Source organism: Periophthalmus magnuspinnatus, chromosome 21, assembly GCF_009829125.3.
Source record: "Periophthalmus magnuspinnatus isolate fPerMag1 chromosome 21, fPerMag1.2.pri, whole genome shotgun sequence".
NCBI classification, from domain to species: domain Eukaryota; kingdom Metazoa; phylum Chordata; class Actinopteri; order Gobiiformes; family Gobiidae; genus Periophthalmus; species Periophthalmus magnuspinnatus.
The window spans coordinates 19138965-19282714 of NC_047146.1; the positions used below are offsets into that span (position 1 = coordinate 19138965).

General features: G+C 40.9%; 8 protein-coding genes across 8 annotated transcripts; 4 read left to right on the plus strand and 4 right to left on the minus strand.

Moving 5' to 3' along the window:
* Positions 1-5173: 5173 nt before the first annotated feature.
* pde9aa (phosphodiesterase 9aa) lies at positions 5174-29499 on the plus strand. Its single transcript, XM_033987405.2, has 19 exons — positions 5174-5469; positions 9577-9647; positions 10133-10210; positions 10890-10933; positions 13073-13127; positions 13924-13994; positions 18886-18970; positions 19050-19110; positions 19290-19364; positions 20594-20680; positions 21468-21572; positions 22060-22142; positions 22563-22719; positions 23113-23226; positions 25914-26018; positions 27094-27222; positions 27927-28022; positions 28591-28651; positions 29309-29499. The coding sequence occupies exons 1-18, from the start codon at positions 5407-5409 to the stop codon at positions 28639-28641; spliced, it is 1530 nt and encodes a 509-aa protein (XP_033843296.1). The 5' UTR covers positions 5174-5406; the 3' UTR covers positions 28642-28651; positions 29309-29499.
* A 1236-nt stretch (positions 29500-30735) lies between these two features.
* Positions 30736-41546, minus strand: wdr4 (WD repeat domain 4). The gene is made up of 11 exons (XM_033987027.2): positions 41451-41546; positions 40109-40171; positions 39874-40011; positions 38280-38436; positions 37625-37737; positions 36777-36837; positions 36370-36468; positions 34845-34909; positions 34109-34301; positions 31510-31579; positions 30736-31015 (listed from the first exon to the last, which is right to left on the minus strand). Exons 1-11 carry the CDS (start codon positions 41531-41533, stop codon positions 30825-30827), a joined length of 1233 nt encoding a protein of 410 aa, XP_033842918.1. The 5' UTR covers positions 41534-41546; the 3' UTR covers positions 30736-30824.
* An 821-nt stretch (positions 41547-42367) lies between these two features.
* Positions 42368-50862, plus strand: si:ch211-140m22.7 (uncharacterized protein LOC570370 homolog). The gene is made up of 7 exons (XM_033986736.2): positions 42368-42517; positions 42736-42780; positions 43583-43679; positions 44001-45200; positions 46372-46435; positions 48381-48505; positions 50095-50862. The coding sequence occupies exons 2-7, from the start codon at positions 42739-42741 to the stop codon at positions 50109-50111; spliced, it is 1545 nt and encodes a 514-aa protein (XP_033842627.1). The 5' UTR covers positions 42368-42517; positions 42736-42738; the 3' UTR covers positions 50112-50862.
* Positions 50863-51116: 254 nt separating this feature from the next.
* ccdc135 (coiled-coil domain containing 135) lies at positions 51117-70610 on the minus strand. Its single transcript, XM_033986461.2, has 17 exons — positions 70560-70610; positions 67118-67158; positions 66609-66771; positions 65377-65502; positions 64450-64644; positions 62827-63042; positions 60420-60545; positions 58639-58708; positions 57437-57565; positions 56683-56866; positions 55378-55663; positions 54876-55091; positions 54653-54763; positions 53949-54056; positions 53234-53428; positions 52633-52718; positions 51117-51248 (listed from the first exon to the last, which is right to left on the minus strand). The coding sequence occupies exons 1-17, from the start codon at positions 70608-70610 to the stop codon at positions 51143-51145; spliced, it is 2409 nt and encodes an 802-aa protein (XP_033842352.1). The 3' UTR covers positions 51117-51142.
* Positions 70611-70714: 104 nt separating this feature from the next.
* On the plus strand, positions 70715-77650 carry LOC117388907 (uncharacterized). The gene is made up of 4 exons (XM_033986462.2): positions 70715-70841; positions 71060-71193; positions 75631-75705; positions 77515-77650. The coding sequence occupies exons 1-4, from the start codon at positions 70715-70717 to the stop codon at positions 77647-77649; spliced, it is 471 nt and encodes a 156-aa protein (XP_033842353.1). The 3' UTR covers position 77650.
* Positions 77651-79449: 1799 nt separating this feature from the next.
* On the plus strand, positions 79450-93991 carry cwc22 (CWC22 spliceosome associated protein homolog). The gene is made up of 20 exons (XM_055230788.1): positions 79450-79566; positions 81236-81286; positions 81837-82024; positions 83527-83948; positions 84391-84627; positions 86097-86225; positions 86939-87107; positions 87198-87251; positions 88034-88169; positions 88679-88885; positions 89229-89291; positions 89634-89732; positions 90155-90236; positions 90319-90379; positions 90783-90860; positions 90952-91104; positions 91312-91439; positions 91522-91623; positions 92242-92408; positions 93241-93991. The coding sequence occupies exons 2-20, from the start codon at positions 81238-81240 to the stop codon at positions 93747-93749; spliced, it is 3033 nt and encodes a 1010-aa protein (XP_055086763.1). The 5' UTR covers positions 79450-79566; positions 81236-81237; the 3' UTR covers positions 93750-93991.
* Positions 93992-95855: 1864 nt separating this feature from the next.
* On the minus strand, positions 95856-110889 carry LOC117388908 (probable ribonuclease ZC3H12C). The gene is made up of 7 exons (XM_033986463.2): positions 110690-110889; positions 103643-103914; positions 101809-102185; positions 100481-100620; positions 99089-99323; positions 98897-99003; positions 95856-98811 (listed from the first exon to the last, which is right to left on the minus strand). Exons 2-7 carry the CDS (start codon positions 103826-103828, stop codon positions 96959-96961), a joined length of 2898 nt encoding a protein of 965 aa, XP_033842354.1. The 5' UTR covers positions 103829-103914; positions 110690-110889; the 3' UTR covers positions 95856-96958.
* Positions 110890-115269: 4380 nt separating this feature from the next.
* On the minus strand, positions 115270-133533 carry LOC117389218 (radixin-like). The gene is made up of 15 exons (XM_033986854.2): positions 133503-133533; positions 131481-131550; positions 129781-129864; positions 127465-127560; positions 126162-126284; positions 123027-123178; positions 122606-122689; positions 122342-122488; positions 121550-121646; positions 120423-120586; positions 118589-118719; positions 118105-118265; positions 117764-117856; positions 116320-116481; positions 115270-115721 (listed from the first exon to the last, which is right to left on the minus strand). Exons 2-15 carry the CDS (start codon positions 131490-131492, stop codon positions 115557-115559), a joined length of 1671 nt encoding a protein of 556 aa, XP_033842745.1. The 5' UTR covers positions 131493-131550; positions 133503-133533; the 3' UTR covers positions 115270-115556.
* Between the last annotated feature and the right edge of the window lie 10217 nt (positions 133534-143750).

A 143750-nucleotide genomic window follows, 5' to 3' on the forward strand; every position in this document is an offset into this window, starting at 1 on the left:
GTTTTCAAAGTGCATGGGAATGTTCCAGATTGAAGTGACATATTAACTATGTGAGTGAGTGGTGACAGCAAACTGTTGAGCACAGACTTTAGAAATTTAGTGGGTAACACATCCAAGTAGCATGTAGATGAACTCAGACAGGTGACAATCTCTTGGACAGTTTTGTCAGTTACAGGTGCAAAATGAGTCAGTTCTAAGTGTCTAGGTGGGTGCTGGGTTGTTATTTGCGTTGTGGAATTTATGGTATTTTTAATGCCCTGAACCTTGTCATTAAAGAACACTGCAAACTCATTGCACTCAGATGTGGGAATTAGTTCTAATGGCAGTGGAGCTGGGGGGGTTTGTTAATCTGTTTACCGTTGCAAACAGGACATGAGAGTTGTTACTACAACTTCCAATAATGTCAGAAAAATACCTTTGCCTTGTTCTACATAAACTATGGTTGTATATGTGCATCTTTTCTCTGTAAATCTCATAATGAACCTGGAGCTTTGACTTGTGCTATTCCCGCTCGGCCCTCCGGCACTCCCTTTTCTGTGCCCTGACCGAGTCATCATTCCTCCATGGCACTTTCTGCTTATCTTTAACCATTTTAACCTTCATCGGGGCAATGGTGTCCAGAACATTCAAAACACTCGAAGTTACAGAGTTCAACAAATCATCAACATTAGAACATGAGGCATTTTCAAAGTGTATCATTTCCATGAACAGTGCACCTGTTTTATCATTTATGTGTCTCCTTCGAACAACTGCAGGACCAGCTGCTGGTTTGGGAATAACAGACAGGTCAAAGAAGACACAGAAATTATCAGACAGAGCAACATCCACCACATTGACATTTGAAATATTTACTCCTTTTGTAATAAACAGGTCCAGAGTGTGTCCTCTGTTGTGGGTGGGCTCGCTGACATGCTGAGTCAGACCAAAGGTTTCAAGGACAGAACTGAGCTCTTTAGCATTTCTGTCAAACACATTATCCACATGTACATTAAAATCACCTGTAATGACTAAACCATCAAAGTCTGTGCATATGACTGAAAGCATCTCAGTAAAATCATCAATAAAACTCAGACAGTGCTGGGGAGGTTTGTATATGACTAAGTAGAGTATGGAGGGGGATTGTTTTAGCTCCATTTTGAATGAAACATACTCAAAAGATGAAAACACCCCAAATGACAATCTGTGAGTAACTAAAATATCTCTAAAAAATGCACACACACCTCCACCCTTTTTGTTTACTCGTGTTTCAGATTCAAATTTGAAATTGATTCCACTAGAACTGCATTACCTGTGTTTTTGTCAAGCCATGTTTCGGTTATAAACATAAAGTCAAGACTAAAAGAAGAAATAAAATCATTAATTAAAAAGGACTTGTAACATAAAGATCTGACATTGAGCACAGTAAGTTTCAGATTAGTTTCAGTAGAACTGGATGTTATCGTCTTACAGGGAATGTGAACTAAATGTCTCTGATTGGACAGTTTAACTGTCCTTCTGTTAATCAGTCTGCGTGGTGTAACTGTAGATACAGCTCCATCACAGGGCCTCAGCATGATATTATTTTTATCATGACTGTATGTCCTGAGACAGCAGAGGCCCTGTGTGTCCTAGCTCTTGTTGATAACAGCTCTGGGGGAAGGCAGGGAAGGGCGAGCTGGGGGGAGTCTGGGTGAGCGTCAGAGAGGAGCAGGGGGGAGTTTGGGTGAGGGACCAGGTGAGAGAGCAGGGGGGAGTTTGGGTGAGGGTGAGGGACCAGGTGAGGGCCGAGGAGGCAGAGCAGGGGGGAGTTTGGGTGAAAGATGAGGAGGGATAGGTGGGTACGGGGAAGAGTTCAGAATAGTTGATGCCAGAACTCTCGATCACTCTATATTAGGTGTGAGGGGAGCCATCTTGATTCCTGATCTGATGAGACTTTCTAGATGGTCGGGAAGGGCCATAGGTGAAGGTGGGGAGGAAAAGGAGAGTGAGGAGTCCCTAGAGGCAGTAGATGTAGCAAAGGGGACCCAGGGCTGGTCTGTGGGCAGGGGAGGTAATGTGGGTGCTGCTGCAACTGAAACCTCTGCTGGGGCTGTCACAGACAGGTTCAAGGCCTGTGATGTGGGCCCTGAGGGACGTTACGCTGGAGACGCTGCATCCTTCACTTTTGAAGGTGGTGGTGATGCTGATTTGTTCTCTTGGGGAGGTGGTGGTGCTGCTGAATCCTTCGCTGGGGGAGATGGTTGTGCTGCTGGTGGTGAGTCCTTCCCTGGGGGAGGTGGTGGTTGTAGTTGTGGTGCTACAGATGGTGCTGGCACATTGGCTCGGTCTCTGGCTGGTGCAGCAGGAATGCTTCTCTCATTCCTCTTTTCTCTCACTGTCCCAGGACCCTGTCCAGGCCGGTTTCTCAGAGCGTGGAGGAGGTTATCCGTCAACACTCTCACTCCACCTCTGCTCAGGTGCGGGCCATTTCCCTTGAACAGGTCCTCTCGTTTCCAGAATAGATCAAAGTTCTCAATGTAGTGCAGTCCTCTGGCTGCACATTCATTGAACAGCCATGTGTTCAGCTGAAGCAGCCGGGTAAATTTGTTCATCTTCCTTCTGTCTATGCTAGGAAGAGGTCCACTGATGAAAGTCTTAACCTCCACTTTATCAAGCTCCTCAAATAATTCAGTGAAATGCTTTTTCAAGATTTCAGTCTGATTCATTCTGGTGTCAACTGCACCCACGTGCACAATCAGCTGTTTAGCTCCTTGGTGTGTTGACAAAACTTTTGGGAGGAGTTTTGTAATCTCAGAGACAGTGAGACTGGGGTACGAGCACGTTTGGATTCCTCTGTGAGTCACATCTCTGATAGCTCCGTCTCCTAGCAGCAGTGTATCTCTGACCTTGACGTTTGGCACAGACCGCCTGTCTGCCGCCGCTCTTTTGCCAACTTCATTGCTCTTGTTTTGCGACAAAAATCCATTTTCCGTTTGTATATTAACATCAACATCAGTCTGTGACAGTGGTAAAAATCTGTTTGTAAACTGTATTTTGGGTGATGTAATTATATTAGCATTGCCTCTTATCACTTGTCGCGTTGGCTTGAAATTCTTGTCTTTACAGAGTTTTGGAAAAGACACCGTATCACTCAGGTTTAAGTTGAAAGTAGCAGTTTTTTCACTCTCTTCTCTGAAAGTAACTGTAGGCTGCTTACCACTGGAGGTCACAGGGAGCGTTCAGTGAAGTCCTTTTTCAGATTCTAAAACAAATATCCGTGCTTGTAGCTCAATAATTTGTTGTTGATAGTTCCGACAGCATTCGACAGAATTCGACAGAATTCCTTTTGTTTCTGTTGTTTCTTCCTCCAGACATGTTGGTGGCTTGTCAAAAATGTTGTTAAAAATGTAAAAATGGTTTAAAAATCTTGGTTTACTTAAGAGAAAATCATAACTAAGCAAATCTCCCAGCAATGGAAGAGGTAAAATTATTAAAAAAGCAAAGTAAGGAGGAAGCAGCAGGAGCAAGCAAGGTTTGCGTCTGCACTCTTCAGAAGCAGGAAGATTTATATATCTTCCTGCTTCTGAAGAGTTGGTTTAAATCTAAATCTAGTTGGTTTAAACCTAAAAGGACTGATATGAATGACTGTATGTGCTGGGTTTTATATAGCGACCAATCATTAGTCAGTGCTAGTGCAGCCTCTGCAGCTCAGTGAGTGAATTCTGAAGTTTCTGAGCTTTCACATGAGGCATGACCAGTCCATATACTTAGAATGAGAAAAACGTGTATGTGTCCTCTATCTGCTGGGCTAGGCATTGGTTCAGTTGTGACAAATCAGTAGGAGTGCAGGCTACATACAGTTTCTTTGAATAGCCTACTTAAATCAGAACACACCCTAAAGGGGCTCAAACATCCCCAATAGTAAGAAAGCATAATTCCAATAGACCTATCTAACTTTTCCATTGAGAGCCTCACTGTACAATATATTACTCAAGTAGGACTAAAAGTATGGCGTGTGTGTGTGTGTGGGGGGGCTCTTGAGGCTCGGGGCCAGCGGGGGTCTGCCGGGGCAGAGCGGTGTAGAGCGGGCGGCCGTGGCGTGGAGTGCCCTGGTGCTCAGCTGGAGGTGACAGTCGGGCCTGAAGCGGCTCTCAGTGACAGCGGCAGACGCGCCTGTCTCCGCTCTCCTTATGAGGGTGTCAGTGTGGCCCATCATCTAAGACCTGGTTTGGGCATTAGTCCAGATTCAGTCCAGGTTTAGGCTTGGTTTAGTCCTGATTTAGTCCTGGCCCTTAATTGTTATCTCTATCTTAGACCTTGTTTGGATCTAGTTTAAGGTTGCATTGACACTTGCACAAACACGTATCAAATTTAGGAATAAACTGGCACGGTAGGCCTATTAAACACGGAACTAAGCGTGGATTAGATGTGAACTGAACCACGCTAGATCAGAACTAAACCAGGACTAGAACAGGACCAAACCATCACGACTAAACTATGTGTAAACCAGGACACAAGCCTGACTTACTCCTGGTTCGGTTTGGCACAGTTCGTGAATTTTGCTCCTACATAGACCGGATTAAAGTGTGCGCAATTGTGGTCTATCAGATAATTGGAACTGGTTTAGTCCAGGTTAATTATTGGTTTGGCCGTGGTTTGGACAGAGATTTAAATCAAAATCGGGCCAAAAATGTGATCAACACCGGAACTAAACCAAGACTAGACCAGAACTAAACCAAGTCTAGATCAGGACCAAGCCAAGTCTACATCAGAATTGAAATGGGTTAAAACCATAAGCGAACCAACCAGTACGCATGTATTCTTATTGACCTAACTGACTTACTTAACTCCAGGATCGTACTGATCCTGGTTTAGCCCAAGTGTGTAACTGTAGCAGGTACAGTCTATGGTCTAGACCTGGTTTTATGCTTTTACGTTTCAAAAAAGAGAAACTTGGAACTGTGAAACCTGTCCGTACCGTGCGTAAAACCACTTTTCGTCCATAATGAACCTGGTGAACGTAACCCATCGTATCAGCGCGCGTTTCTTCGCCCTCATTGTGATTGAGTCAAGTGTTTCTAAATGTGTAGGACCCTCACGCGCGCATAAACAATGTGACGCCCAGGGTAACCCGTGCGTGGGCCGGGTGACGTCACTGCGGCCGTGCTTGTGATTGGCGGAGCGCACTACACCTGCTTTTATCGCACCAACACCGTATCAAACACCACCGCGCACACCACAGCGAAACAACCGCTCCATCTGCGCGGTTTTGTTTTTTGTTTTTTTTTTATTTGCACGACAAACTACCGGATCTGCGCCAGGGATCCACGGCAGGGTCCGAGCTCCGCGCTGAGAGGAGAGCGGGGGACGGTCATGTTGTGTGGCCGCTGACAGTGCGTCTCTCTCGGGGTCAGAAGTGTTGAGGAGCTCCGCGCGGGGGGGACAGCGATGGGATCCGCTTCCTCGTCGTACCGCGTCATCTACCTAGACGTGGACGGACGCATCCAGAAGGTAAAGGGGGGCCCCGGGGTAGTGAGGGGTAGAGTCCGGGGTCAGAGCGGGGGTCAGAGCGGGGGTCAGATGATCAGGGGTCACTGTGCATGGTTTACAGAGCAGCGCCAAAAGTGGTCTGATAGCGATAACATGTGTTTCCTCAGATAGCGTATCGATTTATGGTTAAGAAGAGTTAATTATCTTTTTTATTTTATTTCCGTGCATGGACATTATACAAGGAGCCGTTGTCATGGTTTGGCCAAAAAGAACTAGCCAAAAATCATTAGCTAGCGAGGACTAGCTAAAAATCATTTTCAACTTCGAAATCAACCATTATTTGTGGGTTTCAGCTTTTTAAAAATAGCCTATATATAACACATTATTTTATCCATATATATATATATAACACTTTATTTTATTTTTTTCATACTTTAAAAAAAAAAAAAGAACTAGCCAAAAAGAACTAACCAAAAATCAGGACTAGCGAGGACTAGCCAAAAATCATTTTCAACTTCGAAATCAACCATTATTCCTGGGTTTCAGCGTTTTAAAAATAGCCTTATTTTATGCATATATATATATATCACCTTATTTTATTTTTCTCATACTTAAAAAAAATAATAATTTAAGCCTTTATTGTTATCCATTATCTCACGTTGCACCATACCACTGAAGCTAGTTCGTAAATTTTTATTTCCCATATGCGATATTTTGACGATTTTTTCCCACAAAGATATAAGCCTGATATTTAAATTGTTAATGCCTATGGCAACAGTGGAAATTTTTCATAATTCTGAAACCTTTATTGCTGTTTTTTGGAATGATCAAAAACAGGGACTGTTGTTATAGCGACTAAATATTATATCTTTTAAATGGGAAAACGTTCTCAAAATGTTGCATATAACAGGAAGTTAAAACCCATGAATAAAGCAAATACCCAGTTTGTTGTAAACGTTACCCAAGAATAACTTCTTGGCTAGTGCTAATTTTGATACAAAGGAATAGGTTTAATACTTAAGTTGATTCTGATTTTGACACCACAATTATAATTTTTTTAGTACTTGACTTTTCGTTTTCAACACAAAATAGAAGTACTTTCTTCATGATCTTTAAGTTCATGTGGTCTTATACTATTGCTGATAAACCTCAAGAGCATTATAAAAAACATTTAAAGGTCTTGTATTACACAAAATTGACTTTTGTGAGATTTCTGCCATGGTACAATGTTGTTACCTCCTCAAAAACATACCAGTTGTGCTTTGTTTCATTCACACATGTTTGAGTAATCTTTTATTATTAGTCTGTCTACTTCTCCAAAGCTCTGTTCAACCTTGTGACATCATGAAGCAGTAGTTTTCAAGTTAACAGCTACCTTTTATCTTTTGTTCAATAGAGCATTTTGCATTTCCAGTACTGAAATCAGCCAAATGTTTCTATTGAAGGTGTATGAAGTTTAAAAACACAGTGGAGCACTTCCTGTATTATCACATGACAGCACAAGGTGGAACAGAGTGTTTTCCATTTGAGAGAATAACCCAGCCTAAATATGCAGGGTTTGTTTGTTAAACATGTGAATTAAACAAAGCACAACTCCAGGTATGTTTGTCATGAGGATGCTCAAATAAGTACCTAGTTTTGATACTTGTTTCAGTATGAATTAGCGTTCTGATTTGTGATACTTTTGACAGCCCTACTCTGGACATAATCTAATGTGGGCTACATGACACTTTACACTGGCTTTGTTTACATGCACAGTAAAGTTTGATTATTATCTGATTTCCTTGAAGTTTATTTAAGGAATAATGCCGATCTGTTTAAAACCATGATCATAAAGAAATCACATTACTCTTATTTTAACAATCCTAAAAATCACAACAAAGAGCCGCAAAGTTGTCGATACCTCTGACCAAGATTTTATTTTATTTGTACTATAATTACTACACAATGCTGCAGAATCCTACAGGTATCACCAATTAAGAAAATAGGAGGATGGAGGAAGCACAGAGCAGTGGGCATTAGGGATGGGACGATATTAATATTTAGACTCACGATTATCGTGACCAAAAAAATTTCCATCAATGATATTATCACAATAATTATTAAACCAGTAGTATAATGGCAGTATAATGTCCTCATATGTGGACACCAGGACCTTGTAGAAAAACATGTATTGTGGCCACATATGTGGATGCCAGGTCCTTGGATGTTGTAGGTATTCAGATTAATGATTGTTGTAAAACCATGCACCACTACTAGCAAGCTGTACAATCAGCTATGCAAAATGCTGTTCAGCTAGCGCTAACCTAGCGATAGCAAAGTCGACACAAACACGGATTCATACAAATCCAATCTAACAGCAACTACATTCAATAGTTTATTTCAAATGGTATGATACTTACAATGGATGTTTTCGGTTCAAGTTTGTTAAACAATGCAGGACGGTTGTCTCGCAAATGTGCACGTAAGTGGCTGGTGTTTGGCCTCGAAGCCATATCTTTTTTTCGGCAGGCTCTGCAGATCGGTGGCTCATCTTCTTGGTTTGTTTTTCAAAGCCATAATAATTCCACACATCAGGCTTCACCTTCTTGAATGGAGGGTATAAATGTGCGCCATCACTGGGATCTAGATCCACTGCCCACTAGTCATGACAGTGACTGACGGTGATGAAGAACCATCCCCAATTCAGAATAGGCACAGAAGCTAACAGGTTTCATTGCTATGATAGAGGGCCCCCTTGTGGACAAACACCAGAACTAACATCTAAACATTGTATTGAAACTGGAAACATGAGGCAGTCTGGTTCCGTAAAGGCGATTATAATCATATGCGATGATCACGATTATTAAAAAATGCCACAAAGGATTAATTGCGGAACTTATCGTATATCGTCCCATCCCTAGGGGGCATGTGCCGGTAGCAGTGATAACAAGGATATATCATTCATTCGCCCAGGAGTGCTTTAAATAACAGTTTGATCGGTGGTCATCTGGACACTGTTTTTCTATCAAAAAGTTTCAGCTCCATCTAAAAGTCATTTTAAATTTGACAGAACTGGTTTTAAACACTGGGAATTTATCCTAATGTGAGTTGACTAGGCCCAGCTTCAAAGGGAGAAGTTTTAAAACTACTCTCTAAATTACTCAAACATGCATGAATCACTGTAAATACAACTTAGAGAGGGTAAATGAGAAGGGAAATTGTTAAACACTCTAAAAAGTCAATATCTCACCTTTAAAGGACTCTGATATTTATCCAAGTAACCACAGCACTGACAGCTAAATAAATAGCCTGCACAAATACAGAGCTAAAGGGCATGCACTAAGGGTCAATGCAATGGCTGCACTAGTGTCACACTATGGTATTTCACACTGGCACATATTGTTGCAACGCAAAATGTAACACCCCGGATCATGTGTGACCATGTTAAAGAATTACTCTGACATGCCCCTGATGGTATTCTGTTTGCAAAGGAGCCATATGTCATTTTAAATTCTATACATTTGTAAATGTGTTGAGATATAGCTTTTAGTGATGAGTTTCTCATTTGAGTTGCCAGATTTAATGGCTAAATTTAATGGTTGGTTTAAACCTAAAAGTACACTCTGTGATCTGAATGGTCACTAGCTAAACTCCAACACCTACAGAAAATCATGAATCAGTGCTAGTGCAGCCTCTGCAGCTCAGTGAGTGAATTCTGGAGCTTCTGTGCTTTCATATGAGGCGTGTCCCTGTTATTTGAGAAATTCGGGTAGGGTTAAAAATGTCACCTTGTCATTTTTCAACAATGAAATAATACATTATAATTTACATATGTTATAGTTTAATGGTGGAGTGTCTGAGGGTGGAGTGTGTGGTGGTGGAGTGTATGATGGTGAAGTGTGTAATGGTGGAGTGTGTGGTGGTGGTGGTGGTGGTGGGGTGTCTGATGATGGAGTGTGTGATGGTGGAGTGTATGATGGTGGAGTGTCTGATGATGTAGTGTATGTGATGCTGGAGTGTATGATGGTGGGGTGTCTGATGATGGAGTGTCTGAGAGTGAAGTGTGTGATGGTGGAGTGTATGATGGTGGACTGTCTGATGCTAGAGTGTGTGATGATGGAGGTTCTCATGGTGGTTGTGTTGCAGTTGGTGTTCAGCAGATATTGCAGCCCCTGTGACATCAGAGAGCTGTTCTGCACGGCTCTGGGACTGCCTAGGTATGAACCCACTACACCCATACCTACTCACACACTACGCCCACCCATAACACCCACACCCACCTACACCACACCTACTTACACACCCAACTACTCACAACACCAAACCCACCTACACCCTACCCACTCTACCACACCTACTACACCAAACCCATTACTCTGCACCCTACCCACGCACCACACCCTCTCACAAAACATCCACTATTCCTACCCACCCACATTCACCCTCACCATGCTCATTTCCCAGACCCACTGTTAAGCTAACAGACCCATGTACAAACCCACTCCCCACACCCACACTACACCCACTACATCCACCCACACCACCTACCAAAATTACATCCTATCCACTACACCCACACAATCACACACCCATCCTCTGTTTAGGCTCATCCGCCTGAACAGAGGATGGGTAGGTGCATCCTACACCTACTCGTGAGACAGCCTCAGCATTCTTATTCTGACCTGTCCATGTGTTTTTGCAGGAATACTAACCTGTCTCTGCTGGACTCTACCGGAGCTATGGTCTCCATCGACCCCACCATGCCCCACAACACAGAGCGGTAGGGAGGATAAATGTTGCCATGGTTCCTCGGTTCTTAGAATGTTTTTAGGGCCCCATGTTCTTGCAGTATCTAAAGCCTTCACCATTATAGATTAAAGACGGAATATTACACTTTTAGGGGGTATTAATTGCTAACATTATATATTGGTCACTATTGTTATATTTGACCTTTTATCATTTTGAAAATGCTATATTAACATGTTCAATAAGTTTCGGTCTGATTTGCTCTCCATGCTAAGTCACTCCCCCTTCATAATGCTATCACAATACAATCAGTGTGTATCCTAATAGCTAATGAAACTACTGCACAGCGCATCTTGCTTGTGAAGTTGTAGTGTATTGTTTTGTATGATGCTTTTGTATATTCATGAAAAATGGCCGTGCGGGAGCCTGGGTGACGTAGGCTTGTGGGTCGAGCCTTGGACAGAATCGTACTGCTAACCGTAACAAGATAGGGCCTGGGAGAGAGCACTAGATTACATTACATGCACGGATGACATAAAACTTCAGGCAAGTTTTTGATGAGGGAACATGGTAGAAGGTCCCTCAAATGCTCCCTCTTTAAGAACTCATACATATTAAATCTCTTTGGTTATTCTGCCACATGGACCCTTAGTGGTATCTCTGTGTGAGGTACCTGGGTGAGTGCTTCATGTGTAACAGTGTGTTCTGTGCAGGTCTGCATACAAAGTGGTCCCTCTGGGTGGAGGACAGCTGGCAGGTGAGTCCCTGCATTACAACTGCTCCTGTCATATCAACTAATGAGACTTAAAAGAGAAGAAAGAATTAAATGTCACTTTTCTTCATGGAGATGTTATTGTTTTTTCTAGAATGTTACACCATATTGTATTAAACATTAAATCATCCAGACAGTTACAGGTCAGGTCTGTGAAATGTAAGCAGTCGTGCTTACTTTATTAGTTTAATGTCATAGAGTGGAACATTCCAGGGGAAACAAAAAACATCTCCATTGAAGCAAGTGGACCCTCCACATGAAAAGCTTCATAGTGCACCTTTAAGTATTCTTATTGTACACCAAAGTACTGACAGTAGAAAGTGGCTCAGTGATAGAGCATTTGCCGAAGCTGCTGCAACTAGAGTGTGCTGTTGTGTCCTTGAGCAAGGCACTTAACATGTATATCCATATAAGACTAATGTTATGTTTTTCTGATCCCAGTATTTTTCCTGGTTGTAAACGTTCTCTTGGAGATTTATCTGGAATTAGACATCCCTGGTGGCACAGTAGGAGTGGAAATACATAGTCTCTTGAAGGTTCTCCTAGAGGTAAAGGTCCTCTTAGAGACAAAAGTTCTCTGGGAGCTTGATGTTCTTTAGGAGTTTCTTGAGGTAAATGTTTTATGGAGGTAGGTGTTCTCCTAGAGGTAGATGTTTACTTAGAGTTACTTGAAATTAAACATTCACTTGGAAGTACTGGCCTGTAAATAGAGGCTTTCCTTAGGTAGGTGTAGGTTTTTGTCTAGGGAGATGTTTACTTGGAGGACGTACTACTAGAGGTAAATGTTCTTAGAGAGGTTGAGGTCTTTGTGGGTCTTCTGACATAGTTGTTTTATGGAGGTAGAGGTTCTCCTGGAGGTTCTCCTGGAGGCTTGAAGCTAAACTTTCACTTGGAAGTAGACATTCACCTGGAGGTATTCTAATGTATGTAGAGGCTGTCCTGGAGTGGACATTCTCTTGGAGGTAAAGATTCTTATGGAGGTGAGGGTTCTCCTGGATGTAGATGTTTAGTTTGAGTTTAACTGGAGCTATTATAATGACTGTAGAGGATTTCTGAGATAGAAATTCTCCTGGAGGTATAAGTTCTCCTGAAGGGAGAGTATCTCCTAGAGGTAGAGGTTCTCCTAGAGATTCTTATGGATGTAAACACTCTTGTGGCAGCTGAAGATCTTTTGAGGAGTTTTTTGGAGGTAGCATTTCTTACTTGGCCAAAGATTTCAACTGGAGCAGTACTGTAGTGTAGGTATCATAGACTGTGTATATAAATGAACATAGCTAACACACTAGCCGCCTCAATAGGAAGTGATCATAGACATGCATCGGCCTCATAATTTTCGTCTTAAATATTTGTATTAACTCACTCTGCATGATCTTGGTGTTTTTATTTAGCAATTTTATCCTTAAGGGTTTCTCTGGAGGTATAGGTTCATCTGAAGGTAAAGGTTCTTGTGGAGGTAAAACTTCACATGGTGGTAGAGTTTCTCCTGTAGGTAGATGTTTACTTGAAAATAGATATTCACATTGGCACTGCAATGTAAATGTTTTTTTGAAGGTGGAAGTTTTACATTAGGAGATTGGGTTTCTTCTGGTGGTCTGGGTTTGTCTGGTGGTCAATGTTCTCATGGAGGTTAAGGTTCTTGATGTTCACCTAGACACAGAAGATGTCTTGCAGTATGCATGTGTGTTCGCCTAGTTATAGACATTATAACTTTGAACCTAGAGACACCTGGAGTAACAGAAGGAGGTATTAGATGGGCTTATGCCTTTCCCTATCACTGTAGCAAACATCGTCTTGTTGTTGTTCCCATTGCTTCATTCATGTCGTCATTTTATTGGCTCGCAGCAGTGAACTTTGACCAGTGTTGAGCCAATCAGATGGCACCTATAAAACTGTCAGCCTATTCCTACGATCTGATTGGCTTACATAACCTCAGTGTGTTCTGAACTCCAGGTTATTTTCTTGGTGCTGTAGTCCAAGTTCTGACCTGCTTTTCCCAATGGAGTGCTACTGTTTTGGAGATAGTTTAGACCTGGATTAGTCCTGGTCTAGTCCCGTTTAGTTCTAGATTAGTCCTTTGTTCACTTTTGTTATAGACTTGGACTACTAACAGCCGGTGTGTTGCAGATAAGGAGGAGCTCTTCCAAAATGTGCTGACTCAGGTGGCTGAGCAGTTCTCAAGGTAAGACCCTTGTTTTACAATGACCTCTTTCTTACAGGGGGGTTGCTGGTTTGATTCCCACTAGCCTTCCTATGATCATAAATGTGTGGGCACTGACCCATATCTGCATGCAATTGTAAACTCAGTGACGCTTTGTCTTGTCTGCAGTAGCACTAAGGACAAATATGAGAGAAAACATTTAACTTTTGAAATTAAAAAACATATGTTTTATAATCCAAATCATTTGTTTTTTTGTCTCTTTTGGGTGCTGAGAGAAACATCTTCCACCTAGTTCTTTTTAACACAGTGGGAGTAATTGAACATTTAAAAACATTTGAAGTAAACTGAAAGTGCTCGGAGTCAGCCAGGAAAAGGGAACGTGTATCTCTATGGTTCAGTCCCAATTTAGTCGTAGTTTAGTAGTGGTTTAGTCCTGGTTTAGTCTTAGTTTAACAAAATTCAGGTTTAGTTCTGGCTTGGCCCTTGTTTAGCTCTACTTTAGTCTGGGGTTTGTTCTCATTTTGCCCAGGTTTTTAGCCACTGGCTTAGTGAATCCCTGTTTAGTCCTGTTTTAGTCCTGTTATTTGTCCAGGTTTAAATTTTTGTTTAGTCCAAGAAGCTTAGTCCTAATTTAGCTCTTTTTAGTAGCTACTTTTTAGTTTAATCTTGATTTAGTCCTGGTTTAGTCCTGATTTAGTCCTGTTTGGGCCCAGTTTAGCTCTGGTTTAGTGTTGGTTTAGTCCTGACTTAGCTCTGGTTTAGTCCATAAATCACTGCGAAAAAATTCCATGATTTTACATGTTCCTGTCTCTTTCAGGGCATTCAAGATCAACGAGCTGAAGACAGAGGTGACCAACCGCCTGGCCATGTTGGAGAAGCGTGTGGAGTGTAAGTCATCTGCTCCACACTGGAGCGTCTGCCTGGGCTTTCATTTACATTTCAAAATGTGCTTCCAAATGCTACCTCATCGCACCCACCTGGCCCTGGGTTAAAGGTGCAATACTCAACTACATCTGCCATTTAGTTATTTAGACACTCTGAGCTTTAAGTCATGTAAGAATGTCGATAACATACCTGGAGTTGTGTTTTGTTTCATTCACACATGTTTGAGTAATCCTTTATTATTAGTCTGTGTATATTTCCAAAGCTCAAAATTCTCTGTTACACTTTGTGATGCCATGAAGCTGTGGTTAGAAGTTAACAGTTAACGTTTACCTTTATTTCAGTAGAAACTGGCAAAAAATACTACATGGTGGAACAGAGTGTTTTCTGTTTAAGGGAAGAACTCAGCCTAAATATGCATGGTTTGTGTGTTAAACATGTGTGAATGAAACACAACATAACTCCATCTTTTTGATGAGGAAACAACATTATAACAGATCAGAAAAAAGTGCAATATTGACCCTTTAAAGGAACAATGTGCTCCTACAGTTTACAAAAAGTAACTAGAATCACATTTTCTCATTCTCAGTATATGGACAGGCCATACCTCATGTGAAAGCTCAGAACCACCAGAATTCACTCACTGAGCTGCAGAGGCTGCACTAGCACCACATAATGATATAAAAGGTGCTGGGGTTTACATAGTGATGATTCAAATCAGTCCTTTTAGGTTTAAACCGACTAGATTTCAGATTGGATAATCATCTTGGGAGGGAAAAACTGGGAGATCATGCCCTATGTATTTGTAATTAAGAGTAAGAGAGAATTAGTTAATTGAAAACTGGCACTTTGACACTGGCAGGTGGAGATGTCAGGAGGAGGGACATATGATAGATTAGAATGGTCGGCGATGAGGTGGAGGACATGGAGAGGCTGAGGAGGCTGTTGGTTGTGCTGCTGTGGTTGAGGGAATAGGCACAAAACTCAAACACAGAATGCATTAGATGTGTTTATATGAATGGCCTTATGGGGGGAGTGTTAAAGCTGACAGGACAGATAGTGACCGAGGTGATAAGGTACAGAGAAAAAGTACTATCTGTCTAGTTAAAAGTGCACACAATGTACACATAGCTGCACGTGAACTGTGTCATTATATCAGGATTTATTTGGCTCCTAGTTAGGTTCATATCAATTAAATAGTATTCTGCATAGTTGGCTATGGTGCTGTGGCTTGAAGTGCATATGACAGGTTACTACTTATTTCACTAAAGTATAGATTTTTATAGTTTATAATTTACTTCCTGATCAGACACGGGTGGCTTACATGTCGAGGGAATTTCATAAATGTTACCTAATGACCATAATGTATCTGATTTCTTCCCATGTATTTGAGCAAAATGTGTCTTGCCCCAGTACAGATATATTGTATAAGATGCTCTTGAGGTCAAAATAAGTCAGCTGTGTCCTGTCTACATCTAATTAGAAAGCATTTGATTGTAATCAAGAACTGCACATTAGCATGCTAGTTGTTGTCAGCTTTAAACTCCCCACTGGTCTCTTAGAGCTGTGAAAAGTACTTATAAACTTATAATTAGGATCGGAATGCATAAGGTAAATGTCTGCTCCTGTCTGCTCCTGTCTGCTTCTCCATAAATGTAAATATAGAATAGTGCAGTTGAACATTGATCCGCTCTGTGTGTGAAGCTGCCGCCCTGCCATCAGAAGTTGCACAGATAAGAGTCCATAAAAGTGCTCTGTAAAAGCTGTTTTGAGCGTGCTGCAGAAGCACACCAACACACAACCAGGAATAAAGGGCCCGTCGGAGAGAAGGGGCTCGCCAGAGTTAAGGGGTTCACTGGAGTGAACAGATAATATCGTCATCTAAAATATCTTTGGCATAGTTTTCATCAATTTCATATTTTTGCTGACTAAAACTAAATAAAAACTAATCAAAATGACTAAAGTTAAGATTAACACTAACACATACATATAACGCAGAGATCAGTCTAATCGCCACTCCGTCTGTCACACTCAAATACGACTGTCCCATTAACCCGGGGAAATTCAAAGGTGGCCAAACTCACATCTTCATTCACTAATCTATTGAAAGAGTGTATGAAAAATATTATGTGTGTTATTATCCTTAATAATGACTGATTTCAGGCAGTGTCTTCAACAAAATTAGCTAATGAAACAGCAGCAACCAAAGTCCAGTTTAAACATTTATTGAAAGGATTATAGGGTGGGTTATTGGGCTTTTGGGAGGAGAGGCATGGAGCAGTGAACCCTCCTTACTATTACCGGTAGCTGTAAGATTCTGTCCAATACTCTGTCTACATCAATAATGCACCCACACGACAGTTCTCCACAAATACACAAATAGATCATACAAAACTGTACACAACAACTTCACAAACCTGATGCAATGTGTATTACTTTAATTAGTGGGATGTACACTGATTGTGCTGCAATAACGCTCTGAAGGGGGAGTGACCTAATGCATGGAGCAAGGGGAAGGGAGGCTCAGAGATCCAAAACAAAAGTGAAACATGTGAATCTGGCCTGTGGGGTATCCCAGGGGTCAATCCTGGGACCCCTTATGTTCAGTCTCTACATGCTGCCATTAGGCAAGTTAATATGCAATAATTTGTCCTACCACAACTATGCAGATGACACTATCTCACTGGCAGCAGGTGAATATGGACCAGTGATTCAATCTGCCGCTGCATCCAACAGATCAGTGTGTGGATGCAAACAACTTTCTCCAGCTAAACTCAGACAAGACTGAAGTCATAGGCCCACAGAAATAAATAGAAAGTGTCAGCAGTCCCCTCCGGTCTACCTCTATAAAACCTTCAAATCAGGCTAGGAAATTACATTTGTAGCTTTTAATCATCTAAAAACATTACAAAAATCCATGGTATATTGTCTAAACCAGACTTGAGGAGAGTTATCCATGCATTTGTCTCCAGTAGGTTAGACTACTGTAACGGTATGCTCAATGTAAAACAGACTTTGAATTACTTTCTGTATAAATTGTGCTATATAAATAAACTTGCTTTGCCTTGCTGGAGAGATGGGCTCTGCAATGTTGTGGTGTTGACAGAAACCATATAAGCTACAAATTTAGTGTAGAAATTTAGCCTTTAATTAGAAAACACACTTAGACTTACACTGACATGATTTGAACCACATTGTGTCCTTGGCTTTTGTATGCACTTAGACTCAGCCTGGATTATGTTTGGACTAGGCTGGCCTTTTTGGTGACTGTATAATTAGTAAGTCCAGCTTTAGTCCAGTGAAAGGTCGCCTCCCTCTTGGCTCCACTCAGCTGCCTTTAAGCATGTAACCGTGGCGACAAGAGTGAGGGGTCACCATGGAGACCACAGTGATGCAAGGATACACATTTGTGTGGGCAGAGGATTGCCATAGCAACCAGGTATCCAGGCACTTAGCATCTGAGGTCCCTTTAACAGGCAGCTGACTGACAACAAGCTTCTTCACAAATTAACATTCAGACAGTGCAAAAAAGTGGCATATGCAGCGAAACGCTTGCCTGATAACCAGAAGATTGTTGGTTTCAGTTTCATAGTGCAAATGACAGGTTTTCATGCTTTTGTAATGATTAGACTGCTTGGTTTGGTGCTAAATATTTTTCATAGTTTTACATCCGTTGAGTGGCAATTTATGGAGGAAGTAACGCTGAATTGTAAAACAGAATCCCTCTACCTTTGTCATCAACACGGAAAACTAGATCCAAAATGCAGAGGCATACGCACAAAGAAGGCATTTTTCTGACAGTTTAAACCTTCATTTAACATAATGACGGTCTTGTCATTTTTTATTTGTCTAATCATACCTACTGTGCAATTTAGACAGGTTTTGGCAGTTGTTAACTTTATGGTTGCTAGGTAACAGTTATGAAATTACCTCTTTGTATCAGGGCTGTAGATACTTTAATCTCAAAGGAAATTTTACGAAAAGTAGTCAACCAAAGAAATTCGTGGTGGTCTAAAGACATGTCTTGCCGATCGAGTAGTCGACTAAAAAGAGGACGTGGCAAAAGCTCTTAAATTATCAGGCATCTCTATGTATTTGACCCAAACTTCTCTCACAAGACTACTCCTGCAAGCTACTAGGAAACAATGTACATGTATAAAGATAGATTAAACTTTTTACATATAAATACAAAAGAAAATATCAAATCTTTGGCTAACTCCCTCTTTCCGTCACTCACATCTCCTTTCTGCTTTTGTTCCATATAAATCCTTATCATGGAAATAAAATGATTAGTTGACCAATAAGAATTTTTGGTTGGCTAAGAACCCATTGACCAATTAATCGACTAAATGACTAAAGGACTTACTTTATATGTCATATCTGCATGCACAAAAGTACATTTTTTGTAAAAATATAACAATATATGGCCAAATACCCTTGTTAAAGCTTGATCTCATCAGGTCTCAGAAGCTAAGCAAGGCTGGGCCTGGTTAGTATTTGGAGACTGCTAAGAACTACTAAGAGACTGCTAAGCTGACACAGTGGGGTGCTGCTGGCAAAAAACTTGTTGTGTCCTAAGGCAAGGCTCTTCACCCACATTGTATGAATGTGGTTTTGTGAGTGATTGGTCGTTGATGGTACAGATTGGCCCTGCTTTTGTCAGTGTGCCCCAGAGCAGCTGTACTACAGCTATAATATTATCTTACCAGTGAATGGAGTGAATGAAAAATGCACAAAATTGTAACGTGACTTTGAGCATCCGTTTTAATGAAATTAATCTAACGTTTCATATATCCACTTTAGATTATGACCTTGTATTCTTGTTTGACTGTACATGTCCTCTCACCTGTTTCTTCTGTCTCTCTTGTCTCGTCTGTGTCTTCTGTGTCTCTCATAGTGGAGGGGATGAAGGTGGTGGAGATAGAGAAGTGCAGAAATGACATAAAAAAACTTCGAGAGGAGATGGCATCACGGAACACCAGGTACTCAGAGCCTCACAGAAGGTCCAGCTTGACTTCTATATCTGACCTACATGTTGATCCATGTCTGTGTCTCTTGTAGTAACTTCCTGGAGGACAATAAGAAGCTGACCCCACGCAGAGATGTGCCTTCGTATCCAAAGGTACATGTGGAATCACGCTGCCATCTTCTTTTTTAAATATAAGATTAGCCTGTTCATTTCTCTGATTGGTTGTCAGTCTCCTACCAGTTTACTTGGCTCAGAGAAGCATACTAGTTTGTTTGTGTAGAACAGGGAGACCTTCAGTAGGCTCTTCCAACATTGTTCTTGTCCTGCTGCAGTACCATCTGTCCAAGGAGACAGTGGAAGCCCTGAGGCTGCCCACGTTTGACGCCTGGCAGTGGGAGCCCAACGAGGTGAGAGTGAGCTCATGTACACAGTAACATCCAGAACTGAGCACAAAAACTTTTATGCCCATTTAATCCTCACTATCATGATATAACAAGCTACAGCTGTAACCTTTCTCATGATCATGGATCTATAATAAAAACTGGATAAGACATTCTGTCTGGTGCGAGATCAAGGTTGGATTTTGTAGGGATTCTTCTTTCTTTTCACATTTTTAAATCTTCAAAGTGCCAAAAAGTTAGCTTTCTAAGATTTAGCCTAGCACTGCTCTGAGCCCACGCTAGCGCCGCTCTAGCCGCTTTATTCTGATTGGTCACAATTGATCAGTGCTCATTTCTGACGTCACACCACGGGCTGTAGCCTGTCTTTGGGAAGTAATGTGGAAGCAAAAAAAATGTTTGGGGCATTTTGTGCCAGTGAGCACAGGTCATTGAAAACATGACACATTTTTGGTTCAGCTCTTTATTATCTTATTATATTTCCATGCTCACACCAGTTTGATATGTGTAGCACTCAGTGTGAATTGGTTGAAGCATCAAAACAGCAGAACAAGCTGAAAAATCTAACTTTAGTTAAATCCAGCTGAGAGAAAAACAGTGACATCTTCCTTGTCCACAAAGGACTTCCCTCTGATAGACTATTTTTGCTAAAATAGGCTGAAGTATGTCTGTTGGCGTCTCCATGTTTGTTTTGATTTGTTTGGGGGCTTCACCTTTGGCTGAGCCCAAACCACAATGCTGCTCTGTGATTCATCTGAACCACTGGTGACCCTGGCCCAATTGCGACAGCAGGAGCCGGTCCAGATGGATTCTTGTGAGTTTGTGAAATCACAAATATCGGAGGAATCCATCTATCTGGCCAGTTATTCCAATATTAATATCATTCTGTGTTTTTACAATGAAATTACAAGATGGCAGAGCATCACTCTTGTTGAAACATAATGCCATCTGCCTTTCTCCATTTGCGTTCTATGGCATTCAACTCGTCTTTCTTTCATTTATTCACCTGTTTGTATTGCTCAATAAAAACTTGGGTCTTGCTTGTCTGCATGGAGATAGTTATAAGTTTAATTCCCTATTGTGAAACATTCTAGGCAAAGCAATAACGTCTCCATGGAGACAAGTAGGTGACAGAATCTCCCCAGAAAGGTTACACAGGCACTTTTAAAGTTGATGACAGGTTGCCTGTCGAGGGCAGTAGTGTAATACTGTACCTGATGCCTGTTCTTCCTTTACAGATGTTGAGCTGTCTGGAGCACATGTACCACGATCTGGGTCTTGTCAAGGACTTTAACATAAACCCCATCACCCTCAAGCGTTGGCTGGTGAGAGCACAACATATCTCCTCCTGGTTCCTTTTGGCTACTCTAGGTTCCTCTTGGATCTTCTATGTTCCTCCTGGTTCTACCTTGTTCCCCTTGGTTCCATCATGTCCCTCCTGGTATCTTCTTGTTCCTCTTGTTTCCATCATGTTCCTTCTTGTTCCTCTAGGTTCCACCATGTTCCTATTGGTTCCTTCTGGTTCCTCTTGGTTCCCCTAGGCTCCTTCTGGTTCCTTTAGGTTCCCCCTGGTTCTTCTTAGTTTCTTCTTGTTCCTCTAGGTTCCTCCTTCTACAAAACAGTTCAATGAAAAACACATTAGCTATCTTAGGTTTCAGCTTCCTGTTTATAGGTGACATTTTGAGAACCATTCAAAAGAAGTAAAATATTGTTTTGAATTGTTAATTCAACGCAGTGTAGGGCTGAACATTTTTGCTTTAAAAAATATTCTGTTCACATTTTAAAGCCTGTCTAGGAGCATTAACCCCTGAGAGAAGACTGATCAATTTTAAGATAATCCAAGAATCTCATGCATTTCAGAATATGTTTGTAGAGGTCTAAACTACAGGATTAACAGCTTTTATACATGTCTAGACACAAGATTTTGTAGTTTCAAATTGTGAATTGTTCAATTAGATTTCATTGTATACAACAGTGCTATTTTTTCATTCCTCTGAAACCCATGGATATAGTGCAGAGTGGTTAGCATCAAGGTAGCATTTTAGCAGACACTAAATATGATAGAGGCAGAGCGTAAACTGTAGCTAACTGTGGCTAACTGTGTGTATACAGCTGTGTATCCATGACAACTACAGGAACAACCCCTTCCACAACTTCAGGCACTGCTTCTGCGTCACCCAGATGATGTACAGCATGATCTGCCTGTGCAATCTGCAGGTAAACTGGACCAAATTAGACTGAACCTGCCCTAAACTGGACCAAACCAGATATACACGATGGTCTGCCTGTGCAACCTGCTGATGAATTGGACAAGACCTGAAGAAACCAAACCAGACTAATCTGAACTAAACTAGACTATACCAGACCTAACCCTACCAAAGCATACTAAACCGGATTAAACAAGACTATACCAGACCATACCACATCAGACCTAAACTGAACCAAACCAGAGATAGAGCATGATTTATCTCTACAGTACAACATTTTTCCCTGTTGGGTCCAGATTTGAACCCAGTTTAGTCTTGATAGTGGATCCCCCTGGTTTGGTCCTGTCCAAAACCTGTATTGGTTCTGGTCTAGTCCAGCCTAACCCTAACTCACGATAACATATTCAAACATAAAAGTACACCGGGATTAAATCAGACTAAACTGGGCCTAAACCAGGACTAAAGAGGTCTAAAGGGCATTTGTTTGTGTGTTTCAGGAGAAGTTCACGCAGGTGGACATTCTGATCCTGATGACAGCTGCAGTGTGCCACGACCTGGATCATCCTGGATTCAACAATACGTATGTCTTCACTGTTTTAATATCATAAAGTTTTACCTTTTTCCAAAACATACTAGGAGTTAAATCTGCAGAGGCCTGAAAACACTTTGTTGTTTTCATCTCCTCTCATGTCCCTGTCCCCTCCCACTCAAGGAAGCAATGACCAATCACAAAGCCCGCCTTATGCATATTATACAAAATCAACTTTTAGTTACTTTCATCTTTATATGTTATGATGATTTTCTTTCATCATTAGCTTACTAAAACTTGTATTTTCAATGATTCATGCCTGTTTGAGTAATCCTTTATTGTCCTACATTTGAGACTTGAGTTGCTTTCACCTACCATCTCCACCCACTGCTCTGTAATTAGTTTGATTCTGTGAAAAATTCAAACTCTCGATCATATATGTAGGGCTAAAAATGCCACTTGTGTGTGCAGGTACCAGATAAACGCACGTACAGAGCTAGCAGTGCGCTACAATGACATCTCACCTCTGGAGAACCACCACTGCGCTGTGGCCTTCCAGATCTTCTCCCAGCCAGACTGTAACATCTTCTCCAGCTTTGACCCTGAGGCCTTCAAGCAGATCCGACAGGTGCAGGAACAGGACCTAGACTGGGTGCAGGACCAGAATCTAGTTTTGTCCTGGTCTAGTATAGGTTTATTGCTGGGTTAGTCCCATTTCCACAACATAGGAAATATAGGACCTTATAAGGACTACATGAGAACTACAGTATGACAAAATACGTACTACAGTAGGAAGACAGTTATTTGGTTTGTTCTTGCTCAGACTGTAGGTCTGGGTTCCTGGCAAGCATGACGTTTATTCTGGGCGCAGACATGACTTGTTAGGACTACGTAAGAACTGCAGTAGGACTACAGTAGGGCTACATTCATGACTACATATGGACAACAGGACTACAGTAGGAGTATAGTAGACCTACAGTAGGACTACCTGAGAGTGGTTCTGAGTATGTCTGTGTTGTAGGGGACCATCACGCTGATTCTGGCCACAGACATGGCTCGTCATGGGGAGATCCTGGACTCCTTCAAACAGAAGGTGGACAACTTTGACTACTCAGACGAGGAGCACGTCACCTGTGTGAGTGTCCTACACAGGGCCAGGACATAGGGGCAAAATATGGATCAGCATTTTTTCCTCACATACAGTGAGAACAATTTTCAAATAAAAAAAGAGAGTAATAACAGAACTGAATGTAGCTTGTGTCTTAACATGGAGGTAGAGGACAAATACAAGTTTTTCTCATTCTCATTATACAGATAGGCCATGCCTTACATGAAAGCTCAGAACCTCCAGAATTTACTCACTGAGCTGCAAAATCTGCACTACCACAGATTAATGATAGGCTGCAGCTGCTAGAGCAGGGGTCACCAACCTTTTTGAAGCTGAGAGCTTCATCATGGGTACTGAGTCATACGAAGGGCAACCAGTCTGATACACTCTTCTGAAATAATACATTTGCTCAGTTTGCCTTTAGTTATACATTATTAATAATGATTCATGATAATCATCTATGTGAAGACACTGATCACATTAATGATCTCTCACAATATTTATCAGCAATGACAGCAAGGTGGGAAACAGATATCAATATTCAGCACTTTAACTTTATTAATCTTAGTAAATGTTACATTTTCAGATGATCACTTACATCACTACATCTCATAGGAAAAGTGTCCCATTTTCACCAGCCACAGACAAACCTTTTTCACAAAATATACTATGTTGGACCATGGTTCAAAAAGTTACTAATTAACTAAAGTTAAAGAAAAATAAATTTACATATTTTAAAATAAATTTCTTTTTTTGTGACTTTTTCGCTGGTTTCATGAAAAAATACTTGCTTACCCAAAGCTGCCTTTAGTTCAGGGCTTGTTCTGCACCCTTGTGCTTGAATATGGTGTTCATTATGGACAAGCTGTGACCAGCACAGAAGTCCAAATACCACTCAGGTTCATATCACGGAGGCCATTCTTCCTTATCACCTCTGTCACTGGCGTTGACCACGAGGGCATTGAAGTCCCCAGGTAGAACAACGGAGTCCCCGGTCGGTGCACTGTCTAGTACCCCTGCGAGGGACTCCTAGAAGGCCAGGTACTCTGCACTACTGTTTGGCCCGTAGGCCAACCCAACAGTGAGAGACAGTTCACTGGACTGAACTTCACAGTGGAGGATCCAACTCTTCTCAAGGAGTTGGTTAACAGAGCCCAAGCTGTGCGTTGAAGTGAGCCGTACTATGTCTAGCCGGTACTTCTCAACCTCCTGCACAAGCTCAGGCTTTTTCCCCCAGCAAGGTGAAGTTCCACGTTGCCACAGCTAGATGCTGTGTCTGTGGACAGGATTGCCTAGACACCCATCCCCGGCAGCCAACTAGGCCTCTTTGCACCTGACCCTTATGAAAAGCTTTGTGGGTGGTGAGCCCACAGGAGGGTGGACCCACATCGTCCTTTCGGTCCTGTGGGCAAAGGCCCAGCCACTAGGCACTTGTTTTCAAGCCTCAACCCCAGGCCTGGCTTCAGGGTGGGGCCCTGGCTATGCCATACCGGGCGACCTTGTATGCGACCGGGCGTGTTGTATAACTATTCATAGGGGTATTGTGCACTGCTCTTAATCTGACCCGTCACCTAGGACCTGTTTGCCATGGGAGACCCTACCAGGGGCAAAATGCCCCTGGCAACATAGCTCCTAGGATTATTCGGGTACGCAAACTCCCCCACCACGATAAGGTGGCAGTTCAAGGGGTAGCATTGCAGTTGTTAAATACTACTTAAATACTATATTTGATTTGAACATGTTTACCATGTATCTGGGGAAATAGAAAGGTCAAGTTACCTTTCAGTTATTGCCATTTAATACCAAAATGGTCAAATTTCTCCCTCCTAAGTCTCCAAACAGAGGTGGGTACAGTAGCCAAAACTTGTACTCAAGTAAGAGTAGCGTTAATTCAAAATAATATTACTCATGTATAAGTATAAAGGAGTGGTCCAAGAAATGAAGTAAGAGTAAAAGTGTATTTGGGAAAGCTACTACTACTCAAGACAAAACAGTAAATAATGCACACAATCTGGTATTTCCAAACAGATACAAAAATGAGACAAACTAAATCATATCTGAAGGAGTGGGGTAAAAAACACAAATGTTCACATCATTTAATATTGTCTTTTTGACTTTTGTCACTTGTGTACTTGTATACTATACTCACAGTGGGAAGCGTAACCACAACTTTAGTCAAGTAAGAGTACTGTTACTTCAATAAAAATATGACTCAAGTTGGATATCTAGTAATGGCCAAAGTTAAATCTGTCAACTGGACAAAACGTAGGTGTGAAGGGGTTTCACTGCTCATTCAAGCTTCTTTATGGATCAGACCTGGATGACTGAGGGATTACGCAGACACAAGTAGGAGTAAGTATGCTGCTAGAAAGTACACTGAAAAGTACAATTTCTTATAACTGAGTACTACTCACCTAATGTCTTTACTGTGGATTAGCTGTAGACATCATTTAAAACACTTAAGTTGATCACTTGACCATTAGTAACAATGGATCTCCATCTTGGTTATAATTTGATACTTGCACAAACATAAATCTTGCTCTTGGGATGTGGCTAGTTCACGTGCCTGTGTCAATGGTCTCTGCCAAACACAGCTTAGTCTTATCACTTTACAGTCCCATTCTGTTTGATAGTTTTTATTGAAAATTATACTTTTTATGATTTTATTCTTTTATTAGTCAACATAAACATGAGCTGATTTTGCTTCTGCACAGCTGAAGATGGTGCTGATCAAATGCTGCGACATCTCCAACGAGGTACGGCCCATGGAGGTGGCTGAGCCCTGGGTGGACTGCCTGCTCGAGGAGTACTTCATGCAGGTACTGAACCAGAACTAAAGCAGGACTTAAGCAGGGCTAAACCAGAATTGTACAGAGGACTAAACCAGGACTAAAATAGGACTAAACAGGATTGAATCAGGACTAAAATAGTACTAAACAAGTCTGGCTGAGCCCTGGGTGAACTGCTAGCTTGTGAAATACTTCATGCAGGTAATAAACCAGGACTGAACCAGGACTAAACCAGGATTAAACCAGGATTAAACCAGGACTAAAACAGAATTAAACCAAGTCTGAACCAGGTCTAAACCAGGACTAAACCAGAACTGAATCAGGACTAAAGCAGCGCTAAACCAGGACTATGCAAAGACAAAACAAGGGGTAAACCAGGACTAAAACAGAATTAAACCAAGTCTGAACCAGGTCTAAACCAGGACTAAACCAGAACTGAATCAGGACTAAAGCAGCGCTAAACCAGGGCTATACAAAGACAAAACAAGGGGTAAACCAGGACTAAACCAGGACTAAACCAGAATTACGCAAAGACTAAACCAAGGCTAAACTAGGGCTAAACCAGGACTATGCAAAGACAAAACAAGGGGTAAACCAGGACTAAAACAGAATTAAACCAAGTCTGAACCAGGTCTAAACCAGGACTAAACCAGAACTGAATCAGGACTAAAGCAGCGCTAAACCAGGACTATACAAAGACAAAACAAGGGGTAAACCAGGACTAAACCATAACTGAATCAGGACTAAACCAGGACTAAACCAGAATTACGCAAAGACTAAACCAAAGCTAAACCAGGGCTAAACTGGGACTAAACCAAGACTAAACCAGAATTAAACCAGGACTAAAATAGGTCTAAAATAGGACTGAACCAGGACTGAATCAGGATTAAACAGCACTAAACCAGGACTGTACAAAGACTAAACCAGGGCTAAACCAGGACTAAACCAGGATTATACAAAGACTAAACCAGGCCCAAACCAGGGCTAAACTAAGAATAAACCAGCACTAAACCAGGATTAAACCAGGACTACACCAGGATTAAACTAGGACTACACCAGGATTATACCAGGACTATACCAGGCCTAAATGTTTGCTTGTGTGCAGAGTGACCGGGAGAAGACGGAGGGCCTCCCTGTGGCTCCCTTCATGGACCGAGAGAAAGTGACCAAACCCACAGCTCAGATCGGCTTCATCAAGTTTGTGCTCATCCCCATGTTTGAGACCGTCATGAAGGTACTGACACAGAGTACTGCAGACACAGACAGACATGTGTACAGAGTGGATCATAGACTGTATGTATAAGTGGATATAACTAACCTGGACGTAGCTGATCTGGTCATCTTCTCCTGATTGGCTCTTTGGTTGCTATGAAAAACGTGTCCATAATTCCAAATACAGAACTAAATGAACCACTATTGATACTTTGAAGTAACATCGCACGGGAGGGTTCTACATATGTATCTATGGTGGAATGTTCAGCAGTTACTATGGTGGCATAATGCACACATTAGCAAACACTGCCAAACAGTTTTAAGATTGTCTCAAATCTCAAGAAAAAACACCAAATGTATTTAAACAATACATTTTCTAACTAACTGAAAAAACTGTTGGCTGATGCATGTAACTTTAATGTTATTTAACAGCACAAATTGGCTCACCTGTTGTAGTTCAGTTCTTTATGGTGAGTTAAAATAAAGGTCAGATTAGAGTCAAACTTGATTAATAGGCCAACAGATAGAACAGTGGCTTCATTTAGCTTCATACCTCCAGGGAATGTTAATGACATCCACTGTGTCAGAAACTATCAATAACTGCTAGACTCAACAACAGGGTACAGACAGGGCAGAGGGCATGGAGCTAGGACACTGACGGGGCATGAATCAAATTATTAATAGCCTGACAACATTCAGTGTTCTCTTTGTGTTTTTGTCCCTCAGCTGTTCCCTCAGATCGAGGAGGCCATGGTGCAGCCTCTCAGAGAGTCCAGAGACCGCTATGAGGAACTCAAGCAGATCGACGACGCCATGAATGAGGTAATACTAAACAAGTACTGCATGAATACTGCATAAATAGTGCACTAGTATTACAGTAGATGAAGAACTCAAGCAGATCAACAACACCATGAACTAAGTAATACTATACAAATGCTGCAGGCTGACACCATGAACAAGGTACACGCACTATACTGTTCAAATACTGCAAAAAACTGAACTTCAAATACAACACAAGCACTCCACCGATACTACAGTACACAAGAAGCTCAAGCAGATTGACAGTGCCATGATTGAGGTGTGTGCACCCATGCTGCACTGCATAAATACTGCAGTGGTACTACATGAGAAGCTCAAGCAGAATATCCCATTGAATGAGGTTGTAATCTGTAAAATGAAATATTTCAGAGTTCTACTCATTCAGAATAACCAAAGTTTTCATACTAATAGACTTACTTGGGTTATAGATCAGATATCTGCAGGACAAAGAGCATATAATCTGATACAAAAGAAAAGAAAAAGACATAACACCAACACAAAGTCACTCCAATATACTTTATATCTGTACTCTGAGATCATTCAAATTTATAGCCCCCTCTGTGACCCTCAGGTGCAGAAGAAGAAGAGCGAGAACCTCACCATGGGAAGCAAGAAGAAGTGAGAGTGACGAGGTACATGCACACACAGACTTGCACGCACGCACATCGACATTCATATTAATTGAGTATTTGATTTCTTTGATCAGGAACACACGAAAAACCATTCACACTTTGTCTAACTACAGTGGCTCTGGTACAGGACCTTGGGCCACAACAAAGAGAATATTTATTTATCTTACAATGGGGACATTCCGTTGTGTTGCAACAGTTCAAGAACAGCAATACAATAGATTACAATCAAAAATAATTTTAATAACCATTAAAAATCATGTAGAACAGTCCTACTATTTTTATCAAGATAATGAAAAAAAAAGAAAAAACAAGATACTATCTTTTGCCAATATTGTCTGCCCCTAAATTCAACACATTTCTCAAACCTCAAAACATCTAACACTTGATTTTAACCAGGACTAGATTAGGACTAACCCAGGTCTAGTGCATCCAACACTTTTGTTTTGAACCAGGACTAGGTTAGGACTAAATCAGGACTAACCCAGTTCTAAAGTAGGTCCGACCCAGGACTGACCCAGGACTGACCCAGGATTAACCCAGGTCTAAGCAATGTCTAACTGAGGTTTTAGTCCAATCCAGGACTAACCCAAGTCTAATCCATTTCCAACCCAGGTCCAACTCAGGTCTAACACAGATCTACCCTTGTTGTGTTTGCAGCACAGTGAATGTAGAGGGAGGACGTGCCTTGTGATCAGAGACCAGGGAACAGAAACCAGGGACCAGACCTGTGCTCCGTCGGACAGCCTCAGGACCGCCTCAGGAACCCCTTCACCTGTTTGTTTTTTTACACTTTGTACAGATTTTTAGTGACTTGATCTTTGCTACAAAAATAAAGTTTTGTCAAAAAACATATATGTTGTGTTCTCTGTCAGAACTTAAAACAGAATCTTGTCTTGCCAAATGCTTTGGGCTTTCATTCATTTAATGCGATTTTGTTTTCATGCCTGGTCTCCAAGATGATTAGTTTTGCCTGAAATGTTTGGTATTAAACATGTCCATCTTGCATTTATTCAATTACAGATGTTTTTTATTCCTGAAAAAAAATACTTGAAAAGCACATATACTTACTGTGAGCAGGCTTGCCTTAACATGGATATGACCTGTAACTTCACCTTGTCCCTATGGAGATAAATAGTAGAAGAGTTACACAGTGCATCTTTAAATACTATCAGCTACTATAGGGCTGGAACGATCTGTAATGAGGCAAGCACATTTCAGGTCAAAACTCCCTCCTATAACATTTTGTCCAGTTGACAGATTTTATTTTTCTTTTGCTATGGAGACCTGGACAACTGAGAACTGAACTGAATCATTGTTTTTTCTAGCCTTTTTGTCTATTTTTGTTTTCTAAAATCATGAACTCGATCAAAACAAGCCCCTCAGCCTTTTAAGCAGGTCACAAACAATAATAAAAATGGTTTACCAGTTCAAAAATGTAGTGAAATATAAAGTAGATTCCTTCTCTCAAATGTAGTGAAGAAAATGTAAAAAGTTTCCTTTTAAAATGTACTGAAGTACTGTTACACATTTAATCTATGTATAATTAGTGCTTAAATATAGTTGTGATCGAAGGTACTCTTAATAATGTTAAAATGCTAAAAATAATTTCTTAAAATATCTAGGACACACAGAGGTTTGTAAAAACAGACAGAGACATAACCTTAACATATACAAAATACAACGTAACAAATTCAGAGTTTACAAAACCTTGCAGCCCCTAATCCTGTAATACAAAAGGAAAGACAAGTGTTTGTTTTACATAGTTTTAAATACAGTTGCATTACTTCAAACACCCGTCCTACTTAAACATCACACTCAAACTCTGGGGAAATAGATACCACTAGACTACACTCTTTAGCTTTAAAAGACAATAAAACAATACTTTTACTTTGCTACATTTCACCACTGCAAATCAGTACCATCAAGTTGAAAAAAGCTTTTAGATGGGAGTTTGTCTTGATTACAAAAACAGATGACTGTCTCAAAGGTTTTCTACCTTAGACCACTCCTGGATAAATGAGGAATTACAATGACAATTTAGTCACAAAACATCACAGAGATAGAAATGACACACACTCAATACATGATTTGTTGATAATTTATTTCAAAACTTAAAAAGACAACTTAAAAAATTAAATCTGCCATGAACTGTGTGTATAGGTAAAGGATGCCATCAGGATCCATTAGTCTCTGTCTTGGACTCTGTCTTGGACTTTTTGGGCCGCTTATGATCCCAGCTCTGGTCCTGGCTTCTCTTCTGGCTCTGCTGCTCCAGACGCTGTTGTTTCTTCTTCATGTACTCGCTCACATTGTCATAGGTCTCCACGTAGAGGTGCTCCAGACGACTGCTGCTGCGCTGACCCTCTGGAACAAGAGAGGAACCCACACATAAGAACAACTGAAGCTCTATTGCATGTATGTCTATGGTGGAATGTTAAGCAGTTACCATGGTGACACAATGCACACATTAGCAAACACAGCCCGAAGTTTTTAGATGGCTTGAAAACAGGACATTTTCAGGAGCCTGTGATCACTACGAGCGTTCATGGTCCTGTTAAGGTGTTTCAGCTACAAGGGGAGAGCTCACCTGTTGTATTTCCAGCTAAGTCAGTTCTTCATGGTCAGATTGTGATAAAACAAAGATCAGATTACAGTCTAACTTGAGTAACAGAGCTTCAGACAGAGCAGTGCCTCCAGTTAGCTACATGTTAGAGCACAACCATTTTGGTGAAAATGTAACTGACGTGAACGCATCTGCTAGAAGGTTTTTAAATGCAAAACCTTGTCAAAAGGTGGTGGTCCTAAAGGAAAGTCCCAGGAAGTGCAAAAGGTTGCTATGGTGCATGTGTGTCTCTCACCGTCCACTGAGTCCCAGAGCGGTGTGAGGGCTGTGGTCACCCGGGACACTTCTGGACTTTCTGTGTCCACCTGAAATAGATCATGGACATATACACTTCAGTCGGAGTTTCAGACATTGTGGATTATTGTTGTGCAGGGGGGTGTACACATAATCAAGTGTAGAAGAAAACCTGAGTCTTTGAGACAGATTTACAAAACTCCTGATTCACAAGATGAGTGGATTTCTGCAGCTAAACTGGGTACAAGCTAATCAAGCCATACATGAATTAATATCGATGTAACAATACATTCATATCTTGTTTTTCTTATTTGGTTTTATTTGAATGATTCAACCACTATCTCACAATGTGTTTGTGTATTGTCATTAGCATTATAGTCTATTAATTACACAGAGAGGGGTAGTTTGGAAAAAATGCTAAACACTGTTCATCTGCTTAACATTAACTGACTACTTAGAAACGCCTACTGTAGAAAATAAAATCAGAAACTTAAGCTAAAGCAGTGTTTTATTGTGTTTATTACAATGAGTGTGGCTGCCTTTTGGCAGCTAAATCAGCACATCGAGTTTTTTGATATATTTTATCAGTTTCACATCATTTAAACTGTCAATATCAGCAAAGGTTATAGGTACAAGGCTAAATAATAAAGTCTATTTTTCATAAACATCTCCAGGGACCTTTTTTGATCATATAAGAAGGTGAAAAGTAAACCAAATGGCCAGATATTTCAGAGTTATAGCAAAATCTAAGGTATTTAAAATAATATGCCAGATAAGAGTCACTAATGTTTAATCTAATTTTTAAGATAAATCATTGTCTGTGATTTTATTCAAAGAGAGAAAAAAAAACAAAACTCTAAAAGCAACTCGATGCCATTCATTAGCACCCTGTGACTAAATTTAACAGGGAACAGTGGGGAAACATTAGAACTTAGATCAGAAAATAACGTAACATGGGGCCTTTAAGATCAGAAACAGGCTCTTTGACCAATCAGAGGTGAATATGGAGTTGAGATGAGGTAAGGCAGTGCACAAGTAGCCACAAGCTTTCATTAAAAAAAAAAAAAAATCAGACACACAATCTTCACTGCACAAAATACTAAATTTCCATTTCCCATCCACCCTTTAATACTTACCAATATGTTATCTTTTCCAATGGGAGGGCATCTGTCGTATCCCCTCACCTAGAGTCTGATCTTTCTTCTAGTAAAAGGAAATACTCAACCTAGGTGCTACCTATTTTTCTGCTCTCAATGAGGTCATAAACTTTTTTATAAACTGCTCTTTCATGGTTCTGAACTCTAGTCGATCTTGATGATGTCTTTGCGCGCTGTTACAGTCTCTTATTTACAGCCTCACAGTCAGTTTCAATATTGCCATTTTCTATCCACATTTTTATTATGTATATAATGCATTATGTCTTATTTTTTATTATTGTTTCTTGAATATATATTTGGTATTTTGGGTCACATGTCTGTGGTCTATTATCCCACATTCCTTAATAAAAGGTAGTCACCTGGTGCACTCTTCAGACAGTTAGGAAAAACGTAGGTTACTCCATGTCTCAATAAAGGACTTGCGATTTTTCTACACAAGAGTGCCTTGGATTGTTTCAGTTTTCACATCTTCACATCAGTATGTGCCAGGCTAAATCTCTGTTCCATGATAAGTGGCCTTATCCTTGAAGAGCACTTCCACTTCACCTAGGATGAATTCTAAAATGCATTGTTATGTTATTTTTTTTGCTTTTTATTGTCTAAAAGGAAATACATATTTTAGCATTTGTGTCAATAAAAATTTGACCTTTTATGTGCATGCATTCTTTCTGGAGACAAGCCAAACTAGAATAGCAACAACAAGAGCAGTTTTCCTCCAGTAAACAGTGACCCAGTGTTCCTATAAACGCAGTACGGTGACGTCAGGAATGTTAATGTATTAGCCACGATGATATGTCCGGTGATGTGTTTAGTTTAATGAATTACTGTACACTGTAAAAGTCATTATCAAACATTAACCCTGTAGGCTAAGAACAATTTGATAAATAAGCGTGCACATGCTTGGCCCAAACACTAGGTGTGCTCCATGGGGCTTTATGATCTATTTGCATGATGCAAATAGACATGATGATCCAGAGTGATGATCATGTTCAAGCGTCTTAGTAACTTTCCAGGCTGTTCCACATGAGGGCGTTCACAGTTCCATAGAGAATCCAGGTTTACCTCAACTTTGAGTTCACAGCCTCCTCTTGTGTTCAAATGCAAAATATAGCTGTGGACTGCACCCAGAGATCATAACATATTTCGATAACCATGTTACCTTTAATTATTTTAGAAATGCTATATTCTCCAAAAACAACATATTAACATTGTTGTTTTTGACGTTCTGAGTTTCCCCTCCCATTGCTCTCTGCGTTAAGTCACGCCCCCTTCAGAGCACCATCACAACAATAATAAGTGTATGTGGCTTTGTGGGTTAGACACGATTGTCCAGGCCAGGGTAGGGTCAGATCCAGAGACCAGGCACCAGAGCAGTGGAGGTCCAGTGTGGTCAGGATGTGATGCACATTCAAACATGACTATAATCAACCAGACAGTACACACCTGCTCATAGGTCCCATGCATACGTGCGTAGACCTCCACAGGCTGCTCCGCACAGTTTAGCAGCACCCAGAGTCGGCCCTGTGGGTCAAAGGTCACATCCAGGGGGTAGTGTTTGAGAGGCAGGAGATTGTAAGGTCTGAGCACAGTGCCCCCCTCAGTCTGCTCCAGGGACAGCAACTGGATCTGCTTCACCCTGAGACACACAAATTCATATTTGTGTTTTAGTAATATCACCCACCCTAGTTTCTTGTATTAGTTCATCTTTTAATCTTCTCTCAAATTTCAATGCTTCTGGACATGTTTAAAGGAACTGTATGTAGCCTGCACTCTTACTTTTTAACAAAGGAATTACAATCACAACTGAACTTGGGTTCCAACCTGCAAATAGAGGACACATACAAATTTTTCTCATTCTCAGTATATGGACAGGCCACGCCTCATGTGAAAGCTCAGAACCTCCAGAATTCACTCATTGAGCTGCAGAAGCTGCACTAGCACTGATTAATGATTAGTCACTACATAAACCCCGGCACATACATTCATATCAGAGAGTCTTTTTAGGTTTAAACCTACTGGATTTCACCATTGAAACTGGCAACTCAAATGAGACTCATGCTTTTTGATTGGATAATCATCTTGAGAACCAAAACACCAAATTATAACATAAATAAATGTCCAATATCTTGTAATTAAGAATAAATTCTTATACTTGTCAGAAAAATAGCATTGGACCTACCGCTCACAGAGAACAGCGACATGGCACCCATCTGGAGAGCCGCGCAGCCTGCTCACTGTCAACCTCTGCACAAACAACATAACATAACAATACCCACAAAGGGAGTAAGCAGTTAGGAGAGCCTTCAGGTTTATCGTCAACTTTTTCTGTATTTTTCATTTCTCTGCAACTCTACAAAGCACTTTAACCTTTCTTTATGTAATGCATTGGGGTTGGCTCAAATTAGATGTATTATATACTGGAAATATAATATTTTAGAGAGTGCTTCGACAAACAGGAAACATTTGTTGCCAACTTGATATCTTTGTTTTGCTAACATGTCGGCTCAATATATAAGTTGCCATCTGTGGAACTACAGTGGTTTATCACAAAATCAAGTCAGCATTTGGTAAGAGATTCTGATTTCATGTTTATTCTTTTTGACTTTTTGTTTTGGCCTGAGTCTGCATTCTCTCTTGTCCAATCATGTTTTGTTATTTTAAGACAGTGGAGACAATCCCGTTCCTCTCCAAGGCGAACCAGTGGAAATGAGGCTCAGTACTAGTTACTACAGTCTAAAGAGGTGGTGTCTGAACAAGAGGTTAAGAAGACATGCAAAATCATAATTAGAAATATTTACAAAAATTATCAATAAACTTAAAACTTGTGGGAGAGTGTAAATTTGTCAAAAAAAGGGAAAATAAAAAGAAATGTTTGCCATTTTCTTTCAATGTTAAAGTTTTGTTGTTTTTTTTGTTTTTTATTTGTGAAATAACTGAAACTAAACTTACTAATTTAAACAAATTTATTATGAATGGGATTATTGTTGCAAAACCATTTCAATGTTCAATAAGTGTCTGTGACCCTAGGACAGTACTAGAGTACCGTGTGCCCCTGGGTTCTACAGCGCCGACCCTCTTCACACTGTGCATGCTTCTGCTGGGTGATGGTTTTAGAAACCACAATGTCATTGTACATTGTTTTGAAGATGACATTCAAATATATCTGCCATTGACCGCCAATGACAATCAGACCACAATCAAAGCTCTGCAGGACTGTCTCAGAGATGTGCAGACTTGGCTGAGCACAAACTTTCTGAACTTAAGTGAAATTAAAACTGAGAATGTGGTTTGGCCAAACTAAGCCACTGCTTGGACAGCAGTGTGATTGGCCCTCTGTCTTATTGTCGCCCTGCAGTGAAGAATCTTGGGATGACTGTGGACTCTATGTTCAAACTGGAAAAGCACACAAGAGCAAGTCACGCCTGTGCTGGGCAACCTGCACTGACTCCCTGTTTTACATCGGGTGAAATTCAAAATGTTACTGATTGTGTTTAAATGTCTGCACTCTAGGGGTAATTTTTATTTGAGGGAGTTACTGCAGCCCTATAATCCACACAGAGGCCTGAAGTCAGCTGACCAGCTCCAGAGGTGACAGAGCCTTTTCTGCTGCAGCGCCAAGACTATGGAACAGCCTCCCTCTGCTTGTCATATCTTTGCCGTCTTTAATGCAGTTTAAGATAAGACTGAACTGGACGGTGATATACCTGGTCTGGAGCCTCCTCTCTGGGCTGCAGCAGTCCTCTGAGTTCCACGCTCTGGAGGCTGCGACCAGTGTCTATGTCCCACAGATGCACTGTCCCATCCTGGAGACACACACAGGTTTAAAAGCTTCTTGGGGACATTACACTGACTTCCATTCATTTGCTGGACACTGATCCTAAATTTAACCAGTCAATACTTCTCCTCCTAACCTTAAATTATTTCAACTCATATCTCACCTTTAAACCATGTTGATCTAAAAATAATACCAGAGGAGCTGATTTTTTTTAAGTGTGTAAGGATTTTAGTCCCCACAATATGATAAATACCTGCCCACAAAACAAGGCTCTCAAAAACTCAGCTACATTAAAATGAGTTGTCAAAATGAAAAGTGGTGCAGAACAGTACTCACCCCAGAGCCTGAGATCAGAGAATGGGGGCTTCCAGAGGGGGCCAGGAGGGTGCTGACAAACCTGCATACAAACACACAGACACACAGCTTAGAGACGTACACACACACACACAGAACAGGAACAGTGGGACCCCAGGCTCCACGGGCCTGACTATGGGCCTGACAAAGCTGGTTTAGTCAACCCCAAACCTTGGATTGAGTTAAGACTTAGATCAGATGTGTCTCTCTGTTGACATGTTTTCTGTTTTCATCAGTTACGAGCATGCACACAGAGGTTTGGTGTCTCTTCAGGTGTTCACTAGAGGGGACGCTCTTACACACTGCTCTTCAGTCCTTTACAAGATTGCTTTCTTTGGTCCTTGGAGAAAAAGTGCGTCTCCAGCTTCATGTTTTATGTCCATCATATGCACAGGCCAGATCACGCCACTCATCCTCCCATAGCCTTGGGAAAACCCCCCTTGGTGCCTGGTTAGTTTGCGCCCTGCAGCACACTGCATATTTAGTAAACGTATGGTCTTTTCTAGATCTATATGCATTTAGCTGCATAAAGCAGTGGGCAAACATGTTTCTTTTTCCAATGTATAAGCTACAGTAATAATATAATACAATGCACCTGTCAAGATCTGCAAGAAGCCAATTCACATGAGCAGTAATGGTAAATATGTGTCGTGCCCCTTTCCCCATGAATGTGCACAGACTCAGAAACACACACTGAGGCACACTTTGTGACTTATCTCTAAGGTTCAGGCTTTGAGAAGCCAGCTCTCTGAATTAAAGCCTGACTATGTTCAACCAGTTTCATAGTATCTCCTCATGATAGAGAGAGGAGCTCTGTGGATCACACTCACTGCTGGTGGCCCAGGCAGAAGGACTGGATGTTGTAGGGAGACTTGGACCAGCTCACTCGGATCTTCTCATCTCGGTCACATGTCACAATAAAGCGGTCGTCCACAGATACTGTCTGCACACAAAAACACTGTCACCAGACTGCACAAGGGTCATCAGAGAATTCACACATACTCACATCAAAACTGTTCACATGACATTTCAATAATCTGATAATTCCAGAAATCAGATCATGATCAGATTTTAGTGTGTATAGAAACAGCCACTGACTAGGGTATCAGTGAATGAATGAAAAACAGCATTGTGAAAGGACTCCATTGGGGTACCCTGTCAGACATCAGTTCCTCACACAGTAGACATGTGTTCAAAGGGGGCTCTGTCACAGTAACTACTATATCGATCAATAAATGAAAGCTTGAACACATTTTTGGGCTCCATATTTGTAGTGTGTAGAATTTCTTTGCAAATGTGGAAAGATTTTTGTTATTTGATGAAATCTGAGCTATCAACGGTTGAATATGTAATTTCTAGGGCTAATTATTGCTTAATTCTGTCATTTATTTGCTGCATATTATACATAGATATATTTCTGTAGCATTATATAGTGTTTCAAAATGAGTTATGTTGACAGGGCATGCTCTGCGTGGTCCTCCTCACCAAATCCAACACCATAGAGAGGTGTCCCAGCTGCAGCTCGGGCTCCCGAGCAGGTTCCTTCACTGACACACTGTACACGTCTCCAGACTTATCGGCCACCAGCAGGGAGTCCTCTGCCCAGGTGAAGGCTAGAGCTGTGCAGCGGCGAGCCAGCCACCTGATACAAGAGAGGAAGGGAAGTCAGCAGACATATGGGAATATATCGGAGGAGATAGTTCTCACGGTTTCTTAACTTTTAAGAGAAGGAAAAAACTCTGGTAAAAGCAACACGGCACGGACAGTATGTTAAATTTTATAAACATGACGTATCTATGTCCCCAGATAAGAGTCAAATCTGTGTGCAAATCAAATATAACTTTTACTGATAACAATTGTAATTCTGTAAAGCTTAAAAAACATTGGACATGATGGCCAATTGTTTGTTATAATTTTGTATTTTGGTTCTCAAGACGATTATCTAATCAGAGCCTCACATGAGTCTCTCATTTATGTTGCCAGTTTCAATGCTGAAATCCAGTAGATTTAAACCTAAAAGGACTCTCTCTGATCTGAACTATGGTCACTATGTAAAGCCCACTATCTTAAGTCAGATGTGTTTCCATTTGCTTTCTCACTGTCAGATTGTAGATTTGTTGACCACTTTCATGGTTAATATCACTTTAACTATTTATTTATACTAACTAATCCAACTCTCAATCTTGCCTGACGAGATAAAGACTGAGGTGAAGATTCAGTGATTTCTATTTGTTAATGATCAGCTTGGGTCTTTTTAATGGAGAGGTCTCCAACAAATACTCTGTCAGTAATAGCATGTGGTTTGGAGCTTTGGAGGAACACATTGGGCTTGTTTTGTGTTAAATGGCAATGATTAAACATCTGTATTGTTTATATTCATGAAATCCAAACTGAGACGTTTTTTATTTGTTTTAGAAAAGAAAAAACTGACATCAATGAGGAATAAATACAAGAAAAAAATCTTGCAGCATTTTTGACAGGCATTGTGATTGTGATTAGATTTGCGATTTATGTTTTAATAATGTGATTCTGTTCAAAGTTCACATCTCGAACACATCTAGAAGAATTGACAAAAAGACTGACAAACTAATTCATGAATCACATTTCAGAACATGTTTGTACAAATCTAAACTATTTGTACAAACATGTGCTGAAACGTGATGCGTCCACTCAAACGAACGATTTTGATTAGATTGTGAATAATCTTACAGCCCTAATGTGTACCCATAGATCGAATTACACATAATGGCATGGTGTTTCCCACAAGTTTATACTGAGACATGGTGACACGAGCAATCCCTATTTGAATACTTTCATTCAATAAAATACATGGAGAACAATGTGACTTTTTGGCTCTCCTGATAAAAAATTATTACATACAGGTACAGTACAGTTACTGATATATGTTTAAGACAATGCCACAGGCATAAAGTATAAATAATTTGACAAGTTTTTTTGTTAGTTTCTTTTTTAACTGTGGGGCAAAAGTTAAACTATGAAGGGCACCATAGTAGTAGTAGTATTATTAGGATACACTGATAAAAAACAAATTTTAAACAAAGGAAAAGACATTACTTACCTTACACTGAGTACAGTCCAGGTGGGGTCCCTCCTCAACAGCACCAGTCTTTTACTGTCATCACTCAGGGCCAACAGTGTCCCTGAGCCAGATGCTGCTATGGCCAGGATCTGGTCACTGCCCCCCTCATGCTCTCCACTGTTTGTGTTTTCATTGGGCACACAGACAGAAGTCAGACCAGAGGCTAATGACTAATGCCAACACTGGTGTATGGGAGTCTGCAAGCCGTACTCACCTGTCAGCCTCTGCTTTCTTGGGCCTCTTCTCTGCAGCACCACAGTCAAACTGAAAGGGAGCACTGAAGACGAAAACCAGGGGTAAACATGGATGGAACAAAGCAGGTTTTATTCTGCTTGGAATGCCAAACTTATAAGTTTATGCACACATGACAGGCTAGACTACTCATTTAGACTGACATTTAAGATTTTAATAAAAATCTTGCTTATTTTTTTTGTAATTCTAGTTTATAATGTTACTTCCTGGTTGGACAAAGGCAGCAGATGTGACATACGTGGAGGTAATTCCATAACTGTTCTCTAGCAACTATAATATTAACAAGGGCCGAAACTTATCTAAATCACACAATAGTTATTATTAGATAGATAAAAATAAATGACAATGCCTTTATTTTGTTAAATGATTTAAACTGTCAGAAAAATGTCTTCTTTGTGAGTAAATTGTCTTTGCATTTTGGATGTAGTTTCTGTGTTGATGAAAGAGGAGTTCTGTTTTAGAACTAAGTGCTGCTTGCTGTATTTTTGCACTTTTCCTCTCTGCTTTTTTCCCCACAAATTGTCACTTAACTGGTGTAAAACAATGATAAATGTTTAGCACAGGTAGTATCCTACCAAACCAAGTCATACTTAGGAAAACATGAAAACCCATCAAATGCACTTCAGTTCACTAATGCACAATGCTATACAGTTTAATGTTCAGATGTTAAAAGTGCACTATGGTCTGGTCCCTGCTTGTCTCCATGGAGTGTTATGGTAAATGATAAATGGACACATTTTAAATTGTGCTTTTCCACCTTCAAGGCACTCAAAGCACTCATCAAGGAACCACTCACTCATTCATCTATTCACACACACATTCAAACACCAGTGTACGCAGACACTGGGGGCGAGGTGGGTTAAGTGTCTTGCCCAAGGGCACAACAGCATTCATCTGGGGAAGCTGGAATTGCACCAGTTCGACCGTTCTACCTATGTTTATTGTATGTCGAGAGCAGGATTCAAACCACCAACCTTCGGATTGTTTAATGACATTGTAGCCAGGCCATTCCAGCCAGGCCAAACCAGAAACCCAGAAAAGAAAAGTAGAGCAACTTTCAAATTATGAAATTAAATAAACATTATTCGGTGTTAAAAAAGTATTATATCGTGATTAAAACGTCTGTTTGTCAGTCTGGCAGTTACGGCTACAGATCCGAAGTTACCGCAAGCGTGTTAACTAAGTGAATGAAGAACGCGATGTAGAGCTACGTCTTTTTATGACAGCCAAATCCCGTAAACCACCCGATCACGCAGTCTCCGGTCCTCCCCGCTCTTGTCCCGTGTCACCGGTGACCAGCCCACCTGTCCTGGCCGCAGTGGACCGCCAGGAGCCTCTTGTCACAGCTACAGATGAACCACTCTCCGCAGAACTGTACCGCCGCCATATTTCTTGTTTACTACACGTGGGAAGGGAAGTCTCGCGAGATTTTTCACGGGTCAGTAGACGCGTCCAACATCCAGTTTTTTTTTTTAAATAGATCCATGCAAGAGCCATGCGTCGTCTACTTTCATGGTCTGTAGTCCAATCGTGAGATGTTGCTGTCTAGTGTGTATCAGTGTATGTGGATGTAAAATCAGTTATATTTGCTTTTAATAATAATAATAATAATAATAATAATAATAATAATAATAATAATAATAATAATAATAATAATAATAATAATAATAATAATAATAGAGTACTCGATAATATATTCATTGCAATATTGTGTTTACTCAATTTAATATTTACTTGATATTAAATTGTATGCCCGACATGCTTAATTAAATGTAGGCCTACGTTTCATATCTTCATATTTAACCTTATTTTAAAAGTATGTGTAACGATTTTATTTGATCTATTTTATTGTTTTATGATATTTTATCAATTTATTTATTTTACGGTTGTTTTTATTATGTTTTATTTTTGGGAAATAAGAATCACTTTGAAAACGGTCTTGTTTATAAAATATGCTATAGAGATAAAGTGGATTAGGAATTAGAAAATGCATCATCGGTCTTTTCCGTCAGTTACGTGAGCAGCGGTTCGGACATCCTCGGCTGTTATGGTACACACCCACTTCGAAAAGTACAAAATGTACACAGCAGCATCTCAGCGCTTTATAAGTAAATTAAAGCACGTTTCTCCCGGACCAACACGTAAATAAACCTGTATAAAGCTCATGCGAGTCTAGGAATGGTCACAGAACAATATTATATGGTTATAATCGCTCCATACATGACATGCTCTGTCTTTGTCATGAAGGGGGCGTGTACGCGTGTTACATAAAAGGTGACTAAACTGTGCTCAGCTATGTCCATGGCGCCGTGATCCTCCGCACATCCACGCAAGGGATCCAGCAGAACCGAAGGCGCACAGGACAGCTCCGGTACGTTCTCTCCAGGCTCCACGTGTTTGTGGCACCGTGCAGCTCGCTCCGCATTCCGAAAGGAGCGTGGAGGGAGCAACCTGATGCCCCGTCCCGTTCCGTGCTCTCCCGCCTGAGCACACAGTCTGGGGAGAATCCTTGTTGGTTTGAATGTGTTTGTGAATGTTTTTTGCATTTGTGATGATGCAGATGGTGATTTTGCCTCACTTTTCTAACAGATTATGGCTGCCCTGCTGAGGATTGGATGCCTGGGCTGCATCAAGGTAAAAGTAACCACACGCCGCCCCCCCCATATTCTCACCATTAGTTTGCATTTTCGGACTTAGTTATAGGAGAGTTAAAATTTACTTCTAAGCTCAGTTTGTCTTACGGTGCAAGGCTGGCCTGTCAACTTCTAGGCCTGAAGCAGCTTGGTATGTGTCAACACTTCTATAGGCACAGGCCTATAGGGTCCAGTGAAGAGCATGTCCTTGAGCCTGAGGCCCTGTTGACTCTTAAACATTAAAAAGGAAAAAACAAACTAATAGAAGTTGAACTCTAGACTACACATGTACAGTGCTGTGCTCATGAGTTCAGAGCTGGACAGCTGAGAAAAAACTGTCCCTAATTTCTTAATTTTACACATGAATGGCTGTTGCAGTGCTTCAACTACAGACACATGCACATTGTGAGTTTGTACTGATTCTACCCTGATATTACATTTACATGTCCCATAAACAAAGCCACAGCCTACTCAACCAGAGAGAGGACTCCCACATGGTGTCCAATACAGCTGTATGTTTCTTTCTTTTCTTTTTTTTTTTTTTTTTTAATTCTAGCAGTAGTAGTGTGATGTCCGGCTGGGGAGTCTTCCTTTCAAATGTATTGGAATAAAGACTTTATTCTGTCAAGCTGCTCTGTCTGTATACTATACTGTAAACATTGTGTGGTAGTCACTGAGGAGGGTACAGTTGTTTCTTTTTTTACCCTCTGAGCCTGTGTGGTGGGCGTGAGGAGTGAACGTGACACTCCTGATTGTATGTCTTGGTACATGTGAATGAGCTGTGCCCTGTGCCCTGTGCTCAGCCTCTGCAGGCCCAGTGCTTGGTGGCCCTCCGCGCTCCCGTAACAGCAGCCTACAGCTCCAAGTCTGGAGGCTCCAAAAAGATCAAAAAGACCAACAGTAAGTTATGTGGAAAACTTCTTTTGGTCTATTCACCAAACTACAGTGCCACAAGTCCCATTTCATTAAAAATAAACAACTACATTTTTAATTATTTGCAGCAGAATTTACTCTACATTTCTTCATAACAAAAGTTTCAAATGTAGTTGTCTGGACAATAGGTTACATTTGTAACCTATGGGCCACTTGTGAATTGAAAGGGGAGCTACATAGACAATGACAACAGTCCTGCTGGACTTCCAATTCTGCCAAATTTATTATGATTTGACAGTTTGACATAGACATGTTTTATTTTATTTTTTTCTGTCCATTTTTCACCAGACAAAAACCCTTCCAAAACATACTTTGACATTGAGAAGCTCGTCCAACATAAGTCTTATGAAGCATCCAAGGCGTCTCATGTGGCAGCGTCTGCAGCAGCAGCAGAAGCTGCCTCTAAACCTTTCCTAGAAGCAGTACCAGCTTCTGAGGCTGCACCTGTCATTGAAGCAGCACCTGTCGCTGAAGCAGCACCTGTCGCCGAGGCAGCCACTGCTCCTGAACCTGTTGCAGAAGTAAGCCCCGAACCTGCTGCAGAAGCAGCACCTGTCACAGAAGCAGTACCTGAACCTGTCACAGAAGAGCCCCCAGCTGCTGAAGTAGTCACTGCTCCTGTCACTGAAGCAGCCCCTGAACCTGTCGCAGAAGCGGCACCTGTCACAGAAGCAGCACCTGAAACCATCGCAGAACCAGTCCTAACAGCTGAGGCAGCCCCTGAACCTGTCACAGAAGCAGCACCTGTCATAGAAGCAGCTCCAGCTGCCGAGGTAGTCACTTCACCTGCCACTGAAGTAGCCCCTGAACCTGTCGCAGAAACAGGCCCTGATCCTGTTGTAGAAGCAGCCCCTGAACCTGTCACAGAAGTGGCTCCAGCAATTGAAGCAGCCCCTGAACCTGTCACAGAAGTGGCTCCAGCAATTGAAGCAGCCCCTGAACCTGTCGCAGAAGTGGCTCCAGCAATTGAAGCAGCCCCTGAACCTGTCGCAGAGAGTGTGGTGGAAGCGGCAGCTGAGCCAGCCTTTGTAGAGGAGGTGGTGGTTGAACCTCCACAGGTCCCAGAGCCCAGTGTGGAGCCTGCCCTGGTGGTGGAGGCCTCAGAGGTCATAGAGCAGGCAGCTGAAGCTGTGGTGGAGAGCGTCTCGGAGGTGGTGACAGAAGCAGCTCCAATTTTGGAGGCTGTAGCTGAGGTGGTGGTGGAGGCCACTCCGGTTCTAGAGGTTGCTGCTGCTGCTGCCGTTCCCGGAGTACAGGCTGTAGCTCAGGCCGTATCTAAAGCTGGTTCTGTGGTGGACGATGTAGTTGAGACAGTGGCCGAATCATTAGTCGAATCTAAAACTGAAGCAGCACCAGAGGCCACCCCGGCAGAAACAGAGGTGGTGGTGGATGTGGCCCCTGCTGTAGATGCCACTGAAGAGCTGATGGACTCTGCACCGCTGGTGTCTGAAGCAGCTGCAGAGGAGCTCCCAATGGAACCGTTTGAGGGTAAGTGCTGCTTTAGAGACCCCACAGCAGACCTCCACTAACATGCTGTCACTCCTTGTTTGGTCTAAAGCCTCAATGCATTACATTACATTACATTACACATTGGTATTAGCTCCAATAGGGACTTTTATACACTGCCTGGGCAAAAAAAAGTCACACTCTAATATTTCGTTGGACCACCTCCAGCTTTGATTACAACGTGCATTCACTGTGGCGTTGTTTTGATAAGCTTCTGCAATGTCACAAGATTTATTTTCATCCAGTGTAGCATTCAATTTTCCCCAAGATTTTTTAATGATGTTAGAGACTGACCACTGCACAAAGCCTTCTCCAGCACATCCCAAAGATTCTCAATGGGGTTAAGGTCTGGACTCTGTGGTGGCCAATCCATGTGTGAAAATGATGTTTCATGCTCCTGAACCACTCTTTCACAATTTGAGCCTGATGACACAGGCATATTCCAAGATGACAATGCCAGGATTCATCAGGGAAGAAAAAATCCATTGATGGAATAACCTGGTCATTCAGTATATCCAGGTGTCAGCTGACCTCATTCTTTCAGCACAGACTGTTGCTGAACCTAGACCTGACCAACTGCAGCAACCAACCTATTTGCTTAGTTAAATCCAGGTAGTGACTTTTTTCTTGGCCAGGCAGTGTATTAACGATACTCACCTTTTTTTCTCACCTTTTACCACTTTTACTTGGCTCAGACATAGCTAAGATAAAAAGACACAAAGGCAAGATGCAGGAAGTGAGACGGAACAAGAGAGGACCAAGTACCATACCTTGGGATATACCTTTTTTAAAGTGTTTGTTCAAGAGGATGTTTAAAGTGTTTTTGGGAGTTAACTCTGAAAGACAAGAGGTTAATTTTTCCCTATGGCCCCCGCCCGCACTCCACTCGCACATATTTTTATCTGAGTTGCTTTCCATTCTGGTTTGACCACTCTTGGCCCTGCAGTAAGCAGACAAACCCTGCTTTTGACCCAGTTTTTCAATTAAGTAGTGGATGAGTGGGACATAGTAATCTGCTTGATGGTACTGCCCACTTTTTAATTCTATAATGTACCAAATGTCAATTAAAGGGAAGTTATGGTGGCAGAGTGGTTTGCCCAGCTCAAGTTTATAAAAGTGCAATGACTGTTCTTGTTTGGGCTTCTCTCCTCAGCTCCAATGGACCCGGTTCAGAAGCTTTTCCTGGACGCAATACGAAGTTATTCCTCCCAAAGCCAGTAAGTCTGAGACAGCACGACCAAGGTTATGACAGAAACTCACAGTAGATGACACCAACAATGTAGAAGTTTTAGCTTTTAGAGGGATTATATACAATTTTCTTACTTCTGAAATAGAGTACTAAAATACTTCGTAGCAACACCTGTAATCTACACCTAGTCTGAGAGCCCCAACTTTGTTTATATATGAGGACACAAATCACATGTTTATGAAATAATTAAGATTACATTGTATAAGATGTAAAAATAATAATCTAAACAGCAACACTGATGAAAATGGCTTAAAAATACAAACAGGTGAATTGACCTACTCTAAACAACAAAACAGAGAAGCCCTATTCATGGCAGCAAGCTGATTTATTTGTATGTCTTTTACTTTGGAAAAAACAGCCAAGTGACATTTCTGAACCCTTGATGTTTGACTTGACGTCAGATTTTTTTATTCTACAATTCTTTTTTTATTCTAGCAGTGGGCAGAGATAGAGGGTAGATGTAAAACAGAATTTTTCTGAGCACTCAAGCCCCAAATGCAGGACTATAGGATTACCACGACACCACAGCCAGATGTGTGCGGACTGGGTCGTCAAGACACCCGTTCCCGACTGCTGTCCAGTCCTCTCTGCGCCTGACCCCTATGAAACCCTCTGTGAGGAGTGGGGAGAAGGGCGTCATCCTCTCGGGAGCAAAGGCTCAGCCACCAGGCGCTTGCATTCGCGCTCCAACCCCAGACCTGGCTCTAGGGTGGGGCCCCGCCATACTGGGCGACGTCACAGTCCTTGATATACTATTGTCCATAGGGGTATTGTGAACTGCTATTAGTCTGACCTGTCTCCTAGGACCTGTTTGTCATAGGAGATCATGCCATAATACCCCAGGCAACATAGCTCCTAGGATCATTCAGGTACGCAAATTCCCCCACCACGATAAGTTGTCAGTTCAAGGGGGAACCCACCTCTCCAAGCGAGGCCTTGCCTCAAGTGGAAGGGTTCAAGTATCTCAGAAGCGTGAGACTGACAGGCAGATCAGTGCAGCGGTCGCTGTATTGGACTGTCGTGGTAAAGAAGGATGGGAAGCTCTCGAATCTATACAAGCGGTTGAAATAAGTTTCCTCCGCAGGGTGGCTGGGCGCTCCCTTAGAGATAGGGTGAGGAGCTCGGAGTAGACCCGCTGCTCCTCAACTTCGAGAGGAGCCAGCTGAGGTGGCTCGGGCATCTATTCCGGATGCCTCCTAGACACCTCCAAGGAGGGAGACCCAGGATATGCAGGAGGGACTGTGTCTCTCGGCTGACCTGGGAATGCCTCAGGATCCTCCCTAAAGAGCTGGAGGAAGTGTGTGTGGAGAGGGACGTCTCAAACCGCTGGCCCGTGACCCGGCCCTGGATAAAGCAGCAGAAAATGGATGAATATAGGACTACTCAAACAGGCATTGATCGAAATACAATCTTGAGTAAGCTTATGATGAGGGAACACCATAATATCAGGTCATAAATGTCAATTGGCCCCTTTAAGAAAATATCACTGTATGACCTTGTAAAAAAACCTTGTAGTTGAGTAACTACTAAAGTTGAATGTTATGCAGTGGAGCATTTCAGGCAGAGAAATAATCATCTCATCTCAGCAACAAGCAGGTGGTGTACTCTCCACCTGAGAAGTTACAAATGGTAGCTTTAAAGCTACACTACGTAATTAAACTGGCCGACCCGCCCCTTTTGTATTCACATATCACCATTAGTGTGCCAGCGCTGGGCTGACAGACCAGAGAGCACAGGTGCGCCTGAACAAAGGTCAGGTGAGGAGGAACAGGTCACATCTGCCATCTACTGGGGGGAAAAAAACATGTACAGATTGTAGCTCTAATATAATATTTATTATCCACATATTGTCATAATGAATTGAAAATTCATATTATTACCATGTGATTAAGACCAGCGTCCCTGCTCTTCAGGTCTGGTGGGGGTCTGGTGGATGCGGGGGCAGAGTATGACAAAGCCTTGGCCGAGGAGATCGCTAAACTACAGAGGCTCTATGGAGGAGGTGACCTTACCTCCTTCCCCACATTCAAGTTCTCAGGTCAGTCCACAAAGAGGCACTTTTATAAAAATGTTATAGATTTTTAAAACTGCAGCAAGCATAAATACAACCTTTAACCTTGAATACTCTGGTTGGTTTAATAATTCAATTTAAATGTCAAAATATCACTACTGCAATATTTCAGTTACACAGGTTATATATATATTATATCATTTCAGATGGAGGGCAGGCGTCTATATAACTATGGGAGATTTGCTGCTTTTGCAATATCCAAAATCCAAATTTATGATGCACAAATGTTGAACTTTAGCATCATTTGGCTCTATTTTGTCATATTAATCTTCTGCCTTAAAGTACTTTTATCTGACATTTTTCATCTGAGCTTTTTTATTTCAGTGTTTGGTTCATGTGCATAGGCCCACTAATCAAGATATAAACTATAAACCAGGTCAACGAATCTGCAATCTGACAAACTGCAAATTCCACTATAGAATTCTGACCTGCCCTAGAGCTCAAAGAGTTGTTAAGTGATGATGTCACTTCCAGGTCAAACAGGCAACTTCACAACTGATTTAATTTTTTTTTTTTTTTTCATTTTGCCATGTTGCCTGCCTTGGAGTCGGAACCGACATCACATTTAACTCTATAAGGTTGTGTTCACATGACATCACAACATTATAGTATCCCTATAGTTTCAACTGAGCTGGAGGACAGGACAGAATTCTATGGTAGAATTTTCTTTTTAACTGTCAGATTGCAAATTTGTTGACCTAGTTTATGGTTAATGTGTCCAATTACTGGCCCTGTCCACATGATACAAAAACTGGCACAAAGTTCAACCTATTCACTTTCAGTATGAAAACTATTTTTTAAGCATATCTTTTTTAACTTTTAACGTGTTCACAAACAATGGCAATAAAAGTCTTCTGATTCAGATTTTTTCACAATGGCCACTATTCAAGTGGTGCCATTATTCAACCCCAAAGACATGATTGTTGTCGGCCAATCTCAAATAATAAGGTTCAACATTCTATATTTCTATGTTGGACTTTTCTTCCAAAAAACAAATTTCTCTCATAGTTACATAAGCCCTTAGCAACCATCTGAGAGTATGACATCATATTCTAGAGCGTGAATGCAACCTATTGATACTTTGCAGTGACATCCCACTGGAGGTGTTCTGCATGCATCTCTATGGTAGAATGTTCAGCAGTTACCATAGTGACGCAATGTACACATTAGCAAACATTGCCACAAAGTTTGCAGACTGAAAAGTCAAGAAAAAACACAAAATGGATTTTACCAGCACATTTTCAGGATCCTGTGATCTCTTCTAGTTTTCATGGTTAGATTTTCATCAAAAAAGGTGAGCGTGACAAGTTGAAAAACTGTTGGCTAATGCCAGCTAGCTTGTGACTAATGTTATTTGAGACGGACTTGTTTAACAGCACAAATCAGCTCACCTGTTGTATTTCCAATTAAACCAGCAGTTAATGGTCAGACTGTTAAAAATAAAGCTCAGATTAAAGTCTAACTTCAGTAACAGATTCAGACAGCAGTGCTCTGTGATGACATCAGCTGAAAAGTTTTCAGTTTAGTCATGTTGATGTATGTTTCTTTTTTTGCAGAACCAAAATTTGACTGAGGACTTGGTGCATGTTTGGGACTTTGCCTCCTCCCTGTGGCCTCCTCTGCTCCTGCTCCTGCTTCATGTACAGTGCTGTCTGTCTGCTGTGTAGAGAACAGAAGGGAACACCGCTTTGACTGGCTGACTTTAGGACTAATGTTGAATAAAAGTGTCGGAGTGAACCAGTGTGGTTGCACTTTTGGTGGCTCATCTCTAGTGTTAGAAAATACAGAGGCAAACCACTTCCTCTTTAAATTAAGACTTAAATCGTGGTCTTTTTAACTTTTATAACATGCAGATGTTTATTCTTTAAGTTGGTTCAGCTAGTTTAAAGTGCATGACAGGTTTTCATGTTTTTCTAACTATGACTTGGTTTGGGGGGATAGTATCTGTGGTCAATATTTATCATAGTTTTACAACAACTGCCAAGTATCAGTGTGTGAAGTCAATTTTTAAAAAGTAGAAAATTATAGGCAGTAGTGGTAAGTTCTAAAACAGAATACCTCTACCAATGTCATCAACATGGAAAATTCAGAGACAATTTGCGCACAAGGAGGCACTTTTAACTTTTTAAACAATAATTTAACAAAAAAAGACGTTGGATAATTGTATTAGTCAATGCATAACAACTGTGTAAATTAACCCATCTTTGCCACTTCTTTACAATATAGTTGCGGAATTATCTCTACATATGGCATCTGCTGCCCATATCCAACCAGGAAGTAAAATTATACTCTTTATCAAAATTGTCCACTAAGGAATGTAATGGGTCTATACAAACTATTTTAAAACGTTTTTGGCATTATTCTAGAAGGATTTTCTGCAAAAGGCCTTTTACTGTGACAAAGATAAAAAATACAAAGGGTTTGTATGCTTTAACACTATGTTACAGAGTGTGCTTCACTTTGTACACTGCTAAAAAGTAAACAATGAATCAACAATCAAATTGTTATTATCATACATTTGCTAATATATCATCTTTTATTTGAACGATAAAATAGGTGCTTAGAGAAATGGTGCTATGTAACATCTGAAACAAACCAACTGATTCAAAGAGAAGAGAGTGCCGTGTCCTTGAGGTGGGGTCCGATGCGGGGGTCTGCTCGTAGCTGCTGCTCCAGAGCTCTGTACTTATGAGGGGCACACTCCTTATGCCTAAAACACAGACAGACACACATTACAGTGTTTCACATCAATTAGGGGGGACCATAGTCTCCTCTTGCCCCCCCTATAGTTTAAAACAGTCTGGACTATCCACTGGCATCGCAAAATTAGACTTTGTTGTAACTATATTGGGAAAAAGGACTGCTTTAAAGATTAAATATAGACAATAAACATCACTGTATAAAAAAAGAATCTAAAATATATTATCTAAATTATTTATACCACCGTCGTCTCCCCAGTTACTATGGGACATTAATTACATTAAAAGGTGCAATATGTAGCATTTCGTTTGAGGGATAAGTCTTCTGCTGGTCTCCATGGAGATGTTATTGCTTTGCCTAGAATGTTCAGTAGTAGCACATTTAATTCATCTTTAATTATATGTATTTTTATTGCTCAAAAACACATTGAGAAAAACATTTTTACTTCACAGATCTGACCTGTACATTTTCCTGGTGGGAATACCTGCCTGTCTCTATGTAGATACATGTTTTATGTACCGCTTTCCCTGGAATGTTTTGCAATAACAGCTCCATGGTGTCGAACCATACGGTTGGTCTAGTAAAGGATTTACCTCATGGGGGAGACTGGGAGACTGAGAGACACACAGACACTAATAATTGCTCCTTAATTAGAATGATTCAGACTTGGTAATCAGTTAATATCTGAGCTAACCCTAATCCCTTAAGAATGATTTTGTCTCAGTAAGTACTTAATTATGATAATGATGATTGCTTTATTAAGATTGTAAATAGTGCAGTTATTAGGTCCTGTACCTGATTTTTCCCATGTATTTGACCAGAGTAAGTCAACTGTGTCCTGTTTGCATCCAATTAAAAAGCATGCTAGTTGTTAGCTTTACTGTCACTGCAAAACCCTGCTTAGGTCTCAGAGTTGTGAAAAGCACTTATAAAGCCATAGGGTGAATCATTAGGATGCTCGGAATGGGCAAGTGAGGGTTAATTTAGAACTTGTTCATAATAAACAGATTGCAGTGGTCCTGTTTTCTAGGTCTCTAAGACAATAAAAAACATCCCTGTAAACATGGGCCAGTATCCTGAATATTAGTAGTAGTAACTATGGCAGAGATATGGCAAGGAGCTAAACATGTAGCAACTTAGCTAACTTAAGGCTTTTTAGGACGTTTCTAACCACAACAAAATAAAATAGCAAGCCTGTGGGGCACTGTCATAGCATCAATAAGAGGCGTTATTACAGTTGAAAAATACAATAGTTCCACAGCGCCAGTCATAAATACTGACTTATCCAGGATACTGAAATCATGATACTGTGCACCACAAAACCAGAATACTCAAAAGTCCTGATCATAACAGAGACACCTGAGCATGAAGCGTTAATTTCCAAGCCTCCTTACATTTGAAGGCGTTTCTGTGCCACATGGATCTGTCGTCTCTTGTTGTCTTGCCGGCTGTCGCTCTGCTGCCAATCTTGTGGAGTATCCTAAACAATACACAGGCAAACTATGTAAAACTAAGAACACTATTTACCACAGGTACTACTCCATCAAACCAAGTCGTAATTAGAAAAAACATGAAAATCTGCCATATGTTATGTTATTCCTGTTATATAATATCTGTGTATGAGGTTTTTGCCAAATCGCGCAAGTCGCAACACTGGCGGAGAAAACTTGACCGGAAGACACTGTGTTTAGAAAGGTACGTCTTTGTGCGACAGTGCTAATGCTAAAGCTAATTTCAGAGACTAACACATTTCTTAATAACGCCAAAGACTGAAATAATTTACACCTAAAAAAACGTTTTATCTTTACTACAAATTTAATTGTGTTTAATAGAAGTTAGCATTAGCATAGCGACACAATGACGTACCTTTGTAAATAATAAACAGAAGTGTCCTCCAATAAAGTTTTCAAGCGTTTAACATGCTGTCAGTTAGCAGTAAACGAAAGATGTGCTGTTGCTAGAAAAAGTTAACAACAGACTTAGGGCTCTCCTGACCTGGTGGATGCGCTGCTGGATGAGGTTGGCGTGCTGGACCATGCGGCTCTTGAAGTCCTGGAGGCAGTTTTGGTACACTTCCTGGGCCTGATCCGGTCTCAGCTCTGTGCTCCCGTTCAGGCGCATCAGTACTGGGGCTAAAAGCTCCTTCTGCTGCTGCTCCAACCAACGCAGCTCTTCACCCAGCAGCATCGCCTGCAACCAGTCAATCACACAAGAGGGGAGGAGAGTAATCAATCACAGGTGAGCAGGTGGGAATGCAATCAGCCAATCACAGCAGAGCAGATGGGAACGCAATCAGCCAATCACAGCATAGCAGGTGGGATAATCACCATGCACCAATCATGCCCAAGATAGAAGATATTTAAAGTGGGACTAATCCAGACTAAACACCTAAAATCCACCCACAGCCACATTTTACAGTATAGTGGTTAAACTGGGCAGTGGCTGGAAGACTAAAGGGTCATTGTTTAATTTACACAACAGTTATTATTTCATGAAAATTTGATTTGTAGAACTTGTAGCATTACTTCGTCGTGTATTATTTATATTATATAATGTTTTCTTTCTAACTTGTTTTCAGTAATGGCTACTTAACTTATTTAAACCTATTATAAATATTTACCACAGGTACTACCCCACCAAGCCAAGTCATACTTAGAAAAACACTGACACTTGCAACTGATACAGATGCTAAGGTATGTGCTGAACGTACCCTCTCCCTGTGCTTGCGGGCCAGACTGGTCCCAGAGGTGGTCCAGGCACTTGTCTCCAGCTGGACATCTTCCTGTTCCTCAGCCCTGCTCTGCACCAGGAAATGCACCTGACCACACCACCACAAACATAAGAACAACTCTAGCTGTAACTAGCTGTAACAACAGGTGGTAATGTAACTACAGGTGGTGATGTTTTCAGGTGGAGGGCAGGGATCAGTATAACTATATGGACAATTCACTGATTTTGAAAGAAATAACCAAACATGTTCAACTGTAGAGACAGGGTTACTAACTTGCCATATTAAAATTAGAGATATTTAATATGTTATTACTGATTAAATCAGAGTTACTTTTTTCCTAAATATTGGTATCGATCCAATATTGAGAGTATTTCAGATCTTCAGAAACTGTCTTTTTTTGTAAAGGTCATAGGCTAAATTTGTGAACTTTATCACAACTTAACTTCAATGTGTATGCCATCTTAAACAAATAGTAACCTGAAAGTGTGATGCTTTGTTTGAGTTTGTAGTGCATCTGCACCTCATGATAGATTTTGGTGTGTGCTACTCTTTCTCCAGTGACCTGCTGTCTTTAGGTGGTTTAGTAAGTAAAGTACTAGTAAGCCTTATTAGTGTTAGTTGTGTTTTGACTATGCATGTTGGATTTGAAGCTCCCATATGAAGAGTAGAAGTGTAGTCTGTACCGATGTTTGTGAGCTCCTGATCTGACTGATGGTCCTCTGCTCCTCCTTCATGAGGGTCAGCAGGAGCTGTTGTAGCTGGTGCAGTTTAAACGGCTCTCCCTGAGGATCCGCCTGGCCCACGACCAGCAGCAGAGAAGTTAGCCCCATCATATATAGTTTAGTTTACAACACCTTTTCTGATAAATAGTCCAACTACAAACAATGGCGGTTTTGAAGAGAGCACCTGGAAAGTGGAGACCATGTCCCTGGAGAAGTCTCCAGCCTTCTGTGTCTCAGTGGACTCTGTGGGTTTGTCGAAGCTCCTCTTGGCTGGAATGAAGGTGCTGTCCTCCAGGTGGTATGTCACTTCGATGCGCCTCTCAGCCAATAGGAACGCTCGCTCTGCTATTTCCTCACTGGCATCTTTGAACGGGTCTCTGTGGAACTTCTCCACCACTTTCTATGGACACAGAGTTGAAGTTCATTTGGGAGACAGAAATTACTATTTGTGTTTTGAGAACTATTTAAATACTTGCAGGACACTTTTTTAACTCAATGTGTAGGTTAGAGTTGCACAATGCGTACTACTGAGCAGCACATGGCAGAGTCAGATTGTGTTAAAACAAAACTCAGATTAAAGTCTAACCTGAGTAACAGAGCTTCAGACATAGCAGTGCCTACAGTTAGTTTCACACTCCCGGGAAATGTTGATGAGATCAGCTGCCAATTATCAAAGTGTGTAATACCAGAATGGGTCGTGAGTCCAATTTGTCCTTCATGTACACGTTGTCCTTGCATTCTGTGGAGCGGTCGAACAGCGTGTGCCGTTGGAACAGAAAGTCTCTGCGCTTTTCAAAGGTCTCGATCATGTGGTACCCCTGCTCCAGTCTGCGTACCAGCCCGTCCACACGATATTCCTCGAAATGCATCTCCCGCTCTGGGGTCACCGTGGGGTCAGAAGGGTTAGGGCAGGCCTCCGGGACCTTTGTGTTGAACCTGTGAACTGAGCAACTGAACTGTTTTAACTGAAGTCTGCGGATCACAGGATTCAAATATTTTAAAGTACATTTTACTATGCATTTTATTAATTGTAAATGTTGTATGTTTTAACTGTGTACTCAGGACTCCTTTGTAAATGAGATGCAATCTCAATGGGAGTTCCTGATAAAATAAAATTAAAAACATTTAAAACTATGAGAATTTGTTTAGTTTTCTTCTAGTTTTAGTCACTGAAATGTCATGCTCATTTAGTTGACTATAATTGCAGGTCGAGCTTAACCAAGACTAGCTCAAGATGCTCCTGACAGGTTTAACCCATAGACAATGAAGGTTGGGTCAAATGCACATTTCTCTATGGGGGCAATAAATTGTGCCTAACCTTAAAGTGGGGCTAAACACCTAAACTCCTCCCACAAACACATTTCAAATAGAGCTGCTAAACTGGCCAGTACATGGAGGATTAAAGGGGAGAGTGAGGGGAGGTGTTTGTAATCAGAAACATCTGGTTGTAATCAGGCAGTCATATGTGATGTCACTAAATACTTGAAATGGCAGTGGCTACTGGAGGCAGTACACACAGTTTTTGACGTAAAGCTGCATATGTACGTAGTTTGCACTAAAATTGCAAATGACTAGGAAAAGCAGATTGTTCTATTAAAACATAATATAGAGATTAATAACCAAAAAAGTTGATCAAGGCTTTAGTTCCACTTTAAAGCAGACATATTGTGCTAGTGTCTCCTATATAGTTATAATCAATGACATCCATGGATCATTATGTTATAATTTGCACATTTTAAGTCACAATATTAATCTGAAACGACTTAATAAAAGAAACAAGTCCACTGACTTAGAAAACTGTGATGCCCGGCGGGAGCTGACATTGCTGTAAATGTCATAACAACATAGAGCTGTGCTGCTGTTGGCCTTTCCAATGGATAGCTGCAAATCACACTAGCAAGTAGCTTTTTTTTCTCATTTGTTTAAATGCTTTAGATTTCACCATGGCACGGAGTGGATAAAGATGTTGTTTAACTTGTCTGTTGTTTAACGTGTATGTGTAGTTCCAGAGTGTAAAAGCTTCATGTGTGTGTGCAGAGGAGGGGTGCATACAGATGAGGTGTCCGCTCCTGCCCGGTTTGAATCGTTCTGTGGTAAAGTTTCCTCTGGTCTCTCTCTCCATCAGCCGGTCCACTCTGTGCTGGAACCACTCCCTCACCGTCTGCACCTGGCTCTCTGGAGGTCACATGTTACTGTGTCAGCGCACGAAAGGGTACTCAAAATGTGGACTTTAAATCTACCATGTTTAACTTTATTTGATTTATTGTTACCAACTGATGGAAGATGTGAAACCTGCCCGTGAAACCAACTGTGCTTCTACTGTCAGGCCAAAGCTGGCACTCTATCACACAGCAATAACATAGATAGTATCTAGTGGTGAGAACATAACAGGGCCAATCTAATTGTAAATGGTTGCTTTAAAGTGACAAATATTGCAAAATCAATTTTAACCATGGTATAATAGTGTTCACTCATGACTGCGTAACTTAAACTTACAACCCACATTCTCTTAGCCCCTCACAATCAGAGTGGGTGTCGCAGTAGTTTTATATTTGCTTGTACAAAGCTGGGACTTGTGCTGTGCACAGTAACTCTTATAATTTTAAATGTAGTTAATTACAATTGAATAGTTAAAGTTATACTCAAGTACATGTTTAAAAATCTGCTGAAAAATTATCTGAACAGTCATGATAGTCACATAAGTATTTTTTATGAGAGTACATGTAGTATAGAGGAGAGACGTACTGTGGGGGTCCTGGTACACCGTAAGGCGGGTCACCACTCCATCAGGGCAGAAGAAAGGGATGAAGTTCTCCACTAAGGCCTGTTTGAAGTGGGTCACTTTGAATCCTCCAGGCCAGCACATCTCTAGCTCTGAAACAGCCAGGATTTGGAGAAAATGTTTGTCTGTTTTTTTTTAATGTTTATATATATATATATATATATATATATATATATATATATATATATATATATATATATATATATATATATATATATATATATATATATATATATATATATAAAGCATACATAGAATTTAGACTACTTATTTCAAGTAGTCAACATGATTATATTTAACATATAATTAAAAATAATGGTGAAATTTATGGCCAAGCTGTTATAAAAATGTGTTGATTGTGCATAAATGCACTATGTAATCTTGTGTATTGATGACAGATAGATAAAAGACTTTAATCAACACTTGATCACAAATGGAATCTTAAACAATTATCAGTATTGATTTCACAAAATTCATTCCTCATTCATGGCTTTACTTTGCCATACCGATTTGTCAAAGCCTGATCTTATCAGATCTCAAAAGCTAAGCGAGGCTGGACCTGGTTAGTCTTTAGATGGGAGACTGCTGGGATTATCAAGTGCCACGGTGGGACGCCAGTGTCAAAAATGTTGTTGTGTCCTTAGTCAAGGCTCTTCACCCACATTACCACTGCAAAATGTGGAATTACTAAATAATAATGCAATGTAAAGGACTCTGAGTGTCATTAAAGGCATTATATAAATTGTTTGCATTGAATTTTTCAAAATTGAATAAATATGGCTTTAAGGATAATGCATAGCCTATAATTGGTTATGCACCTTTTTAACAAACAGATAACTGTATTTATTTTTATTTTTTTCATAAACAATCATGTATCATAAATGTGTTTTTTTTTTATTTATTTAATATGATGTACCACAATGTTCAATTTTGAGACAATTATTATTTATTATCAATAGAAATTATTTAGTTTTTATCTCCACTGCTTTTCCATTGCTATTTGCAGATGATAAAATCATTTTATTTCAAATAGAGACATGTTGCTATTAATAAGTTAAATGTGAGTGGTTCAAAGCATATATATATATATATATGCACATATATATGCACATATATATACACATACACAAAAGGAATAACATCTCCACTTTTCTCTGCGTACTACCTTTGTCGGTGATGTGGATCATAGAGCACCAGGACAGGGGCATGTCATAGCTGTACAGAGGATCTGTCTCCTGCATAGATACACACAGCACAAGTCCACATCAACTTAAACCACACATTTTGTTAAGAAAACAATGCAGAAAGCAAACAGCACAGCATCTTCTTCTCATATTGATTCAAGTTGTCAGCAGGAATATTTTGATTTGATCTAAAAATGGCTGCATTAGCACTGATTAATGATTGGCTGCAGTTGGAGGTAGGTAGGTTTTAAGTAGTGAGAATACAGATCAGAAAGATCTGTACATCAACTGGATTTCAGCATTGAATCTGGCAACGCAAATGAAAGACTCATGTGAGGCTCATTATGCTTTTTGAGTGGATAAACATCTTGAGAACTACACTCACCTGAAGGATTATTAGGAACACCATACTAAAACGGTGGTTGACCCCCTTTCGCCTTCAGAACTGCCTTAATTCTGCGTGGCATTGATTCAACAAGGTGCTGAAAGCATTCTTTAGAAATGTTGGCCCATATTGATAGGAGCATCTTGCAGTTGATGGAGATTTGTGGGATGCACATCCAGGGCACGAAGCTCCCATTCCACCACATCCCAAAGATGCTCTATCGGGTTGAGATCTGGCGACTGTGGGGCCCATTGTAGTACAGTGAACTCATTGTCATGTTCAAGAAACCAATTTGAAATGATTCGAGCTTTATGACATGGTGCATTATCCTGCTGGAAGTAGTCATCAGAGGATGGGTACATGGTGGTCATGAAGGGATGGACATGGTCAGAAACAATGTTCAGTTGGCCCGTGGCATTTAAACGATGCCCAATTGGCACTAAGGGACCTAAAGTGTGTCAAGAAAACATCCCCCACACCATTACACCACCACCACCAGCCTGCACAGTGGTAACAAGGCATGATTATGCCATGTTATCATTCTGTTTACGCCAAATTCTGACTCTACCATTTGAATGTCTCAACAGAAATCGAGACTCATCAGACTAGGCAACATTTGTCTTCAACTGTCCAATTTTGGTGAGCTCGTGCAAATTGTAGTCTCTTTTTCCTATTTGTAGTGGAGATGAGTGGTACCCGGTGGTGTCTTCTGCTGTTGTAGCCCATCCGCCTCAAGGTTGTGCGTGTTGTGGCTTCACAAATGCTTTGCTGCATTCCTCGGTTGTAACGAGTGGTTATTTCAGTCAACGTTGCTCTTCTATCAGCTTGGATCACTCGGCCCATTCTCCTCTGACCTCTAGCATCAACAAGGCATTTTCGCCCACAGGACTGCTGCATACTGGATGTTTTTCCCTTTTCACACCATTCTTTGTAAACCCTAGAAATGGTTGTGCGTGAAAATCCCAGTAACTGAGCAGACTGTGAAATACTCACACCGGCCCGTCTGGCACCAACAACCATGCCATGCTCAAAATTGCTTAAATCACCTTTCTTTCCCATTCTGACATTCAATTTGGAGTTCAGGAGATTGTCTTGACCAGGACCACACCTCTAAATGCATTGAAGCAACTGCCATGTGATTGGTTGATTAGATAATTGCATTAAGGAGAAATTGAACAGGTGTTCCTAATAATCCTTTAGGTGAGTGTAAAACACCAAATTATAACAAACAGCTTGGTCATCATGTCCAATGTATGGATAAATTAACATTACAATTGCTATCAATAAAAGCTGATTTGATCATGCCTGCAACATAATTAGAAATGACACCAATATAGGTTAAGTGAGGGTTGTTTCTTTTTAGGGGGAAGTCTTTACCTCCTCTTGGTCGTCCTGGAGGCTCATCTTGATCATGTGCGCCTCTGCCTGCAGCTGCTTCTTAGAGGTGGTGCCATGAACCAGAGGCTCCCAGTGAGTCTGGTCCTCCGGGTCCCACAACATGTTCTGCGTCAATGGGGGACAGTCATGATTCAACACAGTAAGAATTTTTACTTGCAAAGCCAATTCAGTATCTCTTTAAAGGGGACAGATTAATTATAACACACTTTTTTGAGCTTTAAACCAGGTTATAGCAGTGTTCTCATATCATTAGTTTAGACAAAGTTGTATTTGGTTAATTCATGCATGTCTGAATAATTCTGTATTGTCTTGCATTTGAAGACTGAGACCAGAAAATTTCTATTTTCACCTACCCCCACCTATCTCTACCTAGTTTGCTGTGCTTACTTGCAACTATTAAAATCAGATTCTGATTTTAAAACGCTGCTGATCCCCCAAGTTTTGTCCTGACTCTGGGCACCACCAGGAGGCCAGTTCCTGAGGTCCTCAGAATGCGAGATAGTTCATGTGGCATATGAAAGTTTTGGCTAAATTTTAAAGGAATCACCTCAAATGACAGTGTCTAAATTATCTCTAAAAACTGACTGTTGTGTTGTTTGTTGTTTGAGTTAAAACATTAAGTCAATTAATTAAAATCATTAATTAAAAATTATTTGTTACATCAAGATGTGACATCGAGCACAGCAGGTTTCAGATTAGTTTCAGTAGGACTGGATGTTATCTTCTTACAGGAAATGTGAACTAAATTTCTTTGAATGAACTAACTGTCTAACTGTCCTTCTGTTAATGAGTCTACTTGGTGTAACTGCAGATATAGCCCCATCACAGAGCCTCAGCCTGATATTACCTTTATCATGACTGTACGTCATGGGACAGCAGAAGCCAGGGAAGGGCAAGCAGGGGTATTTGGGTGAAAGATGAGGGGGGATAGCTGGGAGACCTTTGGTGAAACAGGCATAGTTTTGTACAAGGACGACTTCAGCATAGTTCATGTCAGAACTCTTGATCATACTATATTAGCTGCGAGGAGAGCTATCTTAATTCCTGATCTGATGAGTCTTCCTAGATGGTTCGGAAGGGCTATGGGTGAAGGTGGGAAGGAAAAGGAGAATGAAGTCCCTAGAGGGTGCAGATGTAGCACTGCTGGTCTGTGGGCAAGGGAGGTGATGGGAGTGAAATCGAGTAAATTTGTTCATCTTCCTTCTGTCTGTTTGGAAGAGGTCTACTGATGAATGTCTTAACATCCACTTTATCAAGCTCCTCAAATAATTTTGTGAAATCCCTTTTCAAGACTTCTGTCTATTCCATTCTTGTGTCAACTGCACCCACGTGCACCGTCAGCTGTTTAACTCCACGATGAATTGACAAAACTTTTGGCAGGACCTTGACGTTTATCACCAAAGTAAGTTCCTAGTTTGTGAACTGTGTTCACAAACGATGGCAATAAAAAGTCTTCTGATTCTGATTAACACAGATCACCTGTCTGCCTGCGCTCTTTTGCCAACTTCATTATTCTTGTTTTGTGACAAAAATTCATTCTCTGTTTGTATGTTAACATCAGTCTATGACATTGGTAAAAATGTGTTTGTAAGCTGTATTTTGGTTGTTGTAACAATATTAGCATTGTCTTTTATCACTTGATGTTAGCTTGGCATTTTGGTCTTTACAATCTTTTGGAAAAGACACCGTATCACTCAGGTTTAAGTTGAAAGTAGCAGTTTTTTCACTCTAAGTAACTGTGGGCTGCTTACCACTGAAAGTGACAAACAGTGTACGGTGAAGTTTTTTTTCAGATTCTAAAACAAATAGCCGTGCTTGTAGCTCATTCATTTGTTGTTAATAGTTTCAACAATGCTCACTGAAAGAATTCCTTAAGTTTCTTCTCCTGGACATGTCCCTGGCTCATCAGCTGTTTTGTTAAAACATGTACAAATGGTTTAAAAGTCTTGGTTTACTTAAAAGAAAATCATAACTAGACAGATTTTCCAGCACTGGGAGAGGTAAATTGATTAACAAACTAAGTAAAGAAGGAAGCAGTAAGAGCAAGCAAGGACTGTGTCTGCACTCTTCAGAAGAAGAAGAAGAATTACATGTCAAGATAACTAACGTTCGTATGCAGTGCTCCAACATGGTTGCGAGGGCTGCTTGCAGTTTTAATTTTTCTTGAGTTTTCTGACTCTCTTAAAACGTTTTTCGGCAGTGTTCGCTAATGTATGCATTGTGTCCCCATGGTAACTGCTGAACTTTCCACCATAGAGATACATGTAGAACACCCCCAGCGTGATATCACTGTAAAGTGTCAATATGTGTGTACCAAAATATGTAAGCCCTTAGTCTAGACCCCTTGGTGAAAAGAGTGTCTCTGTGTAGATGATCTGGCGTGTACCTGGCACCCTTTGACACAGTCCTGCATATTGACGTACACGTTGAGCTCGTTCCACAGGCTTTCCACCCCCAAGAAATGTGGGTGGTTCGTGGGGAAGGGGTTTCCGCTCAGGGGTTCTATGAAGAAGTCCAGCTCCACACTACCATTGCCCGCCAGCACCAGCACCCAGAAGTGAACCCGTAACCCCCACAGAGGGTCCGGGGCAGGGTGAGGCTCCTGAAACACATGCACACATCTCATCCTGTTTAGTCTATCTTAAGTCTATATTTTAACTTTATTTTACTCTATTTTGCCTATTTCATGTGCTTAAGTGGTAGGTTACAGAGCAGGCAGGTGGTAGGCTACAGACATGTGGTAGCTTACAGACAGGTGGTAGCTTACAGACAGGAGGTAGGTTACACAAAGATGGTAGGTTATAGACAGGTGATAAGCCACAGACAGGTGGTACGCTACACAAAGGTGGAAGGCTTACAGTGTGTGTTTGGGGGTGTCCCTGCTGCTCCAGTTTCTTCTCTTGCTTTAGAAGAAATTTGCTATGGAGTTTCTTTTTGCCCTCGTCCTCAGCCTCCTGCATGGGGTCCTGAGGGTAGAGACAGATAATAACAAACAAATGAACCACAGTGTAATAACGGATAATGCATTCATATGTTCATAATATCATATTAAATATTTTCAAAAAATAAAGAGAGAAAAATTCTCTCCCAGAAAGAAGGGACAGCCATAACATGGCAGAAAGAAGTGCTTGACAATGTATAATGTTTAAAGCTGTTCTTAATAATCCTAGAAACTTATGTTCATGTTTAAATTCTTAAATTGTACACAATTATATGTAGTTTTCAACAGGAAAACATAAAGTACAAGGGAAAAACTTTTTTAGGCTTTTAATAAAATGGGATTGTCAAAATAGCATGTTATAATGGGAGTCTATGGAACGCAACACAACAAACTGGCTTTACGCAGAAACAAAAAATATATAAACTGACAGCTAAAAGGTTAATCATACATGGTAATGTACAGAATCAATATGTCAATGGAAAGAGAACTCCATTCAAGGAAAAAAAAAATCTTTTAAAAATATTTAATAAAATAAATATCATTTGACACTTTTTTGGAGGTTTAAAAACCGAAATACACAATTTGTACAAAACACTCCTAGTGCAACTTTTCTTTTTTAATTTATTTTCCCCAAAAACAAAAAATGGTCATTTATGTATCTTTTTAAAGAGATCCCCTATTTTTTTAAATTTTTTAACATTTGACGATTCATTGGCAGTTTAAAAAACGAAATACACAATTTGTATGATACACTCCACATTTTTTCAACAAGGTACAAAAGTTATACTTTATATCTATACTGGGGTAAGACACATTTTGCTCAAAAATCGGTTACAGAGCCTTTAAATTAGTTGAAGCCCTCTCCAAAGTGCACCTGTCTCCAATTAAGAACTGTACATGAACCCACGCATCATATTCTTTTTACAGATTTATTTATGTTTGAGTAGACGTTACAGAGCTATACATATAACATTTTAAATTCCCCCATAGGTTAATCCCATCTGCACATTTTCACAGTGTATCAGAGCACCTGTCTGCAGGTGGCCGTCCCTGGCTTTAGTGATATACCTCATGCTGTTCCTCATTTAGGGGGCAGGACTCCTGGCTGCGGTCCAGCTCACACAGGTGCTTGGAGGCGTAGCCACTCACACAGTAGGCATTGTAGTTGAGTCCCAGCAGCAGACTGCAAAGGAGGTTGGCATACTCCAGACTGGTGCACTTCTGGCTGTACAGGACAGCCTGAGGAGAGCGAAGGGAGCTGGGCTGGAGATGAAACAAGGATGAAACAAGGATGAAACAAGGATGAAACAAGAGCATGCACTTATTTAAGCAATATCAGTTTTGACTGACTGTTAAGCTAAATACATTGCTACAGCAATCTTACATGGTGCTGCTTTTAAGAGGGGTATTTTACTTTTATGGGGTATTAACTGCTAACACATAACATATTTAGATCACCATGTTACCTTTTATTGTTTTGAAAATGCAAAAACAACATATTACCATGTTTTATAAAATTTCACTTAGTTTTTGACGCTCTGAGTCTCCCCTCCCTTTGCTCCCTGGGTTAAGTCACTCCCCCTGCAGAGCACTCTCATGACACAATCGGCATGAATCTAATGAATGATAACAATAATGAAACTATTGCAAATAGGATCAGGTTTGTAAAGTTGTTGTGTACAGTTTTGTATCCTGCTTTTGCATATTTATGGAGAATACTATGTGGGATGTAGACTTGTGGGCTGAGCATTGGTCATCAGAGTGTTACAGCTAACCATAAGAAGGGTTCGAATAGCACCCGGGAAAGATCGCTAACATACTCAGACATGCAGGGATGACATTTAAAAGCTCTTCTAGATAGTATTTACACAAGCAAATAAAGACATTAGTAAAGTAAACAATGAGAAAAAAAAAGTGAGTTAACTCAGGACAATTATGTAATTAATCATGATTTAAAAATTTAATCGACTGACAGCTCTAGTTCCTGACAGTTACCAGCTCTGTGGGTGGCTCCAGTGGCTGCAGGGTCAGGTAGTTGGACACAAACCGGGCACACTGCTGCCACGTGCAGAGGTCAGCCAGCCCGGGCATGGTGGGGCGCAGTGTAGTGGTCACCAGCTTCTGTGGATGGAGACAGGCCTGTGAGCTCTGAACTCTGCTTTGATGTGAGAGATATATACAGTACAAGTGTATTAGAGCCCAGAAATATTTCCACTATTCTTAGTATCCTTCTCCTTGGGCTGTCATAATACTAAAATTTCAAACTCAATTTTGATACCAAGGAATTGGCTCGATAACAATTTTGATACCACAGTGGTATAAAAATCGGTATATTTTATATATATATATATATATACATACACGAATACGCCTATAGGAATCAATTCTACAACTAGTATTGAAATAGTTTTAGTATCGAATAGTTTTAGTATTGAATCAAAAATCTGTGATTGATACTAAAGCTAGAATCGAAACTAAATACTCATTTGAGCAGGTACCGATGCTAGAAATGAACCTTCTCTGAGTAGCTTTAGAATGATCTTGGGCTGTATCAGAACATTAATAATAATGCCTTACACTTGTAATGCGCTTTACAGGCTTGTCAAAGCCTCTCAAAGCACTACACTATAGTCATTATTCATTCATTTCCACACTTGGTGATGGTAAGCTACTATTGTAGCCACAGCTGCCCTGGGGGGACTGACAGAAGCAAGGCTGCCAATCTGCGCCATCGGCCCCTCAACCACCACCTATCATTCACACACACACACACCACTTTCATACTAGGCAATGTGGGTGAAGTGTCTTGCCTAAGGACACAACGACAGAACTTGGTCCGAGCAGGACTCGATCCTCCGACCTTCAGTTTGGGGGACCAACACTCAACCACTGAGCCACTGTCGCCCCGAACAAGTATAAGACACATAGACTAGTATATGCCTGTGGATCACTATGGAAACTACCTGGAGGACTGAGGAATTAAACAGATATAAGACCACATGGTAATATAAAAAAGTACTCTGTTTTAATGTTGAAAGTCATGTTCTACTGTATAAATGAAGAGTGTTTATTATTATCGTGGTATCGGAATCAGTATTGAGTCTATTCCTTGGTATCAAAAACGAGTTTGAAATTTTAGTATCAAATACAATCATTACACATTACATTACTATTTCAGTATGAATCTAATGGGATGTTTCCGACGTATCTAAAGTGAGCTGTCCTACCTTGACCCCACACTCATTGGTGGGGCAGAGCAGCAGAGGCTTCCTCTCTGGGTACAAAAGACTGAAGTGTCTCTGGAAGCTCTGGGCTATGAACAGAAGGTGCTGCTCCTCAGTGGTGTTCTCTGTGTAGGACCTGGGGTACTGTAGTTGGGCATCCACACTTCTTCACAGGGAACAAACATCAGGAATGTCTTTATGTGCTTATATGCAACAACAGCAGTTATAAAGAACAAATTGAAGGTGTTTTTGGAGAGACCCTTTAAAGTCATAATATCGTAATGATATTGGAACTGAAAAAGCTGGATTGGTGCATCCCTAATTTTCTGTATGCTATATGTTCAGTGGTTGTGTTGAATCCTGTCATATGCAGGTTTGAAATAAACAAACAAAATGTATTATGGTCTACTTCACTTCAGTCACCTCCATTGCAGAATTTTGAACATTCTGATGACATAGCATTTTAAAGTGTCTTTGGTATGGTGTAGTTTAGTGTTTGTCTCATGACTCACATAAAGTCCTCATGGTCCTTGGGATGTCCATTTGTCTCCATCTGCACACACAAACACACAAGCTCTAGACATGTTTCTTTGAAAATGTGAATTACTGAATACAAATAAACATCCACAGTCTGTATCATCTATTCCCTAGGCCTTAACTGTATATTGCTGAGGTAAATGTAGACAATAAATGATAATATTGAAACCAAACCATAAAGGAGAATCATCAAAAAAAAAAAACTATCCTAAATGTACAATAGCATTAAATACTGTTGACCTGCAATACATAAATACCAGAATACAACACTTAAGTACTTAGTTTATCATTTTATTTCAAAATTCAACTACAGCTCAACTCGTCTCATACTGCAAAAACAACCCACAATTTTTCCCACTAGTCCAAAGAAAAGGTACACATGATAAATATTGACTACAAAAAACTATTGTTCGAATTATTACCACACTCATTTTTAGAGAATCAAATTATATTGAATATTTTTGACATGAAAAGGTGCACTGTATACTTTTTCTTGCAGAAGAAGTGCACAATGTATACTGTTAAACCTACCTACCTTGAATTTATTCAGTTACCTACAGCAAGGTTTTAAGTATAACAAAACATTACTTTACATACTTTGGTACATTCCATGCAAAAACTCACTATCTAAACCCCAGCATCTGCAGCCAATCATTAACCAGTGCTAGTGCAGCCTCTACAGCTCAGTGAGTGAATTCTGAGATGAGACATGGCCTGTCCATATAATGTGAATGAGAAAAACTTGTATGTGTCCTCAATCTGCAGGTTAAGGCTCTGGCAACACAGACTCAGTTGTGATTATACTTTTTTGTAAAGTTCCTAAACAAACTCACTCACTGATTCTTGTGAGCTTTAAGCCATGTTAGAACATTATTACTTAACAGCTACCTTTTATCTTTAGTTCGGTAGAGATTGGAAATTCCATGTTTGAAATCATTCAAATTAATCTAGTGAAGGTGCATGTAGTTTAAAAACACAGTAGAACGCTTCCTGTATTACCACATGACATCACATGTTCGAAGAGTAGTGTGTTTTCCGTTTGAGAGAAGAAATATATATATATATATATATATATATATATATATATATATATATATATATATATATATATATATATATATATATATATATATATATATATATATATATTATCAGTGTATAACTCAACATTTACGCATTCAAACGCTTTGGAAAAAAAATTACCTCTACAATATGGTCCCTGTGTGTGTGGAAGGGACTAATATTTAATGCTAACACAATCCGCAGTGGTTCGATCCGCAGTGTCAAAACACGTCTTTTATTTATTTAGGCTAGTTAGATTAAAGAGCGTAAAAAAAATAGCACTTGGTGAACTTAAACTTGGTGTCATCCTGCTAACATCTTACCACGGTGTTTTCCCGATCCGTGACGCTGCTGTTGAAGAGGAAATGCCAGATAAATGTTTGTAACGTTTTGCTAAGAGCTAAGTTTAGCCGTTGCCAGGGAAACCACGTAAAACGACGTGTGCGTCCCATTCTCACCCTGGATCTTCACTTGTCTCCTCGTCTCCTTGTCTCCTCGTCTCCTCAGGCATCAAGTATAAACTCCTCGTGTATTCCTCTGCGGTGTCTACTGTCCCGAGGTATAGAGGATCAAAAATGACATCATTGGAAATAAATAAATAAAATAATAAATGTTGGAACGTATTAAATGAAATGGTGAATAAAACTCAGGCTTATGTGTAAATAAATAAATGCATTTACACATTAATGCACACATTAATGTTTGGGTTTTTTTTAACATTTCTGTATACAGTTTTTCTTCATTTATTTACTTCATTAATTTATGGTTTTTTTTTGCAAAAATATGGATTTTTACATATGTGTTTTTCTTTTTGATATTTGTTTACTCATTTATTAATTTGTACAATTATTTATTATTTTAATATTTGTATTTACTCTGTATTTATTTCCACTTTCATTTATGTGCTGCGTTTATTTGTTTCCACTTTTATTTTTACATTTGGTATTTGCATATTTATTCCTTTCCATTTTTCTTTGTCACTTAAATGCAAATAAGAGGGCGGGGCTGACTATGATTGACAGAACGGGCTCTCTTTCCTCTTACTTATGTGCCACAGCTTCTATTGTCTATTTATACACTTTCAACCAATATTTTTGGTCTAAACGATAAAAAGCTAGAGTGACGTTACTTTGTCACAATGTCCCAAGCCCACAACAAACAGGCTTTCTTTCATAAAATTTTAAAATTAAAAGTTAAAGAGGGCGCTAAAGAGCCATTTTCTTAGATTCCAACTTGATTTGCATATCATTGCATTCAGCTCCCAAATCTACACGGGCATTCCATTGGGTCGTTTTCAGTCCAACACTGTTTGTAAAAGATAGATTTAAAAAGAAGTTTAGTAAAAATTCTAATACCTAATACATTATTTTTCTCATATAAGGGCAATAGCTAGAGTTTCTCACATTGCCCCACCACAAATAAGCTCCCTGTACATTTTTTCACAAGTCCACGACAAACAGATTGTTATGAATTAAAATAAATAAATCAATAAAAAATTAAGATGGCGTAAGAGAATCGTCCCTTTCCGGAGCCCTCGGCTCGGGGCTGAATATATTTAAATAGTAAACACATGTAAAAATAAATATATTTATAAATAAATAAATAAATGAAGAAATTAATAAATTGATACAGAAATGTAAAAACATAAAAACATATTTTATCTTTTTAATGCCCAGAATGTATGCACGTGTATATGCATTTATTTATTCACACATATATTTGTATTCACCATTTAATACATTTCAACATTTATTCTTTTATTTATTTCCAATGACGTCATGTTGGTCCTCCACACAGTGAAGAAAAGCTCTGCACGTGCGCGGCTCAGGTTGAGCAGTAAACCCAGAGGAGCGGAGTGTAAAAGTCCTCATTATAGCACAGGTAGGTCCACACATAGGCCTACGCACTGACCAAATGCGACTATCAACTTTTGAGTTTTAACAAACATAAAAATTAATTATCATGGTTAATGCGCAAACTAACTTTTCCCATTTGCTAGCTTCACAATGAACAGAAAAATATTATGTCCTCCCGCCTTTCTCACGGGTCAAATCCTCCAGCGAAAGTTGTTTGTATTTAACCTTTGAAATGATGCATAATCTCTACAATAATAGTTTTAAAATGTTATTGCAATTCTAATTATGTTTTTTATGCACAAACCTCTCACTTCTGCCTCTGCGCTGATTCTTATGTTGGTTCAGCATTAATCAGTATAAAGATGGATACAAAATTAGAAAGAAAAAGATTTGGGTCTTTTAAAAAATAAGATCCGTCAATCTTTTATATTAAGGAACTGTTCAAAATAGCTGTCTGGTTCATCACGCGCCACAAAAAAGAAACAAAACCTGTTGTTACCAAGTTGAGGTCAGGGTCTCCTGGGGGCACCAGAACAGCAGTGGGGTCCATGGGTCCACTAGACTCACTCACATATGTATGCACTGTGCCTGTGTCTGCTCTATGGGGTGGCTCATGCCCTCTCACTGCTGATTGTTTGTGTTTCAGCTCTAACCATGGCAAAACATAAGCAGACCTACCATAAGAGGAAAACTCGTACACCACTCCTACAGAAACAAACCAAGACCAGGGACCTGCCCTCAACCTCCAGAGGGTGGCGCTCTGCAGAACTAGTCCAACCAGGTGGGTGTGTTTTACCAACATTTTGACAATTTTTTTAAACATTTGTTTAATGGAGAACTTTAGTGTACGCATTTTCTTTCTTACAATATGGACTTACGGCTTATGAATATCAAACCATCAAATTCTACATTGTGAGTTCGACTTATTACTTAGTATCACAGTGTCTTTTGCTTATTCAAACTCTGCACGCATAGTACTAACATGTACCTTTTTTTCAGAGCCCCAGGTGAAAGCCACAAAGACCAACCCCAAAAAGCGGCGGTTTCGTCCTGGGACCAAAGCCCTGATGGAGATCCGCAAACAGCAGAAGTCCTCTGAGCTGCTCATCAAGAAGAGGCCATTCTCCCGCCTGGTGAGACAAGATGGACTCAAACACCACTGCATAGGCTGACTGGATGATGGATTCAAAATATATATTCAAGTTATATTATGTTATCTCACTGTTCATTTTAAAGGTACTGTAGGTACTGTAATGTAACTGTAGGTACTATAATCATTATATTCATTTCAACTATGTAAACTATGTAATCTGCACTAATGTTTGTTCTTGAGTCTTGCAGAAGATATCTTTTGAAAGTTGCAGGATCCCACGGGAAGAAGGTCACTCTGAACTTCTTGCATTCTTTTTACTTGTATGTTACCTGTGTTATCTGGGATTAGGACTAATCCTAAAGCTACCAATGCATCACGACCCAACAAATTTAACGGGCAGTCAGGGAAATACAATACAGCTAGTTTTATTGTTTATTGTCTTTCCCTTCGGATCTTGTATCATGACAGGTTTTGTCAGTGAAACATGTGTAACTCCCCCATTTGCTGCTCTCCCCACTGTGTATCATATGTGGGACTTTAGTTTTCATTGTGGTTTTGCACGCACCAGTATCACACGAGAAAGAAATTTGTACCCCATTAACTAGTAGAGTAACTTTTGGTAAGGTGCGTCCGCACCCTAATGCAGCTTGTAAATCAACTAGTATTTTTCCTTCCTGTGGTTTTTTATCACTTTATCTGCATGCATTGCATGATCCACATATTGGTCTAGTGTCCCTGTAGCAAAATTTATATAATGCTTGTCAATCCAATGAATTCTTGTGGTAGAATTAGCGTGCAAAGCATTCTTTAATTGCTGTCTGTATGCACAATTCTCATTGCCAGCTTCATCTTCAAGTCCACTATGTACTATAAATGCTTTTGTAAGTCTGTGTTCATAAGTAGTAATGACCACAGGGTCAGCTCCCATGGTTCTACTAAATTCTATTTTTTCCACCTTTACCTTTTGCCTCATTTCTAGTTTGTGTAGTTCTCATCTGGTGTAATAGCTCTGTTGCCTCTTGATACGGGTGATACGGGGGCGGGGGCGCTTGCTGCTCCCCTCCCGCTACTGCTCCCTCTATCTCGGCTTGAGCTTGCTGTACTGGTGTTTCTGGCTGAGCCGCTATTACAGTGGTGAAATCATCTTCCTCCTTTGTATTAAGCATAATTTGTTGCTTACGCTTTGCTTCTGTTTGGCCTTTTTCTCTGGCTTGTGCCAATTCCAACTATCTTTCCAAATGAGCTTTTAACTCCTAGGGAGGTCTCTATCGCTGGAATACAACAACAGGTTGGTACGAGTGATTAGTGTGGTATCTCTCACTTTAGCCTCAGCAGGCAGAGAAATCTTGCCTCTGCATCCACAGAAATACACCGTATTTCCCCAACCTTTTTGGTATGAGATTCGTCACCTAGTGGTTCAGAATCTCGTCTCTCTCTCACACACCCTTGCTTTTTATTTACTTCCCACGGTTTTGTACCGGCCAGTAAAATGTCACTATTTTACTCGGTAACGGGACTCCGCATCCGTCCCTCTTAGTACTACTATTAGTAGTATTAGTACCTAATTGGAGCCTAGGATAATTAGGGTTTCTTTACGCCCATGACCCCCAGTCATACCGTTTTTTAAAGCAAGACCTACTCACTCGTCTTGTCTCTCTCTCCCTCAGTACCCCGTCAACTTTTAGACTCCAAAAGATATCGAGAGAGCCAGTCCTGGAAAAGGTCTCGAATGCTGTGGCCACAGTCCCTCCTGGGTCTCCGACGAGTCCTCCGGTATATTGGGATCCGGCTCGAAGGACCAAGTTGATAGGTTCACCTTTTTAACCTATATTACAGTTCAAAAGAGAAGAGAAGACAAGAGAGATTATTTTGTCTCAATATTGAGGAGAAAGAGTGGGGAGGCAAAACCTTCAGTTTACAACCTCACACTCCTATCTGAAGTTTCCACCGTCTTTCTCCTCCTTTTATTTACTTAGGGACCCTAGTTACAAATGCGTTCTCAAGGGATGGGGGACATACTTTACATACTGCAAGCAGTGTAAAAACATATGACGAGATTCACAGAGAAATATATTTTGTTTTTGCATTTCTAAAGGTCATTCCCAAGATGTTTCTGTTTCACAAGTTCAGAGTGACCTTCTTCCCGTGGGATCCTGCAACTTTCAAAAGATATCTTCTGCAAGACTCAAGAACAAACATTAGTGCAGATTACATAGTTTACATAGTTGAAATGAATATAATGATTATAGTACCTACAGTTACATTACAGTACTTACAGTACCTTTAAAATGAACAGTGAGATAACATAATATAACTTGAATATATATTTTGAATCCATCACTGGAAATCATTAATTCTGAAATCAACAGAGGAATGGTGCACCAATGTGGATGTCTGAAAAGGACTCCAGTGTCGTCTGATATGTTCAGCTCGTGCAAAAGTAGAATTCTGATCCACAAAGTACTGCAGCAAAATTATAATGACCTTGTACCTGATTCTTTCCATGTGTTTGAGCAAAATACACTCACCTAAAGGATTTTTAGGAACACCTGTTCAATTTCTCCTTAATGCAATTATCTAATCAACCAATCACATGGCAGTTGCTTCAGTGCATTTAGGGGTGTGGTCCTGGTCAAGACAATCTCCTGAACTCCAAACTGAATGTCACAATGGGAAAGAAAGGTGATTTAAGCAATTTTGAGCGTGGCATGGTTGTTGGTGCCGGACGGGCCGGTCTGAGTATTTCACAATCTGCTCAGTTACTGGGATTTTCACGCACAACCATTTCTAGGGTTTACAAAGAATGGTGTGAAAAGGGAAAAACATCCAGTATGCGGCAGTCCTGTGGGCAAAAATGCCTTGTTGATGCTAGAGGTCAGAGGAGAATGGGCCGAGTGATTCAAGCTGATAGAAGAGAAACGTTGACTGAAATAACCACTCATTACAACCGAGGAATGCAGCAATGCATTTGTGAAGCCACAACACGCACAACCTTGAGGCGGATGGGCTACAACAGCAGAAGACACCACCGGGTACCACTCATCTCCACTACAAATAGGAAAAAGAGGCTACAATTTGCACGAGTTCACCAAAATTGGACAGTTGAAGACTGGACAAATGTTGCCTGGTCTGATAAGTCTCGATTTCTGTTGAGACATTCAAATGGTAGAGTCAGAATTTGGCGTAAACAGAATGATAACATGGATCCATCATGCCTTGTTACCACTGTGCAGGCTGGTGGTGGTGGTGTAATGGTGTGGGGGATGTTTTCTCGGCACACTTTAGGTCCCTTAGTGCCAATTGGGCATCGTTTAAATGCCACAGGCTACCTGAACATTGTTTCTGACCATGTCCATCCCTTCATGACCACCATGTACCCATCCTCTGATGGCTACTTCCAGCAGGATAATGCACCGTGTCATAAAGCTCGAATCATTTCAAATTGGTTTCTTGAACATGACAATGAGTTCACTGTACTACAATGGGCCCCACAGTCGCCAGATCTCAACCCGATAGAGCATCTTTGGGATGTGGTGGAATGGGAGCTTCGTGCCCTGGATGTGCATCCCACAAATCTCCATCAACTGCAAGATGCTCCTATCAATATGGGCCAACATTTCTAAAGAATGCTTTCAGCACCTTCAATGCCACGCAGAATTAAGGCAGTTCTGAAGGCAAAAGGGGGTCAAACACCGTATTAGTGTGGTGTTCCTAATAATCCTTCAGGTGAGTGTATGTCAGATGTACAGATATATTGTATAAGCAGCTCTTGAGGTCAAAATATGTCTGCTGTGTGCTGTCTGAATCTATTAAGTGTTTTATTGTTAGAGGAAGTGCACATGCTGGTTATTATTAGTTTCACCATCACGGAAAAACTTCACCCTGACAGTTGTGAAAAGCACTTATATTCTCATAGAGGTGTATAATTAGGATGCTCAGAATACATAAACATTAAACATTTTAAAGTAACTAGTTCTGTTTTCCACATTTTTGGAGTCAAGGTTGATTTATGATTTGGACACTTCAATTATAAAAAAGTATAACATAATATTGTCAAAGCCAATTTTACATTTAGTCAATTTATCAATTAAAAAATCTGAATTTCCTCAAAGTTTTAAAACTGCTGTTGTGACACCAATTTTCAAGTGTGGTGCAACAGATGAAGCATGTAATTATCTCCCAATTTCAATTGTGCCTATTATTTCAAAAGTACTTGAAAAGTTAGTGGCTGAACAATTGATGATATACTTGGAAGAAAATAATTTACACAGCCCTGAACAATTTGGATTTCGCCCCAAACATTCTACTGAATTGGCTGTGTGCCATCTCACTGAAATGATAAAACACAGTATGGATCAGTGCAAATGTGTTGGATCATCATAACTGAATAACTGAATCATAACTATCAAATCTTACAGATTTTAGTTTGATATTGATGCAATTACAAAGACATTACTAACATCTCCATCTATTGCAGGTCCGTGAGATTAGTCAGCAGAATTTCCTCACCTGTTACAGATGGGAGGCCACTGCTCTGTTGGCCCTACAAGAGGTAACACTCAATGCACACTGCCTAGTGTCTAGTCTACTTTGGCATTAAGAAATGAGAGGCAACAGTAAGGGCTCCTGGCTATACTAACTAGTCATTGTACTAGAACTGTGCGTACTCCACTCTGCATCCCTGTAGGTGTGGGAAGATATTGAAATTTCGTGTCACTTTTATCCTAGCCAAAATGGTTGCGATTAACTATTATATCACAATAATTATTGTTGCTGACAGTTTAAATATTTTCTGGATATGAATAATGAAATTTTAATATTATGCATATGTTCCATATTTAAACTTCTGCTCAAGTATTGTACTTTGTTATCAGTGAAAACAACAGTGATTTAGAGGAGATCATCAGGGAGAAGTTTTTTGTTTTTTTTTACACATTCTCGTGACACAATGGCAATTACCTTTTTTGGCGATCATCATGATTATATAAAAAGTGCCGAACGATCTTTTTGTCACAATAAATTATATTATTGTCTATCGTCCCATCCCTACATTCCTGGCATGATTGTTTTGCTGAGTTTAGTTTAACAATAACCTACCTGCTGTGCTTTTAACTTAGAGGAACCACTTACACATTCACACTGACATTCACATTACACTGTACACAGACACTGGGGGCAAGGCAGGTATTAAACAGTATGCACAAGTGGGAACTGGGATTGAACCACCAAGCTGTGGGTCCATGTTACCAACAATGTCTATCCCGGGAGCAGAATTATTTATATCAGGACCTACATTCACCAACTGAGATACTGGGGAGTGTTACAGTTAATTTGTATTCTTTTAAAAGGTAAACTTCATCATTAAGGCCCCACACCGTGTAACTTTTTAGCCAGAAAATATCCAAAAATACTTTCACAGTATGAGATAAAATGTGTCTGTCTCATAGAGAATATTTGGTTTTAACTTTGTTTCCATGGAACCATGCAGCTGACCTCCAGAACAATTCGCTGCCAAGGCTCACCAAATTAATTGCACTTAGTTATAAAGAAAGTGTAAACTTGCATATGACAGGGAAGACTACAATTTCCAATAACAACTTGATCAACATATTTAAGATTTCACTAAAGGTCTAGTTTGAGGAAGTTTATCATTTTCCTTCCTGTTTGTTTATAAGCAGCAGATGTGACATACAAAGAGGTAATTCCACAACTACTTACGTCGTAACAAGGGCCAAAACAAAACCAAAAACATGAAAATGTGATAGAATTAGACTTGTGTTAAAACAGGCTTATTCTGAAAAATCCACTTTTCAGAGCTTTTAACCATGTTATAGTTGTTTCCCTTTTTATTTACCCTTGCATAGTTGTATTTGGAGTGATTTATACATGTTTGAACAATCTTTAATCACTTATTTTGAAGACGCCATATTAGATTAGCCCCTGTTTTCACAGCCACAGGTACAAGTCCACTGCCTCTCTATCCAATTTGTTCACCAATTTTGTTTTCTTAATCGGTCATACGTGAAGGATTCGACAGCATCGTGAAGTAATTTTGGTATACATGGAAAAAAAAATCTGCTACTCACTAGTGTGATCCGCAACTATCGACAGTAGTAGCCAATACATGCCCGGCTCTTTGTTGTGATGATGTTTATGGAGATGCCGTCTCCCAATGGGCACCATAGTTTTCTACCGTGGAAGTCAGCAGATTTATTTCTTTTATTAAGTTGTGTTAGATGAATATTATGATTTGAAATGTGCAAATTATAACATAATGATCCACGGGTGACATAGATCATAACTATTTAGCAGAGAAAAGCACAATATGTCTTCTTTAAAGTTGTCCTGTTTCTCCCCTTAGGCTGTGGAGTACTTTCTGTGCATCATGTTCTCAGATGCCAACTCCTGTGCCATCCACGCCAAAAGAACAACACTGCTTCAGAGAGACATACGCATGGTGCTGAAGATAGACAAGACCAGCATTGACCACCACTAAGAAGAGCGAAACAGATTTTACATCTGGTTTTAGTTTTAATTTGAGACATTTTAGGATTTTAGGACTTGTCAGTCAGTAGGTTTAATTTGTTCAACTCAGTGGTTCTTCAGTTATGCGGTTATGCAGTCACTTACTTGGTTGTACGTGAGCTCCTTCTGATAGTATTCTACAGATCTAGTGTTTATTTAATTTGTTTGATCCACATTTGTATCTTCCTTTGGGCTAGTTCTCAGAACTCTGACTGCAATGCTGTATTTCTAATTTAATCAGGTTTATCCACATTTAACCCTGAATAGTAATTTTTAGTCTGTTTAAGATTTGGTTTAGATCTAGACTTGGTGTGAAATGTTTAAAGCATGATGTTCTCTAATGCATGTTGTTCAAGTTTGTTTTATTGTTTTGTAAATGTTCTATTACTTTGTCACCTTCTTAAATGTGACAATTTATGACAGACATGGGCAAACTATGGCGTGGGGCTCACACACGGCCCTTTGGGTTTATTAATCCTGCCCGCTGAACGTAACCAAATTGTATTAAAATAGGTAAGGGTAAACCTTGTTCAGTTTACCTTTTCAACAAGTTGATCTTTTGGCACTTGATAAAACTGAATGTGAGTTTTTCTGCTGTGTTTATTTAACTGAAATTTAATACATTAATTACATTACATTAATTTAATGAATGCATTTGGAACAATGAGCCTTGCATATTCATGCTTTACTATATGTTACAGGTCAAAACTCTAATGTAATATATACATATATATATCCTGCCCCGGCTGATCTGTCAGATTTTTTAACCCACTGTGGCCCGTGTGTCAAAAGGTTTGCCCACTCGTGACCTATGACCATGTCCGTAGATATTTAGAACTAATGTGTGTTTTAAAATGCTGTCACGAGCTGTTCCTAAGGTAAAAAGAAATTACCGCGACCCTGGTTGTAAAAAGGTAAATAATAAGCAGCCCTTTTTATTATATAGTAAATGAGAGTGTTACAATCGTCATAAATTTAGAACTACACAGCAAACTAAAATAATAAAAGAAGGCTCAACGAGTTCAAAACTGGTGCAAAGTTAAAACATAAAGGATCAAAACTAATTCAAAGGAGTACACCAATGGCAGGAGGGGTCTATGGGTTCAAAGCGTGCATAGAGAGACATCAGCAGCTGGAACAGCACATATATGCCTGTAGGAGAAGCTGGAGGCCAAGCGCCGTAACAAACGCATAAATTTATGTAATCTCAACACTGAAAGCCATATTTAACCTATAGGCCTTCATCCACGCATATTACAATCTCTATGCATCACTGGTCACTCTACACTCAAGTAAAGTGTCAATGGTAGGACATCAAAACTGTTTCTGATTGTGCTACTAGTAGAAAAATCAATCGTGAATTTGATATTTTCACTATTTGACAGGCTGTAACCAGATTGCACATCATCAGACTCCATTTTTCAGATAAAGTAAAGTTTTGAATAAACCCTGAAAATGTCTTTCATCTCAAAATGTGTGGGAGAAACTGGGCCTTTGGTATTTTGAAGAAATTATGATTTTGTTATTTTTAAACCTGAATGGCTTCTAATTGGGAGCATAAATGTCTTGATGTCAAAAACAGTTGATGACTACCTCTGAAAGTTAATATAAACAGCTGGAAAACACTAGGCTATACACATCCATTCAACTAATTATCTAACTAACCATTTATCAGGAAACAGAGCAGAAAAATGTCTCAGTATCTGTGTATAAGTGTAAAGTGTTGAATCGTTTCTTGATAGTGTAAACATCGTCCTGAAGGGGGCAGCACGTGATTCTCTTGCAGTAGCAGGAAGAACAAACCGACATTTCAACCGGAAGTGACTACGAGGAGGAGGAAGTGCAACAAGAGCGTCCGAGATTTATAACAAAAGTCTACAAAAAAGGGGTGAGAGCGGATTCAAATATCATCTACTAACATACCGAGGTTCAGCACGTAGGGTTTCACAAATAGCCAATAGAAATCTGATGTTATTTTGAGCAAAAAATCCTTTATCTACGAATTGGCACTGGTTAGCATCGGAGCTAACTGTGTCGAATACAAACACATGGCCCCAGCAGAGAAATCGTCTTTTTTACAATTATTTAGTTTTTTTTGAACCAAGACGAAACGACACTAAACTACAAATTTCCCTTGATTGGTGATGATTTGAATGATCTGCATAGTTATTGGCTTCCTTCTCTTTTGAGTTAGATGTGATTCAAACTGAGCCCGCTATAATCACCAGGTTTTGTTTTGGTCCTGATTATGTCTGGATTGACTCGCTGGATAGATCTAAAACGTAAGCGTGTTAATTAGGGTTTTATATGTCATCATTAATTATCACAAATTAGATCTAACTTTCACATATTTTCATTTTGATTATTTTAATATAATGGACACGAGGATACATTCTTCTACTATTGGAAACGACATAACCCCATTAACAGTTTTGGTCTAGTTTTCTCTTTCACCATCTTGTCTAAAAACATGCTCAACAATATAAATTAACTATTTATTTTTACATGTACAATAATAACCACATCAAACTGTTTATACCCTTCAAAATGAGCACTGCGTAGTGCGAGTGTAAATTGTAATCATGTAGTAATTGGCAAGGTTTTATAGTAATTATATCAAAATGATACAGTATGTACATATGATGTGTTTCCACCAGTTTCTTACTTGGCCCTATTCTACTCTACCTCGATAACTGAGCTTTTGTCTGGAAGAAGGCTTCTTTATTAACATGTCTTCAAGCTTATTTTTCAGGCTAATTCAGGTCAAATTTACTAAAACTTTTGTATTGACAGGCCTTCTTTTTTAATAATGTATTTGAAAAAAAAAAGCCAGAACAGTCAATGAGCAAATGAATTGTTAGTTGCACACCTAAACTATTGAATTAAATAAGAGTTGTACCACGGTACTTGCCTGGCAAATTCAGAATGATATCTCTCTGTATTTTTAATATAGATTGATATCAGACTGGCCCCCACGTCCTTCGTTATGTCTCAAGCATGGTCAAACGTGATTGTGCAATCTGATTTTTTTTCCATTGACACATCTGAAACAAAGGAGTTCATTAGTCACCTAATATTTACAAATAAAATCAAATTTATCTCGCCTGAGATTAAGCGAAGCACTGAACTCGCCTGAGTTCAGTGCTTCGCTCATTGATTCTGCACAAATGTGCAGTGTTTTTCAGGCCCCTGTGATATTTATTTTCTGAATTTTTTTCAATACGGACAGACCATGCATGTCCTCGATTGGCTAATCCACCTGTCAATCATGCCCATTTGAAAACAGGGACATTCATTCAGTGACCAGACGCATCTTCCTAAAGTATTGAAAAAGTGTATCTTCAGGATCCCATGCAACCATGGTATCATAGTTTCAGCAGAAATCTTTGAAGCAAACATGGCTCCCGCATTTCAGCTTTCCGTTTACTTTTTAGTTTGGTGGTGAGCCATGCCTGACCTACATCTATCTGTTTTTTATTTTATTTAATGAAATCTAATTGTTGATTAAACAATAAAAATGTACAGTTGCCATTTATATTTGTTCTTTTTCTCTGTAGTGATGGATTCTCCAGGCAGCAGTCCCAGTCCGGCTCAAAAGAACCACAGTGGTGAGTACTGGTGGAACATTTAATGTTTTATACTTTCCTTTTCTCATACAGATGTTTTCTGCAAAATGTGCAGGTTGAATACTCTTTGTTACTGATGTTGCGATTGTGTATTTATATTAGGGTTGTCAAAAACCCTTATATAATGACCCTGTCCCGCTAGCATTAGCAACAGGTTTGACAGTGTTACCTTCAACAGCTTCCCTCCAGATTGGCTCTTTGGTTGCTATGATACTCAGTCGGAATTCAAAATATGGAACTCCGCTCCAAATCCACTCCTGTAGCTGCTAGCCTTGATGTGCTTCATTTGATGTGCTTCATTTGAGCTGGATGGGTGACATCACACTCACTTAATCCACTTCTTTATACAGTTTATGAGGATTACACAGATATAAGACTGTATACCCCCCCCCCCCCCCTCCCCAACTGTAATAGAAGCAGTGACATTATTCATGTATATGAACATTTATTTACACTTGAAAAGACTTGCTTCTCAGATTTATGTAGCAGATGTGTGGGGCTCTTGTCTGGAAGTGTCCTGTCCTTTATTCAGATGAGGAGTCCGGTGCTGATGCCAAACCGGCAGAGGGTCAGACCGCAGCACCCCGAAGGCACACCTCCTCACCCTCTAGCTCCTCCTCCTCTGGCGCAGAGGAGGACCAGGATGACAGCAGCAGCAGTGAGGATGATGAGCACCAGGGGGCTATGAGAAGGCTCCGGAGCAGCGTGGCCCACGTTATAGTCAGTGCACAGTACACCTCTCTTTTAAACGGGGCTTATGTGGCTATTTCCAGGCTGATTTTGACACAAACCTTAGATGACAATTTTAAGATCTGTCTGAATTTTCTCTTTTTCATGAGTGTATGTGGTACATTTTACCAGGCGGTGATTACCTGCTCAAGTTGAGCGCACCACTGCTGATCATACAGTCGCAGAGATATCGGACATGTTATTTGATATTTGTGGTGAGATGTAGGATCCAAAAGAGTAGTGTATACATGGTATAATCCAGCTGTAGAAAGTAAACACAGCTGTGATTGCAACCCAGATGAACTAGGCCAGCAAGTGCTATTAGATACCCCTTCTGCACAAGTCACCGAGTGCACACACACAAAAGCCTTTGACTTTCAATAAAGTTAGCATTGACAATGGTTTGCCAATGTATGTCTTTTTTTATATTGGGGATAAGCAGATTTTTTTTTTTTTTAAGCTGATACTGATATTCAATATTTTGGCTTGCTGCTGTAGGCAGTAACTGATATTTGCTTATAAAGCAATAGAAAGGGCCACAGATTGTTGTTAAAATGAAGTAAAGATCAAAAATAACTTTCCACCTTTCCTAAAAATAATACAAAATACTTGGTACTTGGATATAAAATAATGTGTTACATGTTTGTGTAAAAACATACAGCTATATAACTCTTCTATTTCCATTCTGACCAATTACTCTGTTCAGAAAGGGCACACAGAGAATGGGGCAGCGCCAAAAACTATATATTGATTGATATCAACAAATCTGTATCCATATTGGCTGGAACCGATATATCGCCCATCTCTAGTTTAAATGTGCTGTATGAAAAGATATTGGGACCACAAACGTGCTTACCGCACAAACACAACCCTGGCTCTAGTCTAGTCTAGTGTCAAACATATTTTCACCGGGGGCCACATTAGCAAAATAGCTGCCTTCAAAGGGCCGGATGTAAAATAAATCTAACACATTTTTTACTTGTTAATTAACTGTTTCTGTATTTATTACTTGATCAAGTTACAAATATTGCATATACATTAGGCTAGATGTAAAAATGTGGCTGTGTAACTGCTTATTTCCTGATAAAATTACATTTTAAGACCATCATACCTTTTAGTTTACCCTGTCGAGGGCCACATGAAATGATGTGGAGGGCCACATTTGGCCCCCGGGCCTTGAGTTTGACATACATGCTCTAGTCTCTTGTACAGTGTGAACAGGTCAGTGTATCTGTCCATTGCTCTGTACAGTGGCACACCCCGTCAATCATATGTAGTTCCTTTTGTTCTTTCCTAACCCTTAAAAATACATTATTCAAATGATAATAGCAGTACTGTTACTGGAATGCAGTATTTGACTACTGTACCTCGTATGCACTTTAATAATCTTCTTGGAATGAAACCTGTGTGGTAAAATGCAGTGCATCTCATCGTTAGTATTTCCAAACTATACTCAACACCTTTATAAAATCAGTTTTTGTTTTCTTTTTCAGAGAACCATTCCCACAACTCAAGATCAGGACAGACCTGGTTCTACAGAAAAAGACGGCTCCAAATCCCGTTCGAGGTCCAGAGAGTCAGACCCAAACCGGGACCAAACCAGAGACTCAGACCGAGACCGGTCCAGATCTGAAGACCCCGACCAAATCCCAAAGAGAGAAGATCAGTCTAACAGAGACAGATCCAGATCCAAGTCCCGAGACCGATCCAGAGACCGATCCAGATCTGGAGAGGGAGACAGGAGGAGAGACAGGTCCAGAGACATAGACAAGAGGAGAGACAGGAAGAACAGGTCCAGGGACAGGTCGAGAGAAAGATCCAGGTCCAGGGGAAGGGGCAGACGGGAGCGCTCCAGGTCCAGAGAGAGGAACAGAGACTGGGACCGGGACCGCTTCGACAGGGGACACAATGGACGGTAACACTCACATACTACTGACTATTACAAGAACATGCAAAATAGTCCCACTTTTGAATTCAAAGCATAATTCCCTTGGGACTAAACATTCATTCATTCACAAGTGGAACTAAACATCCACCTTGTTTGATGATAAACTGGATATATGGAGTTGAAATAGTTTTTGAACACATATTTGCACTACAATGGCCAAAGAAGGACAAGGAACTGTAGATAATACTAATTGTGTGCTACCTCCAGTACTACCTGACATCACACACGATTGACCTGATTAGAGCCAGGTGTTTCCTGTCTGCAGGGGTGGAAAAATTGACTGTCAGTAAGATGACTGGTGCTGCTTTTTTGGGGGGGCTATAAAATGCAAACAGAAATACAATGTTTTTTCCAATGTATTTTGGTATTCAGATGTGTGATTATATCCATTTTTTATTTCCTCCCACAGAGATCGCCGTGGTGACCGCTACGACAGACGCGGAGCCAATTGGCAGGGAGAGTCCGAGGTGAGGAGACGGGGCCACTCCTCTTCTCCTGCTGAGAGAGAGCCCACAGCAGCAGGTGAAGAGCCTCCAGTGAAGAGGAAGAAGGAGGAGCTAGATCCCATCCTCACCCGGACAGGAGGAGCCTACATCCCCCCCGCCAAACTGAGGCTTATGCAGCAGCAGATCACTGACAAGAGCAGGTACACTGGACACAACACACCGGGGACACACAGTCTTCCCTCTCCATTAGCTTACTCAGAGTCAGAGGTGGGTACCTAGTAATATGTAGCAATAGTAGTAACAACAAGCAGTAGCCTAGTTCAGACCTTGGGGGGGTATTTAATAGTCACAGTGTTGTGGCATTTACAGTGAACAGACAAACATTTACAATATTTACAGTTTAGCACCTTGATAGTATTGAGGTGAAAGTTGTAGATGTACAAAATTTCAACTCATTTTGAGAATTTGATTCTGAGCACATGAGCCACAAAAAACATTCTGTTCATATAATCCACAGAGGTTACATAAAAGACACGAGAGTTCAACACAAGAGTTCCAGAGAAAAGGCAATTTGAGCAAAGTTCATTAAGTGTCCACAGCAGAGAGCAGTAGGTGTGTGAGTGTGTGTTCCCTCGCGCGTGTGTGTACCTGTGGAGAGCGGCTGCAATGCCTCCTACTACACCAGCAAGAGTCATCTGCGGGAGCTCAGTAACACATGGTACTGACTGAATAGCAGCGCTCGGCCATGTTTAAAAGAGGGTGACACACTAAGTCTTATGATACTTAGCCGTGGGTGAAAAAGTGAGGCAGAGATGGACCAGTGGCAACTTTTACTCACAGTTGCATTTACTTGGGTAAAAGTTGTGGTGACTCTTCTCACTCTGAGTAAATCTACAAATGACAAACATTTATGTTAACAATATGAAATTATTTATTTCTTACTTACTTCAGATATGATTTAGTTTGACTAGTTTTTCTTTCTATCCTTTGAATATACCAGATTTTGTGCATTATTTCATGTTTTGTCCTTCAAATTACAGAAACTATTAATTATAAATTAGATGTTACATCCTGACAGTTACTCTTTAACTTACTCTTACTCAAATAGTAGTTTTATAAAATACTTTACTCACTAGAATAATTTCATGGGTACTCTGCCAAACTTTTCTCAGAGTTTTCTCTGATTCATTCATGTTTGAGTAATCCTGTGTTGTCCTGCATTTGAGGCTTGAGTGCTCAGAAAATTGCTGTTCTCACCTACCCCCTATCTCACTGGTCTGTACTTTCAATTATGGACAAAATTCTGACACCAGGTCATACAAGGTTTAAAAATGTCAGCCATTTTTCAAGAATAAATTAAAGTAAATAAAAAAGTCTTCTGCTTGCTACAGTGAAATGTCACTATGAAGAGTCTATTAGGTCTGCAGTTTTGAACAGAAAGTCAATGGGCGAGTTTCTGTTACTTAAGTTTTAAATCAATATTTTGAGTTACAATGAACAAAATGTACAATAATAATATAATATAATACAAATTATAGTAATAACTTGGATTTATCGGACATGTGACCAAAACAATAACTGTAGTCATGGTGTAGCAAGTGTAGAATTACAGTGAGTTAAGAATTAAATGCTATATGCAATGTTTGCTGTTGTCCCAACCTCTGTGCAGTCTGGCCTATCAGAGGATGAGCTGGGAGGCACTGAAGAAGTCCATCAATGGTCTCATCAACAAAGTCAACGTGTCCAACATCGTGAACATCATCCAGGAGCTGCTGCAGGAGAACATCGTGCGGGGCAGGTGGGTGTCTCTGGAAGAGGGCACATCCAGTGGTTCAAAATACTGCAGACAGTACAGACACATGGCACCACGGACTGTACAGGCATACAGCACCGTGGCACTGTGAACTATAAAGGCACATGGCACCACTGACTGTACAGGCAATTAGTCGATTAATCTAAAAAAATGGTTAGATTAATCAATAAGAAAATAAGTTAGTTGCAGCCCTACAACCTCATGCATTTTCATTTGTGTAGTTAGAGGTATCATATCTTAAAAACGTTATATATGCAGAAAACAAACTGAGTGTCCCTTCCCTTTGCTCACCACATTAAACCATTTAGAGCACTATCACAACACAATCAGTGTGCAGTGGAGAGATCGCTTAAATACTCATCCATACGTGGATAACATCTAAAACCTGTTGCAGCATGTTTTTGATAAGGGAACAACGTTCATGGTAAAAAGCTCAAAAAATACCCCCCTCTGTAAAACATTTTTGAGCCTAGACATGGCCGATAACGTATTGGTTTAATTTATTGCTGTTGCTTATTGAACTTTCTACCTATTAGTTGCATTGTATAGAATGTTTTGATGGTTGTGATATGGCTTACAAAATCATTTGTCAGTATTGCCCATCAGGACAAATTGTCACTTGCATTCTTTAGCTTCCCAGCATTGGACTTGTTTTGGTCTTATTATATCTTCTCTGATCTCCTCCTCTTCCTTCTCAGGGGTCTTCTGGCTCGCTCAGTGTTGCAGGCCCAGGCAGCATCTCCCATATTCACTCACGTCTATGCTGCGGTGGTGGCCATCATCAACTCAAAGTTCCCTCAGATTGGAGAGCTCATCCTCAAACGGCTCATCCTCAACTTCAGGAAGAGCTACCGCCGTAACCTCAAGGTAAACCTCCCTAAAAGGATTTCTCTAAATTATATCGTTACATTGTTATTTCCCTAAATTAAACATGTTTTTATTTGGGTTTTTTTTCAGCAACAGTGCCTCACAGCCTCCAAGTTTGTGGCTCATCTCATCAACCAGAATGTGGTATGTCTCTTTTGAAAGGTTAGACTACTCATTTCAGAAAAAACATCATTATATTTAAGATTTTTAAAAACTTCCCTAGTTCATAATTGTGCGTCCTGGTTGAGCATTTATTTTTTTAAAGTCAAGAAACTTGTTATGCTTAAGGTTAGAGTTAGAGAAATTATTAAGTTTGGGTTTAGGTTAAGGTGAGGTTAAGTTTAGGGATTTAACATGTTAGCAGAAATAACTTGAAAACACAAATTTGTCACCAGCCACTACATAATAAAGCATAAAACAGTTTAAAAAAAAAATCACATTTTAAGTCTGCTCATAGCAACGGAAGCTAGCACATTACTGTGACTACCAGAGCTATGTGATCACTTCTTTCCCTCCAGACCAAGCTATGTAGAACTTACTCTATGACATATTGGAGGTAATTTCATAACTTTTACCTAGCAGCCACAATGTTAACAAGGGCAAAACTGCCTTCCTTGTGCGTAAACTGTCCCTGCATTTTGGATAGCGATGTAAGTGTTGATAGTCTTTTTTTTCCACAAACAGTGACTTGACCAAAGATGCTAACACGGAACTAAATAAACGATAAACTCTCCCACCAAAAAACTGCCATGTGCACTTTAAAGAATTAAAAAACAAGAATGACCCTGTGAGCAGAGTATTTGGAGAACACTCCCACAAACCCATAACATGATCTCAAAATAAAAACCAGAGAGAGCCCAGCCTTGGTAATGCTAGCTGCACTCTTACATATATGTAACCCCTCTCTTTCCTCCCTCTCTGTCCAGGCTCATGAGGTGTTGTCTCTGGAGATGCTGACCCTGTTGCTGGAGCGCCCCACAGACGACAGTGTGGAGGTGGCCATCGCCTTCCTCAAAGAGTGTGGCCTCAAGCTCACCGAGGTGTCCCCCCGAGGCATAAATGGTACATGCTTTAACAGAAATGATAGTATTCATACTGTTCATCGCATGCTCTTCTCTCATAAAGTAATTTCTTTTTTTTTTTTTAACTACTTCTAAACAGCTCTCCTCTTTTTACTTCAGTGTTAATATGGGCTCTTGCACCTTTTACATTGCACTTCACATCAAAACTATGATGACCTTTGAGAGTGTTGAAACGCATATAATAATTGTAAAAAATAAACCTGACTATTTTGCGGGTTTTGCATATTGCAGGCTATTTTTAGAACATAACCCCCGCAATAAACGAGGGACCACTGTACAGAGAAGAACCCGTAGACAAGCCAAAAGCCATTGATTAAAATGCAGACACTCTCACTTCTCCAGCTAACTCGCTCCATGGCTTCTTTCTGCTGTTTATATAAATCCTTATAATTCCTCCTAAAATATCAACTGGTTGAATAACTACAGGGCTGAAGCCCTATTGCACTTCATGCATAAAAACATTTCTCAACCCTCTCTCCTGTGCTGCAGCCATCTTTGAGCGCCTGAGGAATGTGCTGCACGAGTCGGCCATAGACAAGCGTGTGCAATACATGATTGAAGTCATGTTCGCCATCAGGAAGGACGGCTTCAAGGACCACCCAGTGATCCCCGAGGGGCTAGACCTAGTGGACGAGGATGACCAGTTCACCCACATGATGCCCCTGGAGGACGACTACAACACAGAGGATGTGCTCAGTAAGACCAGACACACAGACAACACATAACACCTTCAATCCAAAATGTGCACCATAGGTAAAATCCTTCAGCTAAATCTGTCCTGATTAGCTGAGCATCTGACTTCTGACAGGTTGCCCCAGCGGCAAACCATAAAGTATACCTTAACATGCTCTAGTGAAATGGGGGGGTGATTTTCCTACCTCATCAGGTTAAAACCAAACCAATATACCTGACAGGTTTAACCCAGGAACTCCAATAAAGGATGTGTCAAATACAGGCATAGACATATTTTCCCCTGAAGACAATAATGTGTACCTTATCTTTAAAGTTTTTGTAATCCCTTTTATCCATGTGTTTTCAGACGTGTTCAAGTTGGACCCAGACTTCCTGGAGAATGAAGAGAAATACAAGACCCTGAGGAGAGGTGAGAGCATCCACTCTGATTGTACTCTGTTACTGTCTGACCAATGGGCTTCTTGCGGTCTGCTCCTGTCCAGTTTTTAACGTTTAAATTTTAAGTTACATAATGTTGAATTTTGAAGTGTGTGAAATGTTTTTCCTGCATGGGGACCAGCTCGTTATTAACCCCTGAGTTGCTACAAACCTTTTACACTTCATGCAGCAGTGCAGCAGAGAACCTTCCAGGCTCTACTGAGATCTTTGTTTGAGTTATTCTGTTATTATTGTATTTTAACCACTCAATGTGTTAAAATTTCCCCTTGCGGATAAATCCAACTCTGCTGATTGATTGATTGATTGTGTGCAGATATACTGGACGAGGGCAGCAGCGACTCAGGAGAAGAGGGAGATGGCAGCGATGACGATGATGACGAAGAGGAGAATGAAGAGGGGGAGGATGCAGAAGGTATGCTCAAACACAGTTACAGCACATTTAAATAATGACAATGTGTATATGTATAATTTTCAAGACACCATGTTGCCGATCAATCCCTGTTACTTATTTTCTTAATCGATGATACCCAAATAGAAATGAGTTTGGTAATCCTAATTGACCTAAAACAGGAAAGGTTTAGTGTGATTTCATCTCACAGTGAGGAAAAAAAGCATATGGGGGTTATATAGTGTATGTAAGCTTCTGGTTTCAACTGTGAGCTACAGTCGACCTAAACTAACACCTCCCTCCTTGTGTCAGCAGAGGGCGTGCACACTCTCCAAGTCTTCTCTGTGAAACCAATGCAGTGTGTTATGTCTATCCCTTATTTTCAGTTGTAAAACATAACCATTTTTTCAAGTCTGAATGATTAAGGCTGTGTGTTATTGTCCCAGGAGAGAAAGTGACCATTTTTGATCAGACAGAGGTGAACCTGGTGGCCTTCAGGAGGACCATCTACCTGGCCATCCAGTCCAGGTACAAGCCACACTCACTCAATGTCCATCTGTCTGCCACTGCTCAGGACTACACTTATGTAACCATGTACTATCTCCTCCAGCCTGGACTTTGAGGAGTGTGCCCATAAACTCATCAAGATGGACTTTCCAGACAGTCAGACGGTAATTTTATGATATATTTTTTTTTTGTTTGTTATATTTTAAAGAAGACTAAATATTTGTCTGAAATGCAGTTATAATCTATGACACACATGGATCATTATTTTACTTATTGGACATTTTAAATTGCAATATTGGTCTAAAATTACTTAATAATGCAGTCTACTGCAGTAGAATAAAGATGCATGAATCACGCTAAATAAACTTCAGAAGGTAAATGAGAATGGAAATGATTATAACATGGTTAAAAGCTCTGAAAAGTTAAATGCATAATAAAGCCCCTATTTTGTAATTTCACTTTTGTGTCTGTATGTGTGTGTATATATTTTAATATCTTGATTTGACTAGTTGTTATTAGTTTAAAATATTGTGTTTCCAAATCCCCAATGCATGTTGTTTTGAGCAGAAGGAGCTGTGTAACATGGTGCTGGACTGTTGCGCTCAACAGAGGACCTATGAGAAGTTCTTTGGACTGTTGGCCGGGGTAAGGACCCTAACAGTCATGTATACAGCCATATGTAAAGCAGTGTAAACCCAGGCTTACACAGGCTAACCCTGTGTGTGTCTATGTGCAGAGGTTCTGTCTCTTGAAAAAGGACTACATGGAGAGCTTTGAGGCCATCTTTGCAGAGCAGTACGAGACCATCCACCGCCTGGAGACCAACAAGCTGAGGAACGTAGCCCGCCTTTTTGCCCACCTTCTCTACACCGACTCTGTGCCCTGGAGTGTATGTGCACATGCTCACATATTTATGGCAACAACATATAACATATGGAAATCAATTAACTTAAAATTTCTGAAGACACAAAAAACAGAATTCAACAAGTTAATAATGAGACTGTGCGGTGTAATGAAAAAATAGGCCAGATTGTCAAATATTAGAGTAGGCACTCTGGGTCACAGGTTTTCATGGTGCCACTTTTGCTCTGTTCAGGTGTTGGAGTGCGTTAAGATGAGTGAGGAGACCACTACGTCCTCCAGCAGGATCTTTGTCAAGATCCTCTTCCAGGAGCTATGTGCGTTCATGGGGCTGCCTAAGCTCAACCAGAGGCTCAAAGACCCGTAAGAACGCTAAACCCTCACAGGGTTTTTTATGTTAAATAGTGAGAGGAATGTTTATGTGATTGTGTTGTGGATCTTCTAGGACATTGCAGCCGTTCTTTGAGGGTCTGTTTCCACGGGACAATCCCAGAAACACACGCTTTGCCATCAACTTCTTCACCTCCATTGGCCTGGGAGGACTCACGTAAGTCTGACTAACCCTGGGTATAAACTTATACTAAGCCAAAACTAAGTTATCCTTATTTCAGTTACTATAGGAATTACTGAGTAAAATGGACTTTACTTGTACAGCTACAGACCATGAGAGAGAAGACAATATTTTCATTGGTTTGACTAAGGCTAGGCAAATAATTCAATTTTAATCAAGATTGAGATTCAGTCCTGTCTAATGGTCACTGATCAGGGGTTTTTAATGGACAGGTCTATAGCCAATCCTCTGTCAGTAAAAGTATGTGGTTTGAAACTTCCTTCAAAGTCTTTTTTTTTTTTTTTTTGTTAAATTGCAATGATTAAAAGTCTGAATTATTTGTGTTCTTGAAGTCAATACTAAAACAACTTTTTATTTAAAAATCTATTTTTAAAAATGTAGATCAATCAATATGAAGACTTTTTTATGTTTAAAATGTATTGTTTTTGTTAAAACATCCAGTCCTAGTTCTGTTTTCTGGTATGCTCATGTTCATAGTTTGTGGTGCCAAATAGTCTGTATAATCTTTGGGATGCTTTTTCCTTTTTTGTATTTTCATAAATGTATAATCTCTACTTGCAAAGTTGATGATGTTGTGTTTGATGTGTCTTTCAGGGATGAACTCAGGGAACATCTGAAAAACGCCCCCAAAATGATCATGACCCAGAACCAGGAAGTGGAGTCCTCGGATTCTGACTCCTCGTCCTCCTCTTCCTCATCTGACTCCTCCTCAGAGTCCTCCTCCGATTCATCTGACTCCTCTTCCAGTAGCAGCTCTTCAGGTACAACTCTGCCAATGTTATTTAACAGTACAATATGTAGCCTGTGCTCTCACTGGTTTACAAAAGGTTCTACAAGGTTCTGCCTTAACCTGCAGATAGTGGACACATTAGTACAGGCTATGTTTCATGTGAAAGCTGGGGTTTAGGTAGTGAGTCCTAGGTTTCTTAAAACTGTTTTAGTAAAAGCCATCTGTCTTCCATCATATGTTTTTGCTGAAAATATACTATGTCGGTTAGGATTTTCTTAGTCATAAGTTAGCCCTGTGTTGGTCCTGGTAAACCAGTTGAGTAGTACATTTAGTTTACAGTATGTTAATGTTGAACTTATTTTACAGTTTTTCACATAAAACAGTTCAGATCCATTCTGCATGCTTTAATATTGTGCAGTCCAACCAAAAAACTATATTTATCTACTTTTAATAGTCCTTTCAATTGTGAATTATCACACCTAATGCTATAAGGATTAATTTTACCAAAGTTTTGTTTTGCACTAACTTTTCACAACTTTCAGATACCAGAGAGGAGTTGTGCTGTCACAGTAAAGCTAACATTGCTCTTCCTGGTTATAGGACAATAAAATGATTTTTATCTGGATACAGACAGCACACAGCAGACATATTTTGACCTCAAGAGCTGCTTATACAATATATCTGTACTGAAACAAGACACATTTTCCTGAAATACATTGGAAAGAAATTGGGTACAGGACCTTGCTGCAAATTCTACCATAGAATTCTTCCTTGCCCTCTACTTAATTTTTAACTACGGGAGCTTTAGAAGTTACATTATTGAGAAATATTTTTAATAAAGGCTTTTCTTATATTCTTTACAGATTCAGATGAGAAACACAAAAAGAAGAAAGGAAAACAGCTGACCAAGAAGAAAGGAAAGAAAGAACATGTCGAAAAGGAGGACAAGTCAGACCGTGGGGACAGGGGCAAGAAGAGGGACGAACGGAGAACAAAAGACACCAGGGAGGAGAAGAGAGATGACAGGAGAGTGAGGGATGAGAGAGACGAAAGAGAGGAGAGGAGGACGAGAAACGAGAGAGAGGAGCAAAGAACAAGGGAGGACAGGGAGGAGAGAGAGGACAGGAGGGCGAGAAGCGAGAGGGAGGACAGAGACACAGAGGACAGGAGGTGGAGCAGACGAGAAGAACAAGAGGGACCCAAAAGACAGAAGGACGATCGCAGGAAGGCAGAGGATAGGCGAAAAGACAGAGACAGGGACACAGGGGACACCAGGAGTAAAGGCGGGGACAGAGACATGGAGGACACCAGGGAGAGAGAGCGCAACAAGGAGAACAGGGACAGGAACAGAGATGACAGGAGACGCACGTAGGACGATGTCAAAGGATTTTCTATTGTATTATTACTGTGGAGATTGATAATGAACTGTGTATAAAACATTAAAGCTGTTTAGATGTTTGTAATGGCTGCTTAGGTTTATTTTATATTGTAAAAGAAAATTCACAAACTCTTAAGTGCTACTAATATCAATCAGTCATGAGCCTGGTTAAGTCCCTACAAGAACTGTGTCAGACTGCCACTGCTGCTTTAATGTTGGGTGAAAAGTTTGGTGCCCTTCTATCATAAAGAACCCCTTAATTTGTCTTTATAGATTTATATACATTACAGATTTTTACAAATATAAAAGTAACAGTATTGAGTTGTAGTCTGCTGATAAATTCAGTGTAAATTAATCGTATGTCCTGATTTTCTTATTAACAATATTGCGGTGAAAACTTTTCCATGACTTGTTAGATCTAATGTGAGACACCTTTATCCCATCCCTTGTGTCATGGGGCTGGTACAAAGCAGTTCCACTGAAGTATCTTTCCACATAAAAGAAGCCCTTATATGTAAACGTGTCATCTCCTCTCTGCCTCTGACCTGGGGGCTACTCTGTGTGCGCAGCTGGAGCAGGGGTTTGAGTCAGGGCTAAGAGAGAGCATTAGAAAACCTAATTATCAGAATAAATTATCTGTGAATATTTTTACTAGCAGGTGTCCTAATCACCATTATTGGCCGATAGCAAAAGACGAGTGAAGACATTTCACTGGTCATGCTTCAGTTCTGGTCAGATACCTGGTGGATGTCTTCACTTCTACAACAATTTGTCCAGTTGACAGATTTAAACTTTGTCTTTTGTTTTGGGTCAGACCTGGACAACTGAGGGATTACACAGACATTATTGGCCCATAATTATTGGTGACGTCTATTATTCTGTGTCCTTACCTTTTCTACTTTGTGAATGGAAAATACAAAATAGGAAAATCGTTTCTCAATCCAAGAATGAAAATAGAAAATAGGGAAATAATCAGTTTTGGTTTTGAAAACCAAACTTTTTCGATCTCACACTGTAAATAAAAATGAACTGGAAGTCTGTAATCCCTCAGTCCAGGTCTGATCCATAGTAAAAAAAAATAAAATTTTATTGTCAACTGGACATTTACATTTTTTGTGAAGACGTTTTTCCGCTCATCCAAGTCGCTTCTTCAGTTCTCCAGAAGCAACTTGTCCAGTTGAATTCAATTTGCTTTTACTCTATATACAGTTTTGTAGTAATTACTTCTCAACACATGGAAAGGACTAATTAAAAACATACAAAAACTATAAAAACGAAAAGCTTTTTAAACGTTTATTAAAAATGTGCAATTTTTTTGAAGAACACAGGCTTTCAGAGACTACATGTACAGACAGCATTGGTCTTCCAAACATGACCGTTTAATTCATATGCTGCAAACCAACATTTTGGCACTGGGCAAAAGAGGCCGGTTTGGTCTTAAGCAAAGTTTACATTTAGTGACTGTGAAACAAGAAGACCTCTTTGTCCATACACATCTGAACACTACAAGCAGGTTTGGTCACATTCACACTTTTCATTCAAGTCTTCTCAAAGTGTATAAAACATGGGTCACACAGTACTCGGTTATAAAATCTAGAAAAATAGATTTTGCCCAAAAATAAGTGGAATGTTTGTTGAGAAGCAGAAAGACTTCTCACATGAGGCAACACGTTGTAAAGCATAGGCAGAATTCAAATATAACATTTAGTGACATAATTATCACAAGAAAAACCCCTTTCATTTAAGAAAAATACCAAATTTGAATAGATCACAATCATAAATAGAGTTCACATTAAATATTCTAATAAAAATCATTTCATACAAATGTCAATAAGATACAATTTGTATCAACAAGAACAAGGGTATGTGGACACTTCGCAAGTGACATGTGAATACAAACATTCTGTTCAGAACTAGAGAATTGGCTCCAAGTGCCTTTTGTTTTACTGTCAGAAACAATAGCTTTGAAAATAGATAAAGATTCACTTAAAGTATTTACGAAATTAGTTGCGTTTAAACAATATTCCATTCCATTTTGATCTTAAAATTCCCACTGCATATAAACTTCAAATTTGACTTTACTAATTGTCATGTGGGCACATGGATGACATATACTTGTTGGCTGAGCATTGGACAGGCTCGCACTGCTAAACATGAGGGTTTGAGTAGGGCTTGGGAGAGATTACTAGATTACTCAAATATGCATGGATGATATCTTTAAAAAAACATGCCTGCAGCATTTTTTTATGAGGGAACAACATTATAACATGTTAGAAAGACATGTTGCATTATTCCCTTTTAAGTTAATTTACTTATTGCGCCTGAAATGCTTTGAAATAACGGGCAGCGCTGAAATAGATCCATCCAAATGTACATGCAGTTATTCACAAGAATCATAACTAAAACAAAACCCTGTGTCTCACCTAAAACATGCATTCACAAAATAAAAGACATTATTAAACACAAAATAAATAATACATTATATAATATCTCTTGAACTGGATTGGTAGTTACTAGTTCAATACCTTCATTTAACTGACATTTTGGAATTTTTGCTTCAACCAACAACAATATCACTGTTGGCTGCTTGATTGACTATTAAAATAACCAAAAGTGCAAAAAACAAAAATAAAGTAACCTATGAAATAACTTAAATAAATTAAACTTAAAATATTTATACCTGATAAACACCCTAAGCATGTCTTCTCTTCATTTAAGAGATACTTAGAATATAATTTAACATTATAATTTCCTGGTCTGAAGTGCTCAAGCAGGCGTATAGGCTGCGTTCACGTTCTAGATTTTTATAATTTGAGATGGTGGGTAAGGGTCTGTGTAACTCTATGGGAGATTTACGTTTTTCAAAGAAATATTCATAGAAATCCACAAATGTTGAACCTTATTATTTGTTAAGGGTTGGGTCCACAAATCAAAGCTGTCATATTCATCTTAAAAACAAAAAAAAAGGTACTGTTGTTAAACTTTGTGCCAGTGTTTTGGCAAAGATATTAACCATAAATCACGTCAACAAATCTGGAATCTGACAGTCAAACAGTAAATCTGTGATGTCACGTGAACGCAACCTATTGGGCTTACATATTTACCGGTTTCCCTTTAAAACACATCTTTAGTACAACAATGGCTTCCATATTTGTGCTTGCCATTTTCCTCCATTTTGCGGACTAGAGAGGTAGAGACATTTCTTATGTAAGACATTGCGATTTGGCCAACAAGATGGCTGCCGCAAGCTCCTGGGCATCCAACATATGAGGGTTTATTGCCATGGCAAGGCGGACCAGATCAGCAGGAAATATCCCACACAGGTTTAAAAACAGCTTCTCTCTCACATCCCGGTACTGGCCCAAAGTGGGGGGCTCCGGGGGCTTCAGGGTGCCCTGAGGAGAGGACAGCCCACCCCATGATGAGCTCCAGGTCTCCTCCTGGGTTTTGCCAAAGAGGTGGTAGGGCTTGTACGGCTGCTGGCCATGTATGTCCCAGTCAGCTTGTGGTGGATCCCTTGGGCTAAACCTCGCACTGGGCAGGGGGGAGTTATACATCTTACAGTCTGGTGCACCAGCCTTCTCACAGGGGTGAGGCCTCCTGTTGTAGCCCTGAAGTGGGCTCAGCTGATGGGCATGCAGAGAGGACATGTGGGGCGTCTTTGGTGGGACACTGTGGAATTCCCCTGGAAACCCTTTTGGTGACATGTAGGTATGGGGGCGGGGCATGAAGCTGTGTTGAGAAGGGGGAGGACTGGGGTAGCTGTGGCTAGATTCAAAGTTGCGTGGTGCACCAAGGGGGTAGGTCTGTGGAGTGGACTGGTGGAGATCAGGGCAGCGGTGCAGAAGATGAGAACCATGAAGGTCCAGAGAAGGTGGATGCTCCTCAAAGCACTCGAAGTTCTGCTGCCTCACCCCAAGGGGGTATGCCTGAGGACTATGGTGGTTTAGCCCAAAGCGGTTACTAAAAGAGATAGAAGAAGAGGGGTCTTCAAAAGCAAACCTTGGCTGTTGCCCATGTTGTTGTGACAGGCCTCTGCAAGTGCTCGGAGAACTTTGGCGGCTGGAAACTGGACTAAGGGCAGAATCAAGGCTGTTTGTCTGAGAGGGACACATAGAGGAGAGTTCTTCAAAGCTGCTGTGAAGTGTGAAGCTTGTGTGGTACCCTGGGGGAGCTTCAGCAATGGACAGGAGGGACCTGTGTGAACCAGCAGAGGAGCTGCTGCTGTACTCCTGAGGAGGCAGGTCCAGAGACTGACCCTGAGGGCTGTGTTGTCTGTGTCCTGCACTTCCTGTTTGAAAGGAGGTAGATTCTTCCGAAGTGAAGTTTGTTTCTAAGCTGTACTGTTTTGGCATGTCCTGAGAATAGATTGGTGGAGTGTGTTCTTTAGGCCTCCCTGTGTACATCGGTGCAGAAAGGTAACGCCTGTGCAAAGAATGTGTCCTCGACCCACAGTCTGAGGTGAAATCAGGGGAGAAGATGTTGGAGCTGCCTTCACTGCTACAGTCTGAAAACAGAGACTCTGCTCTGAGATCTTGGGTCGTGGAGAACTGTTCTGGACAGTCTGGAAACTCCAGACTAAGGCCAGAGTAGGCCTTGACCATAGAGCTGTAGCCCGCCTCAGGGGAGTCACATCTGGGATCTCTCACAGCCTTCAGGCCCTCGCTGCTGTTACTGCCACTGCCCATCAGGTCCCATCTGTCCAGGTTCCCAGGAGAGGCAGGTGCAGGGTAGCCCAAGAAACTACTGCAGCCACTGCTACTACTGCTGCTACTGCCTCTGCGTGACTGGAGCTTCCTGCGCTCTTCACACAGGTCTGTGAGGGAGCCTTGCAGGCTGGAGCATGACTGCTTCTTTGGGGTGCTCTGCCAGGGCTCAGGGCCCTCCTCCTCCTGCACACTTTGACTTGTTCCTGGCAGGGTGTCCTCCACAAGACTTCTAGAGACACTGAAGACTCTGGCACTGGCCCGAAGCTCATCAGCTACTGCTCGCTGTGGTTGGCTGCCCCTCTCTGGGTGGTAGAACTTACACTTGTGTCCATACGTGCACTTCTTCCCTGAGGATACAAGCAAGAGCGGGTTACTACTACAGCTTTGGACAAACTTTTTTTAGATAAAGATGCGTGTATAAAAGTAATTTACCATAAGGACACGGCTGCCTCTTGTTTTCTGGAATGATTGGTCTTTTTCTGAGGAAGTTGTCCAGACTGGGTCCATGGCGTCCCAGTGGGTCATCTGGAGGCATGAACCTGAATGAGAACACAGGTCAGACTTTGGCTTTCATGCCTTTGCCAGGGCATAACAGCAGTAAACTCCAACTGGGCTATGTCTTACTTGTCATTGACAAAAGAGTACATGAGGAGGCGCTCCTCAATGAACCTCTTCCACTCGGGCTTCTCATTGGCCAGGTCGCGGTAGTTGTCATTGGAGACAATGATGCCATCCGACTCGTAGGCCAGTTTGACAATGAAGCGGTCATCGTAGCAGACCACGCGCCTGCCCTGCACCCGGCGAGATGGAGTGAACACCAGGATCTTCTGCTTTTCTAGGCGACGCAGGATCTCCTGCTCTGTGAGGGCAGACAGACACCAGTGTTCAGAGGTGAGTCAATCTGAAGCCACGGATTCCTCGTTTCTATCTCCCATTATCTCTCTGTCATACTGAGCCACCGTTACTGTTACCTTTGCAATCAACCAATCTCCTCTCAAATAAACATTCAGTTGAATGCACCCTATCTCCAGTCCTTCTTACTGTATTAGCTACAACAAAGAAGGTGAGTTAATTGTGAAATCATCCTGCCGATCTGGAGACTTGGTCCTGTTTAATGCAGCTCTGCACCCACCTGTTTATTCATGTAATTTTGGTCATATACTCTGGGACACTTTGTTTCTGACTCAATATTTTGAGTAGAAATTATTTAAAAAATTACACTAATTGGGTCTGTGCACAACGGTAGCTGGTTAGTTCTAATCAGAGGGACTGATTGCAGTAATGTAATGTCTATAAGGTTTTTGCCGAGTTGTGCTAAAATACATATACATAATAAATATACATAATAAATACATTCTGACGGATCAGGCAGTGGGCAGGGAGCTGCGGGTGGATGTCACTGACAACGTGTTAAACACTTTGCAAATGCGATGAAAACTTCACCCTAGGACACTTCTGCTTAGGAAAAATAGGAGGTGATCATGGGTGTGCTTCCAGCTCCATCAACTCCAATTCACTTTACATTGAAAAATTTTCACCCCTCTCTTTATAACTGCTGCAGTGACTCCCGTCATTTTACCCTTAAAATATTCATATTAACCCCCTTTACATCAACATGAGCAAACGACGTGGTGCAGTTTTCAGGTGCAACTTCACCTTAATTTAAGCCATGGTTGAAGACCAGGATTTCTCCTCTTTTCAACCAGGTTGAATTTTGTTTTAGACCTTGTTGAAATCTGGTGGTACTCTGAAAGCCAAATAAACACTTAATGGTAATGAGAATAAGTTAATAAATGTGTCTCCCTTGATCACATCACTGACTCCACTCTAGTGGAGAGGGTAAATGGAGGGTGATTGGACAAACAGAAACTCTCCCACTGACATCTGAAAGTACAAATGTCTAAATGTTTAAGTGTTTTATGTCATTTATTTTAGTTGTTTTAGATTTCAAACAAAAATGTAAATAAATATTAAAATTATATTTTGAAAAAGTTGTGATGGGTAAAGTAGTGTTACCGGTGATGGGTGCATCGGGCCGGGACTGCTCTTTCCTCCAGGCGGGAACAAAAACTGTGATGTCACGGTGACCACGCTCCAGGAACCAATCAACAGCCAGCTGGATGCCCTGGCATGAGAACACTTCCTTGTTTCCATGACTGCGAGCAAAAAACGTTGGAGATCAGAATGAATGTCAATACTGTAAAAATGCGCTTGTGTTACTAAATAATAAATCAAAATAGCACTATAAAAATTCTAGATAAAAATTCCTCAAAAATTAAACTTTTTTCTTTTCTTTTTTTTTTGCAATAAACTCATGTAATTGAAGGAATGTAAGATAGATATGTTAAAGGCCACACTGTAGAACATTCCAGTCAAAGCAATAGCAGCTCCATGGAGAGAATCAGGGGGCAGACCCATCAGAAAAGTTATATTTTGCAGTTTTTTTGAATATGGTTAAACTTTTATTGAAAATCTCAGGTACAGTTTAAAAAAATGTCTGACTAGTTGATTCATTGGAAAAATATTTTGCTGTTTAAGCATCTTCCAAAACAGTAATTAGTTTTTCCTGGCATGTAATGTTTGTGCATGTTTAATTGCATCTTTGTATTGTATTTTGCATGCTTCTTTTAAAAGTGCCCTATGTAACTTTTCTGGTGAGAGGTCCACCATATGATTGGAACTTTTAGGTAAAGCAGTAGAATCTGAATTGAAGCACAGTATTGCAGCGTTCTGGTGTAAGGAAACATGCCGAATTACTTCTTGTCATTTATTTGCTGAACAGGAGGGCTACTGTAGGCCGTAAGCTACACCAAAACAAGAACAAACAAACAGCAGTCTCAACTCAGCAGAGCCAGTAACTGATGAATCAACTCATTGGCATAGGAACCAAGTTTTACATACAAAAGCAGTTACATTAACAACAACAAGAACACCAAGAGGTGTCAACCCTGTACTAAACACAAAATATCAGATGATAAGGCCTACACCAATCTATTTTGCATTTATTCACTCGCATGTGTTTTTATTTAAAAGATGCCTTGAAAAGCTTTCATTCTTACTATGAACAGGGCCACTTCACCTGACCTGTAACTTGATTTTCTCCATGGAGATTTAAGTTTAATGTTATTGTGTGGAACATTCCAACCAAAGTAAGAACATCTCCATGGAAATAAGGCTAACCAGCACATGTGGCAGAACCTCAACCAGAGACCTTAGTAGTGTCGCTGCAGTAATTTTTGCAATTATAATATTGTATTTTAAACTTTGAATTATGTGTCCCTACTCTACATACATTAAATATGAATCTTGAATCAGTTTTGTGTTATATGAAAAAAGGCCCTCACCTCATAGCAACATTACTGCCATCTATCACCACAGGCCGCAGGTTGTCCTTGTCCTCTGTCCACTGGGCGGGGCACGGCGAGAGGCAGGGGTGCAAAGGCGACAGAGGCAACAGGGGCAGAGCTGCAGTGGACCCCCCTGCCAGGACCTGGGACTCAGACTTAGTCCCGAACTTCACCAACTCACCCAGAATGTCATTGGTGAGCGCGCCTGGCCCCAGCTTCCTGAGCACCAGCCGCACCTGCTCTTCTGGGTAGCCCAGTTTGAGAGCGAAGTCAACCTGGGAGCGCTGATCAGCAGGGGGGTCAGAGGAGGAAGAGCCCGGGTCATCCTCACTGTCACTAAAAGTGACCTCACTGCTGACCCCAACACATGCCTCCTAAAGAACCATATGACAGGAGATTACCATTATATCTGCAAATGTCCTCAAATCCTCCCAAAATCTCCAGTTTATTTATATAACTTTACACCAGGCACTGTTTGGTAAACAGGGCCGGCCCTAGTTTTCAGGGGGGCCCTAAGCTGAATTTGTCTCTGGGGCCCCTCGCAGCAGATGCCTCCTGGCTCAGCTATTGGTGATTCACATTTGACAACATTATGACATCCAAAATGTCACAACTACAACAGTCACAAGAACAGTAGACAAACATATAAGGGAGGTCAAGACTTTTTAAATTTTAGACCAGTTTCTGGTGGATTTTAATGTGTTCCAGTTGGTGACAGTGGGCTTACATTTTCATTATAAAGGGTCCTTGTGTAAACACAGAGCTGCCCTCACCTCTGCCCGGCTCAAGCAGCAGCAGATATTTAGCTACTATACATATAAAACAAATGTTTGAGAGGGATATTTAGGCTGCTGTAAACACACCAGCCCTGTGTCCAATAAAACCTGATATATTATTTTCAATATAAATGTATGTGCTCTTGGGGGCCCTCTGGTGGCCTCGGGGCCCTAAGCAGCTGCTTAGTCTGCTTATAGTCTGGTCCAGCCATGTTGGTAAATATAGCTGAAGTAAGGAGTTGAAGTATAAGCTATTAATTTCACATTACATTTGTTCATGTATTAACTACAGAAGCTCCTGACAGTGTCATCTTTTTTTCATCCAATTAGGCACAATTTTACTAAGAATCATGGGAAACCACCTGCCTACACTACCAGACACTTGATTCTCTGTCATTGCATTATCATTAGTCACATAAAAAACAAACAGTAGACAGAGATTAGAGAACTATAAGGAAACAACTTCTTGACACTATCCCAGACAGTCATTTCTGTGTCACGGTGCAATATCACAGTGGCAGAAAGGACCAAGCGGACAAGGCTAAAAGTTGGATGGATAAGACGCATTTTAAGTATTCAAATCTTTCACATTTTTCCATCTTTAAAATCTATGCACATGGCCATGCACAGCATTAAGGTCCTTGAGGCCTCTGTATTTTTCCAGATCAACTTCTACTCATAAAGAGTAGTTTATTATGTTTGTTTGTGTGAGTGGACTATTTTAATTTGTACGTGATCCGCGAGCGTCTCTAGTCTATATGTAGGTCCAACATACAGACTCCTACATTGTAGGAGGATGGGCACAGAACATTTCAGCGGAGAGGACAGGGCAGATACTAAGAAATCAAAAAGTCTAGGAATAGTTAAGAACTTATAAAGATGTTTTACGCCACACAAGCCTTTAGTCACTTTTTATTTTTGACAATCCATTTCTTAATCACACACTCATGAGCTTTTAAACAGCAGTAGAAATAATACGTCTGTAATCAATAGAGTTTCTGCGACAAAGGCCTTTTTTTTTTTTTACATTTAGGGGGATAGCAGATGTAACTGACCTCCACTGTTTCTGTATTAGCTCCAACTGCTCCCTCAGGTGTGGGTGGTCTCTCGGGTGCTGCGTTGGGTGGTTCATTGGGTGCTCTACTGGGCTCTCCCTGGGGTGCTCTTTGGGCCCCGGGCACGTGCAAGTACTCCAGCTCCAGGATGTGGCCTGTCCCATCCCTCTGGTCCTTCAGGCCCATCAGCCCCCTCACTCATCCAGGCTCCAGCTGTCACAGCTTGGACCCAGGGGCCGCTGTGGGGACCACCCTCCAAGGCTAGGCTCGAGCTGGCTCAGAGAGAAGGGGGAGAAAAGGGGGAGAAAAGGAGAGAGTTAACATCCTCTATCACACTACATAATGCTACAGTCATTACAGAGGGATTCATCAGGGTCCTATGCACCAGACTCATGCCATTAACAGCAAATGCATGTATTGCATGTTTGGTGTGTGTGACTGTAAAAACACAAGTGAGCATGTGAATGTATTTCATGTATGAAATACATTCATCCAAATAGGAGGTTAGCATTCTTTGCAATTAAATATAGTCTGCCATTTGAAATGATTTAAAAATGTTAATAATAATAACTGTTCATTATGATGCTTATCAAGCCTCGCAAACAACTACATTGTAGTCATTATTCATTCACTGCACACTCCCACACGTGGCTACTTCTGTAGCCACAGCTGCCCTGGGACATACTGACAAGAGAGTGCCAAATGAAATGGTCAGTGGTCACATATACATAACCCTTTTTATCTTGAAGGCACAATAACCCTTTTACATCAAGGAACCACTCACACACTCATTCACACACACCCATGAACTCAGTCACGGGTGACAAGATGGGTTAAGTGTCTTGCCCAAGGACACAAAAACAAGCCCTGATCTGTGGGAGCTGGTCAAAGTGTGGGCCAATCTAACTACTCTATCAACAATGTTTATGTTGGGAGAAGGATTTGAACTCCCAACCTTTGTATCAGAAGACAAGAACTATATCAGCGGAATGACCTACTGCACATCAGCCCCTCTGACCACCACCAATGAAATACACATCACATTCACACTAGACATAGTGAGCAGTGTCTTGCTCAAGAACATAACAACAAACTGCACAGGTTTGGGCAAGGTTTGAGGTGCCGACCTTCTTTGGCGGATGATCTAACCATTAAGCCACAAATCAAATCTTTGGTTCCGAAAATGTCCAAAATTACAATACAAAGAAAGCTAAATACCCGTGCTAATATTAGCAAAGGAGGGCACTGGAAAAACAGTTAGGTGCAGATGCTGTGTAAAGGTGAGCAATGTTCTCCGGTGCTCTGGTAGTTTCTGAGGAGGATTACTGCAGACAAAAGGCCAGTGTGATGTCCCTTTAAAACAATGTACCAGGAACAGCCATAGGACATGAGCAGGTCTCACTCACAGCAGGTCGGTCTACAGGTCCTTCAGTCAAATGCTACAGAATGTGCCTAAACATCCCATGCCTGCAATTGAACTGAATCAAAATTTGAATGCAATCACAAAGGTTGCAGTTTCTGAAGTACCGCAATTTCCTTCACAAACAACAAAATCTTCTGCCTTATTCTGCGTAAAACTGCTAACTTTGTATTTTAGATCTGTACAACCATGTTCTGAAATGTGATTCTTGTATTTGTTTGTCAGTTCACACATGTGAATTATGAACAGGACCCTATTAGTAAAAAAACACAAATTATAAACCTAATCGCAATTGCAATACTCGTCAGAAATATCCTAATTAGATATTTCCCCCAAATTGTTCAGTCCTAGGTCCAATCCAGAGGACGCTGCCACATGGGACTATGACGTCTACCATGTTCTCTTGTGTTTGTGTCCGTCAGATGCCTCAGGTCTGCAGATTTAACACTAAATGCGAGGTGGTATAAGAGAAGGTAGTGAGCAGCAATGCAGTGTCTGAGTGAGTGGATAGGTTCCTTCAACCACATCTTCTGTAGATGCATATCACTGATGACCTGTTCAGGTGTATATTCAGAAGATGTATCTCAGAACATTGTTTAAATGTATTAAGTCTCATCTTAGACTGACTTTAACCCCAATTTAGGTCTCATATGGCAGTGTTTAAAACTGGTATGTTTGGAAAGTAAAATGTTATCTTGGGTGGTACTTGGCACAATAAGGTTTGAGATTAAGGTTTGTTACTATGGTTCTATTATTTCAAAGAGTGCACAGTAAGTAAGGATGCAACATCACCGATATACTGTCATACTGAAAAGTACAAGGCAGTGAGTTATGTCTCATGCAAGGAACAAGAATAGTCATAGAACATCCAAACAAATAGTAATTCCTCTACACAAGCATGACCCAAATACTACAAATGGAACAGTGAGTATTGTTGCATCCTCTAGAAATATTTTAATTAAAGAAATTCAACTAAGTTGTCACGTGTTGCATGGTGCTCTCCTTGTAGAAAGTTACAGCTCTGAGATGAGGTCAGTCCATAAACCTGCTGTAAAGTGCCTGCTCTGTACGAGATGCCACCGCAGCAGCAGCAGCCTGGGTAACCCGGTCTGCACCACAAAAGCAGGAGGGGGTCGGGGGTCAGGGGTCACAGGGAGAAGTGTGTCTGGCGTGCCGTCCTCAACAATGCAGCTGCCTCCCAATCTGTCCCCAGTGATGGGACCATTGTTCTGTGGCGGCGCAGCCAAGCAGACAGAACACCATCCCAGGCCCCCACCCCTCTCCACTGAGACCCTCTCTCCCTCAGGAGGGAGTTTCCCCAGTGGACCCCCTGCCTCCCTTCCCCACACTGAGAGGGAGTCAGCACTAATGACACAGCAGTCTGAGTGTAGATAGTGAATGTGTGGATGAGGCCAATATCCTTAAATATGCAAAAGGAAAATCCGCAAATGAAACCGATCATTTATTCTAGTGACAAGGTCCATTCTGAAGGCGTATTTTGTGTATTGTTATTTATCCTGCATACTTTTACTACTTTTTCACTCAACTTCTGTACTTCTGTAGGGCTGTTATTTCTGACTTCTAAGTGTCCAAACTGAACACTCTCTTGCTGAAAGTGGTTGGGACCTATTGGGACTAGGTCTGTCACGATAAATGCTATATTGACTTATCTTTCAATATATGTTTGATGGAACAATCATTTTTGGTGATCAATATTTATTGTGGGGACTTTTTCTTAGTACTAGTCGGAAACATTTTGTTATTTTTCCTGTTCTATCATTAGATTTGACCTGAAGAGTGTTGTATAAATAACTTCTATGACTCATTATAGATACAACCTAAATACTAAGGAGTCCCATTCTGCTATTTACTTATTGAAGTTTGCATAATATGGTTAATAACACATTTAGAATAGGCAGGCCTAATTGGAATGTTCAACACTCCAAACTGATTGGTCAAAGAGTCACAACAGCAGAACAAGTCGAAAAATTAAACTTAAAATTAAACTTTAAAAAAAAGAAACTTAATTCCAGTTGAGAGAAAAGCAGAGATATTTTCTGTATTTTCACTAAAATAGGCCGAAGGACGCCTGCCGGCATCGCCATGTTTGTTCTGGTTTGTTTGGGCGCTTCACCTTTGGCTCCACCCAAACCTCAATGCTGCTCTGTGATTGGTCTGAACATTTGGTTAACCAGGCAAGCACAACAATAAAGTCAGTCCAGATGGACCCTTGCAAGTTTGTGAACACACAAATTTTACAAGCACCATCTTGCTGACCAGATTATAGGGCTGCAGAATCTATCGCAATATTGATATTATAATCATATCATACTGGTTTGAATTTAACTGAACTTAAAATACTGTTATGGCAATACAAAACATGTTATCTAATCATCATCTAATCTAATCTCTGTCTATTAATGAACCTGTAATCTTCTTCTGAAGCCACAGATGTCCTGAGGCACCATCACCAATGATGAAAAATCAACCTCACACTTTCACGAGGCATGATAGTATGGTAGTGATGTGTAGAGCTGACAGTCAAAGTTCACAGTGTATTGTGAAAGTGCTGTTATAAAATATACATTGTGGCTATTAAACCTGAGTGGAATGTCCCGGGGTTTGTGGTAAAGAGGAAGTGGGTTTGGTCTCACAGGGAAGTGCTCCTGAAAGAGGGAAGAGCAGAGATGTCACATGACCCCACATCACGTCTGAACACTGTACACCACTCTACACTGCTCCACACACTACACTGAATATGTCACCGAGTTATTATTAGATCACTAACGACATGTCCTGTGCTGTGTGTTAATTCATCAACTAAAAGAGGATGTGACCTGGTGCTGACAAAAGCTCTTAAAATTATTAAAATCTTGCATAACAAATGGCTAGGTTCACAATACAGAAAGTACAAGCACTACTAGTATAACAAGTATTTGTAAACTGCATCTTCAGAAGTGAAAAGCTAGATTAAACTGTCCAGTCACTCCCAAAATTCCAGACAACTCACTTCCTGTATTCTCATTTCTGCTGTTGTTCAGATAAATCCTTTTTAATCTAAATAACACAATTAGTCGACCAATACAAATGTTGGGTGACCAAGACTCCATTGTCGGAATAAACAACCTTTTATAGTTTTAAGGCTAATGAAGCCTTTTGTCACGTAGGGTTGGCTTTTGACTTGACAAGACAAGGTAGAGCAGTGGCTAAGTGGCTAGCACGCATTCTTTACAGATAGAACATTCTGGGTCAGATCCTCGGGCCTTTCTGTGTGGAGTCTGCATGTTCTCCTTGTGTCTGGGTGGATTTTCTCCGGACACTCCAGTTTCCTCCCATCAACCAAAACATGCACAATGGGTCAAATGTTTATGTTTATTTATTAAATATGGGACAGTGCACATTGATCAACATGTGTTAGTACAGCATGTAAAAGTGCCAGAGTTAGCCATGCAGGCTAATTTTCATCCGTAGTCCCATTGGCAAATCAAATTAAGTAGTCCTGACAAAGACTAGCTCAAGATCTGAAGAGGTCCCCAAGCACTGCACGGCAGTAGCTCACTGCTCCTGACAGGCTGGCCTCCCCAGATTGATTGAAAGATGCAGAGAATGGATTTCCCTCACAAGGGATCAATAAAGTATACCTTACCTTACATTTCAGCTGTGTTTGAATTGATCTTAAAAGTAGAAATGGTGCCTAACATCAGAAGATTAAAGATTTAAATCCTACCCTAGCCAGGTCATACTGTTGTCCTTGAGCAAGACACTTCAGCTATCTTACCTGTGTGAATGTGTGAGTGTGATGGTGCCATTTTGACAGATTAACAGCCATGTTTTTCATCAGTCAGGCCCAAGGACCAATGCCAAAGATCAGGAAATGAAGCATGCAATATACAGGCTTTATTCATCAATTTTTATTATTATTATTTTTATTATTATTATTATTATTATTATTATTATTATTATTATTATTATTGCTATTATTATTATTATTATTATTATTATTATTATTATTATTATTACTACTATTATTATTATTATTATTATACTGTATCAAAGACAATCAAGTTTCAAGCTCTGAAATTGTTTTAAAAGAGATGGCAGAGTTGTATTCCTCTTACACAATAAATGTCTTTTCTGAGCACAGCTGTACCTGGGAGATGTGAGGAGAGTCAGACTGATCTCATTGACCTGCACCATTCACAAAACAACACACACACTGGGGGGCGAGGCAGGTTTAGTGTCTTGCCCAATGACACAACAGCAGTAGAGTTGATAGTTTCTGTATTTCTTCCTGAGGGAAATTCATTTCTCTTCATTTGACCCATCCTTCAATGTTGTTTTGAGCTAGTCCTGGTCAGGGCTGAAGTATTTCACCTATGGCACATGTTTTGGGTTGATAGGGGAAACTGGAGTCCCCGGAGGAAACCCACCCAGACACAGGGAGAACATACAAACTCTACTCAGCTGTGAGTGGAGAGTGCCAGCCACTCAGCCACCATGCCGATGGTATCACAACTACTGTTTTTTTTAAATCATTGACAGAGAGAAATAAAAAAATAGAGTCTTTTAGCAGTGGGCGGAGACAGGGGGTAGGTGAACACAAACATTTTCTGAGCACTCAAGCCTCAAATGAAAGACAATACGGGATTACTCAAACAACAAAACACAACTTCAAGCAAGCTAATGATGAGAGAACACTGTTATAATATGTTTTGTGCAGTGGCAATTGTAATATGGTAAAATGCTAATATCTTAACACACTGGTTCACTCCCTGTGCCTACCCCACTCTAAAGCGTGAATGGGGAGGGGATGGAGGCTGGGTGGGGGGTGTATTTATCCGGGCAACAGATGCTCTGGTGGAGGCCTCAGGGGACCCCCCCACCACCACCACCACCCACTCCCCTTCCCCCCTGGCTATTCCTGTGCAACTGGTGCTGCTGCAGTCGGTCAGTCACCCACATATCTACACTGCCAGGTGACCCCCTCCCCACACACCCACAATTATGCACCTAACCCACACCCTCTAGCCCAAACTGTGACCTTTGACCTGTGGGGTGCTCCGTCTGGTCCCTGCTCACCTCCTGTCTGTGCATTTTCATATTCAGGTTTTATTAATTGATTTGCTCATGGGTTATCTTCATCTGTGGAGGTGGAGAAGTCGAATTCGCAACCACAGCATAAAAAGTTCAATACTACGTTTTTCCAACCAAAAATTTGATTCAGAATAGTTATTAATCTAATCCACAAGAGGAATTACTTGGACAAAACTAGATTCAAAACCAGAATATGCATAACAACAATTTTGTAACAAAGAGCAAGTAGAATAGTTACGCCTACTAATTTAAATCAAACATAAATAAAAGTATAAATAAGAAATTAATTTGAGTAATAGCCTAAACTTAAGAATATAACTTTTTTGATAATTAAAAAAATATGGAACCATTTATTAAAACCGTGCGTAAATAATATAAGCAATTATTTAATTTCAGGCCTACTTTTATTATTATTTATTATTTTATTTATTCCTGGGCAGCGAAAACCTAGATGCAGTTGTATTTTTAAACTTTACGTTATTGTTAAGTTGTTGTCAAAGGATCCAGGAGCAGCGGAGATAAACGACACTCACCAGCTGCTTGTGACGAAGACTCAGCCGGTGTCAGATCCACTCCGCTCGGGTTTCACTCCATCAGTCACCCCCGGGTCCGGATAACGCGTGCCAAATGCCACAAACTCCACTTAAAGTCTAAATAAAGGGGTAGAATCCCGGTTTGCGTAGATCCTAGTTCCAAAGAGAGGAGGAAAACGATTTTTGAAGCCGGGGGGTAGTCCTCTTCTTTGGGTTACGCATAAACTGAGGACACGGATCCACGCGCTGCGCCAATTCTCCCCCCCAGGGCCCGCCTGCTGTCCAATCAGAGAGAGAGCCGGGGCGGGTGGCCAATAGGGAGGCAGAGAAGGGACTCGCATAGGAGGATATAGGGAGAGTGCAGGGGTGAGAACAAAAAGTGAGTCTATATGGAAATTACTGAGCATGTTTGAAATGTGTCAGTGAGTAGAATGGCCAAAATCTGCACAAGTAAGAGTAACAAACGTCAAAGTACTCAAGTAAATGTAGACCTGCAAAGTGGACCAAGAAATTACTCACGCAAGACTGAATGTAATATCTGATTTATGATGCAATTTGAAGGACAAAACATTAAATCATGTGCAAAATCTGGTATTTTCAAAGGCTAGACAGAAAAAATAGACAGACTTAATCATATCTAAAGGAGCGATGCAAGTAACACAAATGCTCAAATCATTTCATATTGTCAACATAAAGCTTTTGTCACTTTAGACTCACTCACAGGGGGAAGAGGAACCACAGCTTTTACTAAAGTAAGAGTACTGTTACACTGTGCTTTATATTTCTCAAGTAAGAGTACTGATATACAGAAAAAGGGTGAAAAATAGGGTGTGAGGATTGGACAGGCACAGTGAGAACAAGATGCAATATTTGATTACTACAGCAACAATAACAATGTAATTCTAGACAATCGACACAAAAAGTTCAGTTGAATTCAAACTAAACTGAGCGTCCAGTTAAACTGCAACTAGACAAACTGTTAAACTAAATACTTGATGGTACACATAACTGTCGCCTGCTTGTCTCCATGTAGATGGCATTGTTTTGCCTGGAATGTTCCACAGTATGGCATTAATCTTAGCTATAATACATTTGTTCAATTTCAGATCAATTTATTGAAAAAACAAACAAAACAAAAAAAACAACGTTTCTTACTGTATTCAGGCTTGCCTCTCAACAGATCTGACCTGTAAGTTGGACTGGTGCTGTAATATACTGCACCTTTAAAGAAGGGGTGTTATTGTTAAAAATAATCCATGCTTGAGTAATTTAGCGATCTGGGAAAAAGTCACATGGTGGGGCTTTAACGGGACAGTAGGCTGTTGGTATCTCTCATTGAAATTTGTCCTCTGCATTTGACCCAATTTTCAGTGTTTCTTGGGAAACCAGTTGAGAGCAGCTCAGCCTTCAGGTTTGTAATAGTTCAATTATTGTGAATAGTTAAAATCCACAGATTGGAGTGTACAGTTAAAGCATGTATCTGTGTAATAATAATAACACACTGCATATAATGGTGATTTCTGCAGTATATGCCGAAATGTGAACCACTTTTGGAACGAGCCCGTCTCTGTCTGTTACAGTGTGCAGAATCAATGCATTCCAATGAAATGTATTATTTATCTGTGTGTACTCTTAGTGCGGAGTCATTTTATCAGTGACCCCCCTCCCCTCCCTTCTCAAAGTAAGCCCACTGTCCCGGGACCACAATAGACCACAATAGCAGGTGGGGGAGGGGGTTGCAGCAGCTGCTCTCAGTTTGTACAACACAACAGCACAAGAGGAGCGGGCCCAGTACAGAGCCCTGTGGAACACCTGGCTGCTGACGCTAACGGGACAGAGGGGGAGAAGGAGGTAGAGGGGCGGAGGGAGAGAGATGGGGTGGGGGTGGTTCCAGCCTCACATGGGGGTTGCTCTCATTATAAGCATCACTTTTACCCTTTGGATGATGTTACAAGTGAGAGTTATTAATTTGCTGTTTCCTTGTTGTTTATGGTTAGCGTGCATTAAATTGCCTAAAATGTTGTGAATTGTAAAGTAAAGTCATCTTGGTAATCAGTGTTGGTCATGAAAAAAACATTGTTTGATCTTGAGTTTTCAAGGCGGTGCTCTGCTTGCTTGAAGCATGTTGTCATGGAGATATGTTGGGTAATCAGCTGTTTGGGGTGAATGATGCACGTGTATGTGAACAAGACTGACCGAAAAGTGACGTAAACAGAACTAAATCTAGTACGCACTGGGGTTGGCCCAGAGAGTGCAGTAATGTGAGAAAAGGACCTCAGAGAGGCCCAAACACGGGCCCTGGACTGTCCAGTTAAACAGCTGCATGTTCTGTTCATTTCCTCATATCAGAATGAACACAACTCTGTCAAGAGAAAGGAGAAAGGAAAAGAGGAGAGCGAATGGAGGGAAGGAGGGAGGGAGAGAGAGTGAGAAAGAGAAGAGAGGGAGCAGGTGAAAGATGGAGAGAGGAAAAGTAAGAGAGCAATAAAGGGAGTGAGAGGGAGAAAGAGAGGAAGAAAAAAAGTGATAGGAGAAAAAGAAAAAAAGAGAGAGGAGGGAGAGATGAGGGTCTGGTCGTGCTAACTCCAGCTGGCCCATACCAGCACATGGTGCATGTGCCTGGAGGGGTCATGGGGGTCAGCTCAGGCCGCGTGCCCCAGGTCACTGAGGGAGCACCCCCACCGCACCCCCCACCTGCTGTGAGAGAAGCACCCCCACCCGCTGTGAGTGAGAGCGGAGTGTGTCTGCTGTCACAAGGGAAGAATCACATCAGTGTTGTCTATGTGTCTATATGAAAAACATGGAGCCACTGTATTATTTCTGAAAATGGACATGTTACATAAAACTATAATTATAACCTATAAAATTAGGTTGTAATTTTTGTGAAACAGGAAGTGTGCTGTTACCATATTAATGTTTGTCAGCATTAGTGTGACGCAAAACCCCGCACTGGTCCCTGAGAGTTGTGAAATTTTTAGGTTAAAAGTACACTGTGTAATGTTTATGGTGGAGGGTCCACTGCCTGTTTGTCTCCATGGGGATGTTATTGCTTTGTGACAAGTGGAATGTTCCACATGGTATTATAATGTATTGACAGTTATAGGTATTTTATTGCTCTAAATACCTTGAAAAATATGCATTCTTACTGTGAGTGGGCTTCCCTCTCCACAGATCTGACCTGTAACTAGGCCTGATGGCGTTACTTACTTGACTCACTGCAGATAAATATGTTTAATGTCACACTGTGGAACATTTTAGGCAAAGCTGATGGACCCTTCATGAGAAAAACTAGTGCACCTTTAAGGTTAGATAAGTAGTGACTATGGTTAAGGATAAGATCAGTCTTTGGAAAATGAATGGAAGTCAATGTAAGGTCCCCCAGAAGCAGGGAAACCCAACGTGTGTGTGAGTCAGAGCAGGTGTGAGCGAGTGTGCCAGGTCAAAGGTTACATCAGCACAAAGACCCACAGCAGTCCCCAGCTGCCGGGCCAAACGCCAGGCCCCTCCCCCAGGCCCCCCTACCCCGAAGAGACCCTCCCCCGGTCGGGCTGCCTGAATGGGAGCGTGCCTCTGCCCTGTGTGCCTGTGGTCCCTCTGGTATCCCTCCCTTATGCCCCCCCTGTGTCCTTCCAGTGTGCTCTTCATGTCTGGACCCTCCACAGGCCAAAGGGGAGAGGGCGACGAGGACGTACACACCTCATTTACATACTGTCGGTAGGAGACTGGGATTAAAAGGGCAAGTGCTGACTCAGCTCCAATAACTTTTGACTTTTCAAGTTTTTCGAACTATGACTCAGTTTAGTAAAATAATAAAATAAATAACTCTAAACAAAACTGTTTTTTTTTTGTAAAATCCTAAATATACTACATGTTAAGTCACTAGCAACCCAGGTTCAGTTGTGACTTGTACCTTTTTTGAAACTGTACAAGCGCAGGCTACACACAGTTCTTTTAATGCAAATGCTCAGAAACAGCTGTAAATATAAAGTCTTTATTAAGAGTTCTTTTAATGCAAATGCTCAGAAATAGCTGTAAATATAAAGTTTTTATTGTGAGTCCAAATTCATAAAACATCTGAACACAGTATATTGAGTTTGCATTCATGTTTGCAGTCTGGAGCAACAACTCATGCAAACAAGAGCACCAATCCAATAAAAACATTGTAACAGAAATATGAAAATGGAATCAATAACATAATAAAATGCTTCAGCAACAAGCTACAAAAGTCCTCTGTCTGCTGGGTTTGTTTTCTCATATCTAATAATATAACACAGAGAGTCAATGTGGAAGAGCATCTCGTACAAAAATAAATAAATAAATAAATAGCAGTAGCAGTAGAATGATAATCTGAGTTTAAAATGTTCTCCAGGTTTAAAGGTGCATCATGAAACGGCGTCAGCTACCTACCTGTCTCCATGGACATGTTATTGCTTTGAAGACGAACTGAGAATTAGATAAAAGCCCAAGTAGAGCATGTCCTGTATGTTGTTGGTTAAAAGGGGGACACATGGATTTATGTGGGAGGGGGGAAAGAGAGGACAGGGGTCACAAAAACTCAAACTCATCCACCCTTTCCTTGGTCTGTCCTGATGGGTGAGTGGGTGAGTGAGGGAAGGTGAAAGGTCACAAGGACTTGAACTCGTGCACCCTTTGCTTCATCTATCCTGGTGGATGAGTGTGTGAGAGTGAGGCTAAAAGAAGAGGGTCACATGGATGCAACCTCGTCCACCATTTGCTTGGTTTGTCCTGATAGGTGAGCGGGTGAGAGCGAAGGGAGGTGAAAGGTCACATGGACTTAAACTCATCCACTCTTTGCTTGATCTGTCCTGATGGATGAGTGGGTGAAAGTGAGAGTGAGAGAAGAGGGTTACATGGACTCAAACTCGTCCACCCTTTGCTTGGTGTTTCCCTGCCGGATCTGCCTGAGCGTCTTGTACTTGTCTCGTCCTGCGCGCACATTTTCGGCATGCAGCAGATCGTTGTGCGTACGTTTGGAGTGGTCCCGGGCTGCCTCCAGGTCTGAGCTCAGGGCCTGAGCACCATAGGAGATGAATTATGGTCACAATTATAAAAATACCCATATCAAAGATAAAACCAGTAAATGCTAAAACACTGCCAGTAGATGATGTCACAAGCTGGAACAGACAGTTTTGGCTCTGTAGAGGGCGACTCATGCATGAATAAACTATGGACTAAAAAAAATGTATTTTTATGTTTCCTTTTCCAGAGCTCAAAAATGCTCAGTTTCACATTGTGACACCATTAGGTTGCAGTCAAATAGTGTTTTTGTATCATTATTGTTTATTTGTTTGGGGTGGTGCATGTTAATTAACATACATAATATACAAGGTGGATTGTACCATGGCTCATTTCCATTTGTGGTCCCACATTCACTCTCACATTTAGTCTGATAGTGGAATCAGAGTCAGACCTGTTTCTTTCTCGCCTTTCAACTTTGAAGGTAGCAGATATTGTTTTTAGTCTAATTTGTACTTCACTTGCAATGTTCAGAAAATTCAGAAAACAAAGCTGAAATACTCTAAGTTGTTCTCCACACAGACATGATTTTAATAATTAAAGGTAATTCTATTCAGTTTAAAGTAGCCTAACAGTGAAATATGGGAGTATACCTGCAACTCCCTCCTCCTGCGCCGTTCTCTGTTGCCCTCTCTGTTACTGCCCTCACTCGGGGCCCCTTCGCTGGGCTCCTCGCTGGGCTCTGGGGCCGGTGGAGCCACTGCTGCCTTCAGCTCTTCTCGGGTCTTTTCCAGGTCTTCCTGAGCCGACAAGGCCTGTGCACGACAGACAGAATGCAGAGTAACAACACAGGGCCAGGGCCATGTTTCAAACATAGACTGTATAAAGAAAAGGACTAAGTGAGTGTGACATCACCCATAGCATTTGGCTTCAGCCAAATGAAGCTCGTTGAGACTAGAAATTATAAAGGCAAATCTGGAGTCGAGATACATACTTGGAATTCCGACCAAAGAGCCAAGGCAATGCCCCTTCCCGTATGCAACGCTGGTTTAGCAGGGAACGGTCGGTTAGTAACGCTGTCAATCAAACTTGTTCCTAACACTAGTGGCCTTGGAGATAGAAGGCCCCTGATTTGTTTGTTATTAAAGTTCATATCTTGACTTAGGGACAAAACAGCTAAATAAAAATACCAGGATCATGTAGAGCGGGTTTAATACGACGAGCCTGACAGAAGCAGTTATGGAGAGAGGGATGACAGTTTTTCTCACTGCTCACTTCCAGCGGCGGTGGTGAGCATGTTAGCTATGTCCATTTATATACACAGCCTATGGTATCAAAAGTAAGATTCTGTTCAGAGTGCACATTGTAAACAACTTCAGAGGCATTAACATTTTATAGAAAACTGAAATATGAACTGATAAACTAATACAAGAATCTCATGTTTCAGAACATGTTTGTAGAGGTTTAAACTACAGGGTTAACAGCTTTTACACAGAGAAACAACCCCATGGAGACACAGGGAAGGCATCTGACACACAGGGACATTTCAGAGGACTAAACTGTAGGTACAGATATTTCTATAAAAGACATACATTATGATATGTTGTTCTTTGCGGAGGAAATTCTACTGTCTAAATAATTGCTGCTTTTGCAATTTAATAGCTGTACCAACTGCATCATAACATTTTGACATTCCATTTGCAAACAATTAATCTGTGTAATACTGTGAATACTGTTTTGATGTACAAAATTAGAATATTGAGTATATTATATATAATAAAAAAAGGCAGCAAAAAAGCTCAGGGTGCACTATACAACTTTTCTGTTGAGGGTCCGCCATCTGCTTGTCTCCATGGAAGTGTTTTGCTTTGAATGTTCCACAGTATGGCATTTATCTATGTTGCATTGATTCAATTACAAGTATTTGTATTGCTTAAAGATACCTTGTAAACCCAACCTATAACTTGGCCTGTGGCGACAAAAACGTTTAATGCCATACTGTGGAACAACCTAGGCAAAGCCCTTAACATGTTCACCATAAAAATTACACAGTGCACCTTTAAAAATGAAAACAAGAATCTGAGGAGCAGCTCTAACCTTGTGCTGCCACTCCGACGCCTCGTCCTCCTTCTTCCTCTTGGCCTCCTCCAGAAGAGCGATCTTAGCTGTGAACTCAGCCAGCTCTGCCGCCTGCAAGTCACAACATGTCATAGTCTCCAGGAACCCCCAAAATGTACAGTAATCTATCCCACAAATAGGTGGTCCTCTCTGTGAGAGACTAAGCCAAGTGCTCCTGGTCTTACAAGCCTCCAGGAACCCCCAAACTGTGCAATAATTCATCCCACAAATTACTTATTTTTTCTGGGTTAGATTGAGCCAAGTGCCCTCAGTGGTACCAGAGCTTCTTGCCCTGCCCACTAGAGGGACTGTGTGGTTACCAGCTGTTCCTGTGTCTTCTTCTGGTCAGCAGCCTGTTGTGCCAGCGCGGCCTTGGCCTCCTCTGCAGCCTGCCTCTCTCTGTCCAGCCTCTGCGCCTCCTCTGTGGCTCTGCTCCTCTCCTGGTCCAGCTCCAGAGCGCGGCGTGTCTGCTCCTCCAGCTCTGAACACACACAAATACACACATTTATACACATGCCCGTCTGCTCCTTCAGTTCTGAACACACACAAATACACACACATACATTGCACACAAGCCAGTCTGCTCCTCCAGCTCTGAACATACACAAACACACACATTTCCAAAGGCAGTTTGTCTCAGAAATTGTTGGGCAAGATTTTTTTTTGTAAACTCTTAAATATAATCAAGTTAACTCTTTTGGTGAAATGTGTAGTGTAATGTGTCATATGCACTTTAATCAGATGTAGTAAGTAGCTACTATAAATAAATAAAAGCATAAAGAAGAATTGTCCTGTGTGCTGGACCTTTCTGAGCCTTGTGCGTCTGCTCCTCTATTTGCCTGAGTCTCTCCATCAACTCTCTCTTCTCTCTCTCCATTCTCTCGCGGTCCCTCTCCGCCTGCTCACGCCTCCGCTTCTCACTCTCCAGCAACGCCCTGCAACATCATAACACAAACATGTACAGTGTGTCAAAAGCAGGATGTACACACATATTCATATTATGAGATAGGAGTAACTTTGGGGAATAATGGAATGTCAAATGGAGGGTGTTTTTTTTTATTTCAATGACCTGCCCCTAGATACAAGGTAAACAAATCAAATATACTGTAGCTTTTACTGATAACAATTGTAATGTTGATTTATTCTTAATTCCAAAAACATTGGACATAAGCTGTGTCCCAATTCAACGGCTGCATCCTTCGAAGGACCCGGCTGACGAAGGCTGCTTCTCCCTGTAGCCTCCATGGACCACAAACGCAGTGCCGAAATAGGACAGGTGTTAATGTTGGTGCATGTTGCTAATGCTAACCACATGCATAGTTTTTACTTATTTAACTTAACTTATTTAAATTCTTAAAGTAGGATTTTGATATTGACATACATAAATGGTAAAGGTGTATTAGGACAGTTTATTGTATAATAAGGAACTTTTGGAAATACTTTGTCAATAATGTGAACAGTCAAACATTAAACCCATTACACACATCATAAAATCAGTAAAACCTGTCAGTATAATCTCAGACTGTGTTCCCTTTTTACTGAATCATGTGACTGTCTAAAACAAACTAATTATCTTAGTAAAATGTGTACATGTGGATTACTTCTGCTTAAGCATTCTTTAGTACATGTAAATGAATTAGTTATTATCAAAAGAGACATCAAATAACAAGTTACAATTAATCAAAAGTCAGTATAGATAGAAACATCATTAAAACACAAAAGCTAGTGGTCATTATGGACCAATTGTATTTCGGTCTTTAAAACATTTTGGTTCTTGTCACAGACTTCAAAAGTGAAGTACAAATCCAATCAGAAAGCAGAATGAGCGTCACACGAGTCTCTCATTTGTGTTGCCAGTTTCAATGCTGAAATCCAGTTGATTAAAACCTAAAAGGAGTCTCTCTGATCTGAATGGTCACTACCGAAACCCCGCAGCCAGTCATATCGGTGCTAGTGCAGCCTCTGCAGCTCAGTGAGTGGATTCTGGAGATTCTGAGCTTTCACATGAGGCATGGCCTGTCCATATACTGAGAATGAGAAAACTTGTATGTATTGCCCTCTGTCTGCGGGCTTAGGCACTGGCAACCCGGGTTCAGTTATGATTGTACTCTACTTTTAAAATCAGTAAGTGCACAGACTATATGCCCTGCAATGTGATCATAATTGTTTCACAGTTGTCACTCATAGATTGACACAAATTTTAAAAATCGTCATTTTTAAGGCATCTATTTAATATAATCACAGTGTAAACGGTGGGAGAGGTGACCATAAGTTCAAGTAAAGCCATAGTGCAGTGCTGCCTTCTGGTGGTTTGGCTTGTTATTTCATGTTCTGTTATAAAGACTGTATGAAATGACCTCTGGGTGTTGGTGCTGCTGTGTGTATGAGTTTTTTACACAGAATTTTAGAAGGAATAAACATTTGAGAAATATCTGTTCATTGAAAATGTCTATGGTAGTGTTGTCACAATACTAAAATGCATGCACATAAACAAAGAAATATTGCTCTCTCTAAATTTAAAATAAATATTTGACATTAGTTGTACATAAGACATTTGTGTACCTCCGTCTGCTTGCGGTGTCTGTATGTAAAGTATGTATGTTGGTTCATGTTATAGACATGTGAGAGGTTTACGTACTTCTCCATCTGCTTGTGGTGCCTCTCTTCTCTGGCCTGAGCCTTCATCTGTTGAACTTCGATAGGGTCTGGTTTCCTCCTCCTCATGTACAGTTCATGGTTCCCCATACACAGCAGCAGGATGCGCTTGTTGATCCTCAATCGTGGTGCGTAGAACTCAAAATTCTCACAGAACAAACAAGAACATACAACTTAGATGTTACAGATCTCTTAGATTCTGTAAATTAATATTTAGTTTCTTTAATTATTGTGTGTTACTAAGGATAACTTAAAGCCCTTTTGTACATGTCAAACATTTTTAGACTAAAATAAAAGGTTTCTTCTTTTGGCTCTAATTTTCCACATTATGGTTTTAACGCTCCATTTCCATGGAATCATGCAGGTTATATGCAACCTCCAATAAGTTGCTTTAAAGGTGCACTGACTTTTCAGTCAGTTACCTCCTTGTCTCCATGGGATCATGGTTGTCATGATAGTGTTTTGCTTGGAATGTTCTGCAGTATGACATTAAACTGTTAATTATCATCTTACATTTTTAAGGGTAAGGTCCATTATATTGTCCCCGTGGGGGAATTTATCTTCTGCATTTGACCCATCCTTTAATGCTGCTGGGGCATCTCCTCAGGAGCAGAGAGCATAGCAGTATATGATCGGGAAACCATCTCCAGATCATGAGCTAGTCATGGTCAGGACCTTAGTTGGAGGACTGTACCCGTGTTGCATATTTTGGGTTGATGGGAGAAACCGGAGTGCCCAGAGAAAACCCACCCAGGTGCAGGGAGAACATGCAAAGTCCACACAGAAAGGCCGATTGGGATCGAAACTGAAACCTTTTTGCTGTGAAGTATGAGTGGCTAAAAATGCGTTATTACTGAGAGTGAGGTCACATTTCCACAGATCTGACCTGTAACATCATTCATAATTCATAATTGAATAAATTAAAGATACTATTAATGCCATACTGTGGAACATACTAGGAAATGTGTGCAATAAATGTAGTCAACCTGAACTATGTTTATAGAGTCCAAACTACAGGGTCAGCAGCTTGTTTAGGCATCCATCCTGCCTTGTCCTAACACACAGGAGTAGTGAGGACTTAGACTGATTGCTCTGGCTCTGTTAGCTCACCGGAGCCTTCTTGTCGATGGGTTTGATGACAAACGTCTTATCAGTAAAAGAGATGTTCCTGATATCACTCCAGGGAAAGCCGATCTTGGGAGACAACCTGAAATACAAGGCAATTGGTTTGGTAGCCTCGTGAGTCAGGCTGTCCTACTTTAGAATGCATCAGACAACTGTAAATATTTAGGTAATATTTGTGCTAATTTGTAGCATGCACCTTTTAAATACAGAAGACATCTCCTCTGAATATTCTCGTATCATGCACAACTAAATAGAGTAGAGTTTCTCAGTCCTGTGTTCTTTTGATGCTTTTAACTTGTATGAAAATACCAAAATCCATGAATCCACCACTTTTCCTACATTGTTTCGTGTTTTGGAGACTTTTCACAATATAATAATTATAAATAATATCAATAATAATTAATATCAAATAAGGATAGTTTTTAAATTATCTTTCCTCAGTGGCTATGGCCAAAGCTTGTTGAATGGAGCAACTTGATTGGCTGAGTTGTGTTAAATACAAAAACCCTTTCCACTTTTACGCAGAAGGGTGGAGAAGCAGTATGCAAACAGCACCACGAACCACGTTCAAAACACACATATATGGTCCTTTCTCTCCTCTGACCAAGTGGTATAAGTGACCACAGCAACCTCAGCAACCCTGTACTCTGGTCCGTCTTACTCCTAACCACAGCTTGATGCCCTGTAGCAGTATGGGTTAGTAGTAGTAGTAGTGCTTGCTTTCAACAGTAGTAGTATTAGTAGAAGTAGTAGTAGTAGTAGTAGTAGTAGTAGTACTTGTCTGCGTGCTCATAGATGTTGAGTCCCAGTGCGTCCACTCCTAACCACAGCTCAGTGCCCTTTTTGTTCTTGATCTGGAAGTAGTTGACTCCGTACATCTCCAGGTCCTGTGCGATCTTCAGGTACTCCATTATGGCATCCTCCCTGAGAGTGCACACAAACTTAGAATACTGAAGTAGTACACACAGTAGTTCAGTACTTACCACAGTAGTACACAGTATTACAGTACTTACCGCATATTACGCAAAGTGCAGTACTTACCGCAGTAGTCCGGTGTGCTCCATGTGCCATTTCTGGATCCTCTCCTCCCACTGCTCTTTGGTGAGTTTATGTTGTTCCAGGACTCTGCACATACACACACACATACACAAACAGACACACACATGTTGGGTTTCCATGCTTCTTGAAGACATTACATGGATTTCCATTAATTTCCTGGAGACTGATTCTAACCTTAACCATTGTCACTACTTGCCTATCTTTAACCTACACTCAAACCATAACCTATATATTAAGGATTTAAGTAATGAGGACGTGATTTGAGTCCCCATAAAGGAGATCCCCATGATGTGGACGTGTACAGATTTGAGTCTCCACATTGTAATAGTGCCTCTGCGTGTGTGGGTGTGTGTGTGTGGGGGTGTGTGTGTGTGTGTGTGTGTGTGTGTCTGTGTGTGAGAACCTCTGAGGGAGTAGCCGCTCTGACCCGAGGTAACCCGGGCGGTGTGAGGCCTGGTTGTAGTCAGCGTACTTGGCCTGCACAGCGTAAGAGGCCAGTAGCACAGCAGTTTCTGGGGGACAGTAGTTCTCATCGTTTAGGATGGCCTCCTTCACCTGCACATAGTAGGGATAGTGTAGTAGCTGTAGCAGTAGCAGTAGTAGCAGTAGTTTGCGTAGAAGTAGTAGAAGTAACAATAATACTAGCAGTAGTTAGCAGTAGACATGAGACTTGTCATGTTCATGTTCTGTTTGTGATGTTGACATTTTTGTGTAGTGTAGGAAAGGGATTTTACGTTTTATTATTTTGATAATAAACTTAATTTAAAAAAAAAAGTTTTAAATGTTTTCATTTTATGTGGAAAATATTAGATTTACTGTTTTAAATGAAACAATACCAGTCCCATTATCTTCCAATTTAAATGCACTCTAAAATATTACTTTGATGTAAGTATAAATGAAAAATTTGAACTGAACATAATTTTATATTTTTTATCTTTTGTCAGCTCTGTCAGAAACCTCATTAAGTCAGACAATAATATTATTTTATCAATCACTAAGGGGCCTATTTGTTAACCTTAGTCTACTGAACGCAGCACTATCACGTTTATTTAAACAATGCTGAGTCTAAGCTTTGAGGTAAGTCATCATGACAGCTCACAAATGGAACAAAAAGAAACTAACTGCAGTGCACCATATACAGTAGAAACCAGAAGTTTACATACACTATATAAAAAGACACACACGCCTTTTCCCCCTCATCAGACTGAAGTTTTCCTGTTTTTAGGTCAATTAGGATTGCCAAAATTATTTCTATTTGCTAAATGCCAGAATAATGAGAGAAAGTGTTTTTAGACAATATTTCATTACTTTCTTCAAAGTTAGGAGTTTACATGCAGTAAGATTAATATGCCTTTGCACAATGTGAGAAAAACTAGATGATGATGTCATGTCGTTGGAAGCTTCTGATAGGCTTATTGACAATACTTGAGTTAATTAGTGACACACCTGTGGATGTATTTGAAGCCACACCTAAAACACACTGCTTCTTTGTGTAACATCATAGGAAAGTCAAAAGAAATCAGCCAAGATATCAGGAAGAGAACTGTGAACTTGCACAAGTTTGGTTCATCCTTGGGTGCAATTTCCAGATGCCTGAAAGTGCCACATTCATCTGTTCAAACAATTATACACAAATATAAACACCATGCAAATGTTCAGCCATCATACAGCTCAGGAGGGGGTGTCGCAGAGATGAACGTGCTTTGGCCCGAAATGTGCAGATCAACCCAAGAATAAAAGCAAAAGACCTTGTGAAGATGCTGCTGAAGCTGGTCAGAGTGTGTCATCATCCACAGTGAAACGAGTGCTGTACCAACATGAATTGGAAGGCTACTCTGCCGGAAGAACCCATTACTCCAAAAATAACATAAAAGCCAGATTACAGTTTGTAAATGCACACAGGGACAAACACCTTAATTTTTGGAGATATACCCCATGGTCTGACCAAACTAAAATTGAACTGTTTGGCCACAATAAGCATCTTCATGCTTGGAGGAAAAAGAGGGAAGCTGGCAAGCTTGAGAACACCATCCCAACTATGAAATACGGGGGTGGCAGCATCATGTTGTGGGGTTGATTTGCTGCAGGAGGGACTGGTGCACTTCACAAAACAGTGGCTATAGTTAAAGCTTGTGCGCAAATGTGTCTTCCAGATGGACAATAACTCAAAGCATACTGCCAAACTGGTTACAAAGTGGCTTAAGAATAACAAAGTCAATGTTTTGAAGTGGCCATCACAATCCTATTGAAAATGTATGGACAGACCTAAAAAAAGACATGTGCGAGCAAGGCAATTCTGTCAGGAGGAATGGGCCAAAATTCCTGCCAACTATTATGAGCAGCTTGTGAAAGCATATCCAAAAATGTTTGACGCAAGTCATACAGTTTAAAGGCAATGGCACCAAACACTAATGAAATGTATGTACATTTATAACTTTGACGAAAGTAATGAAAAATTCCTTCTCTCATTGTTCTGGCATTCAGCAAATAGAAATAATTTTGGCAATCCTAATTGACCAAAAACAGGAAAAGTTTTGTGTCAGACAGTGAAAATACACTAAATAAAAAGACAGTGTCTTTTTATATAGTGTATGTAAACTAGTTTCAGCTTTTTGTCATTTTTGTTGAATCCATCAGATATTAAAAAATCCACCTGTAACCTCTAAGTGTGCTAATAATTATTATTTGTGAACTTTCAAATGGGTTGAATAGTCATTTTAAGTTTAAATGACATAATATACTTAAATAGATCATAAATATTATAATTTATAACATGACGGAGTTGACATTTTAGGCTGACGGAGTTGACAAACCCACCAACTTACTACAGTATTTATGTTTAACTTCTAGTTTTCTTGAACAAAATGTATCATGCTAAAGATGATTCCTGTCAGGTGACAGCTGACACTTATATTATGAGCCTGCTATAGACCAAATCACTGATATCAGAATAAAAATGTATGCAGAGGAGATGGAGACGAAGGATATGGAAACACTTGAGGAGCATTGGAGAGGAAGAAGAGGTGAAAGGTGGATGCAGATACAGGGGGTCGAAGGAGGAGGGTGCGTGGATTTCCCTCTCCTATAGTTAGTTTGAGTGTTGTAAGTGAAATAATTGTCAGTGTTGTAAAATATGGTCAGTATTAAAGCTGTAGCATCTGTCTTTATAATATGCTATTTTTTGAAAAAATGTTTTTATTCAGAGCCTGTTCCTTTGCATTTCTGTACAAAGATATATAAAGGTATATATTTCTGTACAGACATTTCTCTACAAAGATATATAACTAGAGTGCTTTTTTTGTCCTGACTCTCAAGTATTACCGAAAGAACAAAAATACTTAGAAAAATGTAAATTTGAATCACTTAACTGTCCCTGTTTACCATGCATTTTCTACGTATGTTGGTTTCTTGTATCTATTTGTCTTTAGTAAATTGTTTGTTTTATTGTTAACAACAGTAAAATAATATAATTAGTGATTAAGGATGTGATCCTTATCCAAATATAAAGTGTTACTATAAAGTATATTGTCTTCCTCACCTGGAGGAAGAAGAGCCTCTGGGTGATCTCCTGGATGAGCTCCTCAGACACGTCCTCAGGGAAGAACTTGACCCTGAACTTAAACTGCAGAGGGTTTTCCTTCTTCACGTCCTGCTGTGTCACCTGCAGACACACGCCACCAGGGGGAGACACACAAGACATGCTGTTACTACACACAAATACTACTAAAAACACAGGTCAGAAAGAGGAGAAGAGCTTTATGTTATAAAGTCAAGATTCAGTTCACACAGTGTTGTCATAAGACTAAAATGTCAAACTTGGATGTGATACTAAGAAATAGACCCGATACTCAGTACTGATTCCGATTCCACAATAATTATAATTAAAAAAAACACTATGTAGAGAATGGAATGTAGTTTTCAACATTAAATCGTAGTACTTTCTTTTATATTACCATGTGGCCTTATATCTATGCCCCTAGTCGTCCATGTAGGTTCCATAGTGATCCATGGGTGTAAACTAGTCTATGTGTCTTACACTTGTTCTGATACAACTCAAGATCATTATAAAGGTATTCAGGAAATATTAATTTCTGTTTTGTTGATGTGAGTTTTTGTATTGACCAAAACAGTATCTAGTTTTGATACTAGTTTTAGTTTTCAGCATCTGATTTTCAGTTGTTTTGACAACCCTAGTTTACATGCACATAAACCCAACCAGGAGCATTAAGATGTGAGGAAAAGACTGAAATCTGAATTGCAACACTAAACCAAGAATCTCATGTATTTCAGAACATTACAGACATTTCAAACATTTAATTGAAAAAATGTTCAAGACACAATAGAAATTAAAGCTGCATGCGGCGTTAAAGGCCCCCACCCCTTGCAACCATGGGACACATGCCACCGTGAAGACCCTTGCAGGTGTCCCATGGTTGCAAGGGGGTGAGGGCCTTTAACGCCGCATGCAGCTTTAATTTCTATTTTGTCTTGAACTTTTTTCAATGAAATGTCACTGTTTTAAGCAAAAAAAAACTAATTAAAACTTCCTAAAATAGATTATTCTCAAATTAAGTATATATTTATTTTGTTGTTTTGTTACTTGTAGCTTGTGATCTTTCGGTGTAAAAATAATAACTATAATTAAGAATAAATCAGCATTACATTTGTTATCAGTAAAAGATATATTTGTACATGTCTAACTCGTATTTGGGGACACAGATCATGTTCAAGAAATTAAATATCAAAATTGTAAATATAGTTTGGTTAATAATTCCTAAAATATAGAGCTCTGGGACCATTCCTCTCTACTCCAGTGTGATATTCACTCATGCATATTGTACCTTCTTGTTGTGCTTGAGCCAGGTGATGTATCCCTTGCTATCGATGTACTGCAGCCCGAAGAACCATATCTCCCTCAGCCCCACTGTCCTCACCACCTGCAGCACATATACTGTTAGGAATAGAAAATGTTTTGGTTAAATTTAAATTTAACATAGAATAAGAAAATAAAAGTCAAATGCAACAGACTTTTCCATATGAATTCAAATGGATGCCAAAATATGGGACACTCATCATTTAAAGGTGTAGTATTTAACTTTTTTGATGGAGTGTCTGCTACCTTTCTTGGTCTAGAATGGACATCTTCATGGAGACAAGAAGGTGACACGCCAGAAAAGTTACATATTGCCCCTTTAATTATCCATTATTAGCTATTGTCATCAATCATTTGGAAGGATTCTCACAGCCCATGCCAAGGACAGCCCACTCTTTGCTGACCTTTCTCTGTGGATAACTCTACCTGTTCATCAAAGATAACAGTCATGACCAGAGTACTGAAAAGTTGTCCATGGCTAAAAATATACTCATTACAAGTACAAGTACTGCTTCCAAAGGTGTGATAAAGTAAAAAAAAAAAAAATCCAAAACACTCAAATTGCTATAGTTACTTTTTAATGCAAATTTATTCTCTGAACTCTGACTAATCAGAGCAGGCGAGGCAGTGCTGTTATGTTTACATACGCTTATTAATATATACAGTCAATGGGTGTTACGCATGTCTGTGGTATAGAAAGGACCAGAAACATCAAATGCCTGCCAGCCAAACCAGCGAACAAATAATTCAAACATTTAAAAAATAACTTGACAACATGATAGGTAATAAATATGATAGTGAAGACTGCCCTGCAGGTCTAATATTTGTGAAAAAAAAAAGTTAACTTTCCACAAATAAATGTGGTTCTAACAGGTTAAAACACTAATCACAAAACACTAACCATACAATCAAAATAATTTACCCTCCCTGCATATGTTTTTATAAGAGTGCAGAACTGAATATGAACTGACAAACTAACACAAGAAACACATTACAGAACATGTTTGTACAGATCTAAACTACAGGGTTAGCAGTTTTTATGCAGAATAAGACACAGGAGATTTTGTTGTTTGAGGAGGAAATGATTCACTTCTGCCTCAAAAATTGCAGTGTTTGTGATTTGCTAAATGTTGAATTCAAATTCTGGTTTTGATTAATCTTGCAGCCCTGAATAGGCCGGGGCTGTAATGGTTTGTCTTGGGATGGATCTTTGAACTGAAGGAGTCCTGTCACAGCCGTGTCAGGCACTGCTCTCTGTGCACAAACAACCTTTGTTTTATCAACCAGTCTGTTCCACCCCTCCACCTCCACTCCACACGGGGTAACATCCACCACTCCAGCCCCCTCCACCTCCACCTCCACTCCACAAGGGATAACATCCACCACTCCAGCCCCCTCCACCTCCACTCCACACGGGGTAACATCCACCACTCCAGCCCCCTCCACCTCTATTCCACACGGGGTAACATCCACCACTCCAGCCCCCTCCACCTCCACTCCACAAGGGGTAACATCCACCACTCCAGTCCCCTCCACCTCTATTCCACACGGGGTAACATCCACCACTCCAGCCCCCTCCACCTCCACTCCACAAGGGGTAACATCCACCACTCCAGCCCCCTCCACCTCTATTCCACACGGGGTAACATCCACCACTCCAGCCCCCTACACCTCCACTCCACACGGGGTAACATCCACCACTCCAGCCCCCTCCACCTCCACTCCACACGGGGTAACATCCACCACTCCAGCCCCCTCCACCTCCTCTCCACACAGGGTAACATCCACCACTCCAGCCCCCTTCACCTCCACTCCACAAGGGGTAACATCCACCACTCCAGCCCCCTCCACCTCCACTCCACAAGGGGTAACATCCACCACTCCAGCCCCCTCCACCTCTATCCCATACGGGGTAACATCCACCACTCCAGCCCCCTCCACCTCCACTCCACACAGGGTAACATCCACCACTCCAGCCCCCTCCACCTCCACTCCACAAGGGGTAACATTCACCACTCCAGCCCCCTCCACCTCTATTCCACACAGGGTAGTATCCACCACTCCACCCCCTCCACTCCAAACAGGGTAACGTCCACCACTCTAGCCCCCTCCACCTCCAGTCCACACAGGATAATATGCAATACTCCAGCCCCCTCCACCTTCACTCCACACGAGGTAACATCCACCATTCCTGCCCCCTCCACTGGTTTAGAGAGCGATGTCCCCTGGTTTTAAAGCATGACACAAGCGAGGACAAAGTGTGAGAGTTGTGAGAGTGGCTCACCTGGTCAAAGAGCTGCTTGCCTGTGGTGCTGGGCTGGATGGCAAACTCCAGCTCCGCGTCCATGGTGGTAACGCGCACGTTCAGCTGCAACAAAACGTCATAAAACATCACAAAATCTCACAAAGCATCACAAAATACCACAAAACTCTGAAAAGTTCAATCTCCAAACAATCTTTACCACACCAAAGCTAAAACATACATAGTAAGATAATCCTACAACCTGGAGATGAGTCTCCTGTCGGTGTACTGTTGTCAGAGTGACATTCAAAGATGGGTCAAATGCAGGGAAGACATGATTTATACTTAGCTTGGAGTAGACTATAGAGAACTATCTCCTTGATGGATCAGACAAAAGACCAAGTCAGGCCCTCCTCACTCCATAAAGTATCTACTATAGTTCACTATTAACGCTTTTTAAGCTGCTCTTTGGAATTGAAGTATCAAAATGTGTCAAAACAGAACATTTCCTAATGTCAAATGAGGAACTCCACAGTCTCACTGTAGTGTGGTGGAGGTGAGGTTTGTATGGCTTGTGTATCAGACTACCAGCCAGTATCAAATTGTACATACATCCAATAAATGGCTTAGTACATACAATAGAGAAAAATTATGCACAATCATTTGACACAATTTTGGGGCAAATACGTAAGAGTTATGAACTTTTTGGGGCAAATGCATATATACTTGGAGATACCATGGAGATGTTATTGATTTGTTTTCTGTTTTCACGGAAAACAGAAAACAAATCTGTTTTCCGTGAAAAGCAGGAAAACAGGTGACACCGTGAAATTACAGGTCAGATCTGTGGAGAGGCAACAATGCTCACAGTACAAATATTTTTCAAGATTTTTATTTAACAAAAAAAGTTATAATTACTTTTTTAGAGTTTTATGTAATGGTGTGGAACATTCAAAGTAAAGCAATAACATCTCCATGTAAAGAAGCACCAGAAAAATAACATAGTGTACCATAAAAAACAATGTAATTGAAAAGTCATGTCCAATTGAGACCTGTCCGGCTCCAGTCCCGCTCCTCCTGCAGACCCCGCTGAACTTCACACCCTCTCTCTAATTACCTCCACTCACTTGGATAATTTTCATTACACAAATGAAAAGTTGCTGATGAAATATTAATAGGTTCTATGCTGGCAGCATGCCCCCTCCCCCTTCACTGCCCAGCCCCTGGGGGACTTCCTCTTTAGAGTGCGACATGTGCAAAACGCTGCATCCTTCAATAATTCAGGAGGGCTCTGCTCCATCCATACACACCTACACACGGATCAGTCTACATATAGGAACTCAGCAATAGCTATGATATTATAATGTGGGAGACCACACTCCTTTGGGGTATCAGTGCAGCCAACATGAAGAAACTATTCTCATTAAACTGTTCAATTTTAGTAACTGAGGGCTGCAATCCAATATGACACTATTCAATGTGTAAAATAAAATAATCTACTTTTCAGGTGAAATTTGAGTCAGATTTTTGTCACAGATTTTTTAATAAATAAAATGTCTATATGGCAAAAATATAAAGGCCCACATCAATGCATTTTAAAAGTGTACTATGTAACTGTTCTAGTGGAGGGTACGTCAGCTGTTTGTCTCGCTTTGCTTAGAATGTTCCATAGTGTGGCATTAAACTGTCAGGATGCGTATTAGGATCAAGGTTGTGGTAATGTGGGCTGTGTTTGCTCTCACCGTTTTGGGCATCTTTCCTCTCCTCCGGCCCCTCCCCACACTACACAGTCAGGCTCCACACCACCACCGCCTGAGGAAGACAAACAATTTGAACAATGACTAAATAAATCCAGTGACGATGCCCTACTTCACACACAGATGAATTGCAGTTGTATTAGATACCCCAAACACTAATCAATACTAAAACTAACATATAAGATTACTTAAGATCACTTAAATGGCAGTTTACTTTTCCTAAATAGTTTAATGGGCTTGGTATTGATATCGAGATTGAAATTTTAGGATTATGATTATAGACCCCTTCTCCATGTGAATCCTATGAAATAAACACATTAGCAACTTTTGTATTTTACTATTCTGTCTTAAAGGAACAACATATAACATTTTTATTTAATATTTCATAAACATGACCTATCTCTGTCTCCAGATACAAGTTCAATTGTGACTGTAGCACATTTTCCCAAACTGTGCAACCTTTTCCCCAAACAAGCATGTTCCTCGATGGACAGAGCTCCACACACAGGTGCACACAGCTGATTGGCTCCTAACCTACAAGCCCCACCCACTACTGGACCAGCTGACTCCTGTGCATCATGATCCTTTGACGCTCGTTTTAGATTTCCCATGAAAGAGCTCTAGTGTCCATGCAGGCTTCTGTAGGCCTACATATAACATACATAACTCCACACAAGTGTACAGCCCTACAAAGTCTATTTAATTAATGCATAAAACCACCTGCCCACATGCACAAAATCTTCCACAGCTACTGCTAGCCTCATTGTCTCAATCCTGATCAACAAACATTAAAGTCAGCTGGCTACAGTCTATTGTGGGTTTCTAATGACATCACAACATTCTACAGGCCAGTCATATAAAAATGCAAATTATTGTTGTTATATTGCAAGTTTTTGGGTGTGTCTTGTCACAAATTGAAATAATCAGGTTAAACATTAAACATTTACCTTTTGGATATTTCAACATTCAATGTTTTTCATGCCTCATCTGGCATTATGACATTATCACATTCAAGAAGTCTATAACTGGAACTGGAACTTTCTGTTGATCTGTCAGACTGCAGATTTATTGGCCTTGTTTACGGTTAATATCTTTGTAATTACTGGGCCTTTCCACATGAAACAAAAACAAGCACAAAGTTCAATGTCTTCTGTGCCAGTATAAATAAAACTTAAAGAAATGTTTTTGTTTTTTTAATATGACAAGTTTCTGGAGCCAAATCGTCATAAATAATGTTTTTGTTCAATACTTGTGAATTACAGTTTTGGTTATTTCTTTCAAAAAATTAAAATCTCCTATAAACTTATATAGTTCCCTGTCCTCTATCTGAAATTATAACATTAAATTTTAGAAAGTGAATGCAGCCTGTTGGCGGTTTTCAGATTCAAGAACATGACGATGTCAATGTACATTTTTTTATATAACATTGTAGCCTACTTTGCCATGAAATATCCAAAAGGTGAATTCACAACTGGACCTGATAATTTTAGACATTAGAACTCACTATATCTGCAACAAAAATCACCATTTTGACTATGTTCATTTTACCTGCCCATATCTCTAATTAATATTATTTATCTGTAGAATGTTGTGATGTCATCTGAAACCCAGCAGTAGCTTAATGCACAAATGGGGGACAGCTAAAATGAAGATTGTAAAAATGCAGTCTTTGGTTCTAGTTAGTCACTAACAATAATAATCAGGCTCAACATTGGGGATAAATTTTGGACATTTTACGGCAAAATACTTCTGCTTATACAATATGTAACAATAACAACTACAAGTAGCTACACATTAGCTACATAGCACACACGCGCTGTTTCCTGGCAACGACGCAAAGATAAGCTGCAGCGTCAGGTGCATAGAAGTTGCAAACTGCACAAAAGTCGTTGGACGTGGAGCTGTGGGAGCCAAGATGAGTGTAGACATCACGGGCATCGGTCACGACCCTATCTGACAATGGCCTACAGTTACATACCATCAGAATCAGAATTATCTGAGACGCACCTGGGAATAAAACTTGAGCCCTGTTCCGTTGCGTAACACGAGTGACAGTGCACGTCCCAGTGCCTCTCGTTTGGAGATACACGAATAACACCATGCGGGCCAGATGCGGACTAGTCCCGCAGCACAGGTGGCGTTTTGTCCAGGTCCTCCGACGGAACTGGGAGCCCACGTAAAAAGTTTGGCTCCCGGGAAGCCACTGCAGAATAACTCACCTCTCCCACCGCCCCTCCCTCCTGTGAGCGGGGACTAATATCTCCAGACAAGTATAATGTCCACGGGAAAAGTCCACCGCAAATGTCCACAGATGTCCAATGCCGTCTCTGTCCTCGTGCTGTCCCGCGCAGAGGAGCCGGTGCTGCTGCTGCGGCGCTCGAGCGGCGCAGAGAGGAGCGTCACTGTGTGAGACGCAGCGGGAGGGAGTGGCGTGTGTGCCCGCGTGAGGGCTGTTACACTGTTACTGTAACTCAGGGGTCACCAACCTTTGTGAAGCTGAGAGCTACTTCATGGGTAGTGAGTCGTACGAAGGTCTACCATTTTGATACACTCTTCTGAAATAACACATTTGCTCAGTTTGCCTTTAGTTATACATTATTAATAATGATTAATGATAATCATTTATGTGAAGGTACTGAACACATTAAAGATTTTCAGATGATCACTTACATCACTTCAGTCATTTTTGTAGTGATAAAATGTAGCCTATAATTTTTTACGCCCTTCGCTCTAATAAAGTAAGCTTTTGAAATGAGCTTTACAACCTTAAATAACCTTTAGCCTTTAGACCAGGGGTGTCCAAACTATGGCCCGGGGGCCAAATGCGGCCCTCAGACCAATTTTTATTGGCCCTCAGGCCTTCAGTTGAACTGGCCCAATTGATCATAATCAGTACTTTTTGTGACAAATTTGAATAATCCTACCAATATAACCTAAATCACATCACATTGCATTGTCATACAGATCTAATATTAATATTTCAATCCTTATTTAAAGTATGAAGTCAAAACTATGTTAAATGCACCATCTGAATTATTGACTGTATTCACCACTGGTCTGTGACCCTCCGTGTGGCACTCCTGCTTTATAAGATCTCAAAATCTTAAAACAGCTAAACACTTTTACTTTTTACTCTTTAAATACAGTTTTAAACAGGTACTTTAATACTTTTACTTGTGTATTTTTTGTATTTTTACTTCAGGTTTCACCAATATTAGATTCATAATAGTGACCAATTGTACCGCTGCAAGTAAGTCAGGTTTAGACAGTAAAACAATAAAACACGAATAATATATTTTTTTTATTGAGTTTATTTATATATATATATATATATATATATATATATATATATATATATATATATATATATATATACACACACACACACACACCCCCACCCCCACACACCCACCCCCAAACACACACACACACACACACAAACACAGGGGGGACAATGGAAACTGTGGAATTACTATTAACTAGTCACCTGGCAAATCCAAAGTAAATACCTTTGTATTTTTAAACAGGATATCGGTCTCTACTCCTACTGTGCAATCAGATTTGTTTATTTTAGTGATGCTTGAAACAAACTTGCTCATTGGTCACAAGGAAAATTCTCTCACCTCAAAGTTTAGTGTGCTGCTCATTGAAACCCACTGAGACACAGGCAGAAACATGCAAACTCCACACATAAAAGCAGTGCAGTGTACACAAATGCTACAATAGTGACCTCTTAATCATGAAAACCAGGTACTGGAAGTTAATGTATTATTAGTTTGTAACTGTTATATATATTTCACAAGAACTATTCCACTGAACAAAGTGCATTGAACACAAAGGACAAAAACACTCAATTGGCATTTGACAAGAATCACAAAAACAACATGTATGCTTTAAGAATATTATATTATTTGAAAGATTTGAAAGGGGGGTGGGGGGTGGGGGGTGGTTCATGTTTTAGTTGATGGGGGAAACCGGAGTACCCGGAGGAAACCCATCCAGACACGGGGAGAAACATGAAAACTCCACACAGGCCTTGCTGTGAGGCATGAGTGTTGCCACCGTGCTGCCCAAACACAAAAACAGAGAAGAGGGGTTGGTCTGGTCTGCTGCAGGAGGAGCCCTCGTCACCACCCGCTCTGTGGGAACAAACAAGACACAAGAAGAGGGGGAGCAGAAAACACAATATCTAATCCCTAACATTTTATATATGTTTTTTTGTTTGATTGCTTCACACTAAAACACAAGAACCACACTATTTACATGCTATTTACAACAGAAATCACAGAATGATCACTAATACACACAGCACTATACTTAACATCAGGCATATTTTGGCAGATTTCTTAATTGTTTTTTTTGTTTTTTTTTATTTTTTATTTCACACTAAAACACAAGAATCACACTATTTACAACAAAACACTTATGTATATTATGATACAGTGTCATAGTTAGTCAGTCATATGTCATAGTTAGTTGGCATCTGTGGAGTCAGAAATGACAGAAAACGGGACATGGATGATCTGAGGGCCCCTGCAATAGCAGCTGCAAGCGTAGCAAAGGGAGCAAGGAGAGCCTTAGCAGGAGGAGCAGAGAGGGCCTTAGCAGGAGGAGCAACGCGGGGTTTACCATAAGGAACAGGGCGGGCCTTAGCAACACGAATACGGAGTCGCTTAGCGGGAGGAGGACGGAGGGGCATGGAGGGGGCAGCAGGGAGGGGCATGGTGGGGGCAGAGGGGGTGGGCAAGGCGGTGGTGGCGGGGAGGGGCATAGCATGAGTAGCGGGGAGGGGCATGGCACGAGCACCAGGAAGGGACATAGCGGGAGGTGCAAGGAGGACTTTAGCAGGAGGAGCAACACGGGGTTTAGCATAAGGAACAGGGCGGGCCTTACAAAGACGAATACGGAGGGGCTTAGAGGGAGGAGCAGGGAGGGGAATGGAGGGGGCAGCAGGGAAGGGCATGGCAGGGGCAATGGGGGTGGGCATGGCGGGAGCGGACGGGGTGGGTATGGCGGGAGCGGACGGGGTGGGCATGGCGGGAGCGGACGGGGTGGGCATGGCGGGAGCGGACGGGGTAGGCATGGCGGGAGCAGCGGGGAGGGGCGCGGCGGGAGCGGCGGGGAGGAGCATAGCAGGACTAACAGGGAAGACCTCAGGAGGGGGAGCAACACGGGGTTTAGCAACATGAATACGGATCACCTGAGCAGCAGGGAGGGGCATAGCACAATGAGCAGAGAGGACCATATCACGATGAGCAGAGAGGACCTTAGCACAATGAGCAGAGAAGATCTTAGCACGATGAGCAAGGAGGACCTTAGCAGGAGGAGCAACGGGGGCCTTAGCAAGACGAATACGTAGCAGCTTAGCAAGATGAGCAGGGAGGGGCATCGCAGAAGGAGCAGGGTGGATCTTAGCATGTGGAACAACGCGGGCCTCAGCAAGACGTATACGACGCAACTTAGCACGAGTAGAGAGGCGCATAGCACGAGCAGCACGGAGGGGCGTAGCCGTAGCGGTGGGAAGGGGCATGGCGGGGGCAGCAGAGGTGGGCATGGCGGGAGCGGCGGGGAGGAGCATAGCAGGACTAACAGGGAAGACCTCAGGAGGGGGAGCAACACGGGGTTTAGCAACATGAATACGGATCACCTGAGCAGCAGGGAGGGGCATAGCACAGTGAGCAGAGAGGACCATATCACGATGAGCAGAGAGGACCTTAGCACAATGAGCAGAGAAGATCTTAGCACGATGAGCAGGGAGGACCTTAGCAGGAGGAGCAACGGGGGCCTTAGCAAGACGAATACGGAGCAGCTTAGCAAGATGAGCAGGGAGGGGCATCGCAGAAGGAGCAGGGTGGATCTTAGCATGTGGAGCAACGCGGGCCTCAGCAAGACGTATACGGCGCAGCTTAGCACGAGTAGAGAGGCGCATAGCACGAGCAGCACGGAGGGGCGTAGCCGTAGCGGTGGGAAGGGGCATGGCGGGGGCAGCAGAGGTGGGCATGGCGGGGGTAGCGGGGAGGGTCATAGCGGAAGTGGCGGGTAGGGGCATAGCGAGGGTAGCAAGGAGGGACACGGCGGGGGTAGGCAAGGCGGAGGCGTGTGTGTGTATTTGTGTAAATGTGTATGTCTGTATGTGCAAGAGTGTGTGAGGACTTAGCTCCTGATGTGAGGACGTGTGCAGGAGGTCTGGATGTCCGGAGCAGAGCTGGGCTTTGTCTCACACAGATCTGTGGAGAGAAACATTTGTGTCAGACACTGATGCTACAAACATACAAGAATACAGCAAACCCAACAGAAGGAACCAAAATGACAAAACTGTAGAGACCAAAACGCTTCTCATGTTGGTTTCTAAAATTTCAGTTTATGCCAAAAGCTGAACGCACATGGCAAAACAGCAATTGTTGAGCTCTTTGCACACATGTTAAATTAGAAGATACTGTTTTGTTATGTTTTAATAAACCCAAATGCATGTGAATGTTTTGAAATAATACATTGGTAGTTGGCTTAACCCAGTTATTCTGGCCTCTCAGTGTCTAACATGTCTGCAGTACTAGATCAACAGTGATTTTGATCAACAGTATTTTGATTATTTATCTAACTCTAATGTATTACCCTGAACTAATATAGTGAATTTGTCATGTTTTAGGTCAACTATATTTGCAGAGTGAAGACATGTTACAGTGCTTTTATGCACAGGGGTACCCAGTACCTGCAAAGAAACTGCATTCAGCGCATCCTCACAGCGCTCGCGAGCGGAGCACTGGTTTTCTCACGCGCACAATACTGACCTTTGAAGTGAGTAGGTCAAAGTTCACCTTAACTTATCTAAACTTCACGTATAATGAACATATGTTTAAGATATTGTCATTTTGAAATCTATATAAACGCAAGGGTGATTAAAAAAAATAGCAACAGAATAAAATTTAATTTTAGATGCAGCTCATTAGTGAGTTGTGCTATTGCGTCATCTATAACAGCCTGTAAAATATGATCTATAACGATTTAGCAGTTTTTGTTTTTTTTAAGCAAACTAAGATTACATTTAGTTATCACAGGATTACTGTCACTACTAACTGCTTTTAGTCCACTTTCATCCAGACTACTGCTCTTTGCTCCAGTAGGCCCAGGTGAAAGTGGCGCAGATACATGCCCCAGAATGGAATAAATATGATCAGGATAATAAATAAACATAAATCAGGAATAATAGTACCATACAGTGAATAGATAAGAGGATTAGAGCTGTGACTCACGGGGTCAGGCCCTCTCCCAAAATTAGCCAAGTGCGTTCATCTGCTGATAGCTAACAGTGTATGTACCAAGCTAACAGTGTATGTACCAAGCTAACAGTGTATGTAGCCATGGTAACAGTACATGTGCATTATAGCCACTGCACTGAGAATGGATTAGCCCAAAAGTGAATTGAAAGTGAATTGAAAATGAAAAGTGAAGGTGAACTTTGACCTACTCACTTCAAAGGTCAGTATTGTGCACCTGTGACAAAACCAGTGCTCCGCTCGTGAGCGCTGTGAGGATGCGCTGAATGCAGTTTCTTTGCAGGTACTGGGTACCCCTGTGCATAAAAGCACTGTAACATGTCTTCACTCTGCAAATATAGTTGACCTAAAACATGACAAATTCACTATATTAGTTCAGGGTAATACATTAGAGTTAGATAAATAATCAAAATACTGTTGATCAAAATCACTGTTGATCTAGTACTGCAGACATGTTAGACACTGAGAGGCCAGAATAACTGGGTTAAGCCAACTACCAATGTATTATTTCAAAACATTCACATGCATTTGGGTTTATTAAAACATAACAAAACAGTATCTTCTAATTTAACATGTATGCAAAGAGCTCAACAATTGCTGTTTTGCCATGTGCGTTCAGCTTTTGGCATAAACTGAAATTTTAGAAACCAACATGAGAAGCGTTTTGGTCTATACAGTTTTGTCATTTTGGCTCCTTCTGTTGGGTTTGCTGTATTCTTGTATGTTTGTAGCATCAGTGTCTGACACAAATGTTTCTCTCCACAGATCTGTGTGAGACAAAGCCCAGCTCTGCTCCGGACGTCCAGACCTCCTGCACACGTCCTCACATCAGGAGCTAAGTCCTCACACACTCTTGCACATACAGACATACACATTTACACAAATACACACACACGCCTCCGCCTTGCCTACCCCCGCCGTGTCCCTCCTTGCTACCCTCGCTATGCCCCTACCCGCCACTTCCGCTATGACCCTCCCCGCTACCCCCGCCATGCCCACCTCTGCTGCCCCCGCCATGCCCCTTCCCACCGCTACGGCTACGCCCCTCCGTGCTGCTCGTGCTATGCGCCTCTCTACTCGTGCTAAGCTGCGCCGTATACGTCTTGCTGAGGCCCGCGTTGCTCCACATGCTAAGATCCACCCTGCTCCTTTTGCGATGCCCCTCCCTGCTCATCTTGCTAAGCTGCTCCGTATTCGTCTTGCTAAGGCCCCCGTTGCTCCTCCTGCTAAGGTCCTCCCTGCTCATCGTGCTAAGGTCCTCTCTGCTAATCGTGATATGGTCCTCTCTGCTCATTGTGCTATGCCCCTCCCTGCTGCTCAGGTGATCCGTATTCATGTTGCTAAACCCCGTGTTGCTCCCCCTCCTGAGGTCTTCCCTGTTAGTCCTGCTATGCTCCTCCCCGCCGCTCCCGCCATGCCCACCTCTGCTGCCCCGCCATGCCCCTTCCCACCGCTACGGCTACGCCCCTCCGTGCTGCTCGTGCTATGCGCCTCTCTACTCGTGCTAAGCTGCGCCGTATACGTCTTGCTGAGGCCCGCGTTGCTCCACATGCTAAGATCCACCCTGCTCCTTTTGCGATGCCCCTCCCTGCTCATCTTGCTAAGCTGCTCCGTATTCGTCTTGCTAAGGCCCCCGTTGCTCCTCCTGCTAAGGTCCTCCCTGCTCATCGTGCTAAGGTCCTCTCTGCTAATCGTGATATGGTCCTCTCTGCTCATTGTGCTATGCCCCTCCCTGCTGCTCAGGTGATCCGTATTCATGTTGCTAAACCCCGTGTTGCTCCCCCTCCTGAGGTCTTCCCTGTTAGTCCTGCTATGCTCCTCCCCGCCGCTCCCGCCATGCCCACCTCTGCTGCCCCCGCCATGCCCCTTCCCACCGCTACGGCTACGCCCCTCCGTGCTGCTCGTGCTATGCGCCTCTCTACTCGTGCTAAGCTGCGCCGTATACGTCTTGCTGAGGCCCGCGTTGCTCCACATGCTAAGAGCCACCCTGCTCCTTCTGCGTTGCCCCCCCCTGCTCATCTTGCTAAGCTGCTCCGTATTCGTCTTGCTAAGGCCCCCGTTGCTCTTCCTGCTAAGGTCCTCCTTGCTCATCATGCTAAGATCTTCTCTGCTCATTGTGCTAAGGTCCTCTCTGCTCATCGTGATATGGTCCTCTCTGCTCATTGTGCCACGCCCCTCCCCGCTGCTCCCGCCATGCCCACCCCGTCCGCTCCCGCCATGCCCACCCCCATTGCCCCTGCCATGCCCTTCCCTGCTGCCCCCTCCATTCCCCTCCGTATTCGTCTTTGTGAGGCCCGCCCTGTTCCTTATGCTAAACCCCGCGTTGCTCCTCCTGCTAAGGCCCTCTCTGCTCCTCCTGCTAAGGCTCTCCTTGCTCCCTTTGCTACGCTTGCGGCTGCTACTGCAGGGGCCCTCAGATCATCCATGTCCCGTTTTCTGTCATTTCTGACTCCACGGATGCCAACTAACTATGACATATGACTGACTAACTATGACACTGTATCATAATATACATAAGTGTTTTGTTGTAAATAGTGTGATTCTTGTGTTCCGTGTGAAACAAAAAAAAAAAAAAAAAAAAAATTAAGAAATCTGCAAAAATATGCCTGATGTTAAATTAAGTATAGTGTTGTGTGTATTACTGATCATTCTGTGATTTATGTTGTAAATAGCATGTAAATAGTGTGTGTTTAGTTCTTGTGTTTTAGTGTGAAGCAATCAAACAAAAAACATATAAATAAAATGTTAGGTATAAGATATTTTGTTTTCTGCTCCCCCTCTTCTTGTGTCGTGTGTTTGTTCCCACAGAGCTGGTGGTGACGAGGGCTCCTCCTGGAGCAGACCAGACCAACCCCTCTTCTCTGTTTTTGTGTTTTTGTGTTTGGGCAGCACGGTGGCAACTCTCATGCCTCACAGGAAGGCCTGTGTGGAGTTTGTCATGTTTCTCCCCGTGTCTGGATGGGTTTCCTCCGGGTACTCCGGTTTCCCCCATCAACTAAAACATGACACCCCCCCACCCCCCCCACCCCCCTTTCAAATCTTTCAAATAATATAATATTCTTAAAGCATACATGTTGTTTTTGTGATTCTTGTCAAATGCCAATTGAGTGTTTTTGTCCTTTGTGTTCAATGCACTTTGTTCAGTGGAATAGTTCTTGTGAAATATATATAACAGTTACAAACTAATAATACATTAACTTCCAGTACCTGGTTTTCATGATTAAGAGGTCACTATTGTAGCATTTGTGTACACTGCACATAGAGCTTTTATGTGTGGAGTTTGCATGTTTCTGCCTGTGTCTCGGTGGGTTTCAATGAGCAACACACTACATTTTGAGGTGAGAGAATTTTCCTTGTGTTCAAATTGATAGGTGACCAATGAGCAACTTTGTTTCAAGCATCACTAAAATAAACAAATCTGATTGCACAGTAGCCTACTGTTTGGCTCGAGACATAACAAGGGAGTGGTGCCAGGTAGAGACCGATATCCTGTTTAAAAATACAAAGGTATTTAGTGTGGATTTGCCAGGTGACTAGTTAATAGTAATTCCATAGTTTCCATAGTCCCCCCCTGTGTGTGTGTGTGTTTGTTTGGGTGTGTGGGTGTGTGTGTGGGTGGGAGGTCTGCACAACATCTTCATGAGTTCAGGTGCATTCCATAGGTGTGCGCCCCCTGGTGGCATGTGTCATTTACCTTCACATTAGTAAATCAAGCTTGATTTACTAAGTTTGATGTAGTGCTGTACTGCTAGAAAATACCTTACAAAAATAAAATGAAATAAACTGGCACGGCATAGAAGGTAAACAGCGCCCGCTACTGGTATTAAAGTGGTTTAGCCACAGATCAAATTGAACCTTCCCAAATACCGAATCATAAACTACAATATCCCACTTTATGTACAACTAAGCAGTGTTTATAGACTATCTGGTTTATAGACTATGAATGTAAAAATGACATTGTTACCTCTGTCTCTGTTATTACGTTTTCACAAGGTATATTTTGTTGAAGTTATGAAGTAGCTACAATTGAGAAAAACTCACCTCGAATGTTATATTTGCCTATTGATATTCAATCTAAACAGAAATAAACAGCTGCGACGAAATAATAATAATAAAAAAAAAACGTATGTAATGCACGTAACGTACGCGCAAAGACACCGATGGAAGTATGGTCCGTGGTGTAGGCATGTCCCATTTCGACAAGATGGCGGCTACAGTGAGGAGTACACATTTTCGACCGGGTACTTCGATCGGTACTTAGGGGAGTACTTCGAATGGTACCTTCGAACGGTGCATTTGGCGAATTGAGACACAGCCCTAGAGTCATAGATCACATACATCAGCTCCCAGGAGTCCAATGGGAGCTCTCTTAACAGCATCACAACAAAGTGTCTATGCTGTCAGAATAGCTGCAGACCACGTTAGCGAACAGGCTTTTTTAATTTGACGAATCTTATGTGTATCACTGATTAAGAAAATAAAAGTAGCTCATTCCTCCTCTGTAGTCTGCAGCAGAGGACCATCCCGTCTGCACAAAGAGTGAAAGTGTGGGAACGTTTAGGATGTGTCCAAACCGGTTCTGGTTTGAGCCCTGTTTCGTTCCAGGATGTAGACTTGGTTTAGTCCTGGTTTGGAATGAACTCTGCAGCCTGCGCATCCATGAGTGTGGAGCTCTCCTTCGCTGTGGTTTTCCTACAGATTTTACTTTTTCACACTTTTTTTGTTTTCTTGCTGAGGGGGAGGTTCTGAGGACTGGGGATGCTCTGGGACAGTTTACAAAAATACACTGGATTGAATTAAAGGTTAGGGTATTTAGCCTGAACTCTTGCTGGTTTAAGTACTACAATCACAACTGAACCTGTGTGTCCAGAGTCTTAACCTGCAGAGAGAGACACATACAACTGTTCTCATTCTCAGTATATGCAAAACTCAGAACCTCCAGAATTCAGTCACTGGACCAACTGGATTTCAGCATTGAAAC

What these genes read in the sequence shown, in the direction of transcription:
- LOC117388908 (XM_033986463.2), bottom strand. Translation starts at nt 103,828, where the DNA reads ATGGGCCTGAAGGACCAGAGGGATGGGACAGGCCACATCCTGGAGCTG. An exon ending in GCCCGATGCACCCATCACCG is followed by an intron (nt 99,324 to 100,480) that starts GTAACACTACTT and finishes CTGCCCTCACAG; the next exon opens with AGCAGGAGATCCTGCGTCGC. An exon ending in TACTCTTTTGTCAATGACAA is followed by an intron (nt 99,004 to 99,088) that starts GTAAGACATAGC and finishes GTTCTCATTCAG; the next exon opens with GTTCATGCCTCCAGATGACC.
- cwc22 (XM_055230788.1), top strand. Translation starts at nt 81,238, where the DNA reads ATGGATTCTCCAGGCAGCAGTCCCAGTCCGGCTCAAAAGAACCACAGT. An exon ending in GTCCCCCCGAGGCATAAATG is followed by an intron (nt 88,170 to 88,678) that starts GTACATGCTTTA and finishes CCTGTGCTGCAG; the next exon opens with CCATCTTTGAGCGCCTGAGG. An exon ending in TTCCAGTAGCAGCTCTTCAG is followed by an intron (nt 92,409 to 93,240) that starts GTACAACTCTGC and finishes TATTCTTTACAG; the next exon opens with ATTCAGATGAGAAACACAAA.
- LOC117388907 (XM_033986462.2), top strand. Translation starts at nt 70,715, where the DNA reads ATGGCAAAACATAAGCAGACCTACCATAAGAGGAAAACTCGTACACCA. An exon ending in TGCAGAACTAGTCCAACCAG is followed by an intron (nt 70,842 to 71,059) that starts GTGGGTGTGTTT and finishes CCTTTTTTTCAG; the next exon opens with AGCCCCAGGTGAAAGCCACA. An exon ending in AGAGGCCATTCTCCCGCCTG is followed by an intron (nt 71,194 to 75,630) that starts GTGAGACAAGAT and finishes CATCTATTGCAG; the next exon opens with GTCCGTGAGATTAGTCAGCA.
- LOC117389218 (XM_033986854.2), bottom strand. An exon ending in AGAAGACACAGGAACAGCTG is followed by an intron (nt 117,857 to 118,104) that starts GTAACCACACAG and finishes TGTGACTTGCAG; the next exon opens with GCGGCAGAGCTGGCTGAGTT. An exon ending in CGTCGGAGTGGCAGCACAAG is followed by an intron (nt 116,482 to 117,763) that starts GTTAGAGCTGCT and finishes TGTCGTGCACAG; the next exon opens with GCCTTGTCGGCTCAGGAAGA.
- pde9aa (XM_033987405.2), top strand. Translation starts at nt 5,407, where the DNA reads ATGGGATCCGCTTCCTCGTCGTACCGCGTCATCTACCTAGACGTGGAC. An exon ending in ATGCCCCACAACACAGAGCG is followed by an intron (nt 10,211 to 10,889) that starts GTAGGGAGGATA and finishes TGTTCTGTGCAG; the next exon opens with GTCTGCATACAAAGTGGTCC. An exon ending in ATGGCATCACGGAACACCAG is followed by an intron (nt 18,971 to 19,049) that starts GTACTCAGAGCC and finishes TGTCTCTTGTAG; the next exon opens with TAACTTCCTGGAGGACAATA.
- wdr4 (XM_033987027.2), bottom strand. Translation starts at nt 41,533, where the DNA reads ATGGCGGCGGTACAGTTCTGCGGAGAGTGGTTCATCTGTAGCTGTGAC. An exon ending in TGGACTGTACTCAGTGTAAG is followed by an intron (nt 38,437 to 39,873) that starts GTAAGTAATGTC and finishes CTCTTGTATCAG; the next exon opens with GTGGCTGGCTCGCCGCTGCA. An exon ending in GAGAGGAGGCTCCAGACCAG is followed by an intron (nt 34,910 to 36,369) that starts GTATATCACCGT and finishes TTGTTTGTGCAG; the next exon opens with AGGTTGACAGTGAGCAGGCT.
- ccdc135 (XM_033986461.2), bottom strand. Translation starts at nt 70,610, where the DNA reads ATGGACCCCACTGCTGTTCTGGTGCCCCCAGGAGACCCTGACCTCAAC. An exon ending in AAGGACCATGAGGACTTTAT is followed by an intron (nt 66,772 to 67,117) that starts GTGAGTCATGAG and finishes TTCCCTGTGAAG; the next exon opens with AAGTGTGGATGCCCAACTAC. An exon ending in GATCCACATCACCGACAAAG is followed by an intron (nt 57,566 to 58,638) that starts GTAGTACGCAGA and finishes TGGCTGTTTCAG; the next exon opens with AGCTAGAGATGTGCTGGCCT.
- si:ch211-140m22.7 (XM_033986736.2), top strand. Translation starts at nt 42,739, where the DNA reads ATGGCTGCCCTGCTGAGGATTGGATGCCTGGGCTGCATCAAG. An exon ending in AAAGATCAAAAAGACCAACA is followed by an intron (nt 43,680 to 44,000) that starts GTAAGTTATGTG and finishes ATTTTTCACCAG; the next exon opens with ACAAAAACCCTTCCAAAACA. An exon ending in CCCAATGGAACCGTTTGAGG is followed by an intron (nt 45,201 to 46,371) that starts GTAAGTGCTGCT and finishes TTCTCTCCTCAG; the next exon opens with CTCCAATGGACCCGGTTCAG.